The sequence below is a fragment of the Natator depressus genome, chromosome 6 (genome assembly GCF_965152275.1).
Source record: "Natator depressus isolate rNatDep1 chromosome 6, rNatDep2.hap1, whole genome shotgun sequence".
Taxonomy (NCBI): Eukaryota; Metazoa; Chordata; order Testudines; family Cheloniidae; genus Natator; species Natator depressus.
The window spans coordinates 13,528,049-13,667,507 of NC_134239.1; the positions used below are offsets into that span (position 1 = coordinate 13,528,049).

The following is a 139,459-nucleotide window of genomic DNA, read 5'->3' on the forward strand; positions in this document are numbered from 1 at the left end:
ATCTAAAGTGATCATCAAGGAGGGCCATTTCCAGCACAAATCCAGGTTTTCTCACCCTTTCCCCCCCTCCCCCCCCCCACAGACACACATACAAACTCACTCTCCTGCTGGTAATAGCCCATCCCTCTTTGAAACCTCTCTTTATAATGCGCATGATAATCAAGGTGGGTCATTTCCAGCACTAATCCAGGTTTTCTCACCCCCCCCCACACACACCCCCCTCCAAAAACCACACACACAAACTCACTCTCCTGCTGGCAATAGCTCATCTTACAATGTGCACAGCAATAATCCAAGTTTAACCAGAACGTCTTGGGGGGGGGTTTGTAGGAAAAAAACAAGGGGAGATAGGCTACCTTGCATAATGACTTAGCCACTCCCAGTCTCTATTCAAGCCCAAATTAATAGTATCCAATTTGCAAATGAATTCCAATTCAGCAGTTTCTCGCTGGAGTCTGGATTTGAAGTTTTTTTGCTTTAAGATAGCGACCCTCATGTCTGTGATTGCGTGACCAGAGAGATTGAAGTGTTCTCCGACTGGTTTATGAATGTTATAATTCTTAACATCTGATTTGTGTCCATTTATTCTTTTACGTAGAGACTGTCCAGTTTGACCAATGTACATGGCAGAGGGGCATTGCTGGCACATGATGGCATATATCACATTGGTGGATGTGCAGGTGAACGAGCCTCTGATAGTGTGGCTGATGTTGTTAGGCCCTGTGATGGTGTCCCCTGAATAGATATGTGGGCACAGTTGGCAACGGGCTTTGTTGCAAGGATAGGTTCCTGGGTTAGTGGTTCTGTTGTGTGGTATGTGGTTGTTGGTGAGTATTCGCTTCAGGTTGGGGGGCTGTCTGTAGGCAAGGACTGGCCTTTCTCCCAAGATTTGTGAGAGTGTTGGGTCATCCTTCAGGATAGGTTGTAGATCCTTAATAATGCGTTGGAGGGGTTTTAGTTGGGGGCTGAAGGTGACGGCTAGTGGCGTTCTGTTATTTTCTTTGTTAGGCCTGTCCTGTAGTAGGTGACTTCTGGGAACTCTTCTGGCTCTATCAATCTGTTTCTTCACTTCCGCAGGTGGGTATTGTAGTTGTAAGAATGCTTGATAGAGATCTTGTAGGTGTTTGTCTCTGTCTGAGGGGTTGGAGCAAATGCGGTTGTATCGCAGAGCTTGGCTGTAGACGATGGATCGTGTGGTGTGGTCAGGGTGAAAGCTGGAGGCATGTAGGTAGGAATAGCGGTCAGTAGGTTTCCGGTATAGGGTGGTGTTGATGTGACCATCGTTTATTAGCACTGTAGTGTCCAGGAAGTGGATCTCTTGTGTGGACTGGACCAGGCTGAGGTTGATGGTGGGATGCAAATTGTTGAAATCATGGTGGAATTCCTCAAGGGCTTCTTTTCCATGGGTCCAGATGATGAAGATGTCATCAATATAGTGCAAGTAAAGTAGGGGCGTTAGGGGACGAGAGCTGAGGAAGCGTTGTTCTAAATCAGCCATAAAAATGTTGGCATACTGTGGGGCCAGTCAGTCTCACCTCAGTCCCCGGAAAAATCATGGAGCAGGTCCTCAAGGAATCAATCCTGAAGCACTTACACGAGAGGAAAGTGATCAGGAACAGTCAGCATGGATTCACCAAGGGAAGGTCATGCCTGACTAATCTAATCGCCTTCTGTGATGAGATTACTGGTTCTGTGGATGAGGGGAAAGCAGTGGACGTGTTGTTTCTTGACTTTAGCAAAGCTTTTGACACGGTCTCCCACAGTATTCTTGTCAGCAAGTTAAAGAAGTATGGGCTGGATGAATGCACTATAAGGTGGGTAGAAAGTTGGCTAGATTGTCGGGCTCAACGGGTAGTGATCAATGGCTCCATGTCTAGTTGGCAGCCGGTATCAAGTGGAGTGCCCCAAGGGTCGGTCCTGGGGCCGGTTTTGTTCAATATCTTCATAAATGATCTGGAGGATGGTGTGGATTGCACTCTCAGCAAATTTGCCGATGATACTAAACTAGGAGGAGTGGTAGATACGCTGGAGGGCAGGGATAGGATACAGAGGGACCTAGACAAATTAGAGGATTGGGCCAAAAGAAATCTGATGAGGTTCAACAAGGATAAGTGCAGGGTCCTGCACTTAGGACGGAAGAACCCAATGCACCGCTACAGACTAGGGACCGAATGGCTAGGCAGCAGTTCTGCGGAAAAGGACCTAGGGGTGACAGTGGACGAGAAGCTGGATATGAGTCAACAGCGTGCCCTTGTTGACAAGAAGGCCAATGGCATTTTGGGATGTATATGTAGGGGCATTGCCAGCAGATCGAGGGACGTGATCGTTCTCTTCTATTCGACATTGGTGAGGCCTCATCTGGAGTACTGTGTCCAGTTTTGGGCCTCGCACTACAAGAAGGATGTGGATAAATTGGAGAGAGTCCAGCGAAGGTCAACAAAAATGATTAGGGGTCTGGAACACATGACTTATGAGGAGAGGCTGAGGGAACTGGGATTGTTTAGTCTGCAGAAGAGAAGAATGAGGGGGGATTTGATAGCTGCTTTCAACTACCTGAGAGGTGGTTCCAAAGAGGATGGTTCTAGACTATTCTCAGTGGTAGAAGAGGACAGGACAAGGAGTAATGGTCTCAAGTTGCAGTGGGGAAGGTTTAGGTTGGATATTAGGAAAAACTTTTTCACTACGAGGGTGGTGAAACACTGGAATGCGTTACCTAGGGAGGTGGTAGAATCTCCTTCCTTAGAGGTTTTTAAGGTCAGGCTTGACAGAGCCCTTGCTGGGATGATTTAGTTGGGGATTGGTCCTGCTTTGAGCAGGGGGTTGGACTAGATGACCTCCTGAGGTCCCTTCCAACCCTGATATTCTATGATTCTATGAGTTCCCCATGTGCTTGACTGTGCTATTGACATGGTGGTGATGGCCAGGGTGGGCGCTGCCAGACAGGCCAAGTGACTGGGATGGGTCAGGGATCCCCCTGGTGCTATTGACATGGCGGTGATGGCCAGGGTGGGTACTGACTGGCCAGGACCCGTATCTGGGCTCTGGGTCTGCAGCATCATAAGCCCCAAGCGTTCAAACGCCATGAGTCAGGGTCTCCAAAATCATAAGATTGGCCAAAAAATCCTGAGCTGTTGATTTTAAATCCACGCAGTTTGGATTCGTTTTCTCTGCTTTCAGGTGTCTGAGCCCTTGCAAGGGGGTGTCACATTTTCGAGCATTTGTGCATAACTGTAAGGCGAAGGGAGAGTCTTGAAAAAAATCACGGGACTCCAGGAGCTGGGTCTATTAATTGAAACACCTCAAGCTCTGGCTGGTTGGGGGTGGCCTGGAGCAGGGAGCCCCCATTTGGCTTCAGGCTTCATGTGGTTCTGGTGGCCAGGGTGGGCACTGACTGGCTGGGGGCTGGGATCTGGGTGGGACCTGGGGCTCCTTGGCTCACGGGGTTGAGATCCAGCAACCTCCCGCCTTCCCGCCCGCCATTCTCCTCAGGGGCAACGGCTCTCTTCGAACTCCTCCCGCCAAAACACCTCCTCCGCTGTGATTGGTCGGAGGGTCTGGCCAATGAAAGGGCTGTTACTGGGCTCGGCGGGGAGGAGGAGCCGCGTCCCTTCTCGAGGAAGGTTCTATTGGAGGCGTGGCGCGCGTGCGGGCGCTAGGGTGGGGCTCGTGCTGAGTGTTGCGGGAGCTGGAGTTTGCAGCAGCAGCAGCAGCAGCAGTAAAGGGGTGCTGCAGAGAGGGGACGGTGCGCACCCCGGGCACTGTTCAGGGGGTGGACGATTGGGGTGCAGGGAATAGAGCATGCCTCAGTCGGGGGAGGGAAATGGGCCCCCCGTTAGTGTGTGTGCGAGGGAATGGAGGACCCCCTTTGAGTGTGGGAAGCTGTGAGGGGAAATGGAGCTCTCCTTAATATGTGTGTGAAGGGGTGATTATGGGGGAATGGAGTCCCCCTTTGTGTATGAGAGGCAGTTGTTGGGGGATTTGAGCTCATTTAGTGTATGGGGGCCAATAATGAGGAGGGAATGGACCCCCTTCAATGCAAGATCTGGGTGGTGTACTGGAATGGAGAAGGAATATGGATCTTTTTGGAATAGGAGGGAATGGTTGTGAGGGGAAGCCCCTTGCATGGGTTGCAACTCTCCAAGCAATGTGTTGTATTTGGAGAGTGGGGGGAGGGGTCTGTGACCAAAAGAAGGTTGGGATCCTTTTGCCTCTTATGCTGAAACATCCATGTTTCTTATCTGTGTCTTGGCAGCACCTGTCCTGTCTCTGGCTGGCTCCCATCCTCAATGCTGCCACCTCACCTGACTGGCTCTTAAGGTTCCTAGTGTTTGGCGCCCCCAGCTTTCCAACATCCCTGTGCACACTCCATTAACCTAAATAACAGGTACCCCATTACTTGTTGCTCCCTTCCTTGCCAGGGGAAAGGGAGTGGAGATCTGGGTGGGGCAATTTATCCCCAAAAGGAAACAAGCAGGGGTTGGTGGTAACAAACCAGTGTCTAATTACATCTCAGCCCTGAAGGTGTCTGACAGTAAAATGTGAGGGGAGCTTTCATAGAATCATAGAACATCAGGATTGGAAGGGACCTCAGGAGGTCATCTAGTCAACCCCCTGCTCAAAGCAGGACCAATCCCCAATTTCTGCCCCAGATCCCTAAATTGCCCCCTCAAGGATTGAACTCACAACCCTGGGTTTAGCAGGCCAATGCTCAAACCACTGAGCTATGTTAAAGATTTGCTCCAATTACAGACATGGGGGTAGCTGCACTGGTAAAGCCATGAGAGGAAGGATGCTCTAGTAGTTAGGACGCTCGGGAAACCCAGGTTGAATTCCCTGCTCAGCCACAACCCCCCCCCGCCCGTGTGACCTTGGGTAAGTGACTTAGGCTTTGTCTGCACTACAAGCGCTAATGCAGCAGAGCTGCGCCGCTATAATGTAGATGCTTACTACAGCAACAGAAGGGGTTTTTCCATCGCTGTAGTAAATCCACCTCCTCAAGAGGTGGTAGGTAGATTGATGGAAAAATTCTTAGATTGGCTTAAGTATATCTCGGGGGTGTAAATTTTTTATACCTCTGAGCAACATAGCTAGGTTGACCTAAGTTTTAGGTGTAGCCTTAGCCTCATTTTGCCTCAGTTTCCCATCTGTGCAATGGGATAACCTCACAGGTATATTGGGAGGCTAAACACAATAAAGACTGTGAAGCAATCAAATATTGCTGTGATGGCGGCCATGTGAGTACCAGGGATAGATAGTTTGTGCGGGTAGAGCTTCTCCCTGTTTTGAGACCAGGGAAAGCTGAACCAGCAAAAATGGATGCTTATAGTGGTTCACCCTGCCTACAATATCTACACTATCTATCTATCCAGGGCTTGTGTATGTGGGAAAGTCTTGCCAGTTATACTGATAGAGTTCTATTGATATATCCTGTGTAGACTCTTATTCCTGTATAAAAGTGACTTTTTTTTTTTTTTAGTTTAAGCATTAACACCTTCCTAAACAACACAAGCTAAACTGAACAAAGGCCACCCTTGCACCAGAATAAGCCATTGTCTACACACAAAAGTATCAATTTAACAATACTGGTATAGCTAAAGTGATACAGACCCCTTGTGTGGGTGCATTTATGCCTAATGGATAGGGCACTGGCCTGAAACTTTGAGAAATCTGGGTTCTATTCCTGGTTCTGCCACTAGCCTGCTGGGTGACATTGGCACTCCTCTGTGTCTCAGTTTTCCAATCTGTAAAATGTGGCTAACGATACTGACCTCCTTTGAGATCTGCTGACGAAAAACACTGTATAAGACTGCCTATTAGTATACTAGGATAAAAGTGCTTATAGCTATTCCTGTATGGGAAAGGGAATAAACTATACAGGGAAAACTGCATCCATGCTAGGTATTGTCTTGGTATAACTATGCCAGTCCAAAAAAAAAAAAATCACACCTTGCCATGTACAAAAACTGTAGAGCCGCCCTTAAAGTGTCCATGTGTGCACCAGTTATAATTATATAATTGGTATAACTATGCTGGTTTAAATCCACACCTTAGGATACAGAAGAAAACTTTTCCTTGTAGTCAAGGCCTTAGTTAATTACACAGCCTCCATCACTCTAGGATCTGAGCACCTTTAATGTATTTGTTCTCACAACACCTATGTGAAGCAGGGCAGTGCAGTTGTCCCTATTGTATTGGTGGAGAACTGATGCACAGAAAGGCTAAGTGATTTACCCAAGTTCACGCCAGGTGTCTGTGGTAAAGCAGGGAATTGAACTGGGTCTCCTCTGTCCCAGATGATGAAAACCTAAACTGCTGGACCACCCTCATGCTCTAGAAAAGTTTTTGAACTGGTGTAGCTACATCCATGGCTGTTAATAGGGCACATGGTAACCAAAGCCTTACTGTGACTGCAGTACTGGTGGAAATTTCAGTAGTCCTGAAAACTGAAGTCCAGGGTCAGCCCCAGTGCAGGCTTCCCACGGCGCCTGTCCTGGAACTTGTGACCTAGGCTGTATCTGCACTGTTGGTCAAGGCGTGGTGGCAGCAGCAGGAGCATTATTGTAGACCTGCTTGCATTTTTACCCCTGAGTCATCAGACTTACTTCAGAACAGAGTCATGATGGTGGCTGACCTTAGTGCTCCCACCATTGCTAGGGCCGGCTGAGCTGTGGTGGTGTTAGACAAATGGTGGGAGAATTGCCTTCAATTCAGAGTGTAGATGAGGCCATATAAGGAAAGGTCCATATCCTACTCACCAGTCTCACTGAGACAATTGAGCATTGCAATGATGGAGCCATTCTCCCAGTCCCTGATGCCCGGAAGCCAGCTGTTCCCTGCCCCAACCTGGGACTGGTTTGGAATCTGCTCTAGAGAGGAAGTTCTCTGTGCCATTCGCTAATTTCCCAAGCCAAGTCATCCACTTCCTGACCTGAGGTGGGGTGAGAGACTCCATGTGGCAGTCTGTGAGGTATCCGGTCCCCCCAACCCTGAGCTGGATTGGAATCAGTGCCCATTGGTGACTGACTCCCGATCCATTTCCCCAATCCCCTGAGCTGGCTGGGTGGGTGCTAGTGACCCTGAGGTGACAGGCTGTGTACTGAATTATGGAAAAAATACCATATTTCACTACCATTCAATACACTTCTCTGTGAGAGTCTGTGCTCCATGCCCCCTGCTAGTTAAATATATCAGTAACACTGCCTCAGGAAAAGTAGCACATGGATAATACATAGATTCCAAGGCCAGCAGGGACCATTGTGATAATCTGGTCTAAACTCCTGTATAACACAGGCCAGAGAATTTCCCTGAATTAATTCCTGTTTGAACCAAAACAGATCTTTTAGAAAAACATCCCATCTTGAATGAAAAATTGCCAGGGATAGAGAATCCGTCACAAGGCATAATAAGTTGTACCAATGGTTAATTACCCTCACTGTTAAAATTGTCCACCTTATTTCCAGTCTGAATTTGTCTAGCATCAACTTCCAGCCATTGGAACTTATTAGATCTTTGTCTGCTAGATTGAAGAGCCCTCGATTATCAGATTTTTGGTCCCCAGGTAATTCTCATAACCTGTGATCAAGTCACCCTTTAAGCTTCTCTTTGTTAAGATAAATAGATTTTGCTCCTTGAGTCACTCACTCTAAGGTGTATTTTTCCAATCCCTTAATCATCCTTGTGGCTCTTCACTGACTCCTTCCCAATTTATCATTGAGCCAGGAATAAAATAGTTTATAACAGTCACTGTCCTTCCAGGGGGAGATGGCTTGGCAGAAGCTTGCAGAAGCTCACTTCCTGCCTCCAGTCTTTCACTTTTAGGAGTACTAAATCCACCAAGGGTGCTCTGCTAGATAGAGCCTACTGCATTCCCAGGACTGTGTTCCGTTTGCAGGGAATCTGGTGTCTTTGGTAACAAGAGGGAGGCTCTGCTGATATGTGCTCCCCTGTGGCCGGTTCTAAGATTCTCTATCGGAACTCCCGCCTCCTGCGCATGGCGTTCCTGCAGCTCCATCGCCAGCAGAGGGCAGATGTATTCTGTGATGTCATCCTGCAGGCAGAAGGTAACCTGAAAGAGGGCAGTGGATTGGTACCCACCTTTCTTGTACCTGGGGCTGAATTGTCACCTCTCCTGTGCTTGTGTACATTTCCACAGAATATTAATTACACATAAGTATGTAGTTACATTTTAACATATAGGGCACTGTATGTACGCTCAGCCCTTAGCTTTGCTGTTTGCAGTGGCTGTTGTATCAATGGGGACTGTGATACTGATGCGGCCTTGTGTGATAGGTGGCACTGATGGGCTCGATTTGTTTGGGAATCATAAGTAGAAAAAGGTCTGCACAAAAGTGGAAGTACTTCCAAAGAGGTTTTGCAAATAGCAGCCTTCCTACATGGTGCCAGATATCTGTCAGCAGACGTACTAACTGTACATCCGTGATTGGAACATTGTGAGACCATTTTATATGAACTTCGCCCTCAGCTGCTTCATGTTCAGCTGACAACTTGAGCATATTTTGGTCTGTGAAAGTCTGACTCATTAATCAAACTAATCTTGAAGCTTCCTGATTTGTTAAGTGTGGGGGCGATTGTCTCACTAATATTTTTTTAAGTGTCTTGTTATTCTGTTGAAACTTTTATTGGGTGAGGGGAAGTTTCAAGCAACAGCCTCCTATCTCATTGCATCTATAAGCAAGGTCCCCACTGCTCTACAAAGTTTAATTCTTTTAATATTAACTGGAAGTACTGTCTTTGTCTGCTGCTAAGAAGAAGTGTCTTGGGAGAGGCATCCTTCGAATTAGTGAGGCTTCCGTATGCTTCCCTGGCCCTTTGTTTCAGAATCTGACTTTTGCAGATGGTGCACATAGAGTGTGAACCAAGACCCAGGACACGAGAGAGTGTGTGTGTTTGGGGAACATGGCCATGCATCTCACTGTCTTGCTCATACTGTATCTTGTTTGTTTCTGTATGTAAGGAAGCTTTTATTCCTTGCTGGCTGGTAGCTTTGGCTGTGTCAGGGTGAAACTCCAGAGACACACAAACCAGCTGTTCTGTAGCTAGAGACATGCCTGTCAGTCTCTCACTGAAATAACATTTGCCTCGATGTGCCAGTGCTCAGTGTCCTCTTTTTTGGGTGTTTTTTGAAAGAGGAAATTAAATGAAAAATAAAATCCTTCCTTTAAGATAACATTCTGGTTGAAGTCTGAAATACTGAAAACTCTGGCAGCATTGTACCTTCCCCTATAGTTCTCCCCCCCTTCTGGAGGGGAGGGTTTGGAGCAACTTCCTGGCTGCACGTCACTGCTGCTAGCTGTCTCTTAAAGAATCAAAGGTGGGTGCAGCCAAGGTGGCCACCATTAGAGTATTCCAAGCTGCTCTGAGTAGCAGTGCTAGGGAGAGGCCAGGTTGTAGGTGCTGGCTGGGTTCAAGGCAGCAGGAGAGGCCCCCAGAAAAGTGGATACATTCTCAATAAAATACCTTCTCCTCCAGGGCAATGGAGGGCCACAGGTCTGTCTGAGTCTCCCCTTCGTGGATAGTCACTAGACTGCTGGATTGGACCCAAATCTTTGGACCCCACATGCTTTCCAGCCCAGTGGGTCTGGACAGAGTCCAGACACTCTAGGTCTGGCCTCTTAAGCACAATCCTGGGGCACAGATCTCATCCGGTATCCCTCCCTGGGATGTGGGACCCTGCAGCCCAGCCCCCCAGGACCAGTCTTGAACCACCCAGGCCTCCCTGGAAGCTTATGCATGCTCTCCCCAGAGCCCCACCCTCATGGTGGCTCCCTTGCATAGTTTCTCTTCAGGGACCATGTGCCATGGGATAGAAAAGGAATATGGAGAAAAGTGTGGGTGGCTTGTTATTTTTAAAGGAAGCAGACAGCTTAATTTTATTTAGAGTGGGGTTTGTTAGTTTTATTTGGCTGTCGATGCAGTTAACTGGAGCAGTGGAAGGAACCTCAGAAATAAAAGCATCCCCTTGAATTACCCTCCCCGTAGTATTAAATGGAAGCACTGTCTTTGCTACTAAGAAGTGTCTTGGTGAGTGGCATCCTTTGCTAGGGGAGGGGAGGAAAGGCTGGAGAGGGGGCCATGGAGATCTGATCTCTCCACAGACAAAAATGAAACCACATCCCAGCATAAGGACGCCGAATTAGAGCTGCCTCAAGAACCATAACGCAGTGTTGCCAACTCGTGTGATTTTTATCATATCTTACAATATTTGGCGCTTTTCTTATCACCCCGGCTGCAGGAATTGGAAGACAGTAAGAGAATCTTTGCTTTAAATTTTTTTTTTTAAAGTGTTTCTTGCCTTTCTTATGCTTGTGGAGGAAAGCTTGAAAAAGTGAAGCAAGGACTCCCGAAAGTTTCTGAAATCAGAAGGCAAATAAAAATAATGATTTTAAGCCAATCTCAGGACATTTGGGTTGGGGTCCAACTCCTGATTTTTGAATTTTTGGGGGTTGGTAATACTACGGCTTTGGGGTAGTTAAAATGTGAACTGCCCTTCTGCATAAGTGAGGTTTATTACTACTGAATAGAGAGAAGCCGAGCCCGACACAGAGGAGGGTTCTTGAAAGGATGCATATTTGGAGACAGGAGCAGCACAGAGCAGGCCAACCCAAACCTAGGAAAGCACCCATTGTTAAAGGGGTTGGAACAGGGTAGTAATAGCTAATGCAGTAGCAGAGCCCAGCTAACCTATGATGCTGATGGTCCACTCCTTTGTTTGCAGGAGAGGCTGTACCAGCTCACTGCTGCATTCTCTCCGCCTGCAGCCCCTTCTTCATGGAGTGCCTGGAGAGGCAAATGCCCTCCAAGGAGTGCAAAGTGGTGCTGGAGCTGCGGGGTCTGAAGATCGGGACTCTGCGGAAGCTGGTGGATTTCCTATACACCTCGGAGATGGAAGTGTCCCGGGAGGAGGCCCGGGATGTCCTGGCTGCTGCCCGGCAGTTCCAAGTAGCAGAACTGGAGTCGCTGCAGCTGGAGGGTGGGAAGCTGGTGAAACAGGTGCTGGGTCGGCGCTTGAACCGGAAGTGCTTGCAGCCGCCCTGCCTGGCTCCTATCTCTGCTAGGGTTGTGCCGCAAGCCTGCCCTCCTGCTCCCACTATCCCACGGACGTTCCACCCCCTGGTGGCAGGCAAGCAATGTACAGCAAAGCCCCCAGGGGATGGCGGGGTACGTGCCAGCAGCACCACTAGTCAAGCGGAGAGCGCCAAGTATTGGGCGGCTGTAGTACCTCAGAACGGGGGAGCCCAATCGGGGATGCAGGGTGCGGTGGCTCCCATGCAGCCAGTGGAGACTGGGAACGTGAGAACCAAGAGCCCCTCCTTGGGCTTAGACAGGAGCCTCGGTGTGGGGAGCACACTGGGCAAGGCTGAAGGGTCACAGGGTGAGAGGAGCGCTGAGCAGGCCTTTCCCAGCGAGGGCTGCACCACAGACTGCTCACCACTGCCAAGAAAGATCAAGCTCAGCCGCCTGAAACTGCCGCCTCCCCCCAATGCCTGTGCCACAAAGGCACCCCCCACTGTAGCACCTGGCAAGACCCCCACATCCATCCGGCGCCTCTGGCGGCAGAAGACCCCAGGCTGGGATGAAGCAGGTGGGCCAGAGCAGGCCAGCCCCTCTTGCCATGGCGGGAGCCTCCCTGTGCCTCCAAAGACCAGCAACAGGAAGCGCAGCTCCAGTGCATCGGCTTCTGGCTCAGACACTGCCCCAGAGGAGGGGCATGTGGGTAGTGTGAAGCTCAGGAAGGTCGTCAATGGGAGTTGCTGGGAGGTGGTACAAGAGACATCAGCCAGGGAGCCCAAGGGAGCCCCAGTGACGATGGGAGAGACAGGCACCTCCCGTGTGGCTTCCCCACCCAGCTCCAGACCACACAAGTTTACGCACTGGCCAGAGCTGCCAGGGACGTGGGCAGCCAGCTCCACTGAGCTGCTGGCTGGAAGGTTGGAGGCTGTGCTTCCTGAGCAGGTGACAGTAGAACAGGGACCTTCAGATGGGAGAGAAGGCTGCAGGGACCCTTATGAGCTGGACATGGCGGCATTGGAGCCCTTGAGTGAGAATGAGGAGTTTGGGGACTCAGCGCCGCTGGAGCAGATGCTGGACCTGCTGCTATCAGGCAGTGGCGTGGAGGGCTTGGGCACTGCTGGGCCAGGAGGGACGGCAGGCTGTGCCCCTTCCACGGGCCCATCACATGGGCCAAACATGACACCTGTGGGTGCTGCTGCAGCAGGCGAGGAGTGGCATCCCCCAGAGATGCAGCTGTGGTCAGAGTGGGACGACCCAGGGAAGGGGCCCCTACCAGGGTGGGAGGTGGGGGGTGGTCACTCTGCCCTTAGCACTGCAGATGGGGATCCCCTGGGGCAGTCTGTGAGTGGCCATCTTGTATCCAGGAGGGTTCTCTCCAGCGGTCACCACCCCACCTCATTCAGCCCAGTGCCTCTGGCTCCTGCCAGCCCCCAGACTCCTCAGCACCCTTCGCTGACAGCTGGCAGCAGGGAGGCTCAGTTGGGCCCACTGCCCCGTGTCCCTGCGGAAGATGGCATGGGCAAAGGGCAGGGATCCTGCACCACCCAGGCTGCTGGGATGGAGACAAAACTTCAGCTTCAGGCACCCTGGGGGCTGCCCCGAAGCAGCCCAAAGCATGGCCCTTTGGACCATCAGCCCCCTGACAGTCCGGAGGGTGACGAGATTGACATCATGGCCGGCGCTGAGGAGGCACTGGTACCTGCTGGCATCTCCTGTGTCAGGCCTGACCCCTCCTCGGAGTCTGATGAAGAGGTGGACATTCTGAACTAGTGGCCACCAAGCCTGGTCTATAGCGGAGGGGAAGGGCGTCTAGCCTATGGGAGCCATCACAACCAGCTGGCCACTGAGGTGTAGCTGCCATAGCTGAGACTGACTGTGGGAAGCTGCTAGTAACAAAATGAATCAGGTTGTTGGAGTGGGGAGCTCTGCAAGTGGGGGACAGGGATCAGTTGGAGGGCACAGCTGGGGTGAAGCCAGGATGGAGGTGCAGCATCCTTTCCCCTACCCTCCCATTAATTCTGGGATGGGGCTGAGTCATACACAGGGAGGTCACTGAGATTTAAACCAATGCGCTGGTCACTCGATGATGCAGTAGGACTGAGAACGGGGTGGCCGCAGTGTTACCTACTTTGTTGTTGGAGCTCTGCTGACCTCTGTGGTTAAATAATCTTAACGCTGCTTCAGTTCTGCTGAGCAGCCTGTGTTTAGAGGAGAGGAGGCTGGAAAGAGAACAGCCCTTCCCAGTCATCTGGAGCTTCCCCTCTGCCTGTGCTGGGACAGAGGGCTGCACATGTTGAAGAAGCCTTTCCTGCTGTCACAGCCACTGATATTTTGCTGATGTACAAGGTAGAGATGTGTGGGTGCAGAGAAAGAAGGGAATGAATGGGCCCAGCATGGATGAAATGGTGGAAATATCAACTGGGGGTGGTAGCCTGCACCCCTGCATGTTGTAGAGTCTCTTTAAAGGTGATGCTAACAGTACTCTCTCACAGGTGCTGTCAGCTCACACTCCCACCTCCCAGTGCTGGGACCCAGGACAGGCCTTGCCTAATTGTCTTAAGTTTCTTTCCTGCCCCCGTTGTGCATTTAGCTTAAGCATTTTCCTCTACATTTATGTACATAAACATCTTAACCTTCCTAAACCTGGCCCTGGGGACACAGGCCACAGATGCTGGTGGAGCACCATTAGGAGCTCCTAAGGCTGCAGCCAGGACTCTAGTTTTGCAAAATATCTGGCCAGCAGTGGTACCAGCCTACCTGCCTCAGCTATGGAGTCATGGCTATCTCAGGAGCAAACTCCACTCCTGCCTGGCAATGCAATAGCACAAGCCACCGTCCCTCATTTCCCATTATCCCACTGCTGCCCCATTAACCTGTTGTGCATCTCATCCAGAGTTGATGGTCTCCTGTTATGATCCAGCTGCCCTCCACAGCACATGTATCCCTCCACTGACAAAGAACACCAGCTCCATAGTTACTTAGTCCTCATCTTCATGTATCACTGTCCTAATGATAACATCTGTTACCCTTAACATCCACATGTATTTTCACCCCCCTCCCCCTCTTGGGAACCATGTGAGCTTTGTGCCATGCTCCCTCCACTTCTCTCACTGCAGGGATTGGCCCCTGCTCCAGCAGCCCCTTTGGCAATGGAAAAATACAGGTGAAAGCAAGGACAGCCTGGAGTGTGAGAGGGTGGGGCTTGTTTGAAATAAAGAGTTTGTTGGATTGGCCCCTTGTTTGTTCTGCTGGATTGGCCCCTTGTTTGTTCTGCTGGATTGGCCCCTTGTTATGTGGACTGCACCCGCTTTCCTAGCCAGGCACTGCAAGCTGCCAGGAGCCATTTCCTCCCTCCTGCAGGGAGCAGAACACCTGGCAAGACTCCTAACAGAACGCATGAGCATGTCCTTGAGTGGGGCTCTCCACTGCTGCCTGCAAGATGTTCAACATAGGGGGAGGAGGAGAAGGTGCAGTCCAGCTGACCAGCCTGCATGGTGACCTCTGAGCTATCACCCCACCTTGCTGCCACTTACAAAGAGTTTTTTTTAGAAGCTTTATTACAAAAAAGTCTAACCACAAAACAGTGAAAGATGATCTGCTAAGGAAGGCCAGAGGTTGCTTGTGGGAGTAAAGCGAAGAGCAAAACAGAAGCGAAGGACAGAGTGGCGGCATCTGGCCCACCACTCCCAGCGGGAAGAGCTGCAGCATCAGAGACATGATTGAGGTTTGGCCATCGGCTCCCCCCCCACTGCACCATGCCTCATCATGGATGCTCCGGTCCACGCAAGGAATGGATAGGTCCTAGATCCAGCTGCCAGGATGAGAGAGAGAGAGAGAGAGAGAAAGGTGTCAGCCCTCGCTGTTCACACAGGAAAATATAGCCACCTCACTCCTGCACTAAGCATCTAGTCATTTGGACCCAAAACACTGACCTACATTAGCCTTGTTAGCTAGAGGCAGCCACACTGAGGTCACCCTTAAGCCAGTGACAAGCCTGCAAACTTAAGGGGTGATAGCTCCTTGAGAAGAAGGATGGTCCACAGGTCAGTGTACTAGCCCAGCACTTGGATTTTCAGGTGTGTTGTGATGCCCTCATATTACCTTTATCTGGGGAGCTAAGGGTTCCCACCACGGGGGAGAGACCATGCAGCATGTGGATGGGGTTTCTGCTCAGCAGTTGGAATACAGAGCATGGCACTGAAGTACCTGCCATGCCGTGCCTGCTACCTCCTCCCCATCACAAGCCATTTTTGATGGATCCAGCCCCGCTTCCAACTCCAGGAAAGGAGACACTCCACCCTCACAGGAATAGCCAACACAGCCTGGATTAGGTTTTACTCTCTAGGCATTCTGGGCTTGGAACAGACCGAGGCTCCAACGACAGTGGCATTCTCGCATCCCTAGCACTAGCCTGCCGACAAGTTCAGCGTGTCCAGTTAAGGCAATGTGCCCTATAGCAGGTATTTGATTAGACACGGGTACAGAAATGACCACAGCTGCATGGAGTCAGATCTTTTAGTGACAACCATGTGTTCTGGCTCCCATTAGCCCGGCAGAGACACCACCGCTTAGAGAGCGAAGCTGGACTCTATTCCTCCTTGTGCATTATCTGCTGGCCCTGATGCTAGGGCTCAGCTATGGAGGGCAAGGAGGTGGCTCAAGGGTCGTTCACAGTGTAGTTTGCTCTGCAAGACCTTTATGACTGGCCATGATACAGGAGAAGGAAAGAGCCCAGCTTGACTTGGGGACCCCAGGTGGTGCCGGCAATTAAAAAAAGCGCAAGCTGAGGGGGTTTGTGCTGGAGTCAGACACACGGATCTCAACCGTACTAATTGTTAGTCACTTCTCCCCTCCTCCCTCTGATTTACAGTGGCCATCCCTTCTGCTAGTCCAGTCTGGGAGCAGGAATAACTCACCTCTGTGTAGCTCTGCTTTAGACCAAGCTGCTCTTAAGCATGTCAGCCACCTTCTCTGGCTCAGGGAACTTGAGCTTGCGAGGTGGCCCTTTCTTAATGCCGCTCCATAGCTCCACCGCTGAAACCCCAACAACAAGGCAGGGGTGGTTACGTGTGGGATGCTACCTATTCGTTTCTATTGCAGTAGACCCTGGAGACCCCCACTGAGCGAGATATGGGGCCAGTATTGTACCAGGCGCTGCAGAGACCCGCCCCCAAGCGAATTCAGGGGCCCCCATTGTGCAGCGCCCGGTACAGACTCCCACTGACCGAGTTCAGGGTCCTGCCAATGTACCGGGCACTGCACAGACACCCCCCACCACAATTAAAATCAGGGGCCTGTGCCTCACTAGGGGCCTGTGCGGTGCAATTTCTGCCCCACAGAGCTCTGAACAGTCAGACAAAGGGTGTGAGGGATATAACATATGCCTTTAGGAACCTAATCATGAAGTAGCTCACCGCATGAGGAGCTCACCACATCACCCTGTGCCAAATTGGGCAATCTCACAAAGCAACATGTGGGCATCCCTACCCCAGCATACAGTCACCCAGGCACTTTTCCCTGGCACTGCCCTGTCCTGGCTCTCCCCTGCTGCCTCAATCATTGCACCCTGACTGAGCACTGCTGTACAGAAACTCCAGCACTTACTTCTTCCATCCTCCTTCACCAGGGACACCTCAAAGCTGTTCCTGCGTGGTGTCTCGGGGTTGATCTCCACCACCACGTTGGCAATGGTGCGGCGCAGCGCCTGGCTCACGGCGTCGGCATTGCGCCTGTAGACTTGTCAGCTCTTACTGCGGGGGAGGAGGGAGTGATGGGGGTCAGCGGGGCTGGCGATTCCGCTAGCGGGCCTCTTGCAGAGGAGTTAGCTGAGCAAACCAGCAATGCCACACTCTCAGCACAGCCCAGCCTCATCCATGGCCACATCCCCCAACTCAGTGCCTGTGCCCCCACCCCCCAAACCTGCTCCCCCTCTGGAATTGTGTCTGACTGATTCCCCCGCAGATAATCCTCCCCTTCCTCCCCACAGACAGGTCCCCTCCTGCCAGCTGTTGGCACCCATCCACCACCTGAGCATCCCTGGTGCCTTCCACAAGAACATAAGCCTGCTGGGGCTTAAAAGCACCCACCCTCTTGCACTGACCAGGACTCACCAATGCTCAATAACCACACGGGGTCCAGGCCCCTGACTTCCCTCGCCCCTTAACCTCTTTGGCAGTGTATTGGCACCACCATTTGTCTTCACATCCTCAGAGTTCACAGCCTTTGCCTCAGGCTCCTTTGCCTTCCTCTTCCTCCCTTTGGGGGCCATCGTGCTCTGGGAGAATAAACAAGAGTCCCTTACCGTGCATCTCCGGGTATTTTTCAATCCAGATGGAATGTTTTTGGAACAGATCTACTCTGGCTCAAACAGGAGTTAATCCAGGGAAGTTCTCTGGCCTGTGTTATTCAGAGGGGGGTCAGGATACATGATCACAGCGGTGCCTTCTACCCTTAGAGGCAGGACCACAGGCCCCATCCACGCAGCCACAGAAATAACTGGGGGGACGGGGGAGTGGCACAAAGTGTAGAGACTTTCAAGGGACAATGAAAACCGAGGGGCGAGAGGACTAGAACAGCAAGGGGTGGGGGAGATAGGGCAGGGTCAAGGGGCACCAGCATGTGTTTGCAGGGCAGGACTGAGGGACACCAACAAAGCGAAAGAGGCGATGGCTAGGACTAGATGGACCAGGAGACAGGGCAGACTCGAGGCGCGTTATCAGCAGGGTGTTGGTAAAGCACCCCCCAGCACCTACTTCCTGCAATTGGTACCAGTAGCTTCTTTCCTGAGCACCCCAGCGTTGGGGGTCTAGGCGGAGCAGCTCCCCCCGCCCCAGCAGTGGAGCCCAGATACCAATGCACCAGCCCCCCCGAAGGACAGCACAGACACGGGCAAATGAGACCTCCCTAGAGACAGCCACACAACCTACCTCCTCCCCAGCAACGGCACAGCAGTGAACCTCAGCGCAGCCACGCGGGCCCGCCAGCCAGAAGAAATGGCCCTGCTCCCAACCATTTGAAGCCACAGAGAGGGGGAACAGAGGAAAATAAAGGTGGGGAAAATAAAGGAGCATCAGCTGAGCCAGCCCTGCCTTTGTCCCCGCTACAGCTGAGCGTGATCGGAGCCGCTTCAGGATCCAGCCAGGACAGTGTTGTAATGAAGACACATGGAGCGGTTTGTACTGCACAGCCTCCCCCCACATCTTTCTGCAGGATGGTTCCTGCCCGAATTTGTTACACAACGTTCTGAATATTAATGAGGCTTCTTTGCAGCCAATCAGAGCTCAACCTGGGCTGTTGAGACTCGGTGTCTGCGGCAGGCCTGGGCCTAGCTCAGCTTCTCCTCCCCTCCCCGCGCAGTTCCCAAGGTCTCAGCTGAGACTCCAGCAACATGACCGTGCAGGGCTGCAAGTGTCCCGCGGGGACCTCGGTGCCGTGAGCTTTCCTACAGCAGTGCCAGCAGGGACCTGTCCCAACTCCCGAGAGCTTCCTTACAGCAGTGCCCATCAGGGACCTCAGCACTGTGAGCTTCTCCACAGCAGTGCCCAGCCCAGACCCATGGAACATGAGTTTCCCTACAGCAGTGTCCAGCAGAGACATCAGTGCTGCAAGCTTCCAAGCAGTGCCATCTCCAGGAGTACAAGTTTCTTCACAGTGACATGCACCCGAATGTTGTGGCCATACGAGCTTACTCCCAGCAAAGCACCTGTGAGCAGCAGGGGGCACTTGGGCCTTTCAGGTGTATTGGACCCAACTTGGTACAGAAGGGCACTGTACAAACAAGCAGCATTGGCCTGTTGCCCCTGCTGGTGGTTCTCAGCACTGAGCCATTGCCAGTACAGCCCTCCCATCGTGCCAGGGAGTCCTGATGCAGACTTTTCAGACCACAGTTTGCAGCCTAGCCCAGCACCCCCTCTGGAGCCTCTTCCTCCCACCCACAGGTAGTGAGATCAGAGCAGGGCCAGTCCCAGAGGGTAGGAACCCTTCAACAGCTCTTCTTAAACTGGACTGCAGCCACCGCTACGGAGCCACGACACAGAGCTCACCTGCAGCTGGAGGCAGCTCCCTGGACCTAGGACTGGCCTGCTGAGACAAGCAATGGCTCAGTGAACATCCACCCCACCCCAGGAGACAGCGAGCTGGGAGGGGAAGGTTCATTCTTAGACTGGTTTATTACAGACACTGTCAAGGGAAGAGATGATTAACAGGACAAATACTCCATGCTTCCAGGAGCCACAGCTGCTGAGCCACCACAACTTCCTCTCCCCTTCATGGCAGGGATGAAGAGGCCCTTGCTATGATTCAGGAGGGGCGGTGCCCCAGGCAGCTGCAGGCACAGAACAGGGGAGCCCCTCTAGGGCCATCCAGTCAATTCCCCCCTCCAGCTCACACAGAGTTCAGGTGCTGCACTCAGCCTGGCACCACCTGCCCTCCTTGCCTCATGAGCTGACTTTTGGCACTTGAAGGGTTAAACCAAGTCCAGCTGAAAGAAAGGGAAAGGGAACTAGTAGTGGCCTGGCCCTTCAGTGGGGAAGGGGCAGAAGTCAGGCACTGGCTAAGAGTCCTCCAGAGCAGCAGAGTTCAGTTCCCACCAGCCCCTGGCTGGGATGAGAGAGAGTTACATGCTCAGGCTGCTCTGCCCCCCACCCCCAGAGCAGCACATACTCTCCAGCTCCTCTCCCCACACTGCTAGGCATAGGCCAGATTCCCCCAACCACTGGGTTAGCCAACAGGGGAAGCCTACATCCCTCCCAAGCGAGGCGTGGGGGAGAACAGGTCCAATGGGGACCTGACCTACACCCAACACATGCACTATACAGCTGGGAGGAGTCCCGTGCACCTCCTTACCCCCAAACAGAAAAGGGGGCAGGAGAGAATATCTTCCAGCAAGAAGTGGTTGGGCCCATCCGCAATACACCCCCATCCCAAGCTGGTTCAGCCCAAGTCAACACTCCCCTCTCACCCAGTCCCCCTTGGTTCCATTCAACCTGGAGAGGCTGCACCCTCAAACCCAGCTGCTCTAGAGCCCTAGGGGAATTCTACCCCCAGCCCCTGCTGGACCAATCACGGCCCACCCCTTGCAGCCAATCAGCAGCCTGCAGCCAGTTCTTGAGGTGATGCCAGAGAGGAACAGGAATAAATAAGATGCTGCAGAGACATGAGCAGTCCAGCATGGCCCAGTGAGGAGCCAGGGCACAGCTGAGCCCAAGAGGGAGGGTGGTGACTCCCTCATGCAGCTCCCATCGTCATCATGGCGCCATCTTCAAGACGGGTTGTGCTGGGCACCATGGCACAGCAGCCAGGAGAGGGTGATGGGGGGCAACTACAGGGAGCGAGGCAGATCTATTTGTCCTTCTTGCTCTCGCCGTTGGGGATCTCCGTGCTAGCCGCCAGGGGATCCTGCTGCTCCAGTGGCTCCTTCTGCCCCTCGTCTCGCTGCTTCGACAGCTTCTTGGCCTTCTGGTACAGCTCGTTCAGGCTGAACTCCCGGATCACATTCTCCTGTGGCACAGAAACAGACCTCAGCGCCTGCCCTGCCACCGCCTCAACCTGCTGCAGGCAACAGCCTCTTTCCAGGAACAACAGAGGAGGAAGGGGGCAGCACCATAGGTCTGGCCAGCCGCTGGCAGCTTGGGGTAAGGGGATCCCTCAATGTCCTGCAGGCTGGGTGCAGATTGCCCAGAGTCATGTCGCAGTGGGGAGCAGGGAGCTCTGGGGGGGGATGGGGAGGGGGTATATCCTGATGGTGTGTGGGAAGCTCCCCTGCTCACAGGAAATGAGTTAAGAGGAGAATTCTGCCCTGAAGCCAGTAACGCTGGCCCAGGGCAGGAGTTCAGCAGGGGAAGGGCCCAACAGAGAGGATGGCCCTATCCAGCCCATGGCTGGCACAACAGAGCCAATGCCCCAGTGCTCAGGAAAGAGCCCACCGATTGAACAGGCAGAGCTGAAGCTAGACAGCTCCTGCAGCAGCCCAGAAAGAGTCGCGGATTAGACATGCCCCTCGCCCTACAGCATGCATCCCACCTCGGAGAAGGTCCAGGAGACGGCCCGGCCCTTCTTGTCAATCTGCGGCCGGCGCATCACCTCCTTCCCGCCCTGGAAGAGGATCAGGGTGGGCAGCTGCTTGGTGAGGGGTGAGGTACTCACTTTGTACCTGTGGGGATGGACGGACGGATAGAGTGACCCCTTGGAGCACCACGCGATCTCAACCCCTCTCCCCACCCACTCCTCAGGCTCTGCATTGCTCTTTCCTTCCCCTTAGACACATCCACATCCCAGGCCCCCAGGCTAGAGGGAAAGGGGGAGACTCCCCTTCCCAGGCAACAACCTCCACCTCAATCCAAGCTAAAAGGACAGTCTCTGCGGTTGCACGTGGGAGTCAGCAACATCCCAAGGGCTCAGGATCAGCAAGGAGGGACGCAGACTCCCAGAGCTCATTAATTTCATGACCTCTCTGAAGCAGGGCTGAGCGGGAAGTAGACTACCCAGGGCTACTCCAGCCAGGGAAGGAGGTCTGGTTCCCAACACAGACATATCCCTCCAGGGGAAATCCCAACAGAGAAGAGACCCCCCAGTGTGAAGCAGTGACCCTCAGCATCCTCATGGCTGGGCTGTTGCTGAGTCGGTTGGTGTGGGGGAGTGGAACTAGCCCACTTTTGCCCACATTGTGGAGGCATGAGACTGATCTAGTTATTCACGGCAGCCTGGACCCGCTCACCTGGTGCTGACATCAGGGTAGCGGCCCACGTCCACCTTGCCGAAGTTGAGCCCCATGCAGTTGTACCTGGGTTGGGAGGGGAGAGGCAGTTAGTGCAGGGAGATCCCAATGCATGGGAGGGAAGCGTGGGGGCAAGAGCACATGGCTGGGCTGAATCCTCTACCACAAACCCCAGCGGGGTCAGCTCCATTCCCTGCCCCCGGGGCAGTCTCAGTCAAGAGGGTGGCAGGGGTTCCCCCTCCCCCACTCACCGAATTACCAGCCAGGCGCCACTCACTTGAGAGATAGGTCAGCGTAGATGGGCGCGAACGACTGGCACTCGTTGGACCAGTTGGCAAAGAACTCCACAATCCAGGTCACCCGCCTGTCCCGCTCCAGCTCCTCCTGCGGCACAGGCAGAAGGGTTAGCTGGAGGAACCACACCCCACCTGGACACTGCCCCCACCTGCTACAACTGGTACCACGAGGGCCACAGCCCCACACCACCAGCCCAGTGCCCCCTCCCTGGGGTCACAGCATGGGCTGCAGAGATCAGCAACTGCAGGCTCAAGCTGGTCCCCAAGCCACAGCAGCCCATGTGCGAATGGTGGCCTGGGGGCTATGGGGCCGCCGATACTCACGTGGATGGTTTTATCACTGAAGTATTTGATATACTCTGGGCCCAGGTACAGAGGCGGCTTGCAGGTCATCAGGAACACTGAAAGTACACACACATCACAGCATGAGTCACTTCACCCTGTACGAACCCCCACACCAACAGCTATTTACTCATCAACCGTATAATCGGGCTTAAAACAGACTCACCCCCCAGCACACACACACAGGTGAGGAGTTGGGACTGCTGTGACTGGCTGCACTTTGTGGGCTTGGACACAGATTTGACGAGAGGAGGCAGGGAGCCCAGGCAGGCACAGAAATCAAACCTTTGGTTTCCAGGACTAGGTTGCTTGCTCTGTAGCCTTACAGGAAGGTCAGATAAAGCATCTCATGCTGGGTTTCTGCCCTAGTGGATGGGGGGAAGCTGTAGATGTGATATACCTGGATTTTAATCAGGCTTTCGACAGTCTCACGTGATGTTCTCCTAAGCAAACTAGGGAAACGTGGTTGAGATTAAATTATTATAAAGTGGGCGGCCAGCTGGTGGAAAGTGTGTACTTAAAGAACAGTCATCAGTGGTTTGCTGTCAAACCGGGAGAGTGTACCTAGTGGGGTCCCGCAGGGGTCAGTCCCGGGTACAGTAGTATACAATACTTTCACTAATGCCTTGGAAATGGAGTGGAGAGTATGCTTATAAAATCTGCAGTCAACACCAAGCTGGGAGGGGCTGCAAGCACGTCAGAGGACGGGATTAGAATTCAAAATGACCTTGGCAAATTGGAGAATTGGTCTGAATTCAACAAGGTGAAATTCAATAAAGACAAGTACTACACACAGGAAGGAAAAAATAAGATGCAAAACTACACACTGGGGAATAACTGGCTAGGAGGTAGTGCTGCTGAAAAGGATCTAGGGGTTAGAGTGGATCGCAAATGGAACATGAGCCAACAATTAGTGATGCAGTGCAAAAAAGGCTAATCTCATTCTGAGATGTATTAATAGGGTATTCGATACAAGACACTGCAGGCAATTGTCCTGCTCTGCTTGGCACTGGTGAGGCCTCAGCTGGAGTCCTGTGTCCAGTTCTGGATGCCACATTTTCAGAATAAGGACAAATTGGAGAGAGTCCAGAGCAGAGCAACAAAACGGACAAAAGATTTAGAAAACCTGACCTGTGGCAGGTTTCAAAAACTGGGCATGTTTAGTGTTGAGAAAAGAGGACTGGAGGAGGTGGGGGACCTAACAACAGTCTTCAAATACATTAAGGACTGTTATATGGGGATCAATTGTTCTTCACATCCACTGAAGGTAGGACAAGACGCAATGGTCTTAATCTGCAGCAAGGGAGATTTAGATTAGCTGGCACAAAAAAACTAACTCTAAGGGTAGGTAAGCTCTGCAATAGGCTTCCAGGGGAGGTTGTGGAATTGCCATCACTGGAGGTGTTTAAGAACAGATTGGGCAAACACTTGTCAAGGATGGTCTAGGTTTACATGGTCCTGCCTCAGCACTGGGACTGGATTTGATGACTTCTCAAGGTCCTTTACAGGCCTACATTTCTATAATACAACTTAGCTTTTCTATAGTGCTTTGCATCAGTGGATCTCAAAGCACTTTAAAATGGAGTTCAGTAGCAGTCTCTCCATTGTGCAGATGGGGAAACCAAGGAAGTGACTTGCCCAAGGCCCTGCATCAGGCAAGCCGCCAAGCAGGGGAGCTGGGAACAGAACTGAGGTCTGCTCCTGTGCTCTATCCACTAGGCAACACTGCCTCCTTACAGTGTGAGCTCTCCAAATGTGGGGTGGTTAAGCCAGCCAGGGGATGCATGTGTTAGCAGGCAGGGAACAAGGGGATGGCACTGAAGGACTGGAAGCTAGGGAGCAGTGGAAATGCACAAGGCTGCCAGTGGCTCCAATACTCATGATTGAGGCAAAGCTTAACATAGAATATCAGGGTTGGAAGGGACCTCAGGAGGTCATCTAGTCCAACCCCCTGCTCAAAGCAAGACCAATCCCCAACTAAATCATCCCAGCCAGGGCTTTGTCAAGCCTGACCTTAAAAACTTCTAGGGAAGGAGATTCCACCACCTCCCTAGGTAACGCATTCCAGTGTTTCACCACCCTTCTAGTGAAAAAAGGGTTTCCTAATATCCAACCTAAACCTCCCCCACTGCAACTTGAGACCACTACTCCTTGTTCTGTCATCTGCTACCACTGAGAACAGTCTAGATCCATCCTCTTTGGAACCCCCTTTCAGGTAGTTGAAAGCAGCTATCAAATCCCCCCTCATTCTTCTCTTCCGCAGACTAAACAATCCCAGTTCCCTCAGCCTCTCCTCATAAGTCATGTGTTCCAGTCCCCTAATGATTTTTGTTGCCCTCCGCTGGACTCTCTCCAATTTTTCTTGTAATGTGGGGCCCAAAACTGGACACAGTACTCCAGATGAGGCCTCACCAATGTCGAATAGAGGGGAACGATCACGTCCCTTGATCTGCTGGCAATGCCCCTACTTATACAGCCCAAAATCCCATTGGCCTTCTTGGCAACAAGGGCAAACTGTTGATTCATATCCAGCTTCTCATCCACTGTAACACCTAGGTCCTTTTCTGCAGAACTGCTGCCAAGCCATTCGGTCCCTAGTAGCGGTGCATGGGATTCTTCCATCCTAAGTGCAGGACTCTGCACTTGTCCTTGTTGAACCTCATCAGATTTCTTTCGGCCCAATCCTCCAATTTGTCTAGGGCCCTCTGTATCCTATCCCTACCCTCCAACGTATCTACCTCTCCTCCCAGTTTAGTGTCATCTGCAAACTTGCTGAGGGTGCAATCCACACCATCCTCCAGATCATTTATGAAGATATTGAACAAAACCGGCCCGAGGACCGAGCCTTGTGGCACTCCCCTAGATACCAGCTGCCAACTAGACATGGAGCCATTGATCACTACCTGTTGAGCCCGACAATCTAGCCAGCTTTCTATCCACCTTATAGTCCATTCATCCAATCCATACTTCTTTAACTTGCTGGCAAGAATACTGGTGGGAGACAGTGTCAAAAGCTTTGCTAAAGTCAAGGAACAACAAGTCCACTGCTTTCCCCTCATCCACAGAGTCAGTTAACTCGTCATAGGAGGCAATTAGATTAGTCAGGCATGACTTGCCCTTTGGTGAATCCATGCTGACTGTTCCTAATCACTTTTCTCTCCTCTAAGTGCTTCAGAATTGATTCCTTGAGGACCTGCTCCATGATTTTTCCAGGGACTGAGGTGAGGCTGACTGGCCTGTAGTTCCCAGGATCCTCCTCCTTCCCTTTTTTAAAAATGGGCACTACATTAGCCTTTTTCCAGGCTCACACAGTGGCAGACACAAGCTAAGCAGGGAGGGTGGCTGTTTTACTGGGTAATAGTGGAACGTGTGGTACGTTGAGGTAGGAAGCAATGTGTTTGCGTGAATGCACGGCTGTCTGAGTGCACGTCACACACAGCATGGGAAAGAGCTGGGCCTACCGAGAACAACACTCAGCACTTTCCACTCAAGCTCAAAATACTGAAAAGGGCAGTGACTTGTCCGGGGTCACAGTGGGCAGGGGCAGAGCTCCCAGCCTAGCCCTGAACCCACCAAGCCAGCCTGTCTCCCAATCACCAGCCATCTCTAAAAGGCCCCATGTCACATCAGAGAAAGGAACTAGGGGGCTGGTTCTCACCCAGAGGAATGCTGGAGGGAGAGGGAGCTAATCGTAGTGAAGGTTGAAGCAAGTCTCCATTAGAAAGTGCGTATTGTTCACCCCCATCCCCCACAGAGGACCTGGACATTACATCTCCCCTGAGGGTATTGCCAGGGATTTCTCCGAGCTGTTCCAGAGTCAGGAGGACAGGACGGAAAGAGGCTGAATGCACTCACAGAAAGGGATGGTGCATCTCAGAACAGAGGACTCAGCCAAGGGATGACAGCTTTGTTTCACTCTAAGGCGCACAGGGACACCGACTGTATAATGTGCGCTAGTACATTAATGTGCCCAGGACATTGTGCTAGGTGCTGTACAAACACAGAACCAGACAATTCCTGTCCCACAGAGCTTGCGATCTAAGAAAAGACCTGGGTAGAGGCAGGGAGCAAGGAGACAGAACCCGCCAGCATGGTCGGCAGTGGTCTCTGCCCACCAGCCACCTAGTCCACAGCAAGTTTTGTGTGAGTTTCAGAGCAAAGGAGAGGCCTGAGGAGGGATCCGGAGGAAGAGGAGGGAGCTTTGTGAATGTTGGGGGCGGGCTCCTCCCAAGTGGGAGGGGCAGCAGGGGAGAAAGCACGAAGGAGACTGTTTGAAAATGGAACAGCTAAGTGATGAAGGTTGGGACCTCGGCCGGCTGGGGGTGAGGTGGGGGACACCATGATCGCCTGTGAGAAGATAGGTGGGTGGGGACAGGTTGTAAAGGACCCTGAAAGGGAAGACCAGGTGTGGGTGTCTGGGGAAAGGGGAGCCAAGACAACATGCAAGGAGAAGGGTGAAGCAGCCAGAGTGACAAGCCAGGAATATGGTCTTAGCAACAGCAGCGATCTGCACAGCCCCTATTGCAGAGGTGGGACCCCAGCCTTGGCAGTTACTCCCCTCTGGGACAGGGGAGCATGAACAGCTTCCACCCAAACAGTGCAGCAAGAGGGAGCCCGAGACCTTTCCCTTACCAGCCTAAAAGGGTGCTGCATTTAAAAAGCCAACTGATAGCGGAGAGCCAGTACATTCAGAGTCAAGGCTACACTTAACCCCCACCCCTGAAATACATAAGGGGGCTCAGAGCCCGTGCTCCTTATCGGAGATGAGGTTGTTTGGCTCTGGCTGCTCAGCACCATAGGGCGTGTGGGATCAAAGATGTGGATGCAGAAGCTGGGTAGACACAATGGTGTTTCAGTAACAATTCTCTCTCCCATCGTGTCTGGCTGGTCTAGTTAGATAGGCAGCTCTTCAGGGCAGGGACTGTCACTCTGCATGGGCACCCTGGAGCACTGACTTGGCTCGGTGCACGGAGAGGGTACTGTACAGACTCGATTCTGTTCAGAGCCAGTGTGTGTCCCCGAGGTGGCATCTCACCTATGCACAACGTCAGGTAGAGCAGCCCCATCCGCACATCCAGCCGGAAGAAGAGGATCGCGTTGGCCACTTTACTGAACATGAAGATGTTCCCCAGGTGCTGATCCACAGTGACTGGAGGAGAGATGGCAGTGAAGGTCAGCCCCAGACAAATGCCCCAGTCTAGGGAGATGCTGAGGTGCATGTGGAATGTCCAACACAGACAGTCCCACTACTGCCCCCTGGATTGACACCAACATACATTAGCCCCATAACCTCATCACGCTGGCTTTGGGGCAGAGCTGCCCTAGGATCTCCCCAATCCTGCCACATGATCTCCTCAGCCAGACCCCGTCCAGACCTTCCCCACATGCTTCCCAAGCCAGAGTCCTTCCTGGGGTCTGACATGGAGACCAAGTCTGCCCAGCCCTCCATGGCAGCCTAAAAACAGTCCTTAGAATGCCTCCTTCTCATCTCTTGCTCGCAGAATAGCTCCAGCGAGGGGTGGGGGGTACTTACTGGATCTGCGGTTCTTCATCATCACAATGGCGCTGAGGAACATGAGGATCTCCACCTCCCGCTGAAAGAATGGATAGAGTGAGCATGATGCTAACCCATTGCCTATACTGCCTCCCTCCCCCACCCCCCAGTCCCCATTGCCTGCACTCTCCTCCCTTGCCCCCAACCCAACCCCGAAAGGGGAATTGCCAGGTCCAGACTGGAACACTGGGAGTAGGTGTGCTGAAAACCTTGCATGAAGGACCTGAGCCCACCCATGGGAGTTGGCTAAGGTGGGGTGAGTCAGCCAGAAGCTGAGCTGGGGCATACCAACAGCATTCGGGGGGGGGGGGGTCGGTACCAGGGCTCGGGACTCACCCGGTCGAAGTCGCAGGGGTTCCCGGGGCGGGGGGGCTCGGGACTCACCCGGTCGAAGTCGCAGGGGTTCCCGGGGCGGGGGGGGGCGGGGGGGCTCGGGACTCACCCGGTCGAAGTCGCAGGGGTTCCCGGGGCGGGGGGGGGGGCGGAGGGGCTCGGGACTCACCCAGTCGAAGTCGCAGGGGTTCCCGGGGCGGGGGGGGGCGGGGGGGCTCGGGACTCACCCGGTCGAAGTCGCAGGGGTTCCCGGGGCGGGGGGGGGGCGGGGGGGCTCGGGACTCACCCAGTCGAAGTCGCAGGGGTTCCCGTCCTCGCGCTGCGTGGGCAGCCCCTGGCAGAGCGGCGGTAGCTTGCGCACCAGCAGGAAGGCAGCGGAGAGCAGCGCGGAGAGCGGGTAATAGGGCCGCGCCAGCCAGCGGCAGAGCCCGGGCACCGCGTAGAACAGCGCCAGCAGCGGGGCCAGGACCGCCATCTTCACCTACGCTGACCGGCCCGGCGCGGCAGGGACAAGCACGCACCCCCACTTCCTATTGGGCAACCGTGATGCCAATCATGAAGAAGGCGGGGACTGCTGGGAGACCTCCTTCTTCAATGGTCTCAGCCACTGCCACTCATTATGAATGACGTCTGACCGGAGGTAAGGATCGCAACGAGGACGGGCTCGCTCGAGCGAGGGAGCAATCAGATGCCGAGCGTTGGAAACACGAGATTTCCAGACCTTGTGATCATCATAGAACGCAAGGGAGAAAACCAGTCACGTCAGGGCTGAGTCATTGTGCCTTCTTGTCCAATCAGTGACACACAAGGACGTTATCCTATTGGGCGGAGTAAAAAAGGAAATTAACCAATCAAAGACACGTAGACGATGGCCCGCCCTCCAATGAGAACGAGGCGGACGGTCCCGTCCCCAAGGAACCAGGCCAATGGGAGAAGAACGCGCGGGGCATGCTGGGATGATGGAGAATTTCTCGGCTCTCTTCGGAGGGGCCGAGCCGCCGCCTCCCGCCGCGGCTACCGCGCTGGGCTTCGGGCCGGGGAAGCCGGGGGGTCCCGGCGCCGGGCCACCCCCCGCAGCCGCCACACCCCAGACCGCGGAGGACGCCGCCCGGAAGGCCGCGGCTGCCAGCGGCCCCTTCTATCTGATGCGGGAGCTACCAGGTATCTGGCCAATGGAGCTCCTGGGGGTGGCCGCGAAGGGGCTGGCCAATCGCATTGCTTAGACGCGTCTGATTGGCCTCTCTCGCCACCTATCGATGGCTGGGGCTGCTTTCTCCAGCCCAATAGGCAAAGCAGACGGGCCAATGGAGGCGGGATTTGGGGACCTGTGTGGATTGTCAGCCCCTTCTGCCAGTGGGGAATGCAGAAACCTGCGGGGCGGGACACAAGTGGGCCGGAAGGCGTGGATTGGCAGCTCTGAGAGCCAGTGAGGATGGAATAAGAGGTTTGTGAAGGGTTGGGGAGATGGAGACTTGTAGCCAATGGGGAGGATAAAGTTGGGGGGGGGGGGGTGTGCGGACCCAGTTGGGAGCAGGCTCCCCCAGCATTAGCCATTTCCCAGAAGCTTCTGCCCCCCCGGGCCAGTGCTGGTGGCGGGGAGGGGGCCGAGCGGGGCATGCTGCAGTCCCACCGGCACAGACCCAAGGCCCTGGCTGCTCATTCAGGCTCCCCCGGGGCTGGTCCATGGTCTGTGGCATCCAGCCCAGGTGCCGTTTTGTGGGGTTAAATCCCGTCTCTGCTCCGCCGTTGCTGGCCGGACACGCGAGTCTCCGTCCCCCAGGCCCCGGGCTGGCCGTAGCGGAGGGGATCTCCACCCGGTGTTGAGCAGTCCGGGCTCAGGTGTGCTCTGCTATTGCCAGTGCTCCACAGACCTTAACGAAGCCTCACAGCCTTGCTGGGCTAGGCAAGTGCCAGCCCCAGCTTGCAGCTGAAGAGAGCTGGAGTGAATTTGCTCAAGGCCAGAGGGGAAGTCAGTGGCAGAGCTGGGAAGGGAAGTCAGGAGTCCTGGCTCCCAGTCCTGTGTGCAGACTGCTCCATCACGCTGCCTTCAGCAAGGCTGGGTGTCAGTGTAAAGCGCTGCTCTCCTGATTCATTCCCAGGCAACATGGAACTGACGGGCAGCACCAACCTGATCACACACTACAACCTGGAACACTCTTATAACAAATTCTGCGGCAAGAAGGTGAAGGAGAAGCTGAGCAACTTCCTGCCCGACCTGCCAGGGATGATCGACTTGCCGGGCTCGCATGACAACAGCAGCTTGCGCTCCCTTATTGAGAAGCCACCCATCTGCAGCAGCTCCTTCAACCCCATCACTGGCACCATGTTGACTGGCTTCCGCCTGCATGCTGGGCCGGTGAGCTTCCCCCTGAGCTGCTGGGAGTGGGAGGGCAACTTTGGGGTGGGGGTCAGTAAAGGGGGGACTCTGAAGTTTGAGTTGGGGGAGATGAGGCAGAGAGGTCTGCTGAGAAAACAAAACATCCTTGCTGGTTAACAGGTGATATGTAGTGGGAAAGGAGGTGATGATTGGAGAAACTCCACCACCCCCACCTACCCTAATCTTTGTCTCTTCCAGTTGCCAGAACAATGTCGCTTGATGCATATCCAGCCACCCAAGAAGAAAAATAAACACAAGCACAAGCAGAGCCGCACCCAGGATCCTGTTCCCCCAGGTAAAGGCTGTACTCCACAAATCCAGCAATCCCCTCTCCCAGACATAGAGCAGCACCCCTCAAATCTTCACCAGGCCCCAGTAACGTCATAGCTAGGGCAACCATCTCCCATCTCGGGACTCACTTGAATGCAGATCTGTGGCTCTCTTTGCAGAAACCCCCTCAGACTCCGACCACAAGAAGAAGAAAAAGAAAAAGGAGGAGGATCCGGAGCGGAAGAGGAAGAAGAAAGAGAAGAAAAAAAAGAAGGTATGTGGCAGCAAGGGGGAAGAACTCCTGGTTCACTTTCCGACTAGCCTGGCTATGCTTACCTTACTGGGGAGGGACAGGACTTTGAATGTATCCAACCACCTCTTTGTTACCCCCCTGCTCTGGAGCCTCTGTTCTAACCTAACGGCCCTGGAGAGATGAAGTTCGGATGCCGCTGGTGATCCATGTGGTCCCACCTCAAGCGGGCAGAAAAATAGGCTTTTGCCCTCTGAAAAAGTGTGAGAGAGAGAGAGAGACCCCCTCAGAGGTGGGTGGGCGGGCACTGTGTGTGGGTGTGACCCCTCCCTGGGGGGGCGGGGCAGGGGGGTTGGATGTGGGGTGGGGACTGTGTGTGGGTGTGACCCCTCCCTGGAGGGGCGGGGGTAGTTTTTTGGAAACTCAAGACTTCAAGATTTTTGATTAAGAAATGCTGCTGTGGTGACTCCTGGGAACTGTAGTTCAGGTGCCTCATGCCGCCTCTTCTATCGGGCAGGCTCCTTGGTTAGTCTGCAGGTCCCATGAGGCACCACTTTCCCAACCAGTGAGAGACCCTGGCCATGGGGCACCATGGGAGATTTAGTCTGGCACAGGAGCCTGGCCCCGGGAGAGGAATGGAGACACGGAGCACCTGCACTACAGCTCCCATGAGGCACCCAAGCTGCATTTGCAGATGGGAATATTGGGGGTGTTTTGGTTTTCAGTAGGAAACTGACATTTCCTGTGGAAATCGCATGCTGTTGGGGGGCAAGTGGGTACACCTAGAAATCCCATTTTGGGGGCTGGAAAACACTGAGGTCAAAAATTCTGAGTCTTCATTCCGCCTTGGCTCTGATTGGTCCCTGGGCTGAGGACTCCTGTCCTGACTCACAACCCCCATAGCCCCACTGTGAATCCTCACAGGGGTTGGTCTGTCTGTCTGACTTAGAACCGGCACAGCCCAGAGCACCCAGGCGTGGGCAGCTCCCAAGCCAGCAGCAGCAGCAGCCTCCGGTGAGGCACCGACTCTGACCGTGGCACTGGGATCACTCCAGGGAGACGCCCATCATCGACTTGCTGAGTGCTGGGGAGAGCGGCGCTGGAGGCGACATTAGGAACTACCCCAGAGCAGCTCGCAGGGGGAAACTGGGTTGCCCCACTGAGGGCCCCCGTGTGTACAGATATCCCAGGGCATCAGCCTGGTGGGAGCACAGACTCAGTTGGAGAGGGGGCACTGGCTGCTGCCTTTAAGGCTTGCTCATCCCTTTTATACCAAATAATCCTCTCAGTAGCAGAGGCTCTTTTTTTATTCATGTTTTAATTAAATCTCTGCTTGGAGGAGACGCCGGTGGTTCTGTTTGAAGGTGCCCTGCTCACTGCCTGTGCCTGGGTAGGCCTTTGCTCCCCGCCCCTGGGCCAGGGCAGCAGGGCAGAGCAGGTGCTGGCCCAGCCACCAGCAGAGTGAGCCTTGAGGACACAGATTCCAGTAGGGACTGGGCTGCGGGAAGCAGATAAGAGGCTGGATGGGCAGAACTCAGCCTCCTGCCTGTGTGGAGCAGAGCGGGAGGAAGGGGCTGAGTCTATTTCCTAAGGGGGCAGGTGTCTGGCTCACAATTCTCCAGGGCATTAATTAGGCCCAATCCTGACAGGACAATGGGGAGCAGATTCCTGGGTTCAGCCAGGCAGCTCTGCTGCAGGGCTCTGTCTCGATCGTGGCTGCCAGGAGCTAACTGCTCAAGCCTCATGGGGGTGAGAGACAGCCTGTTGTTTTTCTGCTGCCCAGGCCAGCTGGGATCACTGGCCTAACAGGCGCCACTACCCTCACTAAATAAACCACACGGTGCTGCAGTGCCCAGGGCAGGAGGATGCTGTTCCTGCTCTGCTGCTGAAGGTAGTGAATGCCCAGCTGCCCAAGTCAGTTTGAGTCCATGTGCGTCCCTTAGGAACCCTCCCGCCCCAGCCAGGCTCTGAGCTGCCTGTCTTCCTGTTAAGGGGGCAATGTGGCTGGTGCCTTAACCAGTGGTTCTACTTCCCTTCCTCCTCCTGTGGGGAACTGCTTCATAGTGGAGGCCTGGCAGCTCTAGGCTGCTCCTCAGGGCTTGACTCCCAGCAGTTCTCAGGGGGCCATGTGTTTTACATCACTGGGAGGTGGAATTCCCTGCACAAGCCTGAAGCAGAACAAGCTCACAGCACCCTCTGCATGGAGCATCTTGCATGGACCAGGGGTCAGGGGGAGCTCTCCTAGGAGGGGGATCCCCTGTCCCAGCAGGTTTTGGCCCCTTCTCTCTGGACTGGGCTTCGTGGCTGCTCCTCAAAACTGCCTGTGCCCCTCTTCTGTGCCAGCTGCGGGGCAGGGGGAGGTGTCACCACTGCTGCTCCTGGGTTTTTCCCCAGGGGGGAGAATGTGCCTTCTGCCCTGTAGGTGTGAGCCAAGCACAGTCCATCTCCATGGAGCTGCAGCAGCAGCTGCTGCCTTCCTGCAGGAACCATGTGCCTTGCCATGCATGGGGCATTCAAGCAGGAGGAGCTTCAACCCTTCCTGGTGGTCCTCTCCTGCAGTGGTGGCTCCACCCACCCTGTCCCTGCACAGCCTGCAGGGTTAAGCTGGATGCCTGCTGGGGTGGTGCAGTGCACACCTGCCTCCTGGTGGTGGTGATGACAGACTGGGGCCAGCTGTGAGCCACTCCCACCAGGAGGCAATGTGGGTCAGGTGCTGCAACCTCAGAAGGCAGCAGTGGCCAGAAATCTACCCCAGCTTAGCCCTTCCCCAACAGCTGTGGGGGGGCCTTTCCCTTTTCCCCCTTCATCCACTCCCTTGAATCAGATGCTGTCTGTGTTCACCAGGCCCCCTGCAAAATACCACTATGCAGCCTGGATCCAATTCCTTCACGCAGACCCAAGCCTCCCCGCTCCAGGGCCTGGCTGAACTGAATGCTGCTGTCTTGGAGGAGACTCAAGCCTTTGCCATCCCACCCTACTGCAGGATCTAGGAGATGGCAAATGGCTTCCCCTGGTAGGAGAGGGTAGCTGGGGAATTTTGCCTCAGCAGCAGGGCCTGTGTGGGGGAAGGGCTTAGGTAACTGCATAGATGGGAGAGGCCCAAAGAGACAGCAGGCTCCGGTTACTGTGCAGGAAGCAGAAGGATAGGCAGTGCCCTGGAGCACTGTAACAACCCTTCCCGCATGAGACCTGTAAGCCCTGGCCTTCTGCCCCCAAGTATTAAAGTGTGCTTGCTTTGGCTACGTTATCATTGTGTCTCAGTTTCCCAAGTCACACAGGCCAGCTGTGGAATAGGCCAGCATAGACCCCAGGAGTCCTGACTCCCACTCCCTGGCTGTAGCTACCATCCCATAGGGGCACTCTTGTCTTGCCCCAGCCCCATTCAAGCAGGGAGCAGAGCTGCTCAGGTGATTCCAGCCTCCTACCACAAGGTGGAACTAGATTGGGGGTGGGGCACAGCTGGGTTCCTCTCTTGCTTTTACAGGGGAAGAGGGGGTGCAGCCTGGGGCCCAGGTGCAAAGGGGCCAGTTGCCCCCTGCTGTGTCTGCCCCTGCCCCATCCCCTCCAGTAGGGCATCCCTTCTATCCTGCTGAGGGATGTCTACATTGTCTCTGCCTATTCCTGCCCCCTTCCCCAGCACCCACTGAAGTACCCCATTTCCTTCCCTATGTTGCAGCCCCCTTCTTTTCTCTCCCCCTACAGCCCTAGTTCCAGTAAGCTGTTCCCAGCTGTTCCCAGCTGTTACTGCATCTCCATGGCTGAAATATCCACGGGCACAGGCAAGCTATGCTGTGGTTACAGACAGACCAATAAACAGACCTAGCTGGCCCCCACCCACCAGGACAGTCAGGGCAGGGTTAATGAGCTGGTTGGAGCACTGGCCAATCTTGAAGCTCTCCTTGTAGCAGCCATGACATCCTGCTGTCTCACACACTGGATCGGGGTCCTCTTGCTACAGATGCTCTGCCTGACCCTCACTGGATCCTGGCTACCCCCCTCCCTGGCATGGCAGCAGCTTTGGGGAGAACTGGCTCTGGAGCCAGTTTGCACCATTCCCCTGCAGTCCCCCCAGATAGAGTTGGGAATTGACTGCCTTTCCCTTCCCTGGGAAGCCCCTCTAGCACTTAACCTGTCTCTGCTCCTTAGGGCTGGCTTACCCGCTGTCATTCCTGTTCTGCCAAGGGGGAGGGGTGCACTTTCATAGCAACCATCCCCCCTGACCCATTTCTGACCCAGCTTCAGGCACCAGGCATGCACACAGATTGGGGGGGGGGAGGGATGCAGGTGGAGCCCTGTTCTGCCACATCCCACTCTGCCTGTAGACCTGGGCTAGGGTTGTTTCCCCTTCTGCTGAGGGGTATTGGGAGGGTTAATTGAAGGGGTGACCATAGGTGCAGTAACCAGCTTTCCTTTGCTCTGGCAGTAATGCCCACCCCAATAATTATCGTGTTGTGTTTCTCTCTTACTTAGCTTGGCCATGGCTGCTTTGCTGTCCCTCACTCGTTGCCAGTTTCACTCTCAGATTCCCGACAGCACATGGTGGGCATAGTTAGGTTGCAACAATTGCTGGGAAAGGCTTGTTTGCTTTAGTGAATCACAGAAAGGTTTCCTTTACTCGGTTCCGTGCACACGTTTGGGGGCAAATTTGACCCTGACACACAGGTTTCCAGACTGCCTGGAAGTTCTAACACCCTCATAACGTGACAGCCAAAAATCCTAACACCCTCCCTCTCCCCACACTAAGGAGCAGGTCGGAAAGCACAAGGGTGGTTCTAGTCAGTTCCTACTGCAAACAGTGAATGAATGAGGACGTTGTTCTCTGGCGTCAAGCCTGCCAGCTTTTCACAGCAGAAATGAGGGTGTGAGCTATAGGGATCAAAAGGGAGACACAGATCTGAGCCTAGGAACACTTATATGTTTACTGCAAACAGGCACTCCTACCGCAGAGCAGCAATTCATAGGGAATAAAGTCACTGTTCTGGAGAGGGTGAACAAAGGGTGTGTGAAGTGTTTTCTGCTTGTCTTATCTTCCACTTGCATCTCAATCCCTTACTCCCTTTTGGGATCTTGCTTCAACCTCATTCTCAGAGCTGCTGCTCCTTTCTGAACAGTGGCCAGCAAAGTGCAGTGGTTTCTCCCAGCCAGTTTGAGCCTGTGCCTTGATTTCAGATGCCACCCGCACACAGGTGAGTCCACTCATAGTATGGAAAGATCCTCCCCCATGGGCCTCTACAAGCACTGGCCCTGCTAAAAGGTTTAGCGTAGACAGCACCACATCACAAGTGAGGGGCCCTTTGCTATTAATTTGTGGAGAAGGACCTCACAGAGATGGGAACAACACTGCAGGACAATCCACAGAGGTGAAGTGGTCACTACTGCAAGGAGGAATGTTGGAGGAGGCCAGCATAGCGGTATCTCCATGGAGTCCAGTGTAGGGGAGGAACGTCCCTATGAGCCAAGGAGATTGACACTGAAGAAAACTTACCCCATTAGACATTTGAGTTGTGAAGTATCAAGAAGCACAGGCTGAGCTTTCGGCCACTTTGCATGGGCTGCATCCATATCCCCATCACACTGGGCTCTTCAATAAGCACCTTACAACTCCGATGACAAGTAGCTGGGCAATCAGGGCTGGCTGGCTGCAGTATAGAAAGTTGAAATAGTAGCCAGACATCACAGTGGGGGTTTTACAGTTGACTTCACTAAGGGCAGCCCTGTTAGCCCTCACAGCCAAAGGGCAAACCAATCACATGGGAGGGATGCATTACAGCTGCTTCATGCCAGGTCACAAGCTTTATTCCCCACCTTTGACCATTTCTGAGCAGCCAAGAGGTTTTGATGCACATTGACCCAGCCAAGCCCCAGCTCCAAGCCTGAGAACAAGACTGGCTGTTGCTAAACATCCTAGATAGGAATAGTGCACAAGCAGAGCATTTGAAATTGGTTCATAGACTAAGAAGAAAACTCTCTGCTCCTCCGGGAATCTCTGCTAGGACTGCGCTAGCAACATGAGTCCAGTCACAGTACAGCCAGGACTGATGGCCTCATACCAGGTAACTTATGTGAGGACCAGTCCCCCACAGATAGTGAGCCAGGGTCAGAATGCACAGAAGAGTCCACCTGATGGAATGGGCCCTGGCCGTGTCTAACGTGAGTGCACCCAGCCTTATCCTGATCCATGTAGAGACATGAAGACCCTGGAATCCGTCTCTCCAAAGGTTTGTCAAGGCCCTACCATAGGAGATATACATGATAGTCCTTTCCCAGAGGATAAGAAAGACCTCCATCAGCAGAGGGCTGCAGAAAGAGCAGCTATGTTCAGAGGCATGGCAGCCAGAGTCCTCTTGGGGTGATCCACAAAAAGTGATTTGCTTGACCTAGATGCCACACCTGGGGGGGGGGGGTAATCACTGGGCTGGGCTTGGCTAGGTTCATGTTCTTCCTTCTCCCTCAGGTTGACACTTAGGACCTATTGGGTGAGCCAGGTTCCACTGCCCCACCTCCATAGCTACTCAACACAGAAGAGAATCTATCCCTCACTGGTTGTCTACGTGAAACTGTGACCCGACTGAATCAGAGCCATCTTCTAGAACACCTCTGCCCAAAGCACAGACAGGAGCCACCTCTGCTCCAGGATGTTTGGATTCCTGCAGAGATCCTGCACCCCAAGAGTAGGCTCCTAATTCCCAGGGCAGGTGCATCTGTGGTCACTACAGTTTGGACTGGTGGAACTTAGCCAGTAATTCCGTGTATCAAGTGCTCCCAAGTCAGTGCACGTCCAAGGGACTGTTAGAGGTATGGGGAGCTGTGTGGTCTGGAGCCTTTGAGGACGGCCTCTTGTACAGATATGCCATAGCTCCCATAAAAAGTTACAACCATGGGCTGCAACCTTCCTGGGGTAGTCTCTGCTGCTGATTCTGCTATGCCTACAACACCCCAGAGTGATAGAGGCTTTTGAAACTGACCCTTGGTGAGCAGCTATGTATTCCAGCTGTCCCACAGGAATAGGGCTTTGGGTAATAGAAGGGGAATTCTCATGATGCAGCAGCCCCCTGGTAGAACAGAATTTTTAAACCCTTCCAAAGTGCTGTTACTCTGATGGAGGAACCACCTTTCCACGCAGACAGCTACTACCTAGCTCTCTCTAGGTGCTTAGATGGCTCCCATTACTGCCGTATCTGAGGGCCTCACAAACAATGACCCCTGTGGAGGCAGGGGAGTGTTATTCCTCTTTTACCGATAGGGACCTGAAGCCCAGAGACGGTAAGGTCCAAGCAACTTGTCCAATTGCATAGGAAGTCTATGAGCTCATTCCAGCCTACATCCTCCTTACACAAATCTGTACACTAACACTGTTTGAAACACTAGTTCGGAAAATGTGTTTGTCCTAAAAATGTCCAGATTTGCTTGGAATGCACAGGAGACGGTTTCGGCAAAGTCTGAGGTTAATTCAAACAGGTTGTTACAAAAATTACCCTGATTTCAGACTTCTGCTGTAACATTTCTGTGTCCCGCTGTAGCTCAAAAGTGACTTCACCACTCTTCAAACTGACCATCTTGTCACTATACTTTGAAACTTGTGACCCAGCTGCATTTGAAGGAAATAAGTTAACGCTATTCATTTTTGTTGGGGAGACTCTTGGACCCAATTTTACTCCCACTAATTTCAATGTCATTTTTTGGTCACTAATTTCAGTGGAAGTAGAATCATTCACTGTATGAGAGATCATCAGCTGACTGAAGTTTAGAAAGAAAATAAGGGTCCCGCTATAGCCAACGGCTAGCAGATCTTCCTCTCGCTCACCAGGACAGCACAGCATTTGCGATGCTGCAGCACCAGAGTTCTAGGCAGAGTTCTCTACAGAGGGAGGTGGTTTCTTATGGAAAGATGACTGGTAAGGTGCCATGGATGCCAGTACATTTATAAAGCTGATCTTGTAATTCCAAACACAAATAGCCTCATGCTTTCAAATTTTTAGTACCAAGTCTGACAACTAGCAAATGCCCTGCATACTTGATCAGTTAAATGGTTTTCAGAGACGACAACTCCAAAATGGCTCCCTCTTCATTTGAGATTTTAGCAGTACTGCATGTTCACATCCCTCTTTCAGACCAACAGTCACATTACACCACACAATTTGAAACAGAGGTGGACTGATGCTGGCTTATGAAAGAGGCAAGTTTTCAAGGGCAGAATAGTCAAGAGTTTAAGAAACTGCCACCTATTTGAAAACTCAGACACAATTCTGTCAATGAAAGCAGGGAGAAAATCAGGTGAGAGAATATTCTTAGCAGCCTCCAACCCAGGCTGAGATACTTGCCTCCTACATTCTCTGTTGGCCGAAGGGGAATGTGCACGAGTCCACTTTCTAGATGGGGTAAACAAAATATAAATGACTTAAAAGATCACTGAGGAGGTTTGTGGTAGAGCCCTGATCTTTGTTGTTAGACCCAAGACTTATCCACTCAACCCCTAGAAACTCTCACAATGTTATCTTATGCAGCGTTGTTGTAGCTGTGTTGGACCCAGGATATCAGAGACATGTTGGGTGAAGTAATATCTTGGATTGGACCAGCTTCTGCTGGTGAGAAAGAGCTTTCAAGCTTACACACAGCTGAAGAAGAGCTCTGTGGACCTCAAACGCTTGTCTCACCCACAGAAGTTGGGCCAATAAAAGACAGCACCGCATCCACAATCTTGTCTTCTTTATATTACAGGAGGCTCCAACCAAGATCAGGGCCCTAAAGTACTGGGAATGCTAATCCTTTGATCTACTAATGAAAAAATGAAGGTTACTTGGAACTGGAGCTCTTTCCGATGACTCTGCATATCCACACTTACGGATACTGACCTGCCTGGTGGCGCTTTATGGTAGAACCTTCTCCAAGCCTTCTCCTACTCCTCTCCTCAGTGTCTCTGAACATTCCAAGGGCGCCTCAGTTCCTTTCACCGCCAACCCAGAAGACCAGGATAGGTCTCTGAGAAAGAGGGGAAGGTGCACGGATATGACAGGCAGCTCAGGAACTTGTGCTAACTCATAACATCGCACAATTCATTGCTCACCCCATCTGGAAACAGATTGAGCGGACAAGCTATGACCCATATGAATCTTAGCATAAGAAACAGTCTGGATGACATCCTTAAACTCTTAGTTCTACCTAAGTAGTAAACAAGAGTGGTCTTACAACCTAACAAACAGGTTGTCTTACAATGCAGGCTCCACTTTACTAGCATGAAGGTTGGGAAAGAAAACTGGCAAATTAGTTATCTGACTGATGTGAAATTCAAACACTACTTTTAGTAAAAAACCTAGGATCAGGTCTAAGAACCACTTTGTCTCTGTGAAGACTAGTAAATGGCAGGTCAGCCACCAGAGCATGTAGTTCATTCACTCTTCTGGCTGATGTAATAGTGATTAAGCCCTCCTTTAACCATTAAATAAAATAATGAACACTCTAATTTGGGTTCAAAGGGGTGACCTTATATAGATAATACCAAATTAAGGACCCAAGATGGGACAAGATCCCTTGAAGCAGGACATATGTTAGACATCCCCTTCATAAACCTTTTGATGGAATCACGTACAAACAACAATCTACCCTCAATCAAATCACCGTAAACTGAAATAGCAGCCAAGTGAACTCTTAAAAGAAGGATTAGATAATCCTTCAGACTTGACACAGATTAAATACTCCAGAACACAGGGTATAGAAGCTGGAGAATCAGATTTTCTCTCCATCCAAGTGACAAATCTAGTCAGTTACATTGGTAACATAGTCTTGTCGATAAAAATGAGCAGTACATTCTGTACCAAGGAAGAACATGACTGCTCACAACTAGGCAAAGTCCGATGGCCCACGCAGTTAGATGAAGAGACTGTGGGTCTGGATGGAGAATCTTGCCTCGCTGCTGTGACAAAATATCCAAAGACAGACGGATGGTACGTGCGTCTTCCACTGACAGCTGATGCAGATGTACTACTGCTGTCTTGTGTACCACTGCTGTCTTGGCCAAGCTGGAGCAATCCAAATCATGCTTCCCCTGTCCTGCCAAATCTCCTTCCCCTTTTTCTGAAAGGCAGGGACGAAGCCCCCTTTCGCCAATGTAGAAGGAAGGCATCTGAAAGGGACTGACGGTTCCTCCCAGCTTTTGAACAGAAGATGGGGCATTTTTCATCACATTTTTCAAGGTGTGCCTTGAATTGACCCCAATAGGAAAAGATATCTTGAATTACTCAATCCTTCAGGGACCACTCTAAGGTTACTTGGAACTGGAGCTCCTGAAATTTGAGAACTGTCCCTGCTGAGATGATCTGCTAGCAGGTTGCTTTCCCATGCTAAATACAGGACCACCAGATAGATCTTATGCAGAATACACCAATCAGCACATAACTGGAACCAAGCGAGCTCCCCCCGGTTTGTTCAGATAATACACAGCAGTTGTATTGTCTGTCGATACCTGCACCATGTTCCATTGTATATGAGGAATGATCTGAGCACCAGACGGATGGCTCTTAATTCTAACACACTAATGTGTATGGTCTTTTCTTGGAAAGCCCCTGATTGTAAATTGAGACACATGGGCTCTCCATTCCATGTTGGATGCGTTCCATGTTATCACTGATGGGGAAGGGGGATGAATAGCACACCTGGAAGAACATTTGTCCACCACTTCAGTGAATCTAGAATGTCCTGAGGCATGATGACAAACATGTGAAGACTCTCTCAACTGGATGTATAAACTCACAAAATCCAATAATATATTGACCACATTCTGATATGAGCAAAAAGGGTATACAAACTCAGGGACTTGAGGGTCGCTCTGGATTCTTTGAGCCCATGGAGCTTAGCATCAGTCTGCTCTGAAAAGAGCAAAGCTCCCTTGCAGGGGAGACCTTGAAGGGTTTGCTGGACCTCATGCTGGAGACTACTACTGTGGTGGCTATGGACCTGGCCATTCAATCCGCTGCATCCAGGGCAGCGTTCAGTGAAGCCCTGGCTATTGACTTCCCTTCTTCCACCACTGACAACTCCTGCCTGGACTCTTGGGGAAGCGACTCCTTGAGCTTCAACATGGAGTGCAGCCCCCCGGTAAACTTTTTTACTGAAAAGCTCCAGCTTCTTAGGAGTCCTTTGCCTGAGTCACCACCCCCTGCAGACCTTGCTCTCCCTTTCGTTGGCTGCAGACACCACTAAGTATCCGGGAAGAAGGAGGGGATGAGTATAGAGGAATTCATAAACCTGGGCAGGCACATGAGAACATAAGAACAGCCATATTGGGTCAGACCAAAGGTCCATCCAGCCCAGTATCCTGTCTGCTGACAGCAGCCAATGCCAGGTACCCCAGAGGGAATGAACAGGTAAAATCATCAAGTGATCCACCACAGTCAACCTATGGAAGTCCTTGCCAGAGGACGTTGTGAAGACCAGGACTATAACAGGATTCAAAGAAGAACTAGATAAATTCATGGAGGATAGGTCCATCAATGGCTATTAGCCAGGATGGGCAGAGATGGTGTCCCTAGCCTCTGTTTGCCAGAATCCCATCGTCCATTCCCAGCTTCTGGCAAACAGAGGCTAGGGACACCATCTCTGCCCATCCTGGCTAATAGCCATTGATGGACCTATCCTCCATGAATTTATCTAGTTCTTTTTTGAATCCTGTTATAGTCTTGGCCTTCACAACATCCTCTGGCAAGGAGTTCCATAGGTTGACTGTGCGTTGTGTGAAAAAATACAGTTGTTTTAAACCTGCTGCCTATTAATTTCATTTGGTGACCCCTAGTTCTTGTGTTATGAGTAAATAATACTTCCTTATTTACTTTCTCCACACCAGTCATAATTTTATAGACCTCAATCATATCCCCCCAGTAGTCTCTTTTCCAAACAGAAAAGTCCCAGTTTTATTAATCTCTCCTCATAAGGCAGCTGTTCCAGACCCCAATCAAGTACTTCCTCTCGGCTCTTCTTGAGGTGGGGGTTAAAGGAAGTTGGGATTTGCCACATGGCTTTCACTGGGTCCATAATGGTCTCATTGAGGGGCAGGGCTACTTTTGACAACCGTGCTGTGCCCGGAATGTCAATCAGGCTATGGGAGTATTCTTTCACTACCTCCGCCTGCAAGCCCAAGTTCGAGGTCACCCTCTTCAGTAGCTCCTGGTGGGCCTTATAGTTGTCTTGGGGAGGTGACATTCCTGGCCCCACACAGCCTCGTCCAGAGAGGAAGCTTGCAGCAGCTGAGGGTATTCCTCTCCTTCTGCACCAACGAGATCCCACAGAACTGGCTTCTGAAGCTCAGCACTGGCCTCGGTACCAGAGGCTGGATTGGGTACAGCCTGATGGGATGAATGCGCCCTTCCCTCGGAGAGACGCTCGCCACAGCAAGGGGAACAGTTCCAGCAACAGTCATGGATGGTAAGAAGAAACTGAGAGGACATGGGGTCGGTTGTGCCCTTCATACCCGCGCTATGAGCGCATGGCACCACCCTGACAGATACCACCGAGGGAAAAATTTCCGGTGACCGTGCTCGGGGCACGCACTCCCTATATTGGAATGGACATGTGTAATCACTAGAAGAAGAATCCAGTATATATTGATATTTCCCATAATATCTCTTAAAAGAAAATGTTTTGATACCAAAATCAAGGTAAGGCATGCACATTACCCAAAAAGCAAGCCAGGGCTCATTCGAGTTCAGGCTGTTACTGGTTTGGCATGAAATATCCATTTTTTATATATACACACTTGACCAACATTTTCAGAAGCGTCTAGAGATTTTGGGGAGCCCCAATGGAGACATCTTAATGGGGCCTGATTTTTGGAGGGTGGGTGCTCATCATTTTCTGAAATTTAGGCCCTTTTAAAGGTGCCTCTAGTTGGTCTCCTTGAAAACCATGGCTGATTAGGACATATTTGTATATTTGCATCACTTGCTGTAGCAACTTGACAGTGGCTTTTGAAACCATGTGTGTGGACCTAAATGCATGCGGTGCTGACACTGGCCCACAACGACCACATCTTATATTGACAGTGCTAGTCCCCCACCAGGAATCGGAGATCCATCGCTAGAACCCATTTTACCACAAGGTCCACAACTAGCAACCTTCCTCTAACAGATCAGTACCAGGCACTGGTTTGAACTTACCTAGCATTTGAGATCTCAGAGATCCAGGATGAGCCAAGGCCCTGAAACTGTAATTTGGATACGCTCCCTATGATGGTAGCTCAGGCTGAATGGCTTTATTTGTCAGGAGTGGATTTCCAGCAGTAGTTCTTCCTGATACAGTTAAGCCCAACAGCTCAATTGAGGAATGCCATTTGGGGACTCTGTGGAAACGATCAGGGACCCACAGGTTTGAGATTAGGGAGGGAGAAGGCCTTTAATCTTCATTGGATAGGCAGAGGTTTCCAGATACTATCAAAGAACCTGGCTATTCATGCAGGAACCTTTTGCTACCTTGAAGTGTTTTGCTGATTGGATAGAGCCTAGCATGCTCCTATGCCTGGTTACACAGTGGGCCTGCTGGGTGTGCTGGGCATGCTTGAAGCTCTAGTTGCTGCTTAGGCAGGTTTCATATCCAGAAAACTTTCCTTTACCCTTTGATGGAATAGATCAAGTGGGGAGAGCTGGGTGGCGCCCTTATTTCCCACCTCTTTCATTACCATCAGCCTCCATCTTCCCCAAAGTGCAAGCTCTGCCTGTTTCACAGCCAGGCCCTTGCCCGCTTGAGGTTATGTAGATGTCCTACTTGCAAGCTCTCACAGACTCATCAATAGTTGCCCTTCACGGATAGTTTCCAAAGTCAATTTGTCTTTCCGCTCCTCACACACCACCAGGTAACAAGGAACTGACCACTGCTAGCCGTTATGCCTCATTAGCAAGCAGGCCTTCCCCTTTGCTACCACAGCTTAGAACAGAGTGAGGACCCACTCATGTACCTTCTGGAGACCTCTCTTGGCAACTCAGCCCTCAGGTTAATTCTTTGATTTTCTGGCTCTTCAAGACGTAGGCGATTCTGCTGCAAATCTTTCTTTTGGATGGAATAATGGGAAAGGAAGATACCAAAGGAGACAACACCTCCCCCTAGGAAAATGAAACAAAAACCACACAAGCCTGGAGGGATGGCTTATTAGATTTTTTTTAATTCCTCATTTTAAAATGGCTAATCATAATAAAAAATAAAAGTGCGGCTCTGTGGAGGCCACAAGAGAGATATTGCCATAGAGAAAGAGTCAAGTAGTGCCTGGAGATTAGGTTGGATTTCTGCTTGGTTTGCTTTAGATTTTCATGGGGTTTTGGTGTGGATGTCTAAAAATTTTTTGGCATATGACATGAAAATATTGCTTTTTGGGGTTTGGTTTGGTTTCCTCTTTTTTTATTCTTCCCCAGTTTGGAAATAAAAACAATCATGTGACAGTGAGAAACCGTAACGGAACCATCAAAAATAAGAAATGTAAAAACATCAGAGAGAAGAATGGCTAAAATTGTCTGTGGGCGAGGGATTAGATACAGGTCAAATCTCTATACAGGGGAACACAGCCCTCAAGCCCCCCCAGTGCTCTTCTGAGCCCCAGTGATATGTCTCTAGCACGTGCAAGCTCATCTGTTTGTTGTGGAAGAGGTAGCGTCAGGAAACAGAAGAAACCCAACAGTCCATTCTCCCCACTTTGCTGGGAGTCAGTTTCATGACACATCCCATCCCATCTGAATACTGGAGGCTGTAAAAATGGGAAACTGAGTCCTTAATTAAACCCACCCATACAAAGGAGACATGGATTTGCCCACCCCACCCAGCTAAAGGGGAGGTCACACCTAACCACTGCACGATGGGGGTGGGAGGGCTGCCTTCCAGCTCTCCCCCCTTGCTTTGCTTCCCCAGGATAGGAAATCTGCCCAGGAACCAGAGAAGCCAGAGAGGGGGAGATGAGAAACAAAAGGCAGCCTGGGCCCAGGACCCTAGCATGGTTGCTAGAGGAAGGACAGGCCCCAGAAGCACTGAGCAATGGTCAAGTCTGGGATCACATGAGCAAGGACCTGGTGTTTGTCCCTAAATATAAAATACTTTCCCATCCCTCCCACACTGGCAATTCCACAGGTGCCTCCTTTCGAATTAACCAGGCACCAGTGGTAGAAACCCCCCGTCCCCCACCCCTCTGGCCATATATACTCTATACACACACGCACACATCCCCATGTCGTCCTTCCTGGGGTGGGTGTCCTAAGGGGGCACGTGGGGCCTGGGCCCTTGTGGGGTGATTCTTCCCTCTCTCTGGTAGATATATAATTTCTTTTATATTTATATTTATATATAGATATTTATATATACACACACCTGGTAACTCAGAAGAGGGGAAAAAATAGAATCCGTAACAATCATAAAAAAAATTATCCTTGTTTTAAAAACGATCCGTTCCTACCGCACGAGGCGAGTGATTGCACAAGGTCCACGAGTGTCTGGCCCATCGGTGGTGGCGCAAATGCAGGCTGCGCCTCCCCCCACCAGCTGGGGGTGCTGCCGGGATAGTCCTCCCCCCTTTCTTTCGGCAGCGTGTGCTACATTTGTAGTCTCTCAGCTGGTTGGGAGGAGGAGGGGGACCCAGGCTGCATTGCAGCTGTGATGATTTAGGGGTGCCCAAGGCTTCGTCCCAAATCCCAGGGGTCATATTTTAAAAGGTCACTGTCCTCTCAGCTATTTCCCCCTGCAGCTGGAGGATTCTAGAAAATGTCCATGCATGTGAGAGAGCAGGGGTGCCTTGCTCCTGAGTATGCCCCCTGCCCACCAGGGCCCAGGCGTTCTGATATCAGCCAGGGAGTAGGCGACAGTGGGGAGAGAGCTTCGCCCCTCATACAGAGATCTCATAAGTGGTCCCACCCACTCCAGAGACCTTCTTGACTCCTCCTCGAGTTGGGCTGCTGAGAGGTGGCTGGCCAGGAGAGGGGGAGGCCGGGCCCAGACTCTTGGGCTGCCCATTGGACTTGCTGTAGGCGGTTCTCATCTGCACCTCGTCTCTGGGGAAGGAAGGACACAAGGGCGTCAGGAAGTGACCACACACCACAGGGCTGGGATTGGTGGAACTTTCAACCACACAGCACGCCACGCTCAATGGCAGGGGGATGGAGAGGGGATCCACACATACAGATCGGGAAGAAAAGGAGGATTCGAGGTGTGTCCAACACCCAAGGACAGACTATGGGAAGGGGAGAGTGGGTATGCACTAGGGAAGGGGCAAGGAGCCAGGAGTACAGCAAACCAGGAAGGTGGACAGAGCCCAGCCCACCCTTCTGGGAAAGAGATTCCCCACTGCACTAAGATGAAAGATACTGGGAGGAAGTATCGCATACTGGGAGGAAGCCCTGAATTCCCCCAGGAAAGAGGGCTAGAATCCACATTGTCCCCCCGATCAAAGGATGGGAGATACCCACACGGCCTGTGCACTCCCCAAGGAGGGGTAGGACATGGGACATGTAGGCGCGGACACACGGCCTGTGCACTCCCCAAGGAGGGGTAGGACATGGGACATGTAGGCGCGGACACACAGCCCGTGCACTCCCCAGGGAGGGGTGGGACACGCAGGCACACACACACAGCCCGTGCACTCCCCAGGGAGGGGTGGGACACGCAGGCACAGACACACACACAGCCCGTGCACTCCCCAGGGAGGGGTGGGACACGCAGGCACAGACACACACACAGCCCGTGCACTCCCCAGGGAGGGATTGGGCAGACACACCTACACCCTCGCTTTCTCTTTGGGCACAGGAAGGAGAGGGAGAACACGCCCCACACTCCTCAGAAGGGTGGAGGGAGGTCTCACACCCCTACACTGCACTGAGGTGGGAGAGGTAACTCACAGACACAGGGCACTTCCTAGAGAGGGGGAGAGGCAGAGCAGGGCATGGAAGGGGAAGGGCTCTGGGGTGGGGAGAGGGTTTGTCTCACACCACGCTCTCTGGCTCATGTGTTGAAGGGAAGAGGGGGAAGGGCCAGACGAGGGCAGGCAGGACTCCTTGTGGATCACCCCCAGCCTCTCCCTCCTGCATGCTGTTGGCTCCCTCTGAGCGCCTCCGTGGGCATGGCGGTGGGGTGCTCGTTCAAGCAGCTTGTCCCCCGCCGAGTCAAAGAACATTTAAAGCACGCAGCAGGCAGAGTTGGTACTTACTTTGGCGCCAGCAATGGCTGCAAAGCCACCTCCTCTGTCTCCGGGATGCTGGCCTGAGGCGATTGTTTTTGGCTGCTGTAAGACACGACTTTGCCCAGCTGTGGGGCAGTGGGTGGGTCGGGTGAGCGTACCCGGAGTGGCTCCGGTTTGCCGAAGCGGGGTGGCACCGGGCGGGTCAGCGGGTTCTTGCCCAGCGGTGAGCGCTTCGAATCGTCCGAGGAGGAGCTGGTGCGTGGGGCGTTGCTGGAGCCTGGTGTTGACTGGATGCCTGAGTCTACCAGCCCCGTGTCCTCCTCCCTAGCCAGGGGTGGTGGGGTAGGTGACTGCTGCAGCAGCTTCTCCCGCTCCTGCATGGAGGCCACAATGTGGCGGGAGAGATTGTCATAGCGCATGGGCGAGGGCTCGCAGGGTGGTGGGTGCTTGGGTGAGCCAGCACCAGGGAAGCGGCTGTGCAGGTCGGCCTCACGCTGCTGGGTGATGCGAGCCGAGAGGAAGGGCGAGGTGTAGCCCATGGGGGGCTCCGGCTCTGGCCCAGCCTGCACTGACTCGAAATCGGGGCTTTCAGAAGGGGTGAGCAGGCTGTCATAGGATAAGCTGCCATTGCGCGTCTGATTCACCAGACTCTTATAGGAGGTGGAGGTGGTGCCCTCTGACCGGATCGACTGAAGCTGGCCCAGCTCAAAGCCTGTGCCCTGGGCCGACTTGAGGCTAGAGGAGCGCGAGCCGCTTGACAGCGGGTCAAAGTGGAAGCTCTTGCCGAAGGTGGGAGAGCGGAAGATCTCGGGCTCCAGGCTCGGTTCCGACCGGTAGCTGGGGTTCCGACTGCTCTCGACGATGGAGGTGGGCTCCTTCAGGCTGTCCCCTCGGCTCAGCTGCAGGGCACAGGGGATGCACGGTATAGTCAGAGCCCCCCATACCTAATGCCCACAAAACTAGAGACCCACTCCAGCCCGTCCTGACCCCCATACTGTCCTGGGGGCTGGAACAAGGCACCTCTAGAGACAGCCCAACCCCTACCCCATTTCCCAGGGTTCCACCCTGCAGACTCCACTCTGGCATCCCCAGAGACAGGGCAGAGGAACTCAAAGTACGGTCTCCTCTAAAAGGGTCCGGAGCTCCCTCACAGCCCAGCCCCCATGTTCACCCCAGCTCTGCCCTGTAGGGTTTGCATAGGGCATCCCTGGAGGCAGGGCAGGGGACGCATCCCAAGAGATAAGGCGGGGGAACTCAGCACCCCACCCCGCACTGCCCTGCGACATCAGCTTCAGGAGCTGGGGTAACATCCCCTTCAGAAGGGCCCTGGCCCTTCTCCCAGCACTGCTCTCTGAGGACAACCCTGAGTCCTGTGGGAGCCAGGAATCTGTCCCCTTATAAACACTACATCCCAATGGCAATGATTGGGTGGGTGGCCTGGGGCAGGACCCAACCGACACATTTTGAGACACTCAGTCCTTGCATATCCCCCTTCCACTGCCTCCAGCTGCCCACGGGCAGCTCCTAAGAAGGGTCACTCCCCACCCCCGCCCTGCAGTCTGGGCCAGCCCCCAGGGCCTTCCATGGGCAGTATTACCTTGGCACTGGTGGAGTGCGGCATGGCGGCTGAGGCGCTGCTGCTGCTGTAGCCAGGGCGGTACTTGTACATGGTCGGAGTTGGAGGACTGTCCCTGCCTAGCAAGCTGCTGTCTGTGGGGAGAGAGAGAGACACACTCACACACAGCATTCGCTGCCTCGCCACAGTGTCCTCTCCCCGCAGTTGAGAGACACCACAGTCATCACGCTGATCTGTGAGAACCGTCTCCGAGCCTGGGAGAGGGGGTTGGGATGCCAAGGAGGGGGAGGAGCTGGGTTAGATGGGCTAAAGGGCAGCACTGGGAATGGGATGAAATGGAGCAAGGGGGCCATTTCCCAACATTGAGATCAGGCAGGCAGCTTCCAGCCCTGAGTGCAGCCTGGCCAGCACTGGGTTATGGGTTCTCGGCTCCACTCTGCTGAGCAAGGGATCCTGTGATTGGTGGAGAAACCCCACACTGGGCTGTGCAATACTCAAGGGGCTCCACTGCTTGGGGGATTTCTAACCATGCTGGAGATACGCTGCGGGGAGACAGTCCTGCCCTGGTGCCCAGGGGACGGGCTTTGTGGATCATCTCAACACTGCTCCAACACAAGAGCCTTTCCTGTTCTGAGCGCAGGCAAAAGCCTGCAGCTCTCCTCTTCCTGATGAGGGAGGATGGGGAGGCGTGCTGGGCATTTCGGGAGCTCTGTCCAACTGGCATTACAGATTTCACAGCTTGCCCTCACCTTCTGCCTCAAGGCCAAGCATCTTGCCGTCACCTTCCAGGCTCTGCCCCTGCCCAGATCTTATCCACCTCTCCCAAAGCCTCTTCTCCTGCCGATCCAGCTCCTCCCCACTAACCCTGGAACTGTCTCCACTCTAGCCCCAATTCTGTCCAAATGCCGCCTCTTCCACCACGCCCTGTAGTTCTGCCTATGGAGCCTCGCTACATTCCAGTACAGACCCATCCTGTGGGGGGAGTATGAACAGCTGGGTCCAGGCAGCTGGGAAACAGCTTGGGATGAGGACAGTGTCTTCATCTGCAATGATCCATTGTGTGTTCTAACCGGTAGCTCACGCTTCCTCTCCCCACAGATAAGAGCTCAACACCATCTCTCAGAGGCAGGCAAACACTTGGAGAAACTACAGCACAGAGAGGGGAAGCCATTCACTCAAGCTGTCACTAAGTAAGTCAGTCAGAGCCCAGAGCTCTGGACTCCCAGGAAGGTAGTCTAGTCACCAGACCATGCCTCCTCTCCATACACATTCCCTTGGATTCCCTCTCCCAGTGGGGACAGAGCTGGCAGGCGAGGAGCCAGCGATAACACCTACACGAAGGAAATTAGCACTAACATCTGCACTCCCACCTACACAACAGGACAGGCAACACCATTGTGACATCAGGCTACAGACAAGATTCAGGCCCCCTCTGGATCCCTGCTTCCCACACACGAGGGTAGCAGCACAAACCATTCTAACTCACTGGTCCAGAGAGCCACTGCAGCAACCTTCCGAACCAGGGATCAGTGCAATCTAGGCAATGCAGTCACTAGCTCCGCTTTGCCCTTCACGAGGCTGTCTGCCACACAAACTAAGCCCTGCAAATGGTCCAAGAGACATTCCTAAAACTGCCCAGCTGCTCCTATGCACAGCTCTGCTGATGCACTTTGCTTCTGTTCAGCAGCCCCTGCTGCTGCTATCCCAGTTCTGGGATCTGCTGATGCACCTCGATCCTAGTCTGCACCCATGGGCTCCCCTCCCTGCGATGGGTGGGGCACAACTGCTCGTCAGCCTGGCATGCCTTCCTTACCCTCATTGGTGGCCAGGGTTAAGTGCGTCCTCAGACCTGTGTAGCGGCTGAGGTCTGGCTTGGGTGGGGGTGGTGGCTCAGCGTCGGCAGACTGGCTCTCCATCACCTCCAGGCTTCCTTTGGACTGCAGAGACAAAGGACAGAGGAGCAATCAGAAGGGTGGGGCAGGACCCAAGGTCCTCCTCGCTGGGCTCAGCAGAGTGAGGTGGTGTTAAAGGGCCTTGCTGCCTCCTGGCACTGACAAGGCATCCCAGGAACACGGCCACGTGCGGCTTGGATGCTGGGTGGGAAGGGAAGAGGTGCCTCAGAGCTACCCGGGAGGAAAGAGAGATGGAGGGTGTGAGCCTCATGCAGCAGTGGCCGCCACAAGGAAGGAACAAGACTTCAGTTGTGGGGCAGGCTGGACGCACACAGTGAAACCATATAGAGGGGAAAAAAGGGAGCACGTGAAAGGCTCACTCAGTTCCTACTCATGGCTGCACACTGCACGCCCTGGGCTCTCTCTGCTTAGGACGCTTCCTTCCTCACCTTTGTTCTCTTCAGTTCAGCCTGGATACCATTGTCCATTATCTTGACAGTGACCTGTCCATCCGACACCTCAGGCCGCAGGAAGGGCGGCTTCACCAACACAGTCTGCTCTGCCTTTGGTCGTCCAAGGTATCTAGTGAAGCACAGGGGAGAGGTAAGCACTGGACTCAACACGAGAGTGGTTGAGCTGGGCCAGTGCCCAGGGAAGAAAGGAGAGCAGCAGAATACAGACCCCGGACTTCAGAAAAGCAGACTTTGACTCCCTCAGGGAACTGATGGGCAGGATCCCCTGGGAGAATAACATGAGGGGGAAAGGAGTCCAGGAGAGCTAGCTGTATTTTAAAGAATCCTTATTGAGGTTACAGGGACAAACCATCCCGATGTGTCGAAAGAATAGTAAATATGGCAGGCAACCAGCTTCGCTTAACCGTGAAATCCTTGCTGATCTTAAACACAAAAAAGAAGCTTACAAGAAGCGGAAGATTGGACAAATGACCAGGGAAGAGTATAAAGATATTGCTCGGGCATGCAGGAGTGAAATCAGGAAGGCCAAATCACACCTGGAGTTGCAGCTAGCAAGAGATGTTAAGAGTAACAAGAAGGGTTTCTTCAGGTATGTTAGCAACAAGAAGAAAGTCAAGGAAAGTGTGGGCCCCTTACTGAATGAGGGAGGCAACCTAGTGACAGAGGATGTGGAAAAAGCTAATGTACTCAATGCTTTTTTGCCTCTGTCTTCACGAACAAGGTCAGCTTCCAGATTACTGCACTGGGCAGCACAGCATGGGGAGGAGGTGACCAGCCCTCTGTGGAGAAAGAAGTGTTTCGGGACTATTTAGAAAAGCTGGATGAGCACAAGTCCATGGGGCCGGATGCGCTGCATCCAAGAGTGCTAAAGGAGTTGGCGGACGTGATTGCAGAGCCATTGGCCATTATCTTTGAAAACTCATGGCGATCGGGGGAAGTCCCGGACGACTGGAAAAAGGCTAATATAGTGCCCATCTTTAAAAAAAGGGAAGGAGGAGGATCCTGGGAACTATCGGCCAGTCAGCCTCACCTCAGTCCCTGGAAAAATCATGGAGCAGGTCCTCAAGGAATCAATTCTGAAGCACTTAGAGGAGAGGAAAGTGATCAGGAACAGTCAGCATGGATTCACCAAGGGCAAGTCATGCCTGACTAATCTAATTGCCTTCTATGACGAGATAACTGGCTCTGTGCATGAGGGGAAAGCGGTGGACGTGTTGTTCCTTGACTTGAGCAAAGCTTTTGACATGGTCTCCCACAGTATTCTTGCCAGCAAGTTAAAGAAGTATGGGCTGGATGAATGGACTATAAGGTGGATAGAAAGCTGGCTAGATTGTCGGGCTCAACGGGTAGTGATCAATGGCTCCATGTCTAGTTGGCAGCCGAAATCAAGTGGAGTGCCCCAAGGGTCAGTCCTCGGGCCGGTTTTGTTCAATATCTTCATAAATGATCTGGAGGATGGTGTGGATTGCACCCTCAGCAAGTTTGCAGATGACACTAAACTGGGAGGAGAGGTAGATACGCTGGAGGGTAGGGATAGGATACAGAGGGCCCTAGACAAATTAGAGGATTGGGCCAAAAGAAATCTGATGAGGTTCAACAAGGACAAGTGCAGAGTCCTGCACTTAGGATGGAAGAATCCCATGCACCGCTACTAGGGACCGAATGGCTCGGCAGCAGTTCTGCAGAAAAGGACCTAGGCGTTACAGTGGATGAGAAGCTGGATATGAATCAACAGTTTGCCCTTGTTGCCAAGAAGGCCAATGGGATTTTGGGCTGTATAAGTAGGGGCATTGCCAGCAGATCGAGGGACATGATCGTTCCCCTCTATTCGACATTGGTGAGGCCTCATCTGGAGTACTGTGTCCAGTTTTGGGCCCCACACTACAAGAAAAATTGGAAAGAGTCCAGCGGAGGGCAACAAAAATCATTAGGGGACTGGAACACATGACTTATGAGGAGAGGCTGAGGGAACTGGGATTGTTTAGTCTGTGGAAGAGAAGAATGAGGGGGGATTTGATAGCTGCTTTCAACTACCTGAAAGAGGGTTCCAAAGAAGATGGATCTAGACTGTTTTCAGTGGTAGCAGATGACAGAACAAGGAGTAATGGTCTCAGGTTGCAGTGGGGGAGGTTTAGGTTGGATATTAGGAAAAACTTTTTCAACTAGGAGGGTGGTGAAACACTGGAATGGGTTACCTAGGGAGGTGGTGGGATCTGCTTCCTTAGAAGTTTTTAAGGTCAGGCTTGACAAAGCCCTGGCTGGGATGATTTAGTTGGGGATTGGTCCTGCTTTGAGCAGGGGGTTGGACTAGATGACCTCCTGAGGTCCCTTCCAACCCTGATATTCTATGATTCTATGTATGCAGACTGCTCCTGCCTGCCTGGCACCCTACAGGAAGGAGCTGCATGCCCCAGAGGGAACTCTACGGGGGTGGGGGGGTTAAGAAGAGCCACGTGCTCTATGCTGCTAAGCCCAGAATGATGGTGCTTTTAGCCATGCAGTTCCCCAATCACTAAGCAATTCTACAGCAGACATCTAAGCCTCTCACAAAGCCAGCAGGCTCCCCTGAATGCAGCTCCCCCAGGTGAGTGCCTCAATAAGCAGGATGCTGGTGGTCATGCTGAACCCCCAGGGCAGGTCTGGATTTAAAGCAGAGGATCAGGGACCTGCCCTAGCGAAGCAGACACTCACATGAGAACATCTACTTCCCAGAACAGCTAAGCAGGCCCGGGACCAAGGAGCTGGCTCAGATCTCCTTGTAGCAGATGGGGCAGACTTACCTGGGGGCTGGGGAACTGCAGAGAACACGGCTGACGTTCTTACAGCAGCCATTGGTGAAGGGGTTCACGCCACCCCGGAATTTACCCGTAACCTGTGGGACATAGAGAACCATTCAGGGGAGCCAGTTTAGAGATGCAGGGAGGGGAGGCCAGCCACCGCTCTCCCACCACCCTCCAAACACCTGTAGTCTGCAGAGTGCATACCTGTTCATTGGTAGTGCGTCCCCTGGCTACCAGCACCACATGGAACCCCGTAAGGCCAGCTACAGGAATGAAGAACAAACCAGCCACGCACATCACAGCCATGCTGCCAGCAGAGTCAAGGGACCAACCATAGTGCTGTTCTCATATACACTCCCCGCTCCAAGCCCCGCTGCTCCTCCTGCCCCGACTGGGAATGCTTTTCTCCTGGCACCCCCATGCAACTGGGAGACATCCCTTCCCCAGCCTGCAATGCTCATCTCCCGGCACCCCCATGCCCATGGGAGACACCCCCTCGCCTGGTCTGGGCTGTTGTTTTAGGCAGGATTTCACTGCACCGTGGGGATGGGAGGAGGATACGTGACAGCCATGCGGATCCCAGAGAGCTCTTCCACCTGGTAGAGGACATAGAGCAGGCCAAAGCCGAAGACGCCCATGATGTGCACGGTGAGCGAGAGCAGGAAGAGGAAGAAGTAGCGGTAGTTGCGCCGCCCGATGCAGTTGTTCACCCAGGGGCAGTGATGGTCAAACTCCTGCCAGTTACAAGGGAAGGGGAGAGAACAGTCAGAGGCTTCCGTTCAACAGCACAGGGCTACAGGCACTAGCCAACCTGTACCATGGGGGAAGCAGAACACAGGCCTCCCTGCCCTGGAGGGAGAGTGGAGCACAGGACTGCCCTGCCACCCCACCGCACAGCTCCTCCCCCCACAGGGAGAGCGGAGCACAGGATTGCCCTGCCACCCCACCCCTTTCCAGGGCTCCTCACCCTCCAGGAAGAGCACAGAGCAGGACCATCTACCTGGGATCAGAGCGTAGGACCCTCACTGTCTGAGCTGCTCACCCTCGTGGTGATCAGAGCACAAGACTCTCCCACCCACCTGCCACAGGGAAGCAGAGCACAATATGCCCTTGTCCTCTAGGGGTCTTCACCCCATAAGCCATAGGGCAAATAGAGTGCAACACAGACAGACGCACCCTCCATGTCCTGCAGCCAAGCACAGCACAGGACAACCACTGGCATGCAGAGCTGTGCAATACACAGGGTGCTGCGGGTGCAGTAGCTCAGATCACTGCAGTCCAGCCCGTACCCTGCCCTGCCGGCGGTTCCTTACCTCCACACAGTTGTCACAGACGCTGCAGTGGGAGCAGCGCGGGGGCCGGTAGAAGCGGCATGTCGCACACCATTTCATGCGCACCTGGATGCCCTTGATCTCCACTGTCTTGTAGAGTGGGGCTCTGAAGTCATCCTCCTTGTCCTCATCTTCCTCGGCTAAGGGAGAGGAAATACCCAGCAGAGCAATAAGTCAGAGCACTGGGAAGTCACAGACCAAACCCGGCTGCTATCTGCCCCCAAAAGTTGGGAGAGCTTCTGAGAACCCCAGTCTTTGCTGTCCCGATGCTGTTGCACTGGACACCTAAGCCACTCCCTAACAGGAAAATCCCCAAATCTGCATTCTGAGCAGGCATGGGGGCCGTCTAGAGGGCCCCAAATATTGAACCATCTATCGGGAGGTTCTCCTAGGCCTGGGTCTCTCAGATGTCTGCTGCCCATGGGAGGCTCAGGGACCTGATCCAGGAATACAGGATTTCTATCTGTTTTGGCCATTGGTCCATCTGATCCAGAATGCTGGCTCCTACAGCGACCAATACCAGAGATGACAGAAAAAGGAAAACTCTCACAATGCATGTCCCAGTACAATACCACATGACCAGGGCAAAGAGGTTCTTTCCTCAGCCCTGTGGCCAGCCTTATGCCCTGAAGCTGGAGATCTGGGGTATCAGCCCGGTCCCGTCATCAGGAGAGCATGGAAAGAGTTGGCTCCTGACAAGACACTTCCTGGGCTGCACTGAGGCGGGAACAGCTCTCACCTCGTGGGAATATACCCGGGTCCATGAAGGTGGCCATGCTGAAGTTGGCCAGCACAAAGAGGAAGACAACAGCATTGTAGATGGGGATGATCGGGGAGATGTACAGGCTGAGCCCCGGGCACCTGCACACAGACACAAGAGATGAGACAATGCAAAACCACCTCGATTCATGACTTAATTGGACTCTAGATAGGACGTCCCCAGCCCTTCCCACCAGCACCTCCCCAATTTAGTCTAATAACTGCATTCTGCAACCCCAAGAGAAGCCCTTCAGACTCATCTATCCAAGGAGGGACTCCAGGCAATGCTGTTTGGAGCTGAGAACTGGAAAGGGGTGAGGATAGAGTCCTGCCCTCAACCCTGTGTCTGAAGGCAACAAGAGTAGTGTTTAATATCCTTTCCCCAGCTGCTGCTCCTTGCTGCAGAGCTCAGTACGGCAGCAGTTGGGCAGAGGACAGAGTGAGGGGATGGACGTGTTGGGCACTGGACAAACCGTCCCTGTTGTGCTTTGTAGTGTCCCAAAATGGAAGTCCACATTCCACGCCCAATAGGTGGGTCATATTTCCCACTGGGCGAACACTGGAGCAGGGGATTCACACTCCCCAGGGGAGCTTAGGAACCACATTGCACAGGAGTCAAAGAATTCCCAACACACAGCCATTAACCCTTCCCTCCCACAACAGGCCACTCCCCTTGGTTCTCTCCAGAAGAGCCAGCGAGGACAACAGTGCACTTGGAAACTCGCCTGCAGCCTTCTCAGCGGGGCAGGGGTATGCCAAATAGACAAGCAGCACTAGGAGACTAGCGTACACAGAACTGATTGGGTCTCTCTTCTGGGACAGAAGGGGCACTTGGGCCCTCCAGCAGAAACAATGCCCAACAGGACTGGCCAGTCTTCTGGGCCACAGGTCCCCTGGCTAGATCCTAACCTTGTTCCACTGGGCACCAGCTCTTGCTTGAGTTGGCTGGTATAGAAACTCATGCCCATAACCTCTCCCTACTCTCCTGAGAGTAGCTGGCTTTGAAATGCAGCACATACTCTCCACACTCTGAACAGCAGTTGCTGGGCATGGGGAACCCAGAGAGTCCAGAAAGGGAAGTGATTAGCAGTGGGCACATAAGGGAAACATTCTGCTGGACCCCTCTGACCAGCTTGGAAAATCCACTGGAAGGGGAGAGTGAAGAACAGTCCTCCCCTTCCACCCCATCACAAATGTCCACTCCAAATTCAGCCTATCCCTACTCTCCTCCCAGTTTAGTGTCATCTGCAAACTTGCTGAGGGTGCAATGAGATGAGATGGTCATCCCCCAGCATGGCTGAATTTGGAGGGGATGGTCATCCCCCAGCATGCAAATGATGGTTCCATCTTGCTGTGTGGGACCTAACCATGCCCCCAGTCTGTACTCAGGGAAGGATGGCCCAGCGGTTTGGGCTCCAGCCTAAGAATTAGGAGAAGTGGGTTCAATTTCCTGCTCTGCTACAGACTCCCTGTGTAACCTTGTGAAAGTTATGTGGCCTCTCTGTGCCTTAGTTCCCCATCTGTACAATGGGGATAATAGCACTGCCCTGCCTGAGACACTACAGGAATAGGGCCCACAAAAGTACCTAAGACAGATGGAGCCCTGGACAAACCAAAAGCAGGACTGACTCAACTCATTAAGGCAAACTAGACAGCGAGGGAAAGAAACAGGACAAGCCAGTGTGACCAACAGCTCCACACACAGAGAGCTTGCAAGAGAAAAACATGTCCCCACCACCACATGTGCAGGGAGACCAGGTTACAGGGGGGAAAGCAGCTACTTAGCAGAAAGAACCCAAGGAGAATGTCCAAGTGAAAAAGACAGCCCTATGTCTGAATGCTGGGACAGTCAGTTAAAGCTCCCAAACAGCCCTAACTCTGCCTTGTGCCCATTGTACTGGGATGTGGGGGGTCAAAGAAGTTAATTGTCTGCTCCCCAGTGTCCTCTGGGGGACAAAGGGAAGTCACGAACATCTAGGCTGTACAGGAGGAAAAAGGTCTCTAGCTGTAGCAAGGAGGATGGAATCAGAGTGGAAATCTGGGAAGGGCCCACCTTTTTCTTCTGTGATTATACAGCACCCAGCACAATGGTGCTCTGGTCCATGGCTGGGGCTACTAGGTGCTACCATAATACTCCTAATAAATAATGTACAGTGCTTAGTTCATTCGTGCTCTTGTCCCTGGCCAGGGCCTTTATATGCTACTGTAATACAAATAATAAAATCTAGCTCTGTCATGGGTGGTGGGTCTGAGATCCACAATGACTAATACTCTGCTATTGCTAAGTCTGTTTGGTTGGAGGTCAAAATAGGGCAGATAGTGATAAGGGAGTTCCAACCTTATTTACAGAATCCCCACCACGATACCCAGACCTACTGGAATTAACCAGACCCCATACAGCAAAGGGCTCCTACAAACCTTGAGGTGCATCTCAGTGCTGCAGGCCAGGATATAGGTGGACTGGCAGAGCTGATGAGGGTGGGGCAGGACTGAAAGAGCAGGAGCCAGACTGAGGTGCACTGGCAAAGCAGAAGGCATGACTGGAAAAGCAGGAGTCACTACAGAGTAGGATTGCGTACTGCGGTGCAAGTGATGTTACCGGTGTGACATCCCTTAGAAACATGCCACCACCCACTCTCCAGCTCTGGAAAACTCATATGGTGTGGGAGGGCGAGATGTGCCACGGGGGAGACAGGGCTCAGGTGCCCCTCATTTTATATAGAGCTCCCCCAGGGATAGCTCAGTGGTTTGAGCATTGGCCTGCTAAACCCAGGGTTGTGAGTTCAATCCTTGAGGGGGCCATTTAGGGATCTGGGGCAAAAATTGGGGATTGGCCCTGCTTTGAGCAGGGGGTTGGACTAGATGACCTCCTGAGGTCCCTTCCAAGCCTGATATTTTCTGATTCTATGATTCACCCCCACACACTGCTGGGTGTTTGGCTGGCTGGCTAACAGCTCCTCCAGAATCACAGGAGGGTTTGGAGGGATGCTGAGAGTGGTGTCAGAAATGGTACACATTGGTAGGGGAATCACCGTTCCTCTTCCCCTGGAGGAGCTTGGGCTCAGGAGACAGTGGGCTTCCCCCTTGAAGGCGCCGGTGTAATACCCTAATCTGCTTTGCGGCTGGGAGTTTAATCCCACAGATCTAGGGCAGCATCTGTCCCTCTCCCCCCCACAACTCAGAGCAGTCTGCAATATACACAGAGGGATTTAGGCAGCAGGAGCACAGAGACAGAGATGAGAGCGCATGGCCGGCTGCACAGGATGACATATGGCATGACTGGGGTAATCCATGGCAGCCTCAGAGTCTGGGGCAGCAGTTGTGGGGCACACACTAGATTGGGCAGGGATGGCCTGCCCCACTGCTCATTGTTCCACTTCCAGCCCCTCCTCCGCTGCCAGACACTATCATTTAACATTCCCTTTAAGGGACAGCTAGGACAGAAAAGCCCACTTTAAACCATCCTCTCACATGCAGGTCAGAGGGAGCACAGACAATCTCCAGTGGAGGGCAGGAGTGGGGCGGCAGCAGCAGCAGCCGCCGCACATGCTATACAAACCCTGGCTCTGAGCCTGTTAACCAAAACCAAAGTATGAGATGGCACAGGGGGAAGAGTATGTTCAAATGCCAACATCTACAGACTAGGCCTAGCAAGAGGCAAGCAGTCCAGTGATGCCGGGGGGAAAAGACTAGGCAGCAGGCTGGGGGAAAGAGGGGAGGGCTCAGAGAACTGGACACAGTCTGTCTGCTCTAGGGTATCAGTTCCAATCCAGTCTAAGCTTTAGGGCACAAAATCGTCACAGATGGGGTTGTGGAGGAGCGATTCCAATCCAGCCCCAGACCAACAGGGGGAGTGAAGGGGATATTGGGCTGTGGAGCTTGTCTCCTCCAGAGCAGCAGTTTCAATCCCACCTCAGGTTCATGGTGAGTTACTCCTATCCCACTTTTGTTTCCCATCATGCTGCTGAAGCAGTGATGCAGTCAGAACCATCACGGCCATTTGTACTGCTTGTGCAAAGGGAACTGGGGAGGGCCTTGGTACATTTCTCAGTGGACATATGTTCCCATCCCAAAGTCACCAGCACTTACTTAATCCTCCCCATTAGTAGTCTCAGCAGAGAGACTATGGCTGGACTGGCCACAGACTGAAGAGTTTCTCATCACCCCAGGGCTAGAGTTAGACACTGCTGGGGGAAGCAGGCCCTGCTGCTGCCTGTGCTATCCCTGCACACCTGCTCTGTTAGTGGTGCCTGTTCTGGGAGTACCTGGCAGGGCAGGGAGCTGCCAGCAGGTAGAGTGTGGCCTGGATGGACTGGAAGGAAGAAGAGCCATGTGCGGAGAGACAAGGGAGAGGTAAACAGTATGTCCCTGTCCTGGAAGCCAAGGGAGGAGCTGCTGTACAAACCTGCCCTGGCATGCAGCTTTAAGCAGTGGGAGAGAGATGAAAGAAGGGCAGGGAGGCAGAGGAAGATAAGGGTGTGGGGAGAAAGGAGAGGTGGCTAGAGAGCAGGCAGGCAGGCAGGCGCTTGTGGCCCCACCCAGCTGGAGGAGGCATTGGGACAGGCTTGCTCATTTCCCATCTGGTAATTAACCCAATTAATTCCCCTCACTCTCTCCTGGCAGGCCATGGGAAGGGAGCCTGCATCCAGGTCAGTGTCCCTCCCCAAATACTCCGCCACCAAACAGGCTCTCATTTTCACACACCCCCAGTTTGGCCTGGGTGGGGGAAATGGTGGCTACCACTGACTGAACAGGCAGAAGCCTTCCAGCCCTTTGCCTCTGCAAAGGTGAGAGGCTCCAGAGCTGCTGTAGCTGAAGTGGGACACCACTGAGAAGGAGAACCAGACAGCAACTTTGGCTAGTGCAACTGCAATGCATGGGGAGGGACTAGGGGTTGAGTGCACAGGACTGTGGGTCAGGACCTAAGTTCCCTCTAAGCAGCGCAGACCTGCCGGGGCTGCGGGAGAGGCGCCCCTCCCCGGCCCCAACACGGACATGCCCCAGACTTGCCGCAGCTGGGGGAGAGGAGCCCATCTCTTGGCCCAGGCGCGCCGAAGCTGCTGCAGCTAAGGAGAGGTGCCTCTCCCCCTGCCCTGAGCTGCTGCAGCAAGAGAGGGCTGGGGGGAGTCCTCTCTCTCTCTCCACCACAGCCCCAGGGCAGCCTGCACCCCCAAACCACTCATCCACAGCCCCACCCCAGAGCCCGCACCCCCAAACCACTCATCCACAGCCCCACCCCAGAGCCCACGCCCCAAACCCCTCATCCCCAGCCCAACCCCAGAGCCCACGCCCCAAACCCCTCATCCCCGGCCCCATCCCAGAGCCCATGCCTCCTCCACCCCAACCCTCTGCCCCAGGCCTGAGCCCCCCCCCCACCCCGAACCCCCCCCACCAGAGCCCTCATCCCCCCCCACCCCAACACGCTGCCCCAGGTCTGAGCCCCTCCCACACCCTGGGTCAGCAGGGGGGAGCCAGAAGTAAGATGGGGCAGAGGAGGACTTGGGGGAAGCATGGGGAGACTCCCCCAAGAGCATGTCCCATCCTACCCCATAACCTGCGCTCAGCTCCTGTTCCTCACAAGGATATGCACTATCTGGGTGGCCCTGCTACCTGGCTCCCAACATTGCTGAGCTCCCAGCAGCTCCAGTCCCTTGTGCTCCCTTGCCTGGTCCTAGCTCCAGCATCCCTGGCTCCCTCCCTGCTAACCCACCGCCAAGCAACCCCCACCCAGGCACAGCACCTGCTGGCTCAAAGGATGCTCTGCAACCCAGGAGAGAAAGGAGCCGCCTGGACCAGGATTAGCAGAAGTACTGGAACGCCATTCCAGCTCCTAAAAAAGATGCTGAAACAGTGTACTGGAGCATTCTGGCATGGCTTGAGCCCTGCTCCTGGGTGCTGTCCCACACTCTGCCACAGACCTGCTAAGTGATCTTCGGCAAATCACTTTCCTTCTGGGTTTCCCCGTCAGTCTCACACACAGGGAGGTGGGGGCAGGGAGAAGGCTAAATCCACTTATACTCGCAAAGTCCTTGGTGGCAGAGGTGCTACAGATGGCATTTTCTGCTCCAACAAGCCCCTCTTGCAATGAGCCATAACCTAGGTTCCTTCCTACCTGAACAGCCGTTAGCCACAGAAAGCTAAGTACTGCCCATCATGCACAAGTCAGAGACTGGGAACGATGTACTATGCAGGCTGTGTGAAGTGAAACTGAGGCAGCCTGGAGTGTCACGACCCCGCCCCTAGCAGGTTCATTCCATGCCTGACTAGCAGCATCAGGCTTGGTTTGCGTGTGACTCTGCCGCGAGCTCCCAAGCAGCCTTACACCATCACTGACTCGACCCAGGTTTTAGTAATATTATACCAGTACCAGAAAGGAAACAAAAATGTGTGGGGTAGAAGGGGTGGCTTTCAATCCTTTCCATTCCTGGCAGGGGGATTCCCTACACAGTGATTCAGAATGGCGCACGAAGCTGCACTCCAGAAGCCAGCCAGGCGGCACCCTGCATGGGAAAAGCCTTGCAAGGAGCAGGCAGACAAGGAGCAACACAACCACGCTTTTGAAGGACACCCTTCCTGGGGTGGCTAAAAATCCTTTTCTGCCACAGCTCAGATCACATCAACCCCCAAATCCTCCCTAACTCCCCCCTCACGGTCTTTCCCTTCAAAGCTCTGCACTGCTCAGCCCCTGCCCAAGTCACCTTCCTTCCTCACTGCTTCCAAGCTGCCCCTTATGCTTGGAGCTATTTCCTGGGCACCTAATCACCACCCCTTTTGTTTGGACAAATTCCTCCTTAAACCTTGCATCTTTCAGTGTCAATCCACTCTCAAAAGTGATCTTCATCTCATTGGCACCCTGGGCATCTGGCCGTTCCTCCTCCTCTCCGATGCTATACCTAGAACCATCTCCTCTCTCCCTTGCAATGCCAACAAAGCAAGTAACCAGTCTTCCAGCAGGCAGATATACTGTTCCTGAGTGGAATGAATGGCAGAACCCCACATTGAGCATTCCAGTACAGAGGGGAAATTCGAACCCAAGCAGGGAGGAAAGTGGACTCCCTCCCCTGGACATTTCAGGAGGAAAGAGTCAAGTTTCTAAGAGACAGTGATGAACACTCAAGATTGAGCTGGGTGAGAAAACAAAAGCAGCCTGACTTCAGCCCCAATAGTGATCCCAGTGCATCAGAATCAATGACAGTTCTGACGGAACAAGTCTCCAACTGCAAAGGGAGCAGAGGGATTAACTCCAGCAGTTTATCCTCCTCCCCAACTCTGATTGGGGTCTGGAGTGCCCATAACAAGCACTTTAGTGGGGAATCTTTTTATTCCATTCCAAAATAGTTTTGGGTGTTCAGAGCCTCCATAACACATTCTTCTCCATGTAGTTCATAGAAAACTAAAGTGATTGCATAGCACCAGCTCCCCAGTCTCCCCTATCTGTTCTGGGGAAAGTCTACACCCACCCATATCAGGTCTAGTTATAGCCCACCAGGCAGGCAAGCTGTCAAACCAAGACCATTTGGTACACAGTGAACTTTATACCCAGAACAGCAGGCCAGGGATTCAAAGCCATTGCAGTCTGGGATTTCAGAGCAGGAGTTTAGGAACTGAGCCAAAGCTCAGAGATACCCAGATTCCACAAGGAAAAAAAAAAATCCTCTTCCAGATCTGTAGTATCCACACCCCAGGGGACTAGTGTTCCTGACTCCAACCACAGCAAGACCTGTAATTCCAGCTCCCAAGCACAACAGCAGCCACAGCACAGCACACTAGTGACACAAGTCACACCTCCAGGTCACCCACGGGCAGTGGAAGCCATGCTCAGGGCACTAATGGCAGCATTCACATGCCCAGCCTTTATGTTGTGGAACCTACACACCAGTGTGCTAGTACCAGGATTCACATTACCAGCCTCTAAGTGCTCTGGGTGTGTGGAATCCACTCTTCCAGGAAATGTGAAGCCTGACACTAGTGCACTTTGATGTGTAGTTCCTACCAGCTAATTGTTTCAGCCTTCACTCTCCAGCAAAGAAAGATTTGCATACCAGGTACTAGTGCCAGGATTTCCACACTCAGCTTCCCAGCACAGTGAGATTTCCTCAAGGGCAACAGTGCCAGGATCCACCCTCCAAGCACCAGAGATAAGGAAGTTCTAGGCAGGTACCATTTGCTCCTCGCAGAGCAGAGGCCCAGGCTGATGCTGGAAGGAAGCCTCATTATTTGAAGATAGACAGGGCAATGCATTCCTGCCTTTCATGCTCCTAGGTAGACTGGACTTCCCACACTGAATCACAACATGCAAAGGGAGAGGCAGAAAGGACAGTGAATGTTTCCATGCTCCTTTAGCCTACACCAAACCAGGGGAGATGGGGCTCTCCACATAGCGGCCTCAGTGACCATCTGAATCCCAGGGAACTGAGGTTTGCTCTTATGTTTAGAGAGAAATCAACTGATTTCCAGAGGAGCTGTTGAGGCTTGTCTTTCTACTGTAGATAACAACAGAGCGCTTGGAAACTCAATAGTTCCAGCCCACCAGGCAAACTGAGTCATACCTTGGGAGCTAAGGCATAGATGGCTTCTCTGCTAGTCACACTGGGAGAAGCCAGTTACTCAATAGACCGTGCTTTTAAATGCAGCCTGATCTTCCTCTCTCCCCAAAGACAGCAGTTACAGCACAGGCTCAATCCCACTCCCAAAACCCCCTCCTCTTCCTCTTCTAGTGGCTATTTCACTTCCTCCTGGGAGACAATTACTCCACAGGAAACAACCCCCCACGTTTGACTCTGGTGCTGCACTCTGACCTTTCCCTCTGTATGGTTAAGAGCAGATGCTGCTGGCATTATCACATTCACCAGGCTGAACTGTGATGGGGCGGAACTGATATCCTGGCCTTTCCAGTTTCTCTCTAAACTCTCATTGCAAATAACCCTCCAGCTCCATGTGATTGGTTGCATTTTGTCATGACTGCAAGGGGTGCAATCCAGCTAGGACCCTCTGCTCAGACTCCCTGTGACAGGCCCACTGGGAGGACTGATACCACAGCCCACCCCAATTCCAACCCAAGTCCAGGCAAATCTGATCACTGTGTCCCTACTCCACACTTCCTGCTTTACTTTCACTATTGCCCACCCACCCTCATGGGGCAGGAGCAAGCTCCCATTTCCTCCTCTGAAAAGGGAAGTTAGGTTTCCATGGCCCATTCAGTCTTTGGATTCTCAGCTGAGACTGACAAATGGAAAAATCAATGTCAGCAGTTTTTGCGATATGGACTTATGTGACTGTCGGAGACTGAGCCTTCTCAGTAATCAGGAAAGGTCAAAGAAATCAAGAGAGATCAGTGTGACCATAAATCTCAGCACCTTCAAAACAAAATAAAAGATCCACTATAAAACAACCCAGCCTGCCCAAAATAATGCCACCAAAATGCCTCCAATAAATCAAGTGAAAAGAAGAGATGTGCACGTTCACTTTAACAAACATGTAAGGAACTCAAGTATCATAGGAATAGGCTCATTGTAAAGAAAGAGACAACAAGAACATGGGCTGATAGCCACCCCTGCAACCCACACACTCTTCAACTCATTTCAAATAGGAACCAAATAGCTGTGAGCAGATGAATTTCCATCACTACTGATCTGGCACAGGTTTGGCTGGGGCCCCAAAGGCAGGAGAGAGAATCCAAACCCTATTCACCATCCCCCTGACTGAAATGGAGCTGCAGCCATCAGTGCAAAAGACTATATTCCATTTCATATCTCCTGAGATAGTACTTTTCAAGGTACCTGACTTTTCAATGCTTTCAAACTACAAGTACTATACAGCAAGCTGAAAATTCAAACCCATCCTTGCATTTGGATGGTACCTTTCTGTCTGCAGAATGCCCATAAGGAAAAGGATCGGGGTGACTGAAGGAGGATGGGAAATGAGGGGTTAGCAGCCACTGGCTGCTTTTTTTGGTACAGACTAAAACAGAGGTGGCCAAACTACAGCCCGCAGGCCACATTCGGCCCGCAGGACCATCCTGCCTGGCCCTTGAGCTCCCAGCCGGGGAGGCTAGCCCCCAGCCCCTCCCCTCCTGTCCCCCCTCCTCTGCAGCCTCAGCTCTGAGCAATGGGGCTGTGAGCTCCTGCCGGGCAGTGCGGCAGGCTCTGGCTGGGCAGCGCCGCTGCAAGTCCTGCTGCTCTGAGCAGCCTGGTAAGGGGTGGGGAGGTTGGATAAGGGGCAGGGGGTTCCAGGTCGGGGGGGGCCAGTCAGGGGACAGGGAGCGGTTGGATGGGGCAGAGGTGGGGGGGGGGGTTGGAGAGCGGAACAGGCGGGGTTGGATAGGCGTGGGAGTCCCGGGGGGCCTGTCAGGGGGCAGAGGTGTGGACAGGGAGCGGGGGGGTTGGATGGCGGGGGCAGTTAGGGGCGGGGGGTCCCGGGAGGGGACGGTCAGGGGACAAGGAGCAGGTGGGGTTGGATGAGTCGGAGGTTCTGAGGGGGGCAGTCAGGGGGCAGGAAGTGGGAGGGGGCAGATGGGGGGGCATGCTGTTTTGGGAGGCACAGCCTTCCCTACCCAGCCCTCCATACAGTTTCAGAACCCCGATGGGGCCCTCAGGCCAAAAAGTTTGCCCACCCCTGGACTAAAACATAAGAGATGGCAGCTTGTTTGGGGGAAGTGGGCAACTGTGCTGCAACTTAATTGGCTTAATCAGGGAGCCGGAGAGAGGGCAGCTAGGAATTTGGGGAGGAATTTGAGCAAAGAGACAAATAGCAGCTGTACATTAAGAAACCTCTGTGAAAGGTGAGATTATATAGATGGCCAAATTGTCTTCAAAGGGGAAAGACAGTGAAAACTAGATTTACTGAAACTCAGGGGAGCAGGCCTGGAAGGGTGTGAAGGGAGTGGGGAGAGAAATGGACCCAAATGGCTTTCCCTGTCCTAAACGATAGGAAATGTTCAGGAGAAAACCCCAATACAAATTCACAGCTTCTTCCTCCTTCCAAGAGGAGAATGGGGGACATAGCCCACTTCCTTCTTTATTCTCACTCAAGCCAATGCTGTTTTCTCAGCTTTGTCCCAACAGTGGCCAATGGCCCTAATTAGTTTAAACCATATTATGTGACTTGATACCTCTGTTAACTAAGTCCATACATTAAAATGGACTTCTTGACTTAGGCACGTAAATCCTATGTCAGGTCTCAGATGGACTAATGGGTAGCACAGATTACATGTTGGAAAAATGCAGTGAAGGATCCACATGGGCCACAAAATTATGAAGTCTCCAAAGATAGCCATCTAGGCAGAGTAAATAGAAACCCAAGCACCAGTCCGATTCTCACACCCCATTGCTGAGGAATGTTATCACCGGCCAACGAGGGGCCTGCAAGTCTTTACATGGAACCTACTTCTTTCTCCTCATCTCTCTTCCGTTTAACTCCATGTAACTATGTGTGTTTTGTTTTCCAAATCAAATGCTTTAGGACCAGTGCCAGCAGCACAGCCCTTGTAAGCAACCCTGCAAAAAAACAAGACAGCCCTAGTGAGCAATCGTACTGGACGCAGTTTGGGACTGGGCTGCTCCCATACCTGACCACAGGCTGTGGAGAGAGCAGACTGAAACATACCAGGCTTGCACCAGTGTCACCTGATTGCTGCTGTCACTTTCCAGGGAAACCATGACGGGGAGGGGACCTGTCTGTAGCCACAAACAGGCGGCTCACAAGTGACAGAGGAGGGAAAATACAAGGACAATGATTCAATCTCAAGAACTGTTATCACGTGAAAGTAAAATCAGATTTGCAGCCTTATGTTCCTTTCTACCCCACTCCCACTCTGGGCAACGGGGCTGCGAGCTCCGCAGCGCAGCTGCAAGGGGAGGGGACCTGTCTGTAGAAAAAAGGCTCAAGAAGGGACTCAGTTTCCAAGCTGAAGGAAACAATACAACATAGCCCTCAATAATCTGACTGGCAACGTACTGTTTTGGCCTCTCTGGGCTGTGCTCCTGCCTGGCAGTGCTTTGAGTTTTAATGTGATGCTGTAAAGTAAGTTAAACAACTTCAGCTGACCTACAATTAAATGACTCTGCCCAGCTATTTCCATCCTGAACAAACCTGCTCAACAGTGCAGGTTTTTAAGTAATTGCAACAAGGCTTTGCAGCTTGCAGCCCTGTGATAAGAAGATCTAGTGGGAGAGGGGAGCTCACGCTCATACTCAGTGATTTTTCACAACTGTCCAGCTGCTGCCTCACAGATTGGTGGGAACTGCCCCCTTTTCTCATACATTTACACTCTTCTTCACCACTGTGAGATGCTGCACATCACAATGATGAGGAAAACGGACTGTGCATCTTACTCCAGTATGGAAATGCCATGAATGACAGCTCACGGAGAGTGTACAAATCTGGGGTGCAACCCCCAATTCTTTCCCCATTTTGTACACACTGCTACATGACCAGGCTGGCACCATCAATCAATTTACTTGTCAGGGGAATGATATTTTACATCCCAAATGGCAAGAGTGTTGTCTTCCTTTCACTCCTCAGCACCGGAGTCAAAGTGGATATACTAAAGCATGTCTGATTAAATAGATGCCTTGAGTCCCTGTGCTGGGAATTCTGAGGGCTACCGGACAAAATGTCAGTCACCCCAAATCACACTTGGGAGCAATCAAACCAGCACTACCCTTCCTATCTAGATACATCATCCTTCGATACTCTCCAAACGCCCTTTCAACTCAACAGCTTTATGATGAAATAATAAGCGGGGGAAAAAACATGCCCTGCCCTTCTCTTTTCACTCTCCTATTGAACAATCAACACTTTATCTAAAGTGTTTCCTCCCCCCCCCACAGCACCATGGGCGGCAGGTATAATAGGCCAGGGGAGGCTCTCCCACCCCTAGTGCAGCCGCCGCTGTGGGACCCAGGTTGCGGGTTTGGTGAGAGAAATTTTTGCTTTTTATTATGCCCTGTGCAGGTTCCGGGACAGCTGTGGAGACACTGTGCGCTATTCAGCTTCCTGGGCTCATCAGTAATCTCCAGGGAGATTACTGATGAACCCAGGATGCTGAGTAACATACTGCCTCCTCAACCGCCCCGGAACCTGCATGGTGCATAGCAAAACCTCAGGTTCTTCTTCCAGAAGAGAGAAGAGCTTTTCAATTTTTGCAGGGCGGCTTGGGGTCTCCGGAGGGGAGGCACAGCTATGGGGGCTCTGGCCAGCCTGGGGCTCCTCTGAGCAGGTTGGGGGGCTCAGGGCTCTGGCTGGTCTGGGCCTCCTCTGGCAGTGTGTGTGTGTGCGGGGAGCTCTGACTGCAGAGGGGGCCTCAGGACTCAAGCTGCAGGGGGCAGGGCAGGGGGTCTTGGGGCTCCGGCCATGGGGGGCGGAGTATCAGGACTCCGGCTGCTGGGGGGCCCGGGGCTCCAGTCGCAGAGGGAGTCTCAGGGCTCTGGCCACCGGGAGGTGGAAGGGGTGGAGCCGGGGGCTAGTCTCCCCAAAGTGGGGCTCCACCCACCGCCCAATACTAATCAATCCCTTTGCCAGCCAATATTAGTGACTCCTCCAGTTCAAAGCTAGGGTTCAGGCAATAACACCCAGCAGGGAAAATTCTTGCCCAAGGCTTAATAAAAGACTCTCAGCAATGGCAAGTCAACTCATGAACTGAGCGAACTGAATTTCTCAGCTGCCCCTCCATTCTCAGAGGCAAGAGCATCCTGCTGCTCCTCACTCACTCCATCTGGTAGATGTGCTCCACAAAGACCAGACATCAGAGCAGCTAGTGTTTGAGAGGCACTAGGAAGAGGAGAGATCCCTAAAGAGGAAGGGCAGCATCCACCCAAGCAGGGAGGGGAAGAAGAGCTTGATTGACAGTTGACTCCACTGGAGTTGGGTAGGTTCTAAAGGGTCACGTCTCTTCTGCATCAGTCTTGACTAGTCTATATTTGGTACATTTGAGCCCTGTCTATCCTGAGTACCTGATTAATCTTTGCTCAGTGGCTGAAGCTTCACAACCACTTCCCCCACTCCACAGAGGTTGAAAGAGAGAAGGAGCCATTCTCAAGTCTCAGCAAGATTAAAGCCAGAGATGGAGCCAGCTGGCCAACCAGAGGGAGCTGAACTAAGAAGTCCACCCTAAAATAAGTGGGCATCTGAGCACGCAATGCACTTTCCTCCTCCCCTCTACAATAAGACCAAACCCTAAAACCAGCTGGCAAAATTTCACTTCACATTAAAAATCAGGATATTTCTAATACAGTACTGGGATAATTCTAACACTCCCAGAACCCCTCACATGTTACCAGCAGGCGCTGGAGAGAAAACTCCAAGCTTGAATAGTATAGGGGCTTCAGCAAAGAGGCAACATCTCATTGCCTTGACAATGAGCCTCTCCAGCACATAAATCATTCCTTCTTCCCCACTTACTGTGCTAGCTTTAATTCCTCAGAAGTCACATGTGTACTGCTATTTTACTGAATGGAATTAGAGAGACTCTCTCATTCACTGAGGTCTGGAGTTCCTGCATACCCTAGTATTTAGAAGAGCCACAGCCACACCCTCACCCTATATGCAGTGTATAATATGCAGAGTCTTAAAGGTCAAGGGCACCTGAGCTATTCAGTGCAGAGCCAGTTCTAACTCTCACAGCTTGGAATCAAGATACTCTTCCAAGAATGGGAGGATGAGATGGGAACAGCAACAGCTCACATAAGTTGGGTCCTTCCCAGGCCTTGAGGTCTTACTCTGTCTGCTTGCCACTGAATCCAGAACTTAGTCAGCTCTGCCCCCAAATGAGGATGAAAAAGAATCCTACCCCAGAAAAACTTACCCCACCAGAAAAAGAGGTCGATGCCCACCACAATATAAAGCCCCTCACAGCTGAGGGGTGAACATGGGGCATGAGTCTCCTGTAACATCACTGCCTGGCACAGTCATCCCCCTAGCCCTGTCACATCAACCAGCACTATTATATCTCAATGCTCTCCCATGCCTAACAGTATCCAGCATGATTATTTACCACCACCCTTACTCATCAACCCCTGGAATGATTATTCCCCAATCCCACAGGTAAATCAAGTCCCATTCCAGAGACACTGAACCCCTCAGACCACTCTTGGATAAAATCTGAGATTAACTGCAGTGAGTGAACCAGATGGGGAGGGGCTGTGTGGGAGTCAAAGGGCATTACTCCTTGGACTTTCCCTTGTACCTTCCAAGTCAATTCTGTTAACTCTCTAAATAATTATTATACACACACTCCTACCATCTTTCCCGGATCCAACAAACTGCTTGTGGCTTTGGTTATCCCCAATACTGAAAACTCTTCCAGATTTATCACAGATACAGAGGTCACATGGGGCCACTATTCACACACAGGGTGATTTGTAATAGGATCCTTGGGCTAAGGCTTGTGTGTTATTCCAAATGTACAAAGACAGCAAGAAGCTGAGAATTGTGGCTCAACAGCTACAAGGCACCTTGCTCTGGCAACTGGATAGGATTCAGTGTATGCCATTTCCTCATCTTGACTGGAAAAGCCAAGTAAAATATATCTGAACCAAGTTTAGGTGGTGGGGCTGCTTGGGGGCCACTCTGACACTTAAAAGCACAATTGCAGAGCCCAGACTTTAGATTCGAAAAGGCAGCATCCCCTCCCATCTCTTCAGCAGGCTCCTGACAAGACATTAACTCCTGTATCAAGTCACCTCACCTCTCCCCCTGCCCAGATTTGACCTCCACACTCAGTCACAGTAGAGTATGGGGCCAATTTGATGTCTTAAGTAGCCCCGAGTCACTTTGTCAGCAGGCCCAGCTCCCTATACCTGGCAAACTATTTGTAACTCACGTGAAGGCAAAGAAGAGGGTGGTGGCTCCCACTAGGAAGATGGCAGCAGCTGAGACCGGGACGTATTTGCTGGGTTTGAATCTCTTTCCAGATGCTGCTGGCATGTTGGAGCTCTGGTGGGTGATCTGCCCTGCAGCATAGCCCAGGCCCAACTGGAGTCAGAATGGACACGAAAAGGGGGAGGGGACCTTTAGAAGGGAGAAGGAGGGGGGCAGAGGGAGAAGATGGGAGGGAGAAGTCGTGGGGGTAAACAGTTACCCAACTTCCTGAAATACACTTAGAGGGTGTTCCAAATGGAGCAGAAGGAAACAATCCAGAGGAAGGATCCACACAGATCCCTGAAGGGAGAGGCCCAAGAAGACAGCCAAGGGAGTCCACACTGTCCCCTGAGAGTTTGGGGATGTATGGAAGGAGATTTAAAAAATAAAATGGGAAACTGAATTCCAATTTAAACTACTGCTGGAACACGACAGCTGGGAGCAGCCAAACTCCAGGTGCAAGAAGCACCTCCCCAAGCAGCTTGTGGCAAAGGCTGGCTTCAAAGAGATTTTATAAGTTAGGGTGGGGAAAGTGGCAAATGGAAGTTGCAGACTCTGCAGCAAATGGAGGAAAGCCAAACTGAGGAAGTCTTTTCCACTCTGGTGAGTGCTCCAGGAAAGGTGGCCAACTCAGAAACAGGCCGCCATTAGATTTCTTTGAAAAAACCCACACCAAAATCCCAAAGAAGCCTCCTCTCCTTTTCCTTTTTAATCTCTTCCTCGTGTCCAGCAGTCCCCTTCAGTCACCGCTCAGGTGGATGGGGTTATCCTGAAACAATGTGCTTGTCTTCCTCACACTGCTTGGCCCTCTCCTCCCCCTCACCCGAGGCAGTCTCAGAAACACACTCCCTGATTTCACCAGGATCTGAGGCTGGCTAGCGGTGGTTGTTTAATTTTATTTCTCTCGACGGCTAAAGCAGGGTAACAGCTGGTACGAGGTTGAGCTGTAAATCCTTTTCTTTGAAAGGGGGGGTTGGAGGGTGAAGTCAGTTGGCTTGTGTGTTTTTGTCTTCTTCCTATTTGTTTCCTTTTGTATGACACTCAAAACTCTAGCTTCCACTTGGTTTTATGAACAAAATTGAATTTCAAATCCTTTCTGTAGTGATGGTGTCCACAAAATCCTGGGCAGGTGAGGTAAGACTTGAAAGTTTTCAGACAATTCTGTTAAAACTGCAGAATGCAACTGATAATTAAAACAATGATGACTGGGCCCTTCTCACCCATGGCCTGGGTATCTAAGTCTGTTCCAAGCTGCTCCATTTTCACCTCCCTCCCGCATAGAAAACCATTCCTCAATCCATATTTGTTTTAAAAAACCATATAAAATAATTAAAACTTGACATCTGGAACTCCACACTTCATCTAGAAGAAAAAAAAATCAAATTAACATGGGAATTCAGGAAAAATAATCATTTAACATATATTTAATATTAATATTGCACTCTGCACCTTCAAGGTACTGTATAAGCATTAGTTTGAAGAGGAAAACATGGACTAGAGGTCTTGATCCCCAACCTGGTTCTAAGAGATGTTGAGTTCTCAGCCAACTCTGACACAGACTCAGTCTATGGGCTTAGGCATGTCACTTAATATTTCTGAGACTCAGTTTCTACATCTGCATAATTGGGATAAGGATACATAACTCTCACTGAGAGATAAACTGTTATTTTTAGTTAATAAACACTCACACTTTTGGTCTTCAACATCACTTTCCATCCTCAAGGAGCTTCACAATCATTCACTAACTAAGCAGTTTCAGGTAAGTATTATCCTCATTTTATTGTTAAGAAAACTGAGGCTCAAAAGTTGAGCAACTTGTCCCAGACCACAGGAGTCAGTGACAGAGCAGAAATGAGAATTCAGGACATTCTGGCTTCTTGTCCTATGCTCAAGTTTTTTCTAGACTATTACAAATAAAGGACCCCTAGCCCCAGCTAGAGTTGTGCTCAGATGGAGTGAAGGGGATAGATAATCAGACGTTTTAATTCTTTGCTGGGAAGGCAGGAAGGAAATGGGAAACACCCCCACAGGATCTTATCGCCATCCCTCAAAGCAGGGCAAGAGATGCCAACAGAAAAACCCAGCCGTGTTGAGTGTTGAACACATTTACACTTGGCTGCTTTGCATGAAGAAGAGTGCAGTTCTCACAAGAAAGCCCTAGTTAGTCTATTAGGCCACGGAAAAGGAGGTCTGACCTATGATCTAACTTGAGTGAGGGAGTCAAATTCCTCCTCCAATATACAAAATGGGGGGGAGGGAGGGGGAAACAAGCTTCTCTCTGGAAATAAAATCAAGAGGTAGCAATCTGCACAAGAAGTTGAGAGCTAGTGAACCCATCACAGCTCAGGAACAACCTGGGCACAGGTTATATTTAATTGATTATTGTGGTTATAGCAACTCTGCTCAGTTCCAACTTTATTTGTAATACATTCTCTACTCCACTGGTTCACTGTTTTATCATGATGCCTTTATTATTACATTAGGTAGCAAAATACAGAGCTGTAATAACTGTTCTCATTTTTCTACTTTAAATTAGCCATGACTTTCATTTCTCTCAATCTCTCTTTTTTAGGTGAATTTTAGTGGTGCCTAAATATGCCAGATTGATATTCCTGGAGCTTCAAAGAACTACAGTACAACAAAAAAGATGTATTCTAATTACTAAAGTTAATTACAACACAGACTAAACCAGTTAAGAGTTAACACGAGGGTTGAAGTATCCACTCATTCAATTGCCAGAGCAGAGTAAGAAATCTTTCCAAGTGAGGAGGGCTTTAGGTTTCTGCAGAATCTAATCTTAAATTTTTAAAATCAAAGTTTCCAGCCTGCACAATTGAAAGAAAACCTTTCCAAATGTGACTCTGCAAACTGTGGTTTCTGAGTCTGCAGATAACTCCAATTTCACTCTACTGTTGTTCTTGCCTGTCCCAACCAGCAGCAGAGTGAAACTGACAAGACTGGTCATTTTCAGGCTACTATGCAGAACTTCTTGGCAGAAGCATCTTGTCAATTTCACTCTGATGTTTCTGAGAGAAATACTGAACTGTAACAGAGGCAGGCACTCAGTTTCGTCACAAGCGAGGAGAACCTAAAACACAGAGGAAGAGAGAAAGCTTTACAAAGGTGATCACTGTGTTGCTGTATCACAGAGCATGTAGAGAGACATTAGATCTAGTATGAATTAACTCACAATCATCTTAGTGGTGTGTTAACTCTGAAGTTTATTTAGGACAACAATGACAACACTGCAAACTATGTCACTAACTGACTGCCTTAACTAACAGTCAATGAGCTAACATGCTTATCTACTGTAACAGGACAGCCAACACATCTGAGGAGCGATACTTCAGTGGTTTGAGCATTAGCCTGCTAAACCCAGGGTTGAGAGTTCAATCCTTGAGGAGGCCATTTAGGGATCTGGGGCAAAAATTGGGATTGGTCCTGCTTTGAGCAGGGGGTTGGACTAGATGACTTCCTGAGGTCCCTTCCAACCCTGATAGTCTATGATTCTACATTTGAAAGGACGTTCCACTGAAATAAGGTTGCAAATTTTAAAGTTGCATAAAAATAAGTGTTCTATCAGACTTTGGGAGTTGATTTTGTTTTTAAGGTCTTCCACATAGGCCTATGTCCCCCTTTCCCCTGCACAGAGTAATCACTGTTCTGCTTTGTCCAATCTCTCATCTCCAGCTGCTCCTATTTTCTCATCCAACCCAATCACTCAACACTGAGCATTTCATCTTCCCTTCCAATCCTTCTCCACTGCCTCTCTCTTCTACCCTAACAGGCAACTCCACTGTCAGTTTCCCCAGCTCACTACCACAGCAGCATCTTCAGCTCTCCACATCCTGTTTCTTCCTCTCTGATATCACCAGGATCTGCCCTTTCCTCGCTAACCCCACTACCTGCACCTTTTGCCACATCTTGTTCATCTCTCACCCCCATTTCTGGGACCTTCTTCTCTCACACCTCTCACCTTTCCCCCTTTAGGCCACCCCAAATGCCTCCATTATTTCTCATTCTTCTCTCCACCTCATCAAATTCAAGCTCTCTCTTCTCATCTGCAAGATCCCTACTCACCTATTCTAATTTTGTCCTCTTCTCACATCCACTTATTCCTTATAGCTCCTCCCAATGTTCTCTCATTACTCCTCCTTTCATCCCCTCTTCCTCCTCAGCTTTGGGACTTCCACTATACTTCCTCTTAGATGCCCGAACAGTTTCACTCTTGCTGTTTGTCAGGAGCCCCGTCTCTCCTTATAATCCATTTCTCCGAGAAATCTTTCCCATTGTGCTTTCCTCCCTACAAGTCTCTCCACGCCTTGTCTGAACTGCTGCCCTGTATCTCATCACTCCTAGACTAGCAGACCTACAGGGCAAGGAATGCAACTTACTCTATTCTTTGTAAAGAACAGTGCACATTCACCATGCTAGAGAAACAATTTGTAATGATTTCACAACATTTCACTACTTATTTCCATTGCCACTGCTAATCACTGCAGTTTCTGTTTAAGTCCCTGTAACACAATGGTACAAACATTACAAGTTTCCCCATGCTTCATCTTTGCCCTGGGGAGATTAGCTTACTGGGGAGGAGAGGGGAGTTGTGTCTCCATGACCAATTCCATAGTCTGCGTTGTTTTGCCAAATACAGTGGTGGTTTGTGTGATGTGGTTATCTATCCCAGTGCAAATTAAAACAAAAATCTCAACTCAGTATACTTGGGATAGGCCACCAAATAACCAGCACACTTAGACTATAAGTTCTCTGGGATAGGGACCACCTTTTTGTTCCGTGTTTGTACAGCACTTTGAACAATGGGGTTCTGGTCCATGATAAGGGCTCCTAGGTGCTACATTAAAACAAGTAATAAATCATAGGGCTAGAGCTTTTTGTAACTACTATCCCAAGAGCACATCCAAAACAGCAACTTACAGAGGAAAGGCCCTGTACCCAATTCCCGACCCCCTCAGCCATCCAGTCTACCCTTGTTTAGTGTAAACCTACAACTCATTTGGAGAAGTTAAACCCCTAAAATGCACTTTTTTCATTGTCCTCTACCTTTGTACCCCATGAAATGCCTGTTAAAGTTATTTTATTTCTGACTAGAGATGCACTGGCCAGCCCAGGAGATCAGCCTCTCCCTTCCACTGGAATCTGAATTGATTATTTTAATAAAATAAAGAAGATAGTCACATATTGACCCTATTCCATTTTTAAATTCATCATACAAACTTAAGAATTTCAACTATCCCCATATTGATTGGGTACATGTCACCTCAGGATGGGATACATAGATAAAGTTTCTTGTCACCTTAAATGACTGCTTCTTGGAGTAGCTAGTCCTGGAACCCACAAGAGGAGTGGTAATTCTTGATTTAGTCCTAAATCAACAGGATCTGGTCCAAGAGGTGAATATAGCTGGACCGCTTGGTAATAGTGACCATAATATAATTAAATTTAACATCCAGGTGGTGGGGAAAAAAATCACAACAACCCAACACTGTAGCATTTAATTTCAGAAATTACACAAAAATGAGGAGGTTAGTTAAACAGAAATTAAAAGGTACAGCGCTAAAAGTGAAATCCCTGCAAGCCACATGGAAACTTTTTAAAGACACCATAATAGAGGCTCAACTTAAATGTATACCCCAAATTAAAAAACATAATAAGATAACCAAAAAGTGTCACCAGTGGCTAAACAACAAAGTAAAAAAAAGCAGTGAGAGGTAAAAAGGCATCCTTTAAAAAGTGGAAGTTAAATTCTCGTGAGGAAAATAGAAAGGCAAGTTAAATGTAACAATATAATCAGGAAGGCCAAAAAAGAAGAACAGCTAGCCAAAGACTCAAAAAGTAACAGCAAACAAATTTTTAAGTATATCAGAAGCAGGAAGCCTGCTAAACAACCAGTGGGGCCACTACATGATCAAGATGCTAAAAGAGCACTCAAGGACAATAAGGCCATTGCAGAGAAACTAAATGAATTATTTGCATCCATCTTCACAGCTGAGGATGTGAGGGAGATTCCCAAACCTGAGCCAATCTTTTTAGGTGACAAATCTGAGGAACTGTCCCAGATTGAGGTGTCGTTAGAGGTGGTTTTGCAATAAAATGATAAACTAAACAGTAATAAGTAAGGCTACATTTTAGTCATGGGTATTTTTAGTAAAAGTCATGGACAGGTCAGGGGAAGTAAACAAAAATTCACAGCCCGCGACCTGTCCATGACTTCCTGACTAAATCTGGGGGGAGAGCAGCCTGAGTGGGCCCACGGATGCTGGGGGAGGGTCCCGCGGATGATGGCGGGTGGGGGGGCGCAGCCCTGGACCCCTGCTGGTGCTGGGTGGGGGAGGGCGGGCAGGCAGCAGCACACAGCCTGGCCGAGATCCGTGCTTAGGGTGACCAGATGCCCGATTTTATAGGGACAGTCCCAATAATTGGGGCTTTTTTTTTTTAATATGGGCTCCTATTACCCCCCACCCCGTCCCATTTTTTCACACTTGCTATCTGGTCACCCTATCCATGCTGGTGCTGTGGGGAGGGATTGGCGGGGCCAGCAGATTCCCTACCTGGCTCCGTGCTTCCCTGGAAGCAGCGATATCTCCCTCGCTCACCTCCGAGGTGGAGGCATGGCCAGGCAGCTCTGCGCACTGCCCCTGCCCAGAGTGCCAGCTTTGCAGCTCCCACTGGCTGGGAACCGTGCCCAATGGGAGCTGCAGGGGCGGTGCCTGCAAGCAGAGGCAGCACCCAGAGCTGCCTGGCCACGCCTCCGCCTAGGAGCTGAGCAAGGGGGATGCCAGGCGCACTGGCCACTGCAGAAGCCACGGAAAGTCACGGAATCCGTGACTTCTGTAACCTTCGTGACAAACTTGCAGCCTTAGTAATAAGTCACCAGGACCAGACGGCATTCACTCAAGAGTTCTGAAGGAACTCAAATGTGAAATTGCAGAACTACTAACTGTAGTCTATAACCTGTCATTTAAATCAGCTTCTGTACCAAATGACTGGAGGATAGTTAATGTGATGCCAATTTTTAAAAAGGGCTCCAGATGTGATCCCGGCAATTACAGGCCAGTAAGCCTGACTTCAGTACCGGGCAAACTGGTTGAAACTATAATAAAAAATAATATTGTGAGACACATAGATGAACATAATTTGTTGGGGAAGAGTCAACATGGTTTTTGTAAAGGGAAATCATGCTTCACCAGTCTACTAGAATTCTCTGAGGGGGTCAACAAGGGGGATCCAGTGGATATACTGTACTTAGATTTTCAGAAAGCCTTTGACCAAGTCCCTCATCAAAGGCTCTTAAGCAAAGTAAGCTGTCATGGGATAAGAGGGAAGGTCCTCTCATGGTTTGGTAAAACTGGTTAAAAGATAGGAAACAAAGGGTAGGAATAAATGGTCATTTTTCAGAATGGAGAGAGGTAAATAGTGGTGTTCCCCAGGGGTGTGTACTGGGCCCAGTCCTATTCAATATATTCATAAATGATCTGGAAAAAGGGGTAAACAGTGAAGTGGCAAAATTTGCAGATGATACAAAATTACCAGGCAGACTGTGAAGAGCTACAAAAGGATCTCTCAAAACTGAGTGACTGGGCAACAAAATGGCAGATGAAATTCAATGCTGATAAATGCAAAATAATGCACATTAGAAAATATAATCCCAACTATACATATAAAATGATGGGGTCTAAATTAGTTGTTACCCCACAAGAAAGAGATCTTGGAGTCATGGATAGTTCTCTGAAAACATCCACTCAATGTGCAGCGGTAGTCAAAAAAAGCTAACAATGTGAGGAACCATTAGGAAAGGGATAGCTAATAAGACATAAAATATCATAATGCCACTATATAAAGTCATGGTATGCCCATACCTTGAATACTGCATGCAGTTCTGGTTGCCTATCTATCTATCTATATATATGAATTGTAAAAGGTACAGAGAAGGGCAACAAAAATTATTAGGGGTATGGAGCAGCTTCCATATGAGAGAGATTAAAAAGACTGGGACACTGTTCAGCTTGGAAAAGAGATGACTGAGGGAGGAATAGGAAAGAGATCTATAAAATCACGAATGGTGTAGAGAAAGTGAATAGGGAAGTGTTATTTACCCCTTCATATGACACAAGAATCAGGGGTCACCTGATGAAATTAATAGGCAGCATGTTTAAAACAAACAAAAGGAACACACTGTCAACCTGTGGAACTGACTGCCAAGGAATGTCATGAAGGCCAAAACTATAACCATGTTCAAAAAACAATTAGATAAGTTAATAGAGGATAGGTCCATCAATCTCTATTAACCAAGGTGGTTAAGCCTCTGACTGCCAGATGCTGGGACTGGGTGTCAGGGAATGGCTCACTTGATAACTGCCCTGTTCTTTTTATTCCCTCTGAAGCGCCTGGCATTGGCCACAGTCAGAGGACAGTAGAGTGGGCTAGATGGACCATTGGTCTGACTCAGTTTGGCTGTTCTTTTGTAAGGAAAAGGTTTTATTGGCATGAGTTTAAGATGAGTGTTACCCATGAGTTGTGAAGCTCTTCATATATGTATGTATGTGTGTGTGTGTGTGTGTATGTATGTATATATATACACACACACAACTCCCAAATGACTTTCTGATATTTTGTGTATTCTGATACCTGCTTTGAAGAAACACCCCAAAATAAAACTTTAATACATTAAACTTCACCCAGCCCACCCTATCACTTGTGGATTCAGGGAAAAAGGCCTTTTTCGTATTTACAAGGTTTGCTTACAGGTGATTGTTTGTAGTAAATGGTTTCATCTAGAACTTCCTGTTTTCACTCACATGTGAATGTCACTGAACAGTATCATTTTAGACTGAAATTTTACATGCTTGCTCTTGGCCTAAAATTATTTTTTCTAGAGTAAAAAATGTAACTAGGTCTAGACTAGGATTTAAAGCGGTGTGATGTTAGATTGAGTTAGGTAGCTGGATCTAATTAAAGTTTTAGAAGGTGTAACCTCACACCTTTAAATCCTCGGCTGGACAAGGTCTGTTTTTTGGGAGTTCACACCTCTAGGGAAGCATAGTCCATATGTTCATTGTTGCAGCCAGTGATTGGTGCTTCTGATAGGCAGTCTGACTGTGTGGATAGGACTGAGGCAGGAGACGTGGGTTTTATTCCTGACTCTGCAACTGGAGTCACTGCGACATCTTGGGCAAGACATTTCACCTCTATGCCTCATCTATAAAATGGGGATAATACTTGCTCTCCTTTGTAAAGCACTTTGAGATCTGTGGATGGAAAGCAGGGCTATATGGGTTTACTAGTAGTAGCTGCAGCTAGGCCAGCATGTTGGTATTAAGCAGGCACCAATTTGGTGCTTGTTACCTCTGGAGTAAGACTTTTGCCGCTCCTTTTCCTTTTTCTCTTCTTTAAAAAAAAATATAGAAAATGAAATGCATAACACTACCTCCAGTGCAAAGTTTAGGTCTTATAGTAGGCACTGCACATAAAGAAATGCAAAAATAACAGTTGTTCCTCCCAACCCAAAGCAACATTAACAACTTGTGTGTAATATTTTCTATTCAGTGTTTTTTTAACATATTCTCTTTAAGAAGAAAAACAGAAGAAGAGAACTGATTAAATGATAAGCTCTTTGATACAGGGACTTTTTTTTGGTTTGTTATTTAATTAGAGTGACTAGCCCAACAGGGCGCTGATTCCTCTTTGGGCTATCTGGAGACTAACTCAGTACAAATAATATATTTCATATGAACAGTGTGCCCAAGTTAATGTTGCTATGGGAATCTTAATATTATATTTCCTGACTGATTTTGAGCTGTACGGCCCTACAGTTGCATTAATACAAGATTAATTTTGCATTTAACTTTGTTCATTTTAATCTGTAGGTTACATCTGAATCTATCTATATATTTGTCATTAATGAAAAGATGCCTTTCACTTACTCAGGTACTGTAATGTCAAGGCCCTTCATTTTCAGTTTTTATTTTGTTCAGGATTTCTCAGGAATTTCTCAATGTTTATTATAAAAATTTTAAAGTGTCTGAAAATCAGTGCAAAGAAATTAACTTCACTTTTTGGGGTAATACTGAGATGAATATCAGGGAATGGGAGGACAGAAAAAGCAACAAATAGAGAAAAGTAAAGGTATTGAAAGTAAAAGCAGTTTAATGCTGGGGTGTATTTTAGGAACTGCCCATTAACAGTAAGTACACATATGCACACATGCGGGTTTTTGTGGCTCTTCCACTACTTTGCTTTACATTTATACTTAGACTAATTTATTATTAACATAAATACACCTACATCTAATGCACTGGATTTCCTTAAACTAATCAGGAATTTCATGTACTTAAGTGGTCCAAATTTCAGGTGAATATTGGTAAAAAAAACAACAAATAGCTTTTGTAAAATCTGGGAATTTTTGGTAAAAACTGAAAACAAAGGGCCTTATGTTTCATGGATGACCTTCCCTGCAGAGGTGCTGTCTGGAACAGCTTTCAGATCCATTCGCATATCTCCCAGCTGGAAACCAAAGGTTTTTGTAGACAGAAGTGATGTACTTCTTTTGGCGAAGTGAGAGCCCTGGTCTGGATTGGCTGTCTTTTACTGGCCACTGGATTGGCCTATTTAAAAACACCATATAAATCTCCCATTCCAGCATAAGAACAGCCATACTAGGTCAGGCCGAAGACCCAACTAGCCCAGTATCCTGTCTTCTGACAGTGGCCAATGCTAGGTGCCCCAGAGGGAATGAACAGAACAGGTAACCATCAAGTGATCCATCCCCTGTCACCCATTCCCAGCTTCTGGCAAACAGAACCTAGGGACTCCATCCCGGCTAATAGCCATTGATGGAACTACCCTCCATGAACTTATCTAGTTCTTTTTTGAACCCTGTAATAGTTTTGGCCTTCACAACATCCTCTGCCAAAGAGTTCCACAGGTTCACTGTGCGTTGTGTGAAGAAATACTTCCTTTTGTTTTAAACTTGCTGCCTATTAATTTCATTTGGTGACCCCCTAGTTCCTGTGTTATGAGGAGTAAATAACCCTTCCTTATTTACTTTCTCCACACCAGTCATAATTTTATAGACCTCTATCATATCCCTCCTTAGTCGTCTCTTTTCCAAGCTGAAAAGTCCCAGTCTTATTAATCTCTCCTCATATGGCAGCCGTTCAATACCCCTAATCATTTTTGTTGCCCTTTTCTGAACCTTTTCCAATTCTAAGGTATCTTTTTTGAGATGGAGCAACCACATCTGCATGCAGTATTCAAGATATGGGAACACCATGGATTTATATAGAGGCAATATGATATTTTCTGTCTTATTCTCTATCCCTTTCTTAATGATTCCCAACATTCTGTTCACTTTTTTGACTGCCGCTGCACATTGAGTGGATGTTTTCAGAGAACTATCCACGACGACTTCCAAGATCTCATAAGGGAAGGCAATTTGGATTTAGACAGGGCAGTAATATACAGGGCAGGGTGTAATTTGGATTTACATAGGGAAGTGGTGACACAGAGCAGGGCATAATTTATATTTACAGAGATAGGGGGCAATATTCAGAGCGAGGAATAATTTGGATTTTACACATAGTTCCCTTGGGGGGGGTAATTTTTCAGTTATTTTGTAAATGCCACCAAACAGCAGCACAAAACTAACCTGTCTGCCAGTTAGTTCATGGCCCCATTTGATGGCATCCATAGTGCTTGCTGGAAAATGCTTGTGTGTGTGATTGATCCATGCTGCACTCTCCCCAAAGTGCAGCGTAAGACAGAGGTGGCCTGGAAACAAAGTTGGGATACTAGATTTTCAGTCACAGTGGAACATAACAGTCAGTACATCTCAGCTCAGATATTAATCTGTGACAAAATATACACTTTATTATACAAAAATATCCCACAGGCAATAGCAAAAACTGCCTCAGTCATCTGAGACGCAAGCTGTCCTTGGACAAGTAACACTAAACCCCCCCCCCCCCCCCCACTAGCCCAGGTTTACACAGGAAGGGGTCATTAGCCTGAGTTTATTAGAATGCGGTGAATTGTAGGCTCCTCTTGGGGCTGTAATTGTAATATATATTGGGGTAAAGAAATTTGAAAATGGATGCAACTGACATTTATTCAGGTGGATGAATGGTAACTTTTCTGATCTAGGGGCATACAATACACAGCAACTATCTGAGAAGTCTATTTTAGGTACTTATCTGGCCCCCATCACCATAGTATCTGAACACCTCACAATACCCATGAGGTAGGGAAGTGCTATTACCCCCATTTTACAGATGAGAATTGAAGCACAGAGAGGCTAAGTGACTCACCCATGGTCACCCAGGGAGTCTGTGATGGAGCTGGGAACTGAACTTGGGTCTCCAAATCCTAAAATAACACCCTTTCTTTTCATGCAAAGGGTAGGGGGACTCCAAGAGGGAGAAAACAGGTTTCATGCAGGGGAGGTATTGTAATCCAGCGGAGGGAAGAATTTATTTCAGGGAAATGGGGATTCCAAGACCAGAAAACAGGACTCGCACAAGTGAACATGTAATCCAAGAGGGGAGAAGGGGTGGTGAAGAAGAGTCGTACACCAAGGGAACATGGCATACAATCCAGGGATGGAGGCAACAGGAGTGGAAATATAGATAGAGCGGGAACGTAACTTGGTGCGCTGGCTAGAGAATAGGGATGTAAAGCCAGTTAAATTAACAAGGGATCAAAAGTGGGGTTATAGTGGCAAAAGCAGACTTAAAAGATAGTAAGGGTCCACACCAGAATTAAGGGGGACAGGGAAAGGGAGGGTTGCACATGGGTGATGGAATTAACTACAAGGAAGGAGGGCTGCGGGATGAAGAGAAAGGTGGCCGCTTAATGTATATGAGTACATGGAGGTGTCTGGGTGTCGCAGCAGAGGAAGAGATCAAACAGGGAATCAGCAGGAGAGTCATACTGAATAGGGGGTCATATTAGGGGACAGTCACATACAGGATGTGATGAGTGGGGAGAGGTCACATATGGGGAAAAGAGTTTCTGTGGAGGAAGGGAGTCATGCATGAGGGGAGGGAACCAGGGGTCACCAGATCACACACAAAGAAAGGAGTTATGCGGGAGACCAGATTTCGGGGTGGTGGTGGTGGGGGGCAGGGTTAGGGGGTGCTGAGAGGAGTCTCTGTGGTGGAGAAATCTATGGAGGGGGGGATGCTGAAAGGGGAGGGGTCATAGAAGCAAGGGTCTGTGGGATCTCTTTCGGGGTCTGTAGGTGCTGAAGAGGTCTCTCTCTGTGTGGGGAGGGGCAGGGTGGGGGTGCTAGGGAAGAGGCATCTGTGGATACTGGGATTGTCTGTAGGGGGAGGAGCACTGTGGGGGATGGGGTGCTGAAAGGAGAGGGGTCTGTGGGTGCTGTGGAGTGTCTCTGTAGGGGGGGTCAGTATGCAGGAAGGGACTGTGGGTGCTGAGGGAGGTCTCTCTGGAGGGGCAGTGTGGGGCAAGGTTGGTGGGGGAAGGGGTCTCTGTGTTGGGGAGGTCTATGGGGGAGAAGCAGTGTGAAGGTAGGGGTCCCTGGGGAAGGAGGAACGGTGAGGTGAGGTGGGGTGAGGAACAGGCTGGGGGCAGGGGTGCCGGGCGGTGCCGAGAGGGTGGCTGTATTGGGAGGGGCAGGGGGGCATTGAGGGATCGGAGGGGGGCGGGAGAGAAGCAGCGTGGGGGAGGGGTAGCGTGGGGACACGGGCACTGAAGGAGGAAGGGGTCTGGGGGTGGGGGCGCTGACGGAGGAGGCGGAGGAGGGGCGGCGGTGCGGGGGTACTGAAGAAGGAAGGGGTCGGGGGTTGTGTGTGGTGGATACGGGGGAGGGCCGGTGAGGGGGCAGTGGGGGGCGCTGAGAGGGGGGAGAGCTGTGGGGGGCGAGGCTGTGCGGGAGCGCGGGGGGGTCTCTCTCTCTCTCTGGGCCAGAGTGTCCGATGCCGGGGGGCGGCTAGGCCCGGAGCGAGGCCCGGCCTCCCTCAGGCGCTTTTCCCCGGCTCCCCGCCGTGGGTGAGGGCCCCGGCTCCCCGCCCTGCCCATAGAGAGGGCCCCGGCCCGGCCTACACTCACCCGCACCGCACAGTCGCTCCCTCCGCCTGCGCCCGGCCCGGCTCCCCGTGTGAGAGGCGCGTCCAGGCAGCAGGGAGGAAGCGCGCGCTCCCGAGCCCATTCGGGCGCGCGCTCCGTCCGCCGGTTGGTCCCAATGCGCGCGCTCCGCCCTCTCCCCCCCCAGAGCGGCCGTTGCCAGGTCGCGCGCCCGTCCGAATACTGCCAGTAGCTGATTGGCGGAAGCGTGAGCGAGGGCGGGACCGAGAGAAGGAAGAGCCGTTGCACATGCCCAGCAGGTGGACACCCACGTCATGGCTCTGCGCGTGCGCCACAGCATCCCGCAATCCGGGAGGAAGGGTAGGGGGCAGAGGAGCAGACCATTCAGCGATGGGATGTTCGGCGCGTGCTCAGGACTCGCTCGGTTGCAGAGGCCACATTCGTACCCGGCCATGCTGATTGACAAACTCCCTGTTCAATCAGTGCTTATCCCCGCCTAGTATGATAGAATGCGTACTGCCAGCGGCTGAGCCGGAAGATCGCCTTAAAGAACTCGCCCCTCTGGTTAAATTGATTATTGGGGTGGGGCTTTATTTAAAGCAATTAAAAAAACAGCAGAGGGGATTAATCCCCCCGTCCCAGTGACTCCATGGTACAGTTCACCCCCAGCCTGTGAGACCTGTCCTTTCTGTGACCCCATAGTATAAGCCACCCCAGCTTGTGTAACACCTCCCATCCCAATGATTCCATGGTACAGCCCCACCCCCATCCCACTGTCAGTGAGTGTGAACCCCCATCCCAGTGACACCATGATAAGAGCCCACCACCAGCCCAGTCTCTAGTGGGTGTGAACCCCCATAACCTAGATGCTGGGCTATCTCCTTGCTCCCACCTTATACTCCAAGCAGGATGCCAGACAGCTTGGCTGGGCTGTAAAGAAAAATGAGGAGGAAGGAATAGTTCACTATTCTCTGCAAACACCTGAGTGTTGTTAAGAGACAATGACATGACAAGACAAGACCAGCATACCCCAGGGATCAAAGGGACTACAGCAGTTTAAAAAGGAACTCTCTCTCAAGAGGGGAAGTTGTTCCAGGCAATCAGACTCTGTTTGCCAGAAGCTGGAAATGGGTGACAGGGGATGATGGATCATTGGTGCTTACCTGTTCTGTTCATTCCCCCTAGGGCATCTGGCATTGGCCTCTGTTGGAAAACAGGATATTGGGCTAGATGTACCTTTGGTGTGCTCCAGCATAGCCGTTCTTATGTAGACTAATCTGCAGGGCCCCTGTTGGGGCATCTGAAGTTAGATGAGGTAATGATCAGGGGATGGGAAACTGTTAGGTAAGACAGCCATGCATATAGCGCAGAGAGTCCCTGCACTAAAGCAGTCACAGTTTAAATGGACAGGAGACAAAGGGAAGATGATTATCCCCTTTTTTACAGAGGGTAACTGAGGCCCAGAGATGATAAGTGATTTGCCTGAGGTCACAAAGGTAGTCTGCAGGAGAGCCAGGAATTGAACATGTCCTGAGTCATAGCACAGGTAAGGCCAGCCTCCCTTTCTAATGCTGGTGTTCTACCACCTGAGCTGGGTGAGCTCCAATCATCATGCAAGGGGCAGGAACAAGGAAAACACCTGATTGACTGACGTTCCACCCCACAGGCTTATGGGACACAAAATGCACCTCTTAGCCTTGGTTTGTCTTCACAGCATCATGCATATCCCAGCCACTAGGTCCTCTTGTAACACTTGCATAGCATGTCCTGTTTTATTTCTCCCCCTGCTGACCCCCAGGCCCAAAGCACTTCCAGAAAGTTAAAGAGGCTGGTGATCAGGGGAGGGGAGATGCAGAATTTGAACCTCTGAGGCAGCAGTTCTGATGCAATCCCAGGACACAGGAGGTTTTCACACCTCTGGCAACTGGGATGTGCATCTGTCTAAGCAACTGACCTGTCCTGACCTGTGACTTGTGAAGAAATTTTTGATCCATAGAACAAGTGAAAGCTTGAGTGTGTGTGTGCCATTAACTCAGATCACAGCGTGCTAATTAAACTGGGAATTTAGGTCTGTCCCTTCCCCACTAATTCACCCTCTTTGATAACTGAATCATATAATCAGTGGAGCATTATTGCTTTGACAGGAAGTCACTATATGGGTTTAATCAACAATGCCACCTCCTGGCTAGAGATGTCAGGACAACCCAAATTCCTCAACCCAAAATTCACAATCTTTTCTTCCCACAATCCTTTCCAGTAGGACCCCTCTCTCCTGCTATGCAGCCTCCAGCATTACATTCTTCCTCCCTGCTTTCTTCATTTGCAAACCTGTTTCTCCCCTCTCTTACCCTGAAGTTCCACCAACTAGCAGCAGTTCCTTGCCATGGTTTCCCCTTCCGGTGGAAAATTCCTGGCTTCATACCCAGTAAAAACCACTGTCCACTTTTATTGCAGTAGCAGCCAGTCATAGATGAGGGCCGAGGTGTGGTATAAACACAGAACAACTCTACCACTCTAAATATAAGATGAGACAACAGCTGAGTACAAGTAACAGGAAGGGTGGGGAGACAACAAAATGATCACAAAGAGCAGTCACGGGATGCCAGCTGCCCAGCTATGGGTGCTGTACACATTACAGCACAGGTGAGCTTTAAGGAGGGAGTTGAAGGAGAAATGCTGAAGATGTTTATAGGGAGCTCATTCGATGGATAAGGGGAAGTGTGAAGTTATTTGTTGGAATATTAGAGAAATTGGTGATCCAAGCTGGCAATAATGTGCAGCAGACATCTCCATAGCACAGGAGAGATGAAGGACCTAGAAAATTAAATTGTTGGTTCTTCTTAGCCTGGCTCCTGGGATGATCCACACTGTACTGAAGTGCCCCAGGGTACTTCGTGTGACCCTGTTCCAATCTGTCCAGTTTTGTCTGTGGGCATCACATTGAAATTCCCCTTTCCAAGCCCCAGCAGTGCCTCCTGTGTGTGTGCCCTGCAGATCCCTCTCTCACACTGCAGGAGGTTACACAAAATTCATCCACTGTCACTAGAGACCAGCAAAATACCAGGAAATTTATTAAAATTACAAAAATATAAAACAATATTGATCCTCTCCTACAAGAAGAGGCCCATGAAGCACTGGCTGTTTAAAAGGGACAATGGGTCCAGATTTCAGAGACTGAAATCTAAGGAGGAGACGAGAACCTAGAGAAGGATGTAGGCAGTGAACCATCTACAGTTACATTTAATCCCACATTCCCTCCCTGCTTCTGTCTACAAATTAATCCGCAAACCTCACCTGACCCACTTTGATTTCTCCCAACGGTTTGATCTGGACAGCAGCCTCTACCCCTTCCCACACTGGTTTCAAATGATTCAGTCTGTGTGGCAGTCTCCACCCCCTTCAATTGGTAAAAGTTCTGTCCACAAAGGAGACACTATAGGCCTGGTTGACTCCACCTCTTCTGCTCTGGTGCAGCCCCTACTTAAGGTCCATGAAGCGGATGTCCATGATCAGCAGGAAGTTCTTGGGCAGTGGGCGAGGTGCCGGTGACAGCACTGTGAAGACCTGGCGATCTACATCCACCCCAGTGACGACGATGAAGCCAGCCACGCTGGTCTCGGAGATGTTCTCCTCACTGCCATCAGCAGTGCTGACGCTCAGCAGGTGGTGCACCATGTCACGGCCCGGCGTCACTGGCACAAGCTTGAGCTGGTTGTCCTCCTGCGACATGCCCAGGGGCAGACATGAGTCAGGGATGGTGGGAGCCCCCACCTTGTAGATCTTGACATCACAGAATTTGACGTCGAAGGCGTGGGGGTAGAAGCAGCCCCGGAAGCCGTAGAAGTACTCACGGATGCGGTCATCCCGGCACTCCCGCCGGAAGTCCTTGGAGCGCTCCACCACCCCACCCGACTTGGGGAGCAGCACTGTGCGCACAAAATGGGGGAGGTCCCGCTTCAGCTCATTGTAGAGGCGCTCCTGGTCCAGCACTACCACCACATCCACCTCAAAGGCTGAGGCAGCATGCACCAGGGCGTGGTACCCCGAGCCCTTCACCCAGCCGCACGTGTTGATGACGCAGCCACTGACTGAAGCCCGGCGGTTCACTTCGCAGCGCTGGTTAAAGACGTCAGCCAAGCGAGATGTGATCTGTAGAGAGAAGCAGCATGGCTAATTGGAACCCAAGGAAGGTGCATGGCAATTGCAGTATCTGAAGTGGCTCCACCCATGGTCTTTCCCTTTCTCAAGGTGGGGCTTATATCCTTTGCAGGCTGCGACTAGATGGTGGCCTGATCACATATAAATTGCCCTTGAGCAGCCCTGACACTGACATTTTACTCAGTGGAGGAGAAATGGAAATGCAAATCTCCTTCTGTCCAAGCATCTCGCTTTAGATACCTTGGCATGGCAAATTAAGCATGGCAGAGCCCAGCTTAATAAGAGACATTCTCCGTCAAGAAACTGTGTCTTGTCCTTAACCAATGAGGCAAGGGATACAAATAACTGTATTTTGTTTGGTTACTTGGACAACTATTAAGCACCAGTGCATTTATTTGCTTCTAGAAGGCTAATCAGATTGGACATTTAACACCCTGCTTACTGAATGGTCATTAAGGTAACTGATCATTTCTTCTAGACCTCTACATCTGAGGTCACAAGAGGAGAGATTTGCTGATTGTCGTGCGGGAGACAGTCAGAAGGTATGTAACAACACAGAGATTCAGAAAAACAATGTTGGTTTGTGTCTACAATGAAATATAGCAAGTGATAGTTATTGCTGCTTTAGAGAGACAGTATTAGCATCACCCCTAATGAACAGGAAGGTGTGAAATGCTAAACTCTGCTCTTTTAACACAGAAGTTGCCAAATAATTAAACAGAATATCCTTTTTATTCACTGTTCTTTTTTCCATCTTAAGTCTTTTCAAGCTCTATTTTTTAATAAAGGTTTATCTCAGTCAAGATAATATACTACCTGCAAGGACGTGTAATTAAGAAGATTCTCTGTATTTGGACAATATTTATATCTTGGATTAATAAATGTCAGTGTTCATCTCAAACCATGCAAATGTTTCATTGCTGTCCCTATTCTGCAGATATGGAAGTGACTTAAGAACGGCCATCCTGGGTCAGACCAATGGTCCATCTAGCCCAGTATCCTGTCTAACAGTGGCCAGTGCCAGATGTTTCAGAAGGAATTAAAAGAACAGGGCAATTATCCCAAGCGATCCATCTCATTGTCCAGTCCCAGATTCTGGCAATCAGAGGCTTAGGGACACCTTGAGCATAGGATTGTGGCCCTGAACATCTTGGTTAAAAGCCATTGATGGACCTAACCTCCATGAACTTATCTAATTCTTTTTCAAACCCAGGTATATTTTTGGCTTTCACAATGTCCTCTGTCAAAGAGTTCCACAGGTTAACTGGGCACTGTTTGAAGAATTACTTCCTTATTTTGTTTTAAACCTGCTGTTTATCAATTTCATTTGGTGACCCTGGGTTCTTGTGTTATGTGAAAGTGTATTAACTTGCCAAGGTCACACAGGAAGTCAGTGGCAGAGTTGGCCCGAGAGCTGTGACTTCCAGTCCATGATGCAAGCCTGTTTCCTTCCAAGGTAGCGCAAAACAGATTAAAGAGTACTGATGGTTGGAGAAGATAAAAGGGGAAGCAACACTCTCCTCCTTTCCTCCAGACTAGATGATGAAAATGCAGCTGAGCAGGGCCAGAGGTGATTGTGGGGTGGGGAGACAAGGGAATGTCAGCCCTTTACTCCCAGTAATTCTTTTTTCTTTGGATCGGTCCCCCAACTCTCTATTCATGTGAGTTCAGACCTAAGAAAACGTCTCAGCATGGGGCAGTCTTTGCCCTTCCCCACCAACAAGTGTGCATATGTGAATTCATCTTGCTGGATTGGTCTAGCCCAGGGAGGATGGAGATGCCTGTGCCATCCCCTGGTGTGAGGGGGGTGTGCACATTGGCATTCTCCTTCCAAAATACTCTGGATTGTGGAGAAGGTGCCCGCCTACCCTTTTCTCCAGTGGGACCAGAATACATTTACAAATACAGCCTACTTTACTCCTCCCTCACTGAGAACCAGATGCTTTGGTCATTAAAGGTTGCTGTGTCTCCAGAAACATCTGTGTGTGTGGGAAAGAGCTCTGGCTGCCTTGAATTTCACCCCCCCAGATCCGCCACTGCTCACCTTGTTATAGAGTTTGATGTTGGTGCCAGGAGTGGTGGAGCCAAAGTGATAGACCAGGGGGGCCTGGACAGAGAAGCCCTCCTCTACGTCAGCAGGCCGCTCGATGTACAGTGCCCCCATGGTGCCAGGGATGGAGACCGAGCCTTGGCCCACGTCCAGCTCCACGAAGGTGGGTCGGCGCCCCAGCCGCACAGCGTAGTTCAGCAACAGCCGGCACACTGTCGACTTACCCACATCCGTAGGTCCCACCACCATGACTCGGGGCCCCCGCTCATCCTCGCGCTCTGCCTGCCGCCGCATCTGCTCCAGGGCTGTGTGGGTGTTGAGATAGAGCAGCATGGGCGTGTCCTTCGATATGTAAGCCACTTCAGTGCGGCCGCTCAGCTGCACTGTGCAGCCATGCCACGTGAACACGGCCACCTTGGCACCAGCATCAAAAGTGAACTTCTTGTTACGGGTCAGCTCAGTGCCGAAGATCTCCGCCATGCCTGCCAGCAGCTCCAGCTGGACAGTCTGCGAAGCCTCCACCTCAAAGCGAAGCTCCGTCTCCCGCTCCAGCTCAAACTTTGCCACCTGCTTCTTCTCATCCCCAGCCTCCTCTGCCATCTCTATCCTGTATAGGCCTGAAACAGACACAAGGAAAGAGGTCACATCACAGGGAGTATAATGCTCTCCCATCAGCCTCCCCAGTTCTACTCTACTCAATCCCTATCTGGAGCTGGTAGAGGGCTCTGTTCCCTACGGTGCTCTTCATTGTCACACAGACCCAGGCATTATTATATATGGATGAGAGGAGGGTTCCCACTCCCCACACTCTGATGCGATTGGTTATTCTGGAGCTCCGCTAATTAAACGATATTCCTTACCATGCCCTCAGGAACCACACACCCAAGAGCACCAAGGCTGTCAGGCCATGGCACTGGGCCATGGAGACGATGGCCATTGAAACAGTCAGACCAGAGCCGGGATGTTATTGCTTCACCCTCTAGACACTGCCCCAGGCAAGACAGTTTTGGTCACTGCAGCTTCATATGGGAAAACAAACCACTGTGTGAACAGGAGTCACTACAGCATCACTCATACGAATGACAGCACCCCCACCCTCCTATGGCAGCAGTGTCCCCCGCACTGTGGCCAGGCTCCTCCCCGGCAAGGAGTGATGACGCTATCCCCCTCCACCTCCCGGAGAATGGCGGCAACACCCCTCTCGTGCCCAGAACCCCCCGCGACCTGCCTGCGGTGTGCCCAGGGCTCCCACTGGGCATGGCGGCGCCGCCCCCCACCGTAAAGCAGTGGTGGGCAACAGGCAGCCCCTCAGGGTAATCCGCTGGCAGGCGCCAGACAGTTTGTTTACACGGACCGTCGGCGGGCACCGCCGCCCACCGCTGCCAGTGGCCGCTGTTCGTGGCCAATGGGAGCTGTGGGAAGCGGTGGCCAGCACGTCCCTGCAACCCGCGCCGCTTCCCGCAGGCCCCATTGGCCGGGAGCGGGAACCGCGGCCACCGGCAGCTGCGGGCGGCCCGCCAGCGAGTTACCCTGAGGGCCCACGTGTTGCCCACCACGGGCTTACAGGCAGCAAAGGGCGTTACTGGGTGTCGCCATGGCAACAGCAAGGCGTTAGGGAGCGGGCCGAGGAGGGGCCAAACCCAGCCGCGCCCCAGAAGAGTCGCTCACCCACCTACCGCCGCCGCTGCCTGGCGCTAAACCAACCAACCGGCAGACCCAAGACCACGCGTACTTCCGGCCCCAGGCCGGAATACGGGAAGGCATAGTGCCTGATGGGAGAAATGGCCAACCCCGGAAGTTCAGGGACGGGGCGCGTTGCCTGCTGGGGGAGGTAGTTTTCCTGTGTAGGCCGAATCCGGAAGAAGGGCGTTGGAACGGCGGATGAGCGCAGGTCCTGCTGGGAGATGAAGTTCCCAAATGTAGGCCAAACTACGATGCGGAGAACGGTTCTGATCTGGGACCTGGAGTGTCAGGGTCCGGTTGCAGCCCAGTGGGCAGGTCTGTGTCAGGGCCACACGGCTGCCCAGCTTTACACAGCCGCAAGAGTGACATATTATGCAAATCCTATAAGGGTTGATTTGCATATATGCAAATAACGTACACATGGCTGTAAACTTCAGCCCATGGTCGACACCCCCTTCCCGAGCAATAATGGGGCTGGGACATGGAGCCACACAAAACTTAGCAGCAGCGAGGCTGGAGCGGTGTATGAGGGTGTGTATGAGGAGAGGGTGCTGGTGGGTGGCTAGATTGCTCAGGGGGTTCTGGGTGCGTCTAAGTCAGTAGGTGCTGGTGGGTGGCTGAGGGGATGGGTATAGCCTAAATTGGGTGGGTGCTGAGAGATCTGGGAGTGCTGAGGTAGCTGGGCAGATGCTGGTGGGGGAGGGGCTCTCTTGCAGGGGCTGGGCTCTGGCTTGGGCCTTTCTGGCCAGGGTCTGGCTGGGGTGTCTCTCTTGGAGGGTAGGCTTTGTGGAGGACAGGAGGTCTCTGTGGGGCAGGGTTCTGGCTTAGGCAGCCTGCTGAGTCTCCCCCGACCCATCTTCTCTCCCTGCCACCTGGGTCAGCTGCCTGAAGCCTTTTGCTACTGGAGCCTCTCAGAAGGTGCATGACATTCAGGGTGGGCTGGCAGGGGGGGTGCCTGATGCTGGAGTGTCACATGAGATGCCGGATACCTGGCAACCATTAGCCAATGTTGCTACTGTATTTGGTAGCGATTGGGAAGGCCACCACTTGGAGTGTCATAGATCAGGGCTCCCGTGACTTGTGATTGGCCACAAATCCAGTCACTGTTTGGGGGAGCAAAAACTGAGTCCGTGTTTGGGGATGTTGCAGATTCAGCTATCAGTGTTGGAGCTGTCACAGAACAGGGGCTGTCAGTGTTTGGGGGAGTGGCTTGCCATGTGAGTGCCAGTGTTTGGGGGAGCGCGATTGGGGGTGCTAGTGTTTGGGGGAGCAGCAGACCATGTGAGTGCCAGTGTTTAGGGCAGTGAGATCAGAGGGTGTCAGTGTTTTGGGGAGTGGCATACCATCTGGGTGCCAATGTTTGGGGCAGTGAGATTGGGGTGCCAGTGTTTGGGGGAGTAGTATGCTGTGTGGGTGCCAGTGTTTGGGGCAGTGAGATCACAGGGTGCCAGTGTTTGTGGGAGCAGCATGCCATGTGGGTGCCAGTGTTTGCGGGAGTGAGATTGGGGGTGCCAGTGTTTGGGGCAGTGAGATCAGGGTGTACCCATGTTTGGGGGAGCAGCATGCCATGTGGGTGCCAATGTTTAGGGCAGTGAGATCAAGGGGTGCCAGAGTTTGGGGGAGTGGGATCGGGGATGCCAGTGTTTGTCGGAGCTGCATGCCATGTGCGTGCCAGGCTTTGGGGCATTGAGATCAGGGGACAGGACTTGGGGCTGTCACAGATTTGGGGTGTCAGGGTTTGGGGCTCTTAGTGCGCTGGGTATCTCCAGCCAGGTAGGTCGCAGTTTCTGTGCAGCGGGGATCCCTGGCCTGGGTGCTGGGGGGGCAAGCTGGCCTGAGAAGCATGCAGATTTGCAGCCCGTGATCCCGAGCTGTCTCTCGCTCCCCTCTCCCTGCGTCAGAGGCGCAATACATGATTTATTACCTGTGCGCCCCCCGCGCATCCCGGGGTACTGTTGGCCCTGAGCCTTCCCCCCGCCGCTCCACCCCTGCCCCATGTTCACCCCCCTCCCATCACTGCGCCCCCCACTCCCGCAGCCCAGCCCCAGTGGCCCCGGCCCCCTCCCTCCCTCCCCGCGCCTCCCAGCCCCTTTCTGACGTAGCGGGGGGGGGGGGGGGGGAGGAATGACTCAATGTTATGATGCGGTGCCACAACACACAGCCACATTCGGCTCCAGCCCGAGCCCCAGGTCCCCATTCGCCCCCCAGCCGCGGTCCCCCGGCCCCCTGAGCCGGCCCCCTGCGCCCCGCACAGCCCCAGGGTGCTCCCCCTCCGCCGGAGGAGCGGCCGCGGGACGGACGGACGGGGCTCTTGGGACGAGATTTCAAGGTGAGGGGCGGCGGACGGGGGGGCTGAGCGCAAAGGGCTTCGCGGAGAAACTTTGCCCTCCCGCCGCGGCTGGCCCCGCAAACGGAGCCTGGGTCTCTCCCCTCCTGTGAATCATCCATCAATCCAGCCCCTGACGAGAGAGCCCAGTCCCCCCGCCCCCCATCCCACTTGCAACTTTCCCAAGCCAGATCCTCCTCCATTTCCCTTGTCTGCGGGGAGCGGATCCCTCGGAACCCTCCCCCTCCCCCAGGTGTCACCTTCCACCTCACACCCCCCTCTGGTCCCTTACGTTATTTTCTGGGTGGGAAAGAGGGGACCGACCTTGTGGGGTTCTGGCACTGGGCCACCACAGTTTGTGAGCCCATTGTCCACTAGCGAGGAGGGAGCGTGACACTTGTGCAGTGAGTTGGGGGCTGTCTCAGGCTGGTGCCAAACTCAGGCATGGGTTTTTTAAAAGGCAGTTCTGGGCAGTGACCAGCATGGGGCACTGTCTCTGGGCTGGGCTTGGGAGCTGGGGAGACTTGGGGCTCAGTGGTGGGAATGGGTCTGTCCCAGCATGGGGCGCTCTCATCCAGCAGTGACAGCAGCATGAGGAGAAGAGACCACATGACAAGAACCAACCCTTTGTCCCAGAAGGGGGTGCTGTCCCCAGCACAGGGGCGTAGGTTGGCGAGCCGGAGAATTGGCTCCCCAGGACTGTGCATTTCCTTTCTAGCTCCAGTGGGGGGTGCTTCCTGGGTTGGGGGGCAGCACAGGAGGGAGAAGAGAGCTGGCACTGAGGGCTGGGGGGGCCCTTCCCCATCAGAGGGCACTCTTCCCAGTCTCCCAGGCGGAGGGAGCGCAGGCCATAGGGGCGACCCCCCTGATTCATTGCCCTCCTCTCTCTCATTCTCTGCAGGTGACTCCCCTTTCGGCCTGGTTCTCATCTGGGGGGGCCCTGGCTGTGCAGCCCCCCCAAACTCTTCCCACCCTGAAACACGGCTCTAGCCAACCTGCTTCGCTGCTTCACCTGCGACCGACTGTGTGGGGGGTGCACAGCGCCCACCCCCCCACCCCGCCAGGGTATCGCCCTCCAGCCTGTCATGCCCAGCTGTGAGCCAGGGCCGCCTGCTGCCTGCCTGCCCACCAAGACCTTCCGCAGCTACCTGCCACACTGCCACCGCACCTACAGCTGTGTGCACTGCCAGGCCCACCTGGCCAAGCATGATGAGCTCATCTCCAAGGTACAGCCACTCCAGCCTGCCAGGGACCTGCACCAGCCACCAGGCTTCTCCAAGGCCATGCACCCCGGCACTGTGAGATTCCGCAGGGCTGTGCCCTGCTGGTGCCCAGCTGAGGACCCCACCACTGTGAGCTTCCTCACAGCCATGCCTTGCCACTGCCAATCTTGCCCATGGCAATGCCCTATCGGTGCCCAGCCAGGCCCTGGGTGCTGTAACTTCCCCACGGCAGTGAATGAAGGTGGATGGTGGGGGCCAGGATTGGGGTTTTTTTGGCCGGGGGGGGGGCAGGGTATAATTCCTGTCCTTTGTCTCTGCAGTCTTTCCAGGGGAGCCATGGCCGAGCCTACCTGTTCAATTCTGTGTGAGTGCCCCTCTGTGATCCATCACTCCATCAGTTACAAGGGGGGGAGAGTACGGGTGGGGGTGGGAGGGTGGGGAGTTTGCAGCCAGTCAGAAGGGAGCAGGCAGCAGCTAGAGCTATATTAGCAGGCCTTATCATTGATTAGGTGTATTACGGTAGTGCCTTGGTCACCCAGCTGTGGAGCAGGACCCTGTTGTGCTAGGCGCTGTACAGACCCAGACCAGAGATGGTCCCTGCCCCAAAGAGCTGATAATTTAAGCCATCACTGTTCTACATGACCCAAGAGAGGGTGACTGTTGGCATCTGAACTCAGAGGCAGGAGGGGCCCCCCCATTCCAAAGGTGGAGTCTCTGGAATGGGGTCTCCTTGGTGGTGAGTCCTGGGGTAGAATAACAGCAGTTGTCATGGTGATGTATAACCCTGCCCCAATGTGCCTCACTCTCTGGGCTCCACTAGAGCATACCACACCCCATGTCTCGGCACTGTTCCCCAGCAGACAATTCCCTACTCAAGTTGGCAGTAACTTGTCAGGCCCCATCTCCAAAACTTCTTGCGCGGGGGTCTTTCTCCCCCAAGATGTCTCATATGGGTTGGCTCATCTCCAAACCCAGGGTCCTCCCTGTCAGTCCACTCCAGGGTGATCCCAGCAAGGGGCTGGGATTGTAATGGGGAGGTGATGAAAATCCACCACAGCCACACCACTGTCAACTCTGGCAGGGGATCACAACCTCTACCACTCAGCCAATGGGCCATCCTATTGCCAACAGCAATGGCTATTGACATAGAAGTATCTAGGAACCTTCTCCCTTGTCTGGTCCCTGGCTTACGGGTGGCCATGGCCAATGACCAAACATGACTGAGCAATCACGAGCAGGAGTAGAGAGGCTATTGTACCTTTGTATGTGGCTCTGGTATGACCGCTGCTGGAATCCTGTGTCTAGTTCTGGTGTCCACACTTCAAGAAGGATGTTGATACATTGGAATGGGGCCTGAGAAGAGCCACAAGAATCATTAAGGGATTGGAAAACCTGCCTTTTAGTGATAGACTCCAGGAGTTTAATCTATTTAGCTTAGTAAAGAGAAGGTTAAGGGGTGACTTGATCACACTCAAGAAGTACCTACCTCTGGTCCAAAAATGTGAGAATAGAGGGCTCTTTGGGCTAGCAGACAGAGGTATAACGTCCAATGGCTAGAAGCTGAAGATAAACAAATTCAGACTGGAAATAAGGAAATAATATTTAACAGTGAGGGTAATTAACCAATGGAACAACTTACCAAGGGTCCTGGTGAATTCGCCATCCCTGGCCATTTTAAAATCAGGATTGGATGTTTTTCGAAGAAATCTGCTCTATGTTGAACAGGAATTAATTCAGGGAAGTTCTCTAGTCTAGGTTATACAGGAGGTCAGAACAGATGCTCACAACAGTGCCTTCTGGCCTTGGAATCTCTGAATGACATGGCAGAGAGAAGGCAGAGCTGGACAGACCGTGCCCTAAGGATTTAGGGTTCCCAGGGCTGTGGTTTGGCTGCTGTCTGAGGCTGTGGGTGGCATGGTGGCTCCTTGCTGCCTTGGCTCAGTAGTGCAGCTGCGTGGTTCTCACTGCTATGAGTTTGTCTGCTTTGCATCAGAGACTGATCAGGCTAGGACCAGTTTGTTTTGTGGGAACAACAGAAATGCACTCTTTGCTAGCTGGTTCTCACAGTTTTGCTTAATGATGGGTAAGGTTGTTAATGCCACCCTTTGGGAGGGTGTTACAGGGTCAGCAAGGGTCAGCAACCTCCCAAGTGCCACCTTGTGGCCAGGGGAGGCTCTGTAGCAGCGTGCCTCACTTTCCCCTCTTCAGGGCTCCTCAATAAATGCTACAAACAGGCTGCTCTCTGTTCAGCCACCCCTTCTTAGGGGCTGGATTTATTAACATCAGTGTGCAAAACAAAACTCTCAAAGTCCCAAAATAAAGTCATCTCTGTTCCCTGCTCTTAGCAGGCCACTCCCAGGCCTTCCTCGCTCTACTCCTGCGGGAATTCTGCACCACTGGGCACGCACAGAATTTTTTTTCCCACAGAAAATACATTCTGCCCCAGAAGTGCTGCAGTTCTGCCTTTTGCCCACCAGAGGCTGCTGTGGTGCCAGAACAGCTGGCTGCGTTCCTGCTGCTGATTGTTCTGGCCCCACAGTGGCCTCTGGTGGGCTAAAGGCAGAACTGTAGCATATCTTGGGCAGAAATGTATTTTCTGCGGGGAAAAAAAAAGACTGTGGGATACATGAATTCTATACGTCCACAGTGGTGCAGAATTCCCCCAGGAGCAGAGACTCCTAGTGATGCCATCAGATCTCGGACAGGGGTGGGCAAACCATGGCCCACGGGATGTATCCAGCCCATCAGACCTTTTAATCCGTCCCACGAGGTCCCACTGGGGAGCAGGGTCAGGGGCTTGCCTTGCTCCGCTCTGCGCATGCAGCAGCTCTGCATGGCTCCCGGAAGCAGGGTCAGCCAGGGGGCTCCGCACAGTGCCCCCGTCCCAAGCGCCAGCTCTGCAGCTCACATTGGCTGCGAACCGTGGCCAATGTGAGCTGCGGCGGTGGTGCCTGCGGACAGGGCAGTGCGCAAAGTGGAGTGGCCCTGCCTCTGCATGGGAGCCAGAGGCGGGATGGGCTGCTGTTTCCAGGAGCTGCTTCAGGTAAGTGTCACCCAGATCCTGCACCTCTGAGCCCCCTCTCCGTGCCCCCACCCCCTGCCCCAGCCCTGATTGCCATCCCAACCCTTTGATCCTAGCCCGGAGTACCCTCCTGCACCTCAAACCCCTCCTCCCCAGCCCCACCCCAGAGTCTGCATGCCCAGCCAAAGCCTCACCCCCCCCAAGTGCCCCTATCCCCTGACCCAGCCGAGAGCCCCCTCCTGCCCTCCGAACCCCTCCATCCAAGCCCGGAGCACCCTCCTGCACCCCAAATCCCTCATCCCCAGCCCCACCCCAAAGTCTGTACCCCCAGCTGGAGCTCTCATCCCCCCCCCTTGTGCCCCAATCCCCTGCCCTAGCCAGCTCTCCGTGCAATTTCCATACCGAGATGTGGCCCTCAGACCAAAAAGTTTGCCCACCCCTGATCTAGGAGCAGCTCTTACCATTGACCACATGGTGGCACTGTCTCACACGCTGGTGTGGGCTGATGGCTGGAGGGACCCTTGGGTGAGTTCGATTTGTCCCAGACAGAGTTCCATGGGGCCCTGCTGGGAGCCTGCTCATCTGCAGAGCTTTCCACACCAAGGCCCAGCTAGTCCCCCCTTCCCATTCAGGCTCTTTATGAAGCCACTGGGGATCTGCAGCGTCTCCAGTGCATCAATGAGACTCAACTCTGCCCCACATCCCTGAGCCAGGCTCTCACAGCTGCTCACCCATGATAGGATCTGACCCAGTGAGGCAGGGAAGGGGAATAGTCACTGCTCAGCCTAGATTAGAGGAAACCTTGGATGTGGGGTAGGGAGGGGGAGGCCTTGGCCAAAGAAGCAGCACCTGCCCCATCCAGCAAGTGGGTGTATGGCTGCCTTTTGTCACGGTGACAGTCTTGAGGTCCTGTTAGATCATCCTCCTTAATCCCCTGGACACTGGTGCTGACTGCCCAGCCCTCAGCAATGGGGCCCCCATTGCAGATGTCCAGGCTGGATACTGGCCTGCTCCCTTCATGGATGAGCAGGCAGGCATAGCGCTGGCTGCAGCACCAGGCTGCCCGGGGAGCACATGGCACTGCAGCTTGGCTCTCCGGGAGACGCCTCTTGCCAGAGACCAATGTTCCCTCTAAGTTTTGACAGGCTGTGTGCGCAAAAAAATTCTTCTGTGCAAATTTTTGTGCTTCTGTGCAAATTATTGTGGGTGCGGTGTTTCGCTGTGTGCGCGGGGTTTAGGATCTGTGTGCGCGCGCACAGCTTAGAGGGAACAGTGCTAGAGACCCCAGCATAGGGGCTAAGATGGGCCAGATGGCAGGTGGCTCGGATGGGCAGGCTACGATGGGGGCAGCAGAGCTCCCTTGGCCCTGGGGCATGCCAATGCTGGCTGCCATTTGTGAGCTCTGAGGGTCTCTAGGGCACCATGCATAGTGGGTCAGGCTTGTGGTTAATTGCTCATCCCAGCTGTGGTTATGGGGCAGGTTGCCAGATTGCAGCGGGGGGCATGGGAGCCTGCCTGGGCCCATGGGTCAGGGACAGTGTCTCAGGAGGGCAGCAATAGGGCCACAGCGATCTCCTTGGGATCCCCCTGCAAGCTGGCCAGAGCCAGCCCCAGCTGCCCTGCAGGGACTCAGGAGCTTCTGTGGCTCTTCCCCAGTTATCTGTGCTCTCCCTGCAGGTGCACAGGTGTGTGGGGAGGGGGAGAAAGGCAGGCATTGGCAGTAGCTCATGTGGGGAGAGAATGAGGGAGGAATGGGACCTTGTCCTCCCTCAATCCTTCACAGCCTCTGCCCCCCCAGTCAGCCCCTTCTGATTCCCCCTTGAGCCCATCCCATCCCATCCCAAACCCCCACAGCCTCTGCCCCCTTGAACTCCTGTCCCCCTGCAAGACTCATGGGTTTCTCTTTCCCCACCTGAGTAAGCCCTGAGCACAGACACCAGCTCAGCCCCCGTCCCACTTCACCTCAGAGGTGTCAAGTTGCACAGTAGTTTCTCTTAAAGCCCCAGCTTCTGGAGTGCTGGGAGGAGCTCAGCTTCCCCCCTTTCTTTTTTTTAATGGGCATTCCACGTTCTCCTGTGAGGGAGAAAAGCTGGGGCAAGTGGTCCCTAAGGGTGCCAGCTGGGTAGTAAATAGAACCCAATATTGGCTCAAAACCAGACAATATTTAAAAGACACGCTCTTGATTTGCTTTGGCATCCAGTGCCTGGTGTCTGAATGCCTGAGGCTGCTCTGGCTGTGGGTATGTAGCATGGGAGTGTGGCTGTGTATGGAGCTCGGCCCAGCACACGGGAAGGGCTGGGCTCCTGTGCTTTGATCTCAGCAGGGCCTGGGGGTTAAGCCTGAACGGCCTGGTTTTGTATGGGCTGTATGTTTGCTAGGGCACCATGACACTCTCCCACAGCTGCTAGCTGACCTGGCAGCTGAATTCAACCCCCACTCCTCCCCAGCAACGTTCCCCTTAATTTTTTCCATCCATGTGTGAAATGAATTTTATGTGCACCAGTATTGAGGTAATGTGCATGTGCATTGCCACCAGTAGAAACAAAAAACAGATGTATATATTTTAAAAGTTACCATAGGGATAATTACTCCAGCCAAGACAGGTTAGGCATTTTAGAACTCACTACTCAAAAATTAAATTTAAGCCTAAGAGAGAAATAAAAATTATGAAATACATAGACCAGTCCAGAAACTAAAATAACAGCACTTTGAAAGAATAAAATTACAGAGAATATATGTGCATTGCAGGAAGTATCAAGAACAACAACAACAATACAAGTATGTGTTGGGAGGTGAGTGTGAGAGACACAGTGGTATGTGTGTGTGAGTGAAAGAGAGAGAGAGACAGTGTGGTGTGTATGTGAGCCACACAGGGTGGGGTGTGTGTGTGAGAGAGAGACACACATACACAGTGTGGTGTGTGAGAGAGAGACATGTTGCCCCTTTAAATAGATCTGCAGTCACCAGTCTGCTTGTTCAGACACAGCAACAGCTGCCAGGAAGCTCCGTCCCATGTCCCACTCCTGAGCTCTGTCATGTCCCCTCCCCCTGCTCTGTGGAAATGGGGTACATAGGCAGGGGGAGGGGGACACCCTGACATCAGTGTCCCCACCTCCCCTTCTCCGCTCTACACAGGAAGCAGGAGGCTCCCAAGAGCAGTTGGCCAAGGGGTCCAACCCAAGGCAGAGGGCAGGAGCAGCACGGCAGTGGGGTGAGGGGCACCTGAAGTGTGTGACACTTGGTAGACTGCTGGGCGGCTGCGCGGCTTAGAGGGAACTTACCCCGCAGGGGCAGGGCTGTGGGGATCTGGGGGGGAAAGGCAGTATGTGACCTTGTCCCATGCTGCTCCTCTTTCTGGTGCCAGGGTTAACGTGGGCTGCGGGCCAGCTGAACAGCGCCTCCTGCTCACTGGGCTCCACTCTGTGGCCGACATTTTCTGTGAGAGCTGCAAGACCACCCTGGGGTGGAAATATGTGAGTACTGCTCCAGCCCTGCAGGAATCCCCCCATGTCATAGCACCCCCAGCTGGGAAAGTACAGACTATGCCCCCTCCCTGGTGTCACAATGCCCCCTGCTGTGCAGGGCAGGGCTGAGCAGTGCGGGGTCCTCCCTGTCCCTGGAGTCACAGTGTCCCCAGCTGAGGAGGGCAGTACAGGCTTCCCCCTCCCTGAGGTAATAGCACCTCCTGTTGAGGGGTCTTGGCAGTGCAGGCTCCTCCCCCTCCCTGGGGTCACAGTGCCTTCTGCTGGGGAGAAGAGCATGCCCTAGAGGACGGGACTGGCTCAGACGCTCCGCTTTCTCGCCCCTCCCCCAGGAACAGGCCTTCGAGACCAGCCAGAAGTACAAGGAGGGGAAGTTCATCATTGAGATGTCACACATGGTGAAGGACAACGGCTGGGACTGAGGAGGGGGGGGGGGGCTTGCAGCCACACCCCCAGCAGCATGGCCTTCCCCTCCCTGATCACGTTGCTACATTGCCCATCCCAGCACGAGAACGCCCCTGCACAAAGGTCACCTTTCGGGAGCAGGGGATCCAGGACCCTCACACCACCCCCAGCCTGAGTGTGTACTGAGCACGGGGACGCCTGTTTCCCCCTTGGGGCCAGCACCAGGCATGGACTGTGAGGCCAGCCCCAGGGTGGGCATCCTGCTGGGCACCGACCCGCTGCTAGCACTGTGGGGCACAGACACCTGGGAGCATGACTCCTGCGGCTAGTGTCTTCCCCAGTCAGGGGGAGTGGGAGTTTAGTTAGAGCCTGCCCTGTGAGATGGGGAGCAAGGAGACAGTTCCTTGGGTATGGTGCTGAGGGGAACTGGTGGGGTGAGGGAGCTGAGTGTCCACCCACCCCCACCCCTGGTGTGGGGTTGTGAGGGGAGAGGCCAAGAGGATCAAAGCTGGCCCCCTGGTGTGGGGTGGGGGCCATTAGCATCAGAGAGCTTCACTCGCACTCTTGGGGATGAGGATCAAAGCCAGGCCCCCTTGGCAGGGGGCTCTGGGGCGGAGGGGGGAAGGTCAGAGTTGCCACTCCACAGTAGGCACAGGAACAGATTCAAAACTGGCCCCCTCCCCACATGGGGCTCTGGGTGGGAGGTCAATGGGATCAGGGAAGCCACCCCAGTCTGGGGCTCAGGGTGGAGTTGGGGGAGAGAAGGTAGGAGCTGGTCCCCTGACCTGTGGCGAGAGGGTCACCACTGGCACCACTGGACTGGGGCTCAGTGTGGGGTGGGGGAAGACAGGGTCAGAGCCAGGCCTCCTGGCCCCGGAGTGTGTGGTGGGAGAAGGATCAGAGTCCAGCTCCTGGCCTGGGGCTTGGAGTGGGGAGTTGGGGTCAGAACTGGACCCCTGGCCTAGGACTATGAGTGGGAGGTGAGAAGGTCGGAGCAGCCTGGGGCTTGGAGCGAGGGTGGTAGCTGGCCCCTCCTGGCCCTAGGCTTGGAGTGAGGGGATGAGATGGTCCAAACCAGCCTCTGCAGTCTAGGACTTGGATTTGGGGGGGGCGGGTGGGAGGGGCAAGAGGGTGGGAGTTGGGCCCCTGGCCTGGGAAGGTTGGAGCTGCCCCTCCCCCGCCCTCAGGCCTGGGGTGAGAGGGTCCAGAGCTGGGCCTGGGACTCTGCTGTTCATTTCCCTGCTCCCACGTCCCTCCCTTGGGCCTTCTTCCGCACTCCTCCATATCTGCTCTGGGCCATTTGGTTCTGTAGGTCGCCATGCCTTGGTGATCCCTGGGCACTGCCCATCCCTGCCCCCTCATTGCTGCCATGGGGCCTTGCCCTGGGGGCCCCAACACTGTGGCACCAGCACCAGCGCACGTGGGTTTTGTATTATAAATAAAGGTGTTTTTATAGAAGATAGAGTCTGTTATTGGGGGAGGGAGCTGGTCAAGGCCTGTCCATTCCGTCTGTCCTTCTGGGCTCTGCCACCCTGCCATCCAACAGGGGCACCCGTTAGTGGATGAGGCTCATGCCTGGCCCTGTCAGGGGCTGGCACAGGTGGAGGGTGCTATGGTGTCTGAGCAGCATGGACCCCCCACTCACCTCCAAGGGCACTGGGTCTGAGAGAATCACAGTGGGAGATGGATCAGAGATGTCCCACTGAGATCAGAGACCCCCAACCAACCTCATCACAGCACCCCCTTCTGGCATCAGAGCCCTCACCCCTACCCAAGCACAGTAGGCCCCCGCCGGTGTCAGAGCAGACCTTACTGGCATCAATAGCATCTTGACCTCCCATCTCCCACCCCCACCCCACTGGCATCAGAAGCGCCCCCAACCTGAGCACAGCACCCCCTTATGGCATCAGAAAACCCTCCACCCCGAGCATAGTAGCACCCCTCTGGTGTCAGAGTAGCCCCCACCAGCATCAGAGCCCCACCCCCACCCCCGAGCTCAGCACACCCTGCTGGCATCAGAGCCCCCCCCATCACACACTAGGGTCTAGGCAGTGCAACCTATTGGGCAGAGCAGGAGTCTGGCCTAGTGGGCAGAGCAGAATCAGAGGGCAGCAGTGATCAGGAGACAAGCCAGTGGGCAGAGGAAATCAAAGATGGCACAGCGCGGCAGCGAATAAAATGAGGCAGCTTGGTCAGGAGGTCCACGATGGTCAGTATAACTGAGTGCCCTTGGAAGCACAGTAACTCCTCAATAAAGTCTATTGAGAGGGTAGAGCAAGGACACAGAGGTGTGGGGAGGGGCTGAGGGAAGCCCATGGGCTTGACTTGGCTTATAGATCTCCCCATGGGCACACAAGTTGCATGACCTAGCGTTATTTTTAACATCCGTTCATAAGATCAGCCATCAGAAGTACCTAGGGTCCAGATTTTAAATGGGCCGAAATGTCCAGCCATAAGCGAGTCATGGCATAACTCTAGCACCTGAAGCCAGGAGCTGCCCTCGGGCATGTAGAGACGAGCCCCACAATAAATCAGGTCGTGTTGTAGATGAAACTTTGAATCTGGGGATTCCAGCAGATTGAGGCCGCAAACAGGTCACTTGTAAGCAAGGGGTGGCAAGTGGTCATCAAGTGACTGTGAGGCTCCTGCACACAAAAGTGGGAGGGTTTAATGACAGTGGTGAAAGCTTCCTGCTCCACTTCACGCTACTCATCCTTGTGTGACAAGGCATTGCCATCCCGTTCTTAGTCCCTGGACAGTACGTAACCATGAAGTCAAATTGGGAGAGAAAAAGAGCCCAGCAAATCTGACATTGGTTGAGTTGTTGCATTTCTCCAATTTCTTTGATCGGCTCAGACTTGGACAGAGCCTTAGGCCTCCTTGAGGAGGTGCCTCCATTCCTCAAAGGCAGCTCAGACAACCAGCAGTTCTTTGTCCCACATCATAGTTTCTCTCAGTGGGAATCAGTTTCAGAGAGAAAAAGGCGCAGGGATTTGCATTTCTCAGGTTTTGCATAAAGTTGACTTTGGCGAAGCCACTCAAAAACAGTGTGCGCTGGGTGGTCATGGAATTGTTGATTCTCTGAAAAAATGAGTCTTTCATATAAGTAGAGGATCATGAATTGGTTGAGGATGTCTCTGAAAACATCATTCGTGAAATGCTGGAAGGTAGTGGGGGTGTGCCATAGACCAAATGACACGACCAAATAGTCAAAATGGCCATGTCTGGTTCAAAATGCCATTCATCCTGTCATCCAGCAGTGGCTGAGGAGCGTGAATACCAACCTAAGGCAGATTGCTAAGAGGCAGGGCACAAACCCCAAACTGTCTGTGAATTCTAGACTTAGATTTTACCAACCAAATATCAAGTGTGAACGTCTCAGGCACTATAACAGCCTTAACATGGGTCCTCTGCTCTATCTTGCCACTAGGTAAGATTGCCTTTGTGATAGATGGTCCTCTACACAAAAAAAGCACAAGTGTTCTGGTTACTCCCAGTCCCAAAGGACCAGTCTCTTACCGCAGCTCAACAGCACTTTAGATCTCACACCAAAGACAATGCTTGTAGCCAATCCTTGGGGCCTTTCGTTTTCAGTTTTTATTTTATTTAATTTTTCCCAAGGATTTATCAATATTTATTACTACAACAACAAAAACAGGTGAAAATCAGTGCAAAAAAAACGATTAATTTTTCTGGGTAAATATCAGGGTTTATTTTGGTGGACAGAAAGACAGGGGGAAAAAGTATTCTGAGGATTAATGCTTTGAATTCTGTTAATCAATGTGATTTGCTGCAGAACTAAACCAGAACTCAAAACCCAAGGCCACCTCTCAGTTTAAGAAAACAATATCTCTCTAATCCCCAAATAAAGCTTTTTATTTGAACAAACAGTTTACTACTGTAGACTTAGTCTTTAAATATTTACATTTAATAATTGGGCCTCACAATTGGCAGCACATACACTCACCTTCATCCTTTTCTCCTGTTTCTTTTTTTAAAACTTTCGAATACTTCCTTGTGTTCTGAAACATATTCTGATAGATTTTTGTTTTCTTCCTATTTTAGTGCGTCAGATCTTTAAACCGTTATCTGCTAACAGCTTGACACATGTACCTGGTGGTGGGTGTGAGATTCATCAGTACGTTCAGATGCACACGCACTTCGGAGCTTATGTGTGTGCCTCTCTGCTTGTATCTTCTAGACCAATACATAGCCTTACTTCAACAGGCAGCTTTGCATATACACACAGACTAATGTATTATTGTAATACATATAGCTCATGGAATGTATAGTATTTTTGTAATAAAACTAGTTATTTTTTTATATATTTGAATGATACAAAAGCAGAGTGAAAATCAGAAAAAAATGAATAGTCCTATTTTTAAAACCTGGGAATTTTTCAATAAAAATCGGTTTAAACGGAAAACAAAGGGTCTTACCAATCCTAAAATAAACTATCTAAAGATTTCTTAAGTAGGCAAAGGAAATAGAGAGTTATTTACAAGGTTAAAGCAGGTAAATGTACACACAAATGTGTTCCTGTCCTAAGTTTCAAAAGGTAATAGAAGCTTCTATAATAAGCAAGCTCTACGCCCTTAGGGCTAATCCAGGCCAACCAGTGGGGATCTTTTGCTTATGCTTAGTATTTCCCACTCCTCAGACTCCAAGCAGCAGACACAGTTCCTCCTTGTTAGGGCTTTTTATTCCTTCTCCCCTTCTGCCCAGCTGCTGGTCTCTTCTTCAAGGCGGGGGGGCAAAGGGGCAGCAATCAACAAAGTAATTGTCCTCTGATGTTCCACAACAGTTCCTCTGGTGTTGATGGGACTTCTTTTGTTGGGCAAGAGAGAACACCGCCTGTGACAAGCTAGTATTTCACACTTGGTAATGCTTCTTGTCTGTCTGGTGCGTTAAAGTTACAGAGCGAACACTTGTTACCTTGGAACATAGGATACAGATATTATATTGGATCAGCAACACACTTTAATAACTCTAATACCTACTTTAACAATACTAACACATGGGTGAGCCAGACTGGTTCCAGCTACATATTTACCAATGTCAGTTGAGACCTAAGGGCCTTGGCATAAGCTGGCCCCTGGTCCATCAGAATCACACATTCCCTTGCTGGATTCTGACAGGTTGTATGTCCCATGCCAGTCTAGCTTTGTGAAGATCCGACCCGGAGTCTTTACAGGAGTTCATTTATGAAAGGGGGCATCAGTTGCAGACTGTGATCTTGCTAAAGGTTTAATAATCACTACAAGAGAGGGAGCCATCCTTCTTGGCCATGAAGAAGATAGGTGCTGCCACTCGGGAAGTCAAGGGACAATGAACCTCTTCTGCAGATTTTCCTCAAGGGCCTGAAGCTCAGGTACAGATAAGGTGTAAATGCACCCAAAAGGAACTCCTGTTCCTGGTTGAAGGTCAATTGTGCAGTCGTCACTGTGCTGAGGAAGTAGAGTGTCTGCCTTCTGTTTGTCAAATACTGTGATATATTCTACGTATTCGGCAGGCATTCCAGGCACTGCCAATGAAATGTTGGTTGACAATTCTGGATCCTTCAGGGGCTGGAGCATGCCACAGAATGTGACCAGCCATTGACTAGATTGGGAAGGCATGCTCATCGGCACTGCAGGGAATAGAAAAGTATAGATCGCAAGTGCCAGCTAATTTGGGGATAATGGGCAATGAGCTGGGGACACCAAGGACGAGCAGTGGATGCGAAGCGCAGATGACCCTGAACTGCCAGATCTCTCGGGTGATTGCCAATGCTGATGCCCTCTAGATGGGTTGTCTGATGCATGATGGGGCCTGAAGATAGGAATGACCTGTCTATAAGCTCAACAAGCTCAGGGAAGTCCTTGCAGAGGATGGGAATTTGAGGCTCCTTCAAGTTCTGGTCCATAAAATTGCCAGAAGAGCCCAAGCCGACCAAGGCTCCTAGGTGGACATCTGGCATGGCAGAATGCTGAAGCTGAAGAGGCAGATGCAGTGGGGTGGCATGCTGGTTAAAGGATGCCAAGATTCAGGCAGATAGGCAGCAGCATGATTCACTGTGGGGAGCAGCGGAGCACTGACTCAACCCTAGCTCCCCTACTGGGGCTGGGTTCTGGCATTTCCTGACCCAGGGTTGCCCAGACCTTAGCCAGGCACTCTGATACAATGTGCCCAGGCACCCCATGTGATGTGTTATTCCATATTATTTATGAAAATATGCTTATGACATGAATATGACATAACTGAGATATACTTTATGCAAGATGGCTCATGTGAGATATCATTGGAAAGGTTATGATTTACTGAATCGATTATCCAATTTGTATGCCTGTACCATTTCTGTATCTGAAGTTTGGAATATTGACTATATATCTGTATTTCAACGAATCTACTTTGGGTGACGCCCACTGCTAACACTTCAGTTACAACAATGGAAAAGCCAGACAGGGCGGATGGCCCATCAGCAAGGACAATGGACTGTGAAAAGCTTGGCCATCCTGTGGATGCTCCATACTGCCACTGACTCTATGGACGCAGTGACACTACAAAAAGAAAAGGAGGACTTGTGGCACCTTAGAGACTAACAAATTTATTTGCGCATAAGCTTTCATGAGCTACAGCTCACTTCATCGGATGCATTCAAATACTACAGAGTCAGGTGGTCTTGTCACCTGATACTAAAACATTACCTGGGACTTCTGATAACTTTCCACTGTAAGGGAAGGGGGGTCAAGTTTGGGAAACAAAGGATTCCCACCTTATGTAAATGAGTGGGGAGGAAGGCAAACAGGACTCTTCCCCTCCATGGCCTGTCTGCCCAAGAAAGACTGCAAAGGGAAGGCAAGGGGGGAGTCCAGACTGAGAAAGGGGTCCAGTCTGAAATGGAATATAACTGGAACTATGAACCACAGAAACTTTGCAAACTGCCTGCAACAATATCTAGGGTGAGAAATACTATTTGCAACCAATTCCTTTAGGGAAACTAGCTTAGTTTGTGTGTTTGATTTCATTTGCTTAGTAATCTCCTTTGTTCTATTTGTTACCCCTTTTACCACTTAAAAGCTGCCTTTTACAGTTAATAAAATTTGTTTTATTATTAAACCCAGTTTCTGTAATTTCTAACTGGGGGGTAAGAAGTGTGTACACTTCTCTCCACATTGGGGAGGGGGCGAATTTCATAATATATCTTTGGGTCTGCGCTCCAAGAGAGGTGGACATCTGAGTGCTGAAGCATGTCCCTGAAGCTGAGGGCTTGGCTACACTTGTGAGTTACAGCACAATAAAGGAGCCCCAGGCGCACTAGCTCACTCCCTTTCCACACTGGCAAGGCCTGTAGAGCGCTCTGACTTCGCAGCTACAGTGCTGCTGGTACTCCACCTCGGCGAGTGGAATAATGTTTGCTGCACCCCCGCTGGAGCGCCGCAGCGCCAGTGTGGACGAGGTGTTGCATTACTGCGCTCTGATCAGCCTCTGGAAACGTCCCATAATCCCCTTAAGTCAAGTGGCCACTCTTGTCATTGTTTTTGAATCACTGCAGGAGTACAGATGTGCCCTTTGAAAGCTCCGTTTCTGACAGCTGGCTGCTTACCTGCTCCGAGACAAAGCAACCATTAGCGTAGAATGCTGTGTGAGAGAGAGAGAGGCGGCGGGGGGGGGGGGGGAAGTCTGCTGCAGTCTGAACTTACAAGACAGCATGCTGACATGCTCTCAGCCCCCCCAAAACCCCACTCTCTCTCCCCCCACATACACACAACACACTCCCTGTCACACTCCCCCCCCCATTTGAAAATCACGTTGCAGTCACTTGCAAGCTGGGATAACTGCCCAATGCTGCTGCAAGTGCCGCAAATGTGCTTGAAGCTGTCCGTGTGGACAGACTGCAGCACTTTCCCTACTGCACTCTCCAAAGGCTGGTTTAATTCAAAGCACTCTATATCTGCAAGTGTAGCCATGCCCTTAGTCTTCCCAGAGCTGATCTGCAGCTGGGTGTGGCCCTGCTTGTGTGTGTGTTAGAGGAGGTTTTAAGAGCCTGGCTCAGCAAGACAGGTTAAAGGGGCCTATGGTAGCAGAACAGGTAGACTCAGTGATATCTCAGAACATGAGGTGGCTTCCCAAGGGGTCCAACCCATCACCCGCTCCAATACAAGCACAACCCCAATGCCTGATGACAATTCTTTTCATCAGTGGAAAGGTGGGTCAGGATTTGGTTGACTTGCATTGGTTCAGGATCTGGTAGGACTACTGGGCCTGTGGGAGACAGAAGCATTCCGGCCAGCAGGGTTCAGGTGGCGTGTCGCTTTTCTTGAGATTGCTCCATTGGTCAACCATCAGTCTGGATGCAAATATCAATTAAAGCTGCTAGACTAGGCGGAGGTTCCACCCGTGCTAATTCATCTTTGATAGAATTGTTGAGCCCCTGCCTAAAGGGGTGTCACAGCCCAGCCTCATTCCAATGAGTGTCTGCGGCCGGACACTGGAATTCTGCTGCATATTTGGCAACGGCCCCGACCCCCTGCCAAAGGGTGTGGAGAGCAGCTTCTAATGTGCATCCGATGAAGTGAGCTGTAGCTCACGAAAGCTTATGCTCAAATAAATTTGTTAGTCTCTAAGATGCCACAAGTACTCCTGTTCTTTTTGCGAATACAGACTAACACAGCTGCTACTCTGAAACATTCTCCATTAGGGTTCATGGAGATGCCCACCCTGCCTGTACAAAGCTCTCGCAGTATTCAAGGAGAGGACTGTCCCCTTCCACGAAAGGGGACACCCACGTCAGGGCCTCTCCTCGGAACAGACTGAGAACTAATTACACTTGGAACTGAGCTGTAGGGTCCGACTGGCCACAACACGAACTGGAGATGACAATGGTTAAGGAACCCATGACATTTGGCACAATCCCCATAAAACTTACTGGGTAGGGGCAACTCGGGCTCATGGAAAATGGATGCGAGGTTGTGGGGACAGAAGACGCTGCAGGGCTTGTACCTGGGCCTGGAAGGCTGCATTCTTGTCACGTAGCGTATCAACTTGAGCCTGCAGTTCCTGCAGGACTCCAACAATGTCTGCAAAGGTGGGGTGAGCTCCTGCTGGGGCCATTCTGGATGGAAGCTCCATGCTGTGCGGCAAAGCCCTGGCTACCTTCTAACAGGCTGGTCAAACTGACATGCCAAGGGGTAGGCGGTGAGACCAAGTGGTCAGAGCAGGAGTCTGGCCTAGTGGTTGGAGCAGACTCAGAGAGCAGAACTGGAGTCGTGGCCAGGGGACAAGCCATTAATCAGAACCAGCGGGCAGGAGTCCAGAGGTAAGAGCTGGAGTGGAGCTTGCAAAGAGTGGGGTGAGGGCCAGCAGGAAGTGGGTCTGGCGCAGCTGGGAACATAGAATGCATTGAGCAGCCACTGTGCTGCTGCTGCTACAGGGGTTAACTGGTGACCTGACGGCCCTTCGGTCCAATCAGGGAGCACAGTCACTTAGGTTTATTGAACTAAATGAGCTCATTAGGTTGCTAGGCCGCTGAGTTCCTGACACCCTTGCCCCAAGCACAGCACCCCTCCCCAGCATCAAAGCCCCTCTTCCTCCCCTCCTCTGCCCCACTCTGGGAGGGGTGGTCTGTGTCCCCCTGCAGATCCCACTCTGCCCTCCTTCTCCCAGACCCCAGAGGCAGAGTGGTGGAGGCACTGGGCAAGGTGCTGCTGGCACCGCCCGCCCGATGCCCTTTTGACATTGCACTGCTTGGCAGGGGCTCAGACAGTAGCACAATGTGAAAAGAGCCCAGGATGGCGGCGTGGTGGCGGTGGGGATCTGCCGTACCCCTTGTCCCCTCTCACCTCCTCCTCAGCAGCTAGGAAATTGCCCCTTCTCACCCACCCCCACAGGGCTGGGGGGCCCAGGGCTGAGGGGGCCTGGGCTAGGTAGGGCCCCTCACAGGAGCAGGATGAGGTATTGAGGTGCCCCAGGCCATGGAGGGGTCACAGCTGCAGGAAGGAGCAAGTCTCCATTTTCACAGCTCTTCGTACATTCTTTTGCTGGGGCTTTTCGGGAGTAACGCCTCAGGAACCAGAGCTGGAAAAGAGAAGGGAGCCTGGGTCATTGGCCCCAGCATCAGAACCCCGCACCCTGGCCAGCCCCTTTGTGTGCCCCAGAGTCGGAATCCCGAACACTTCCCACGTGCCCCAGAGCCAGAACACCTCCCATGTGCCCCAGAGGCGGAAACCTAAACATGCCCCATGTACCCCAGAGCCGTAACCCTCCACCCCCACCGGCACCTCTGCATGCCACAGAGCCGGAACCCTCTCCCCCTGCCAGCACCTCTGCGTGCCACAGAGCTGGAACCCTCTAACTCCACCGGAACCTCTATGTACCCTAGAGCTGTAACCCTGCTCAACGGGTAGTGATCAATGGCTCCATGTCTAGTTGGCAGCCGATATCAAGCAGAATGCCCCAAGGGTCAGTCCTGGGACCAGTTTTGTTCAATATCTTCATTAATGTCTCGAGGATGGCGTGGATTGCACCCTCAGCAAGTTTGCAGATGACACTAAACTGGGAGAGGTGGTAGATACGCTAGAGGGTAGGGATAGGATACAGAGGGACCTAGACAGATTAGAGGATTGGGCCAAAAGAAATCTGATGAGGTTCAACAAGGACAAGTGCAGAGTCCTGCACTTAGGACGGAAGAATCCCATGCACCGCTACAGACGAGGGACCGAATGGCTCGGCAGCAGTTCTACAGAGGAGGACCTAGGGGTTACAGTGGACGAGAAGCTGGATATGAGTCAACAGTGTGCCCTTGAGGACAAGAAGGCCAATGGCATTTTGGGATGTATAAGTAGGGGCATTGCCAGCAGATCGAGGGATGTGATCGTTCCCCTCTAATCGACATTGGTGAGGCCTCATCTGGAGTACTGTGTCCAGTTTTGGGTCCCACACTACAAGAAGGATGTGGAAAAATTGGAAAGAGTCCAGCGGAGGGCAACAAAAATGATTAGGGGGCTGGAACACATGACTTATGAGGAGAAGCTGAGGGAACTGGGATTGTTTAGTCTGCGGAGGAGAAGAATGAGGGGGGATTTGATAGCTGCTTTCAACTACCTGAAAGGGGGTTCCAAAGAGGATGGATCTACACTGTTCTCAGTAGTAGCAGATGACAGAACAAGGAGTGATGGTCTCAAGTTGCAGTGGGGGAGGTTTAGATTGGATATTAGGAAAAACTTTTTCACTAGGAGGGTGGTGAAGCACTGGAATGTGTTACCTAGGGAGGTGGTGGAATCTCCTTCCTTTGAGGTTTTTAAGGTCAGGCTTGAAAAAGCCCTGGCTGGGATGATTTAGTTGATGTTGGTCCTGCTTTGAGCAGGGGGTTGGACTAGATGACCTCCTGAGGTCCCTTCCAACCCTAATATTCTATCATTCTACTCCCACCGGCCCCTCTGTGTGCCCAAGTGCCAGAATCCTCTACCCCCACCGGCCCCTCTGTGTGTCCCAGAGCCAGAACCTCCTATCCTCCTGCTGGCCCTTCTGTGCACCCAAGAGCCAACCACCCCATGTACCCCAAAGCCAGAAATCCTCCTCTGTTCCTGTGTGCTCCACAGCTAGGAACCCCCCTTCTCCATCTCTGTGTGCCCCAGAGCCAGAAATCCTCCCCCAACACACACCCACACCCCTGTGTTCCCCAGTCTGTGGGGAAGAGGTGCTCAGTCCCAGGGCCTGTTCAGTCCTAGACCACTCTGCTGAGATCTGAATCCCACTCCCTATTCCCCAGAGTCAGCCAGTCCCCGAGCCCTGAGGCTGGATCACAGCCAGCGCCCCCTAGAGGGGAAAGGATCCATAGCCCATTCCCCACCCATGAGCCAGCCATTCCCTCCCTGGGGCTGGATTGGAAGCGCTGCCCCTAGAAAGGAAAGGCCCCGTGTCCCATTCCTCCTCCCCAAATAATCTAATCCTCCAAATTGATGCTATTCGGTGGTGACCATTAATAGAAACATTTGTTACCAATCTAAATACACTGAGCGGCATCTCCTCTTCAAGGAGCTCGCTGCTCCGAGAGGGAAAATAGCACAAATCCATCCCAGCCCTCAACAAGACTGGAAACAAAGAATATCTGCACAGCAGCATGATAATTACAGCAAATCTAGGGGAGGGATAGCTCAGTGGTTTGAGCATTGGCCTGCTAAACCCAGGGTTGTGAGTTCAATCCTTGAGGGGGCCATTTAGGGATGTGGGGCAAAAATTGGGGACTGGTCCTGCTTTGAGCAGGGGGTTGGACTAGATGACCTCCTGAGGTCCCTTCCAACCCTGATATTTTATGATCTATGGAGCAGCAGCCCTGAATTACCGGCCTTGTGTATTTCTTGCCTCCTACTCCCTCTAGTGCCCCTTCCCTGACACTGCATGCTGAACATTACAATGGAGCGAGGCTTCGTGGCAATGATCAAATCTTGTTTAGATTCAAAACACTAAAAATCTGTCTACACATTAAAATTTGCAAGCTACAGAATGCCTCCTGATTGCATAAAAGTTGGCTGTGTTCAATTCTTAGTATTTTGGTTTATTTGTTTGGATCTGTTTGATGTGGGGGAGGGAGTAAAGCTTCAAATTCCCTAATCTTTGACCCACTTCAGTTTCTCTGATAACAGCTTAAAAACAAGGAATTTCCCCTCATTTTCTTTTCCTGACCTTCTACCATCATTTTCACCTCCAGTTTCTGAAGAACCTTTTGAGCAATTTGTTTGGACCCGTTTTTATATCGTTCTTTTCATTCGCTGCTCAACAAAACCCAGGAATTTCTCTCAGATAAACAAGAGTGCTCAAAAATCACAAAGGGATCTGAAAAAAAGAAGAGCAAAGAACAACCCCTCCCCTCCATACACATGCACGCGCACACACACTTTAAACCACATTCATTTCAGCCAGACTCTTTCCCTTCTAAGCACAGGCAATGCCAACGTTCCCCCTGGAGACAGAACCTGATTATCCATTTTCTAACTGTAATTAACATCCAGATACATCCCTAGCGGCAAACAGTCCTGCCTCACCTGGAGCGATAAACAAGGGGACTTAGTGGTCTATTTACGGCTTTTCTACATGGGGAAGTTTACCAGCATTACTATAAGAAGAACACAAGAACGGCCATAAGGGGTCAGACCAGTGGTCTATGTAGCCCAGTATCCTGTCTTCTGACAGAAACCACTGTCAGATGCTTCAGAGGGAATGAACAGAACAGGGCAATTTCGAGTGATCCATCCCCTGTCATCCAGTCCCAGCTTCTGGCATTCAGAGGTTTAGGGACACCTGTATAATTATCCCACTATAGTTATACCACTATAGCCCGCCAGGTGGACACACTCATTTGGAACAATAGTGGCCTTTTTCCAGTTTAGCTCATATCCCTTTGGAAGGGCCATAAGAGCATCCCCACAGGGAGTTATACCAGTATAATTAACCATTGAACCAATCTACCAAGGCTCGTGGTAGATTCTCCATCACTGGCAATTTTTAAAATCAAGATGGGATGTTTTTCTAAAAGACCAGCTCTAGTTCAAACAGGAATTATTTCAGAGAGCCCTATGGCCTGTGTTGTAGAAGGGGACAGAGTAGATGATCACAGAGATCCCGTCAGCCTTAGACTCTATGATCTATATCACTATAATTATACCGGTACAGTAATGCCAGTACCTTTCCCCATGCAGACAGGCCCTTTCAGCCCTGATTCCTCCCATCCACCCACATCCTCAAAAGTCTCACACATTGTTGAGGGAGCCCTTATCAGAAACAGAAAAAACTTGAAGTCACCAATTTGCTCCTTCCCAAAGGTGAGATTTGTTGCCAAATCTGCTGTTTCAAGGAAAGGGAGCTGTGATGTCCTGCCTACACACCGTGTTTCACTGAATTCCCTTTCTGGGCAGGATCCCCAGCTGGTATCAATAGCTCTACTGGACTCAATGGGCCAGATCCCCAGCTGGTGTAAATCAGCACAGCTTTGTTGAAGTAAATAGTGCCTTGCTGATTTACACTGGTTGCGGATCTGACTCACCTCTCTGGGCTCTGTTTGTGGGTACAGGTACCTGCATTGGCCAGGTAATAAAGAAAATGATATTTTATATCAACTGACCGAGCGCCTCTTCCATGAGAAATGCCAGTGGTTTCAACTCTCACCCGGTGGGGTCAGACCTTTGGAGACAGCACTGCCACTAATAGCATCTTCCAGCCAAGGAACTTAAAATGCTTGAGTGAATTTAGACTCACAATCCCCTATGGAGGGGGCATCATTTTAAAACTGGGAAAACTGAGGCACAGAAAGGCCTTGCCTGAGGTCAAACTGGGAGTTGGAGCAAGACAAGAACCCATGCCTCAGCCTGTACTTTAACCATCCTTTCCTCCCCCAAGACTCTCTCCTGGATATTTTCTAACGCCCACCTCCCTCTGACTGTTCCCATTCAGATCTGCTGGATTTGGGAGGGGAAACAGGAGAATGCCACCGCAAAACCTTAACAAGCACCTTTCCAGGCAAGCTCAGAGCCATCTCACCATCCCTTGCCCCAGGGGCCCAACGGGTTGGGATTTCACACCCTGGAATAGGTTGAGTAGGCAGCAGGAAATGGTGTTTCCCACAATGAAATTGACCAGCATCCCCTGGAACTGACGAAAGGGCAAGACCAATGGGATTGGTGGGACACAGTATCCAGCTTTATCTTTGGTCTCCTGGGGCCAGATTTCCAAAGGTATTTAAGCACTGTAGCAAGACAGCGTGGCCTCCCTTGAAGATTGATGGCGAGGGACGCCGCTGCCTGCCCTCTGGTGGGCAGAGCCAAGTGAGCCCAGCCTGTCCTGCTGGAAGTGGAAGGGTGGGACAGGAAAAAAGTATAAAAGGCGGGCCCCACAGCTCAGTTGGGTGGGAGTCACCAAGGGAGACAGATGCATCCTGCCTACTGCTGGAGCCTGCAGAACACCCCTGCCATACTGGGGACTGGACAGAGCTCCCCGAGCCACCAGCCAGCTGAGCTGCCGAGTTGCTGGGGCTGGGGGGGGGGTCTGAAGAGGTTAGGCCTGCGCATGCCACTCTCAGGGGATGGGAAGCTGTTATGAGATAGGATCTTAAAGCAACCTCTGTGTCCTTTTCTCTGTTTTGCTCCTACTGTTAAAGTAAACAATCCTTTGGTCAGAGAAGGCTTCCTGGTCCCTATACACCACAGAGCACAGACTTCTGAGGGGAAGAAGCATGGGTGCTGAACCCAGTCGGACCTGCTGGGGAAGCACGGTTGATCCACAGGCAATTGTAGCCCAGAGGTGGGTCTAAGACTGGGAGACTCACTGGATTCCAGCCCAGAGAGGTAATTACATGAGGCTTGGGTCCAAAGAGGGGGCACTCGGAGAAACCAGATGGGGGCTAGCCCTGCACCCATAACCAGGCCAACCCCCTCCGCCTCTCCTGGGACAGGATCAGACCTCATGGCCCGGCTGTGAGTTTCCTTGGCTGTGAATTTCCTCTGTGTGCACTCCAGCCCTCATCCCCCCTGCTGTATTTGTTTAAAGTCTTTGGCAAACACAGGCCCACATGCACCATTGCAAACCTGGGGGGGGGGGGGGGGGTCGGCCACCAGTCACCTGCAGAGAGCAAGGCTTCCTGTCCGCAGTGATTGGGATGCCCTCCCGACCCTGAGGTCAGTGACCTGCTGGTGGGGCTGGACTTTGTGCTCAGATCTGGACTAAGTGGCGTTTGGGAAACGGAATGAAAACCCACTGCATGCGGGGGAGGGGGAAAGGACAACCGCATTTGTTTAACAATCAGATTTATCCTGGGTCACAGAAACAGACCAGGGATGAAAAGGATCTATGGGTCATCAGCTCCTGGGTCTACTCCCCTCCCTGTCCCCCCACAACAGACACACTCCAAAGTCCCCACAGCAGTGCCTGCAACTCATGCTCCTGGGAGAACATCATGGCCGGAAGATGAAGCCAGACAAATTCCGACTCGAAATAATGCATACATTTTTAGTAGAGGGGAAATTAATCATTGGAACAACTTACCAAGGGTTGTGGGGGATTCTCCACCCCTGGCAATTTTTCAATCAAGATGGGATGTTTTCCTAAAAGATCACCTCTAGTTCAAACAGGAATTAATTCAGGAAAGTTCACTGGCCTGTGTTATACTAGACCAGACTAGGTGATCCCAATGGTCCCTTCTGGCTCTGTAATCTATGAACTGTAAGAATGACATTCACAGCACAGACACCCCCTTCTACACCTACCAACCAAAGTGGAAATTAATAAATAATCTTTTAAAAAACTCAAACTCCAACCATCAGAAAATCAACCCCTGCCTCAAACAGAGTTTTGACACTGTAAAGTACCAGAAGTTCCATGAAAATCATTAGGGGCTGTGCTACTGTTTTTGATTTTATGTGGAAGGTGCCCAGATACAACAGTGATGGGCAGCAGGATAAAACAGATAGAGACTGGCGGGCTGTGCAAGGCAGCACCGCAACTTCAGAAAGGGATTGGAAAATTACGAAGAGTACCCGTCAGGCGTGGTAAGGGAAGCTTCCTTTAGCAGAGATGTTTGCAAGAATGCAAGAGTTCTGATGGAAGAGGCAAATCAAGTCAATGTGCCCCAGATGCCACTCGTTTCCCAAATCAATCAAGCTTAAGTGGAGAAAATGATCCAAACTTACAGAGGTGGCAAGAGCAATTCTAGATGAGCAGCCAAGCAAAACCACCCAGCCACCTCCATGCCTCAGAACTCAGTAGGACCACAGAGATGAAAGAGCTGCATGGGATGGGGCTCCCTATTGTGAGCACTGTGTTATGATATCACACATGAGGCCAATTGTGCATTGGGGAGAAAATTCCCTCTTGACCCCTACAGGTGATCAGTTGAAGGTCTGAAACATGAGATTAGATTACAGTCGTTGTCTTAGTGCACAGCTACAGTGAAATTGGGAGATCCCAAAGAGAAAGGGACCATCAGGTCACACAGAATGACCCCTTGGTAACACCTACACAAGGAGCAGATACACCTAGGTGGAACAGAGGAGGATGCTGGCTCAGCAGACACTCAGAACTACTGACACCGTTGATAAGAAACAGCAGTTTCTTGCTACTGACAGACCTCTATCCCAGGGGGCTCTCTAGGTAAGGGAGGAGGGGGATCATGCAGGGGCTGAGGGGGATCTGATCATGGTCAGGGCCGCTAGGAGAGTGCCAGTCCCATTCCAGGGACTACAGGCAGCGATGAGCTACGCAGGCCGGGGAGCACATGGCAGCTGGGTCAAAGGATTCCCCCCTGCAGTGAGCTCCCAGCCCTGGTCCTGCGCAGTTTGGAGTCCCTTCTCAGCAGTTTACAAACCCCCAGAGGGAGCTGCTGGGACGAGGGGGGCAGAGGAGTTAATAAGCTCTGCAGGGTGTCGCAGGCTAGGAGAGGTATCTCTTCACTCCTGCAGAGTTTACAAGCCCTGAACCTGGCCATGGAGCTGTCGTGTCTAGAAGCTCCAGGAAGAGCTCACCGAGCCAGCCAGCCAGGTACTTTAGGGACAGGGGCAGGTTGAGGTGGGGCAGAAACCACCTGTCTCCGATGTCAGCAAGAGCAATCCCCTATGCCAAGGGCTGGGAGAAGGGCCCTTGGGCCAGCTCCACACCAGCCAGGGACACCTCCCAGGAAGGAGGGCTTCTCAGGAGCAGTTTCTACCCAGTGTAAAACCCTTTATGCTGCCAGAGCAGAGCAAAAGGGCCTATCCGTCAGTGGGGCTCATGTTCGAGTCCTCACAAGCCTCCTGTAGCAGTGAGCCCCAGCTCCGATTTCCCCTGCTGTCCCACCCCATAGTCTCCCTTTCCCCCGCACCCTTTGGCAGCCAACCGACTGGGCTGTGGGGAAGTTAGGGTGGGCTTATGTGTGGGGGGGGCACAGGAGGGGGATTACGCTTGGCACAGCCAGCGGTAGGAGGCACCAATACAGTGTTACTGAACTGGCCTGGCTGGGGGATTGTGCGTGACTGGAGAGGAGGGACGGGTGGTGAGGGGGTGGGAAGGGCAGATGTAGTGATGGGGGAGTAGGGTGCAGTGTGGGGAGACAGGTGTAGAGGTGGAGGCTGGGGAGGGGCAACTGTAGATGTACAGTGCTGAGTGGGGTGGCAGGGGTAGGTAGGGAAGGGAGACTTTGTGAGGAACAAGAGAGGGCAGAGGGATCCCAACACCCCTCCTGCCCAGTGCTCTCACACACACACACACACACCCCACTCCAAGGGACGGGATGGCGAGCCCCATGACTCTCCTCCCAACACATAAAGAGCCCCTGGCCCATTAAAAAAACCTCACCCTGTCCCCATGCAAACCAGAACCCTCAACCCCTGCATGACACCCCCCCACCCCCGCAAATGAAGAGGAGGCATGAGGTCAGGAAGGCAAAGAGGGGTTATGGGGGAGGAGGGAGAAAGAAGGGGCCAGGATAGGGAGGGAGGGAGAGGTAGGATTGCAGAAAGCTGGGGCCAGGGGAGGAGGCGAGCAGGGATGTGGGGGGTAGGGAAGAGAGGGCAGCAAGGTTTCAGGGAAGGGGCAAGGAGATGGGGCTGAGGGGCGAGGAGAGTTGCAGGCAGGGGGATGGGGGCAGGGCTGCAGGGGCAAAGGCAGGGGTCCCCCCGCGGCACAACGATGCCGGCTCGCCGGCCCGTACCTCGCTGTCTCCGTCCCGGGCTCCGCGCTCCTTCCCCAGCCGAGGTGAAACTTTCTCCCCGAGCCCCCCAGGAAGGCAGCGCCCCCTCCCCCCCCCCCGCCGCTGCACTGCCCCTCCCCCTCCTTCCTCTGCCGTCCATCTTGAATACTTGGGATTCCTGAATGGAGCCTGCGGGATTCCGCTCCCATTGGCCGCCCCAGCCCCTCCGGGAACAGCAGCCACCTCCCCATTGCCCCCCCCCCCCAATCCCCCTGCCCCATAGCTGGGGCCCCCAGCCCCGAGCCTATCTGCCCTGCCAAAGAGATTCCCACCAGCGTCCACGGTGGGAGTCGGGGCTACCCACAGCTCAGCCCCCCCAGTGCAGAAGCTGCGGTGTTCGGCTCAGAGGCCTCCCGTCCCCCTGACCCATGTCCCAGGTCCGATTCTCCCTGCCTTGCACCGGGGGGAATCTTGCCCCTGGCAAAAGGCCTTTGCCCACGGCGGGTTGGTGACCTGACCTGCTCTGGTTTGGGGAGGCCAGGAATCCAGGCCAAGGCGGGACCCAGGTGGGTTCTGGGGTTCGTTGGCAGTTTAGAAAAGTTGTGAGAGAAATTTCCCCATCAGCTCCAAGCAGATCCGGAAATTTTGTCCAATAAAAAGGGGAAAAGTTTTGGGCCAAACAAGACGTTTTGTTTCCACAAAATCAAAAAAGTTTAATTTCAATTTCAGCAGCTTTAAAACATTTTTGATTTTTAAAAGAAGTAGAATCATGGAACTAAATTCAAGTGAAACAATGCCTTGGAACCAAACCTTGTTTCAAAACGAGAAATAACCCAGTTAATTTCCAGAAATGTTCAAAATGAAATATTCTAATTCTTTCAAACCCCCCCCCCCCCAAAAAATGAACAATTCAGCAAACTCCACACAAGTCTGATGCATTCCAGTGTCTCTGAATCTACATTTATTGCCAGAAGAAAAAAAAAGTGTAATCTGTAAAATTCCTCCCAGCTGTAGTCAAGGCTCATTCACACATGGAGCATAAACTTTTACAGGTTTCAGAGTAGCAGCCGTGTTAGTCTGTATCCTCAAAAAGAAAAGGAGGACTTGTGGCACCTTAGAGACTAACAAATTTGAGCATAAGCTTTCGTGAGCTACAGCTCACTTCATTGGATGCATGGGGAAAAACCATGCTAATTTCCCCCTACTGTTACTTATACCTTCTTGTCAACAGTTTGAAATGGGCCACCCTGATTACCACTACAAAAGTGATTTTTCCTCCTGTTGATAATAGCCCACTTTAATTGAATAGTCTCATTAGAACTGACCCCACACTTGGTAAGGCAACTCCCATCTTTTCATGTACTGTGTATATATATCTTCCTACTGTATTTTCCACTCCATGCATCCGATGAAGTGGGTTTTAGCCCACGAAAGCTTATGCCCAAATAAATTTGTTAGTCTCTAAGGTGCCACAAGGACTCCTCATTGTTTTTGCTGATACAGACTAACACGGCTACCCCTCTGAAACCTATTCTGGAAACGAGGTTTCACTGTAAATTCACACCCAACCTTATTCTGGAATGATGTTCCTGGATAGACCAGCCATTCCAGTCACACTCAGCCACCCAGTTTGATTCAATGAGATTTGATTGGCAGAACAAGTATCAACAATGAATGATAAAGCTCCAGTGGCAGGGAAATAGGAAAGATGCTTGGTAGGGAATTGAGCAAAGGATGCTGTCAAGGTTCCTTCCCCACTCTGAACTCTAGGGCACAGATGTGGGGACCTGCATGAAAGACCCCCTAAGCTTATTCTTACCAGCTTAGGTTAAAAACTTCCTCAAGGTACAAACTTTGCCTTGTCCTTGAACCCTATGCTGCCACCACCAAGCGTGTTAAACAAAGAACAGGGAAAGAGCCCACTTGGAGATGTCTTCCCCCCAAAATATCCCCCTCAAGCCCTACACGCCCTTTCCTGGGGAAGGCTTGATAAAAATCCTCACCAATTTACATAGGTGAACACAGACCTAAACCCTTGGATCTTAAGAACAATGAAAAAGCAATCAGGTTCTTAAAAGAAGATTTTTAATTAAAGAAAAAGTAAAAGAATCACCTCTGTATAATCAGGATGGTAAATACCTTACAGGGTAATCAGATTCAAACCATAGAGAATCCCTCTAGGCAAAACCTTAAGTTACAAAAAGACATAAAAACAGGAATATACATTCCATTCAACACAGCGTATTTTACCAGCCATTAAACAAAAGGAAATCTAAGGCATTTCTAGCTAGATTACTTACTAACTTTACAGAAGTTCTGAGTCTGCATTCCTGATCTGTTCCTGGCAAAAGCATCCCACAGACAGACCCGTTGTTTCCCCACCTCCAGCTTTGAAAGTATCTGATCTCCTCATTGGTCATTTTGGTCAGGTGCCAGCAAGGTTATCTTAGCTTCTTAACCCTTTACAGGTGAAAAGGTTTTGCCTCTGGCCTTATTGGGATTTTATAGTTCTGTATCCAGAAAAGTGGTTACCCTTCACTTTATATTTATGACAGATGCACAAACACACAAATGCACACTCTAAAAACTGCCCCCCCTTCTTCCCCCTTTCCTGCAAATGATATTCAGGGGATTCTTTATTTGAGGGGAGGTGAAGATGTGGGGTTTCTGAATTTGGGGTGAAGATTTATGGGGGGATTAGGATGAATAATCAGAGCTTCAGGTTCAAGGTTTCCTCAAAGCTAGATCTTGGCTTCATTTTCATAGCTCCTACTAAGAGCCTCCCTAGTTCCCCCAACCAGGGCCCACTCCACCTGCTATGTCAGCTCTTGCCCAATGTGCTGCCAGGTGGAGTTTTGGGGAGCAGCTGACGGAAGAGACATTGGCTCTGGGGAACCCAAAGAATCTGGGGGCATTTGCTATCCCGGCCCCCATGATTTGCTTCTCAGTGATGCCCCCTGAGAAGCAAGAGGCTGGGGGGAAGCAGGCTGAGGGGGCCTTGTGAGTTTGGTCCAATCCTATGCTCTAAAAAGGCCTCCTGAAGTGAAAGGTACCAACTGCCTCGTGCCATCTCTATCCCAGCTGCATAATAGTGCAGTGAAAGCTGCAGCCAGCAGGTGGTGCCCTGCTGTGGAGCTGGGTACTCCATAGAAGAAGGAGACAACGTTTATTCAAATAGTGGTTCTCAAACTTATTTGATTGCGTCCCCCCTTCTTTGTATCTGTAGTAATTTATACCCCTTCCACCCTCCGCCACACAAGTACATATGCCGATATATGGGGCGGCAGTGCTTCACTTGAATCAGTTTTGGCTTCTTTGTTTTTCACTTAAGTTCGGGGTTTTTTTCTCTTGCCCAAATGAGCCAACGATATTGTAATAAGAGCAAAAGTAAAACTGCGATTGTGGTCCATGCTTACAATTAAATGTGCACACCATGTCATGGCGATTAATGTACAGATGGCAACGACTTTGTATAATGCTAGGCAAGCTTAACAGAAATCCATCAAAAGGCACAGCGCCATCTGGAGTCAACGGCACAGCGCCATCTGAGGACCTGATATGTCTGGAGGAATCAGCTTTGCTAGTTATTCATTGCTGTGGGTAAAATGTGTGCAGTAAGATTTCCCCCCACCCCCGAAAGCATCTCATGCCCCCCAGAATACATTCCACCCCCAAGTTTAAGAACCTCTGCACTAGAAGATTGCACACTTCACGCTTATGTGCACTGAGCTGTACACCCAATGGACAGCAGCAGGGGGCATCAGAGCTATTCCTCTGCCTGCTGCATCAAATAGGTGCTCCATGGGCCTGATTTTCCTCTCATTCCCAAGTGGAAATCAGGCTTTTCCAGTTTTCTGATTTTCACTAAAATCAGTAAGGGTCTGTCCATTGATGCCTAGAACATTCACAGAAATTTTGGAATGGATTGGATGCAGTGTTCAAAAGTTCTTATATTACAGAGAGACACACAAACAGAGGAACACCATTGAGCTAACTGTAAGATCTGAGCTAAAAGTTCATTGCAGCTTATAGAATAATAGGCCTGGAAGGGACCTCCAGAGGTCATCTAGTCCAGTCCCCTGCACTCATGGCAGGACTAAGTATTATCTAGACCATTCCTGACAGGTGTTTGTCTAACCTACTCTTAAATATCTCCAATGATGGAGATTCCACAACCTCCCTAGGCAATTTATTCCAGTGGTTAACCACCCTGACAGGAAGTTTTTCCTATCACCCAACCTAAACCACTCTTGGTGCAATTTAAGCCCATTGCTTCTTGTCCTATCTTCAGAGAATAATTTTTCCCCCTCCTCCTCGTAACAACCTTTTATGTACTTGAAAAGTGGTATCATGTCCCCTCTCCGTCTTCTCTTCTCTAGACTAAACAAACCCAATTTTTTCAATCTTCCCTCATAGGTCATGTTTTCTAGACCTTTAATCATTTTTGTTGCTCTTCTCTGGACTTTCTCCAATTTGTCCACATCTTTCCTAAAATGTGGCCCCCAGAACTGGACACAATACTCCAGCTGAGGCCTAATCAGCGTGGAGTAGAGCAGAAGAAATACTTCTCGTGTCTTGCTTACAACACTCCTGCTAATACATTCCAGAATGATGTTTGCTTTTTTTGCAACAGTGTTACACTGTTGACTCATATTTAGCTTGTGATCCACTATGACCCCCAGATCCCTTTCTGCAGTACTCCTTCCTAGGCAGTCATTTCCCATTTTGTTTCTGTGCAACTGACTGTTCCTTCCCAAGTGGTGTACTTTGCATTTGTCCTTATTAAATATCATCCTATTTACTTCAGACCATTTCTCCAGTTTATCCAGATCATTTTGAATTTTAATCCTATCCTCCAAAGTACTGGCAACTCCTTCCAGCTTGGTATCCGCCGCAGACTTTATAAGTGTACTCTGAATGCCATGTGGCTACAAGCCACATTGAGTGTGAACACAGCCTGCCTTTCACTGCGGCATGTGGCTACACATACCCTACACATCACTGCAAGTGTAGACATGGTCACAGAATGAGATCCCCTCAGACCAGGGGTAGCCAACCTGAGTCTGAGAAGGAGCCAGAATTTATCAATGTACATTGCCAAAGAGCCACAGTAATACATCAGCAGCTCCCACATCAGCTTCCCCATCTCAGCACCTCCCATCCACTGGCAGCCCAGCCGATCACCGCCTCCCCCTCCTTCTCCGCACCTCCAGGTCAGCTGTTTCGAGGCATGCAGGAGGCTCTGGTGGGGAGGGGGGAGGAGCTAGGGCACGGCAGGCTCTTGTCTGGTCATGTCAGGTGTCTTTGGAAGGCTCATGGTGTACTGAGCATTGTTGTTATGGTAATGTTATAGTAATGTTATAGGTTGTAATGTCATATATATATATAGTTATGAGGCTAAAAATGTGTCCTCATGGCTTAAAGCAAGCCCAGGCAAAAACTCTCCAGAAGCAGAGCAAAAACTCACCTCATCAGGGCATGGATGGGACAAACCCAGCCCAGTCTCACAGGCAACAACGAAGGATCTGTTGGACTCTCGTCTGAGTCACCCTCCTTCCTTTGGTCAGTTTGGGACTGCGATGAGGTAATGCTTACCGGACTCTGAAGCGGTGGGTGGGCAAAGCCAAGAGGGAAGAAAGGACATGATAAAAAGGAGAGACATTTGTCATGTTCTCTGTCTCTCTCTCTTCCACCTCCATCTACAGACATCACCAACAAGCCACTGAAGCGCTGATCAAAGTGGAGAGCCTGGCTGAAGGGGAACCAGCCAGCCTGTGGTGAGAAGCACCTAAGTTTTTAAAGGCACTGGAAGTGTTAATATCAGCTTAGAATGCGTTTTGCTTTTGTTTCATTTGACCAAATCTGACTTGTTATGCTTTGACTTATAATCACTTAAAATCTATCTTTGTGGTTAATAAATCTGTTTGTTTATTCTATCTGAAGCAGTGCATTTGGTTTGAAGCATGTCAGAGACTCCCCTTGGGATAACAAGCCTGGTACATATCAATTTCTTTGTTAAATTGACAAACTCATATAAGCTTGCAGCGTCCAGCGGGCATTACTGGACACTGCAAGATGGAGGTTCCTAGGGTTGTGTCTGGACTGGAAATATTGGCTAGCGTCATTCGGTTGCACAATCCAAGGAGCAGCTTACATGCCAGAGGCTATGCATGAACAGCCCAGGAGTGGGGGTTCTCACAGCAGAGCAGGGTAAGGCTGGCTCCCAGCGTCAATGATTGGAGTGCCCTAGCAGATCACCAGTCCGGATAACAACAGAGGGGAATGTCACAGGTACCAAAGTGAGATTTCTAAAGATAGCTACATCACTCAACCCAAGGTTTAAGAATCTGAAGTGCCTTCCAAAATCTGGGAGGGAAGAGGTGTGGATCATGTTTTCAGAAGTCTTAAAAGAGCAACACACCAATGTGGAAACTATAGAACCCGAATCACCAAAAACGAAAATCAACATTGTGCTGGTGGCATCTGACTCAGATAATGAAAATGAACGTGTTGGTCTGCAGTGCTTTGGATTCTTATTGAGCAGAACCAGTCATCAGCATGGACGCATGTCCCCTGGAATGGTGGTTGAAGCATGAAGGGACATACGAATCTTTAGTGCATCTGGCACGTAAATATCTTGTGATTCCAGCTACAACAGTGCCAAGAGAACGCCTGTTCTCACTGTCAGGTGAAATTGTAAACAAGAACTGGGCAGCATTATCTCCTTCAAATGTAAACTAATTTGTTTGTCTGAGTGATTGGCTGAACTAGAAGTAGGACTGAGTGGACTTGCAGGCTCTAAAATTTTACATTGTTTTATTTTTCAATGCAGTTTTTTTGTACATAATTCTACATTTGTAAGTTCAACTCTCATGATAAAGAGATTGCACTACAGTACTTGTATTAGGTGAATTGAAAAATACTATTTCTATTTTTTACAGTGCAAATACTTGTAATCAAAAATAAATATAAAGTGAGCACTGTACACTTTGTATTCTGTATTGTAATTGAAATCAATATATTTGAAAATGTAGAAAACATCCAAAAATATTTAAATAAATGGTATTCTATTATTGTTGAACAGTGTGATTAATCATGATTAATTTTTTTATTGTGTGATTAATTGTAATTAATTTTTTAATTGCTTGACAGCCCTAGTTAAAACATAACCACAAACTCCTGTCTAGGCAAATGCTCATTGGCCACATCTATGCTAGGAGAAAAGGTGTGTTGGCGATGTGTTAGCTAGCCTGTTATTATCCTTGGCTGTTTGTATTATGGCCACGACCCCATTGTGCTGGGCGCTGTACATTATTTAATAGGTATATTTCAATAACACCTAGGAGTGTCAGTCATGGCCCAGGATACTGTGATAGGTACTGTACATTATGTATTAGGCGTATTACAGTAGTGTCTAAGAGTCCCAGTCATGGCCCAGGACCCCATTATGCTTGGTGCTGGACATTATTATTAGGTGTATTATGGTAGTGCCTAGGTGCCCCAGTCATGGCCCAGGACACTGTGCTAAGTGTTGTACATTATGTATTAGGTGTATTATAGTAGTGTTTAGGAGCCCCAGTGATGGCCCAGGTTTCCATTGTGCTGGGCACTGTATATTATTTATTGGGTGTATTATGGTAGCACCTAGTCACCTCAGTCATGGCCCAGGACACTGTGCTTGGTGCTGTACCTATTAGGTGTATTACGGTAGTGCCTAGGGGCCTCAATGATGGCCCAGGACCCCTTTGTGCTAGATGCTGTATGGACAAAGAGCAAAAAGAAGGTTCCTGCCCCAGAGAGCTGACAATCTAAATCCAACCCATGTTCAAACTGTAGTGTGGACATGATCAACAGGAGTTTTAACTGGTGGTCGCTGGTTGAGGTAAACACTGTGAGTCTCAAAGGTGCCTCAAGGAGTCCTCTTTATTTTTACTGGCTCCCCAGTTTACACTAACACCTGTTCACACTGCAATCACATGGCAAGACTGAGGCTTCAACAAGCAGTAGCTAACCCATGTCCCAAACCCACTTTCCCCCCTTGTGAGACACGGCAAGGGATAGGGTTGCCAGTTTTGGTTGGCCGTATTCCCGGAGGTTTTGTCATATGGCATAATCTTTAATTAAAGATTAATCTTTAATTCCTGGAGACTCCAGGACAATCCTGAAGGGTTGGCAACCCAAGTCAGGGGAGCTCCTCAGAGGGTCTCAGCTGCATCCTGGAGATGGGACGGCCAAAGGAGGCTTTGAGAAGCAGAGGGTGCTCCAAGAACGGGGGCTAGTTAGGACTCTAAGGTGCAGCGAGTCCCTGAGCCACAAAGTATGAGTCTACACTGCACTAGAACACCCTGGCTGGCCCTGACAGCTGACTCAGGCTGGGGCTGCAGTGTAGATGTTCGGGCTGGAGCCTGGGTTCATCAACATTCCCCCTTTGTTGAGTCCCAGAGCCCGGGGTCCAGCCTGAGGGTGAATGTATCCACTGCAATTTCATAGCCCAGCAGCTCTAGCCCAGGTCTGCTGATCCAGGCCAGCTGCAGGGGATCTTTTGCAGCGTAGACATATGCAGAGTGGTCCACTGACCCTAGAGCAGCCCTGGCTTGTGCCCCCTGGTGCCATCACCCTGCTGGGCACTGCAGCAGCAGGCAAGGGATGGGGGTGTCCTCAGGCCTGGCCTACCCCCAGCCCAGCCTGGCATGTCCTGTTAGGATATAGATATTCAGACCTGTCTGTAAAGGCCTATACTCTAAGCATTTAGGTGTATTCTTATCACTTAGCTAGTTCTAGAGGTATAAGAGAAAGAATCAAAATCACTGTCTGCCGGTGTAAGAGCCTTCTCTCACTGTGACAGTCTGAGGCCCTGTTCTTAGGCTAAGGCCATTGGCTAAGCAGCAGAGGCAGCCATAAGCTGGGAAGCGACCGGTCACATCCTCACATTCCAAACCAGTCACATTGAAATAAGGTGCTATTGGGCTGTTAGGAATACAATCCTGTCCTGATCATGCCTATCACCTCCAGAGAAAGGGTAGTGCCTAGAAGATGTAAAAGGAAACTTAGTTTGATAGCATCCTCTCTGGCAAGAACTCAGTTATCAATACTGGGATGTGAAATCCTCACTTCTGTATTGTTTTGTCATTATAGTTCCCTCTTTGCTATTTCAGAGTAGCAGCCGTGTTAGTCTGTATTTGCAAAAAGAAAAGGAGTACTTGTGGCACCTTAGAGACTAACCAATTTATTTGAGCATAAGCTTTCGTGAGCTACAGCTCACTTCATCGGATGCATTCAGTGGAAAATACAGAAGATGTTTTGTTTTTATACACACAAATCATGAAAAAATGGGTGTCTATCACTACAAAAGGTTTTCTCTCCCCCCACCCCACCGTGCAGTTGATAGATTTCCACTCCATACGGCTAAATGCAATGCCTTGCATAATGACAGGGAGAGAAAACCTTTTGTAGTGATAAACACCCATTTTTTCATGATTTGTGTGTATAAAAACAAACATCTTCTGTATTTTCCACAGTATGCATCCGATGAAGTGAGCTGTAGCTCATGAAAGCTTATGCCCAAATAAATTGGTTAGTCTCTAAGGTGCCACAAGTACTCCTTTTCTCTTTGCTATTGTTTGTCTGTATAATCTCTGTCTGGTTCTGTGATTGTTCCTGTCTATTGTATAATTAATTTTGCTGGGTATAAACTAATTAAGGTGGTGGGATATAATTGGTTAAATAATCATGTTACAATATGTTAGGATTGGTTAGTTAAATTTCAGGAAAATGATTGGTTAAGGTATAGCTAAGCAGAACTCAAGTTTTACTATATAGTCTTCAGTCAATCAGGAAGTAAGGGGAGTGAATGGGAACAGGGAATGGGGGTGGGGAAATTGGAATCATGTTTTGCTAAGGGGGGGAATGGGAACAGGGACACAGGTAAAGCTCTGTGGTGTCAGGGTTGGGAAGGGGGACACTAAGGAAGGAAACTGGATTCATGCTTGCTGGAAGTTCACCCCAATAAACATTGAATTGTCTGCACCTTTGGACTTTGGGTATTTTTGCTCTCTGTTCATGCGAGAAGGACCAGGAAAGTAAGTGGGTGAAGGAATAAGCCCCCTAACATCTTGGTGCTGTGACTTGGATGCATTGTATCGGATAGGTGAGTGGTAGCCTGTAAGTCCCCCTCCCCAACAGTCTGCGCAGCTGCTTGGAGGGGGTATAGTGAACTCTCGTGATGGTAGTTGAGGGTTCTGGCAAGCCAGGGTAAAGGATTTTTTGGATAAATGAGTAAGGAAGAACCAGGGCCCATACCAGGTACAGGGGTCAACCTGGGATGAGATTAAAAAGGAAATGGAGGGGGACCGAGAGGGATGGGGGGTGGCTGAGGAGCCCACCCTCCTTTGGTGGAAGAAGGTCCCTGCCCATGGGGACTGAATGCCTTCTAGGGAAAGGAGGCACTTCAGTCCGTTTGTGAGAGGTTTGAAGTAAGGGCAGCATTGTGGGAAGCTGCCAGGAATCTTTCAAGTTTGGTGCTGCTTCAGCAAGGGCTGCTGAAGGGTTGTAAATTAGTTAGGGGTGGTTAAAGATGATTTGGCACAGCAGGGTTTAAAGTCAAAAGCAGAGTTAACAGACTACCTTTCGAGACCGGAGCTGGGAGTTGGTCCTGGGGGAGTGGAGAGAAAGAAAGGAAAGGGGGGGGGGAGAGTTTCAAAGTGCAAAATGGCAGGGTTTGCAGGAGCAGGTAACAACCCCCACTCTTCTCCCAGAGCCAGAATGAGAACCTGGGGATAAGGGTTCCCAACTCTTTCAACCCAGGGAGCCTACTCTTGGCTCAGAGCTAACTATATCCTCCTCTTCTTTTTCTCCATTTACTTAATTTGCTGCTGGTAGCCTATACTTTAAACTGACCTGACAGGCTTAATTGGTTTCTTTCCACCTCTTCCCCCTCCTCTCCCCTGGCCTTTCCACACTTTTGTTTTTCTGAAGTTTTAATGGAGGGTACTTTGGAAACCTATGTGAAATGTTTTTGGTTATTTTGGACAAAGTATGAGGGAGGTCTGCTGTATTCCACTGGAATTTTTGGAGGAAAAGATCCATGGAGACAAATGTTTTACTGCCTCTTTGAACAGTCTCAAGGTAAAGACAGCACAGGTGAAGGCAGCTGTGTGGCAATAATTGTACTTGGTGGCTAAGTTGTTACAGACCAATTGCACCGCCTTAAAGAACTAACTGTAGGAGTAAGTGATTTAAAGAAGTGAGTGAAAAGTTACAAATATCTTTTGCAGAAATTAATAATAGAGGGTTTGGAGGAAAGTATAAACATTTGGAAGTTGTGGAAATGGTAAAAGGTAACAGTTGTGGTGTTACAAGAAGGAAGTTTTTGTTTAATATAAAACCCAGTTATATAAATGTAACTGTGTGTGCAACTCTGTGCACTCACATTGGATGGAAGCTTGGTAATTAAATTTTCCAAGGGGGTCAGGTCGAGTGGCTACTACCACCACTATGCTTCTGTCCCCAGAAGCCTTTACGGCTATTCTGAGGGGAAAATGGGCCCTTTTCCCACAGAAATGGTCTATAAGGGGCTGCTGCAGGCAGAGAGAGAATCTGATCAAAATTATTTGACTATGGGGTAATGTAATCAAAATCACTAAAGGAATGTAAGGGGTTTCTCTTGGAGCTTAACTTGGCTGCCCCTGGTTGTGTCTAGTTGTACAAGATGGAAGTGTAATTGGGGTACAGTTGTGTAAAAGAGTAATCACAGTGCAAGGGATGTTAGGCAAAAGAGAATTTTGTGTGTGCGCACAGGTAAAAGAAAAGGAAAAGGGGAGCAATGATGGGAACACTAAGCCTTGGGGTGGCTCTGGGGGATCGGACTGTCGCTTTGGTGGGTGTGCATAAAAACTCTGTGGGTACAGGGGAGGCAGTTACACCTTGTGTAAAATTAATATAGCTAATGTTATGGCTGTTTAAACTATGGAAGGAATGTGCATTTTCCCAAGACGTGTGCAGTGTATATTGGAGGAGGGGTAAAAGAAATGCAAACAAAACATGGTACTTCATTAAAATCCTATTAGGGCTCCAAAAGGAGCCACAATAGGTTGTGCTTTCTTTTTCAGATCTTTGTGTGATTTGGAGCAGGAAAGGAAAGTGGAAAGCAATCAGAACTCTAGTGGAAGTGGAATGTGTCCCTTTTAAGACGGTCTCTGAGCTGCTAATAGCTTTGGATCCAAAAGAAAGCTAGAAAGCCTCTGTGTAAATGCAAATTACCTAGCTGATGGGCACAAAGGAGCTGCAAATAACGAATACATCTGGTCAGCAAACAAGCTACTAGAAGACTCAGATTATGGCCCTCCAGAAAAGGGAGGTGAAAAAACAAGTCAAGCCTGAAAATAAGGGGACAGGTTAACCATAAGGGGTGTGTGTGTGTGTGTGTGTGTGTGTGAGAGAGAGAGACAGAGAAACTATTGCAAACTTGGTCTGTTGTACAAGAGGGGAAACTGAGGTACACCACCTCATGAATTTCATAAATGACCAGTGAGTGGGGTAATTCACTATCCTGACTATAGAACAAAGGTAATTCTTCTGGTTTTTCCTGCAATTAGCAAGGACATTTGTAAAAGAAAGTGGTGGTATTATTATTATTTATTAATTATTAAGCAATAATCTGTCCCCACCAGGGGGGTGGAAATTTTTTCTTTTGTTTCTCAGACACTCTACAAGCAAGCTGGCGCCAGCAGAAGAATAACGCAGAATATCGTGGATCTGTGTTTTATGTTGTTTGTCTGTGGTGTTTGTCTTGTTGCTAGCATTGTTGTGTTTCAATAAACAAAAGACCTTATGACATGGGTGCGGGATGGCTTCAAAAGGCTGACCTTGGTGGAGAGATGTGTATGGGAATGCAAAATGCTCAGCTAGGAGGCCAGCACCTGTGTAATAGCTACCGTGGTACCTGGAAATGGAATGGCAACTAAGGTGGTCCCCACAAGCCCTATGGAAATAATGAGAAGGGGAGGAGCTTACTAGGAATCAATGGAGGGGTGTGTAAAATAGTGTAAATCAACAGAAGATGTTTGGATGTGCCCCTCTCCTATGACTATATGGAGGAGCAGGATCAATGGCCTATGCAAGGGGTGGACAATTAGGTGTACTGTGTATAAGGTGTTTTGCTGGGAATGTACATATTACTGGGGGCACAATTACACCAGCCTATAACCAAACTACATCCCTCTATACGCTGCTATCTGGACTTTGGTGCACAAATGGATATGTGAATCTTATTGCTGTGAATAATCAAACCAGGGCATACTGTCTGATTCCATACCAAGGGGGTAAGCTGGTTTGGACAATATTCCCAGTTCTCTGTGAACATTCAATAGACTTATGATATGGACAAAAGCATGCAAAACCTGCAGGGGCAGCTTGTTGCAACTGCCAACAACTGGACACATAAGATCATGACCCTATCAAAGGAGGAGAGGCAGTGTTTTGATGGTGGCTCGGCTGTTGGACCATACTCCAGTGGTCAGGACTCGGTGTTGCTGTGGATTTTGTATTGTGGACTGTACTTATGTTTCAGAGTAGGAGCCGTGTTAGTCTGTATTCGCAAAAAGAAAAGGAGTACTTGTGGCACCTTAGAGACTAACAAATTTATTTGAGCATAAGCTTTCGTGAGCTACAGCTCACTTCATCGGATGCATTCAGTGGAAAATGTATCTGATGAATGCATCCGATGAAGTGAGCTGTAGCTCACGAAAGCTTATGCTCAAATAAATTTGTTAGTCTCTAAGGTGCCACAAGTACTCCTTTTCTTTTTGTACTTGTGTTATAGGTTATCTCCATATGCAATGTAAGTAATGTAGTAAGCCCTCCCCACAATGCAGTGTACTAGGCAACCTGGACCCAACCTTCTCCGGCCCACTCTAATTGGAATAGGTGTGGTATGCCCGTAGGAGAGAAGGTGCAGGGCACTATACTGCACAAGGGGCAGTGGGACAAATGGAATATCGACACCTTCCACCTTGATGCCCGGCCCTATCAGGAAATCTGTCGCTATATGTCCTATGCTTTTCCAGGGATACCTGGGCAGGAGGATCCCAAAAGAAAAAAAGGGGGTGGAGTGTTAGGATATCGATATTCAGACCTGTCTGTAAAGGCCTATACTCTAAGAATTTAGGTGTATTCGTATAACTTAGCTAGTTATAGAGGTATAAAAGAATCAAAATCACTGTCTGCCGGTGTAAGGGCCTTCTCTCACTGGTGACAGTCTGAGGCCCTGTTCTTAGGCTAAGGCCTTTGGCTGAGCAGCAGAGGCAGCCATAAACTGGGAAGCCAATGGTCACATCCTTACATTCCAAACTAGTCACACTGAAATAAGGATGAATGGACTATAAGGTGGATAGAAAGTTGGCTAGATTGTCGGGCTCAATGGGTAGTGATCAATGGCTCCATGTCTAGTTGGCAGCTGGTATCAAGTGGAATGCCCCAAGGGTCAGTCCTGGGGCCGGTTTTGTTCAATATCTTCATAAATGATCTGGAGGATGGTGTGGATTGCACCCTCAGCAAGTTTGCAGATGACACTAAACTGGGAGGAGAGGTAGATATGCTGGAGGGTAGGGATAGGATACAGAGGGCCCTAGACAAATTAGAGGATTGGGCCAAAAGAAATCTGATGAGGTTCAACAAGGACAAGTGCAGAGTCCTGCACTTAAGACGGAAGAATCCCATGCACCGCTACAGACTAGGGACTGAATGGCTTGGCAGCCATTCTGCAGAAAAGGACCTAGGGGTTACAGTGGACGAGAAGCTGGATATGAGTCAACAGTGTGCCCTTGTTGCCAAGAAGGCCAATGGGATTTTGGGATGTAGATGTAGGGCTATTGCCAGCAGATCGAGGGACGTGATCGTTCCCCTCTATTCGACATTGGTGAGGCCTCATCTGGAGTACTGTGTCCAGTTTTGGGCCCCACACTACAAGAAGGATGTGGAAAAATTGGAAAGAGTCCAGCGGAGGGCAACAAAAATGATTAGGGGACTGGAACACATGACTTATGAGGAGAGGTTGAGGGAACTGGGATTGTTTAGTCTGCAGAAGAGAAGAATGAGGGGGGAATTGATAGCTGCTTTCAACTACTTGAAAGGGGGTTCCAAAGAGGATGGATCCAGACTGTTCTCAGTGGTAGCAGATGACAGAACAAGGAGTAATGGTCTCAAGTTGCAGTGCGGGAGGTTTAGGTTGGATATTAGGAAAAACTTTTTCACTCGGAGGGTGGTGAAACACTGGAATGCGTTACCTAGGGAGGTGGTGGAATCTCCTTCCTTTGAGGTTTTTAAGGTCAGGCTTGACAAAGCCCTGGCTGGGATTTATTTGGGGATTGGTCCTGCTTTGAGCAGGGGGTTGGACTAGATGACCTCCTGAGGTCCCTTCCAACCCTGATATTCTATGATTCTAAGGTGCTAT

The 139,459-nt window shown here is 51.1% G+C and overlaps 7 protein-coding genes across 16 annotated transcripts; 3 read left to right on the forward strand and 4 right to left on the reverse strand.

The window, feature by feature from the left end:
* The first annotated feature begins 4,341 nt into the window (after window positions 1-4,341).
* On the forward strand, window positions 4,342-12,801 carry BTBD18 (BTB domain containing 18). Its single transcript, XM_074956837.1, has 3 exons — window positions 4,342-4,384; window positions 7,892-8,060; window positions 10,736-12,801. The coding sequence occupies exons 2-3, from the start codon at window positions 7,934-7,936 to the stop codon at window positions 12,799-12,801; spliced, it is 2,193 nt and encodes a 730-aa protein (XP_074812938.1). The 5' UTR covers window positions 4,342-4,384; window positions 7,892-7,933.
* Window positions 12,802-14,608: 1,807 nt separating this feature from the next.
* On the reverse strand, window positions 14,609-18,118 carry SELENOH (selenoprotein H). Its single transcript, XM_074954532.1, has 5 exons — window positions 17,958-18,118; window positions 17,142-17,305; window positions 16,636-16,781; window positions 15,948-16,065; window positions 14,609-14,842 (listed from the first exon to the last, which is right to left on the reverse strand). Exons 1-4 carry the CDS (start codon window positions 18,099-18,101, stop codon window positions 15,965-15,967), a joined length of 555 nt encoding a protein of 184 aa, XP_074810633.1. The 5' UTR covers window positions 18,102-18,118; the 3' UTR covers window positions 14,609-14,842; window positions 15,948-15,964.
* A 1,003-nt stretch (window positions 18,119-19,121) lies between these two features.
* TMX2 (thioredoxin related transmembrane protein 2) lies at window positions 19,122-29,224 on the reverse strand. Of its 3 annotated transcripts, none has more exons than XM_074954528.1 (8): window positions 28,440-28,458; window positions 27,917-27,977; window positions 27,419-27,532; window positions 22,366-22,442; window positions 22,023-22,129; window positions 21,746-21,811; window positions 21,052-21,181; window positions 19,122-20,529 (listed from the first exon to the last, which is right to left on the reverse strand). In XM_074954528.1, the coding sequence occupies exons 2-8, from the start codon at window positions 27,957-27,959 to the stop codon at window positions 20,371-20,373; spliced, it is 696 nt and encodes a 231-aa protein (XP_074810629.1). In that variant the 5' UTR covers window positions 27,960-27,977; window positions 28,440-28,458; the 3' UTR covers window positions 19,122-20,370. The 3 variants fall into 3 exon arrangements, with proteins under 3 accessions (XP_074810629.1, XP_074810628.1, XP_074810630.1); XM_074954527.1 differs by lacking the exon at window positions 28,440-28,458 and adding an exon at window positions 28,557-29,179 and having other exon boundaries at window positions 19,130-20,529; XM_074954529.1 differs by lacking the exons at window positions 19,122-20,529; window positions 28,440-28,458 and adding an exon at window positions 28,557-29,224 and having other exon boundaries at window positions 21,055-21,181; window positions 21,757-21,811.
* MED19 (mediator complex subunit 19) lies at window positions 29,197-33,357 on the forward strand. 2 transcript variants are annotated; one of them, XM_074954531.1, is made up of 5 exons: window positions 29,197-29,431; window positions 30,370-30,626; window positions 30,846-30,942; window positions 31,097-31,191; window positions 32,117-33,355. In XM_074954531.1, the coding sequence occupies exons 1-5, from the start codon at window positions 29,197-29,199 to the stop codon at window positions 32,183-32,185; spliced, it is 753 nt and encodes a 250-aa protein (XP_074810632.1). In that variant the 3' UTR covers window positions 32,186-33,355. The 2 variants fall into 2 exon arrangements, with proteins under 2 accessions (XP_074810632.1, XP_074810631.1); XM_074954530.1 differs by having other exon boundaries at window positions 29,230-29,431; window positions 32,071-33,357.
* An 11,921-nt stretch (window positions 33,358-45,278) lies between these two features.
* Window positions 45,279-87,180, reverse strand: ZDHHC5 (zDHHC palmitoyltransferase 5). Of its 4 annotated transcripts, XM_074954518.1 has the most exons (13): window positions 87,056-87,174; window positions 84,636-84,757; window positions 72,933-74,332; window positions 57,093-57,214; window positions 56,336-56,493; window positions 55,584-55,756; window positions 55,227-55,329; window positions 55,023-55,114; window positions 52,219-52,351; window positions 51,691-51,814; window positions 49,899-50,011; window positions 48,329-49,200; window positions 45,279-47,177 (listed from the first exon to the last, which is right to left on the reverse strand). In XM_074954518.1, exons 3-13 carry the CDS (start codon window positions 73,034-73,036, stop codon window positions 47,012-47,014), a joined length of 2,160 nt encoding a protein of 719 aa, XP_074810619.1. In that variant the 5' UTR covers window positions 73,037-74,332; window positions 84,636-84,757; window positions 87,056-87,174; the 3' UTR covers window positions 45,279-47,011. The 4 variants fall into 4 exon arrangements, with proteins under 4 accessions (XP_074810619.1, XP_074810620.1, XP_074810621.1 ...); XM_074954519.1 differs by lacking the exon at window positions 84,636-84,757 and having other exon boundaries at window positions 87,056-87,180; XM_074954520.1 differs by lacking the exons at window positions 72,933-74,332; window positions 84,636-84,757 and having other exon boundaries at window positions 87,056-87,061.
* Window positions 87,181-89,745: 2,565 nt separating this feature from the next.
* Window positions 89,746-100,015, reverse strand: CLP1 (cleavage factor polyribonucleotide kinase subunit 1). 4 transcript variants are annotated; one of them, XM_074954526.1, is made up of 4 exons: window positions 99,958-100,015; window positions 99,730-99,824; window positions 93,234-93,856; window positions 89,746-91,180 (listed from the first exon to the last, which is right to left on the reverse strand). In XM_074954526.1, the coding sequence occupies exons 3-4, from the start codon at window positions 93,837-93,839 to the stop codon at window positions 90,509-90,511; spliced, it is 1,278 nt and encodes a 425-aa protein (XP_074810627.1). In that variant the 5' UTR covers window positions 93,840-93,856; window positions 99,730-99,824; window positions 99,958-100,015; the 3' UTR covers window positions 89,746-90,508. The 4 variants fall into 4 exon arrangements, with proteins under 4 accessions (XP_074810627.1, XP_074810624.1, XP_074810625.1 ...); XM_074954523.1 differs by lacking the exons at window positions 99,730-99,824; window positions 99,958-100,015 and adding an exon at window positions 94,468-94,617; XM_074954524.1 differs by lacking the exons at window positions 99,730-99,824; window positions 99,958-100,015 and adding an exon at window positions 94,912-95,027 and having other exon boundaries at window positions 89,747-91,180.
* Window positions 97,120-106,478, forward strand: YPEL4 (yippee like 4). Its single transcript, XM_074954533.1, has 5 exons — window positions 97,120-97,251; window positions 98,150-98,474; window positions 98,792-98,835; window positions 104,858-104,966; window positions 105,308-106,478. Exons 2-5 carry the CDS (start codon window positions 98,334-98,336, stop codon window positions 105,395-105,397), a joined length of 384 nt encoding a protein of 127 aa, XP_074810634.1. The 5' UTR covers window positions 97,120-97,251; window positions 98,150-98,333; the 3' UTR covers window positions 105,398-106,478.
* Window positions 106,479-139,459: the final 32,981 nt, after the last annotated feature.

Coding starts and splice junctions, on each gene's coding strand:
- TMX2 (XM_074954527.1), bottom strand. CDS start 28,745: ATGGCGGTCCTGGCCCCGCTGCTGGCGCTGTTCTACGCGGTGCCCGGG. Junction 21,812..22,022: donor TACGCTGACCTATCTCTCAA/GTGAGTGGCGCC, acceptor CTCCCAACCCAG/GTACAACTGCATGGGGCTCA. Junction 20,530..21,051: donor TCTCCTGGACCTTCTCCGAG/GTGGGATGCATG, acceptor TCTGTGCCACAG/GAGAATGTGATCCGGGAGTT.
- MED19 (XM_074954530.1), top strand. CDS start 29,230: ATGGAGAATTTCTCGGCTCTCTTCGGAGGGGCCGAGCCGCCGCCTCCC. Junction 29,432..30,369: donor TCTGATGCGGGAGCTACCAG/GTATCTGGCCAA, acceptor ATTCATTCCCAG/GCAACATGGAACTGACGGGC. Junction 30,943..31,096: donor CCAGGATCCTGTTCCCCCAG/GTAAAGGCTGTA, acceptor CTCTCTTTGCAG/AAACCCCCTCAGACTCCGAC.
- BTBD18 (XM_074956837.1), top strand. CDS start 7,934: ATGTGCTCCCCTGTGGCCGGTTCTAAGATTCTCTATCGGAACTCCCGC. Junction 8,061..10,735: donor TGTCATCCTGCAGGCAGAAG/GTAACCTGAAAG, acceptor CTTTGTTTGCAG/GAGAGGCTGTACCAGCTCAC.
- CLP1 (XM_074954522.1), bottom strand. CDS start 95,003: ATGCCTTCCCGTATTCCGGCCTGGGGCCGGAAGTACGCGTGGTCTTGG. Junction 93,857..94,915: donor AGCGCCAGGCAGCGGCGGCG/GTAGGTGGGTGA, acceptor TGTCTGTTTCAG/GCCTATACAGGATAGAGATG. Junction 91,181..93,233: donor ACATCAAACTCTATAACAAG/GTGAGCAGTGGC, acceptor TTCTCTCTACAG/ATCACATCTCGCTTGGCTGA.
- ZDHHC5 (XM_074954519.1), bottom strand. CDS start 73,036: ATGCCAGCAGCATCTGGAAAGAGATTCAAACCCAGCAAATACGTCCCG. Junction 52,352..55,022: donor TGCAGTTCCCCAGCCCCCAG/GTAAGTCTGCCC, acceptor GTGCTTCACTAG/ATACCTTGGACGACCAAAGG. Junction 50,012..51,690: donor AACCCTGGCCACCAATGAGG/GTAAGGAAGGCA, acceptor CTCTCCCCACAG/ACAGCAGCTTGCTAGGCAGG.
- YPEL4 (XM_074954533.1), top strand. CDS start 98,334: ATGCCCAGCTGTGAGCCAGGGCCGCCTGCTGCCTGCCTGCCCACCAAG. Junction 98,475..98,791: donor ATGATGAGCTCATCTCCAAG/GTACAGCCACTC, acceptor TTGTCTCTGCAG/TCTTTCCAGGGGAGCCATGG. Junction 104,967..105,307: donor CCACCCTGGGGTGGAAATAT/GTGAGTACTGCT, acceptor CCCCTCCCCCAG/GAACAGGCCTTCGAGACCAG.